At 40.6% G+C, this 144,179-nt stretch overlaps 2 protein-coding genes across 5 annotated transcripts; both read left to right on the top strand.

Moving 5' to 3' along the window:
• The first annotated feature begins 31,400 nt into the window (after positions 1–31,400).
• Positions 31,401–102,692, top strand: LOC148676560 (5-hydroxytryptamine receptor 1F-like). Of its 3 annotated transcripts, XM_088608697.1 has the most exons (4): positions 31,401–31,641; positions 91,583–91,654; positions 97,425–97,608; positions 99,217–102,692. In XM_088608697.1, exon 4 carries the CDS (start codon positions 99,218–99,220, stop codon positions 100,316–100,318), a length of 1,101 nt encoding a protein of 366 aa, XP_088464823.1. In that variant the 5' UTR covers positions 31,401–31,641; positions 91,583–91,654; positions 97,425–97,608; position 99,217; the 3' UTR covers positions 100,319–102,692. The 3 variants fall into 3 exon arrangements, with proteins under 3 accessions (XP_088464823.1, XP_088464819.1, XP_088464822.1); XM_088608693.1 differs by lacking the exon at positions 91,583–91,654; XM_088608696.1 differs by lacking the exon at positions 91,583–91,654 and having other exon boundaries at positions 97,425–97,578.
• A 21,587-nt stretch (positions 102,693–124,279) lies between these two features.
• Positions 124,280–144,014, top strand: znf654 (zinc finger protein 654). Of its 2 annotated transcripts, XM_088608703.1 has the most exons (9): positions 124,280–124,451; positions 127,575–127,720; positions 128,431–128,512; positions 128,768–128,903; positions 129,780–129,982; positions 130,714–130,850; positions 131,033–131,174; positions 132,754–136,279; positions 142,292–144,014. In XM_088608703.1, exons 1-9 carry the CDS (start codon positions 124,326–124,328, stop codon positions 142,297–142,299), a joined length of 4,506 nt encoding a protein of 1,501 aa, XP_088464829.1. In that variant the 5' UTR covers positions 124,280–124,325; the 3' UTR covers positions 142,300–144,014. The 2 variants fall into 2 exon arrangements, with proteins under 2 accessions (XP_088464829.1, XP_088464830.1); XM_088608704.1 differs by lacking the exon at positions 124,280–124,451 and having other exon boundaries at positions 127,666–127,724; positions 128,434–128,512.
• The last annotated feature ends 165 nt before the right edge of the window (positions 144,015–144,179 follow it).

A 144,179-nucleotide genomic window follows, 5' to 3' on the forward strand; every position in this document is an offset into this window, starting at 1 on the left:
GAAAATGTACAAATGTTATTCGTGGTCAAACATGGCGTTAATTGGATATATCTGCACTGACATTTCCAAAAAGGTTTATGTTAAAGTTGCAGGATCTTTAAAATGCCGAACCCACAATCCCTTAACTTTTGCTCTAAGATTATGATAATATTAAAATGATCTTTGAAATGATGATTGATGATGAATGACATATGTTGACTCTAAAGTGTCTGTCTATTTTGTAATCCATCTGTGTAGGAAATGGGCTTGCTAAATGTTTTATTATAAGAGGAGTAGAGAAAAAGAGCAGGACTTGACAAAGCATTCTTATTAAGAAGCAAAAGAAAAATGAGATTCAAACGAATTATGTGTTTAACCAGATTTTCTAGTTGTACTCTAAATATTACAGGCAACTCAGCACAGTAAGAGATAGTATTTTTAGACGTTGAAAAAAAGTAACTAATCGTGTAACACAGGTAAATTAGCTTTTAAGCACCCAATAGCAGTCTTCTAATAATGTGGCTTCCATGATTTTTCACAAAGAACAAAACCAAGTTTTTCAACCAGTGGAAACTGTAAAACTTGCTTGGTGTCTATGAAGCTAATTTGAGACAGGCGGATCAGATGTTTCTTGAAGGAGGTGATGGACTGGGTTTCAGCATCATAGTTGAGTTACGTTTCATACTACCACAGTCAGGATGTCACGACTATAGTCCCCCCTCCTTAAGGGTGCTCCAGCCCTTTCACTAAAGACTTCATTCCATGCACCTGCGCCCTATTCCCTGCCCACCTTATAAGCCAGGCGCTGACGCTCTTCCGGGCTCTGCTCTGATTTCCATATCGTGCGAGTCCGGGACCAGGAAGCGCCTGGTCCCGTTAAGGTTTTAACCTCGGTTCCCGTTCCTGTTCCCCGTCCGCCGGTTCCGACCCGGCCTTCGTGGTTTTTAATTCTTGTTCTGATGGATCTCCTGGTTTTGGACTTACTCGTGTGTTTTGGATTTTCCCTAAGGATTACTCTTGGATTGTTCGCCTCGGCCACACCTCCCCCGTGCACCAGCGCACCTTGGACACGCCCCCCTGTCTTCAGCCCCGTTTTCCTGCATGACGTTTCCCCACTCCGTCGGACTGTGTCGTCCGCATAGGGTCCGGAAAGAACTGTTCGTTACACAGGAGTCCATATTGTGTTCTCTGTTCAAGGCTAAGTAGGTTCTTCTAACCTGTCAGAGTTAAACCACAAATGCATCTGGTTTTTCTGAATAATACATTGTTGTATCAAGGTGATCACAACTGACAACAATATTCTAATAAAGATTTTAGTGTTCTTCTTCATAGTTATATATTATTATATGTTTTTGTTACCTACTTGTAATACTCTACATTTGCCTACATCAATTGGCAATGTGTTTGGATTAAGAATTTGTTATTAAAGGGGTGAATACTATAATTGGGGTGATGTAGTTAGTGGGGTACCCAGAGCTCTGTACCAGGACCACTGCTCTTCTTAATGTATATCAATGATCTAGAGTCCAGAACAGTTATTAAACAAGTCAAGCATGCAGATGATGCCAAATTAGGAAGATTGGCAAACACTGCAGAAGCAGTAAATGGAATTCAAAAAGATTTAGATTTTAGATGAAATTCATCACTAAGGAGACACCAGGTAGATGGCAATTAATGTAGACAAGTACAGGGTTTTACATGCAGGGAGTAAAACATAAACTATAAAAAAATGGGAAGAAGAGGCTATGTAAGAGAGATTTACAAACTGTGTTTATTTTACCATGTCATTTACATCCTCTAGATAATGTGTTGAAGTAATTAAGAAGACAAACAAAATGAAAGGATATAAAGTTAACGGTGTAGAATTGAAATCTAGGGATGTTATGATAAAATTGTATAAACACACTAGTAAGGCTTTATTTAGAATATTGTGTACAATTTTGGTCACTGGTTAATGTTATATAAAACCTACTGTATCAATGCTCTGGAATCAGTCCACAGAAAGTCACCAGGTGCATTCTGGGGTTTAAGAGAATGTCCTACACCGACAGGCTAAGGGAATTTCAACAGAGACTGTGAGGAGATCTGATACAACTATTCAAAATCCTCAAAGATATTAACAAAGTCATTACCTAGCTCTTACATGTGGTGAATGTACCCTAGATTTGTTGTATTAATGCCTAAAATACTGTTTTTACATGCATGTGAAAAATTAAGAAGTTGAATTTGAAAAGGTTTTAAGTCTTGTTTTCTTAAGTCAGTACTTCCACTATTTAGGGTTTTAATGGAGTATCTGTAGTCTGGGGAATTTTCTACAATGAAATTTGTGAAAAATAAAACCTATTAAAGCTTTATATAAAAACATTTTTTGGCATTTAATTAGAACAGTAGATAAAGAAACAGCTATTCAGTTATTCAACCTTGAAAACCACACAGAGCTGAATCTTAATGAACAATCTCCCATGAGAAACAAGTTCATTCTCAGACAATTTTGACTAGTTCACTGAGTAATAACTGCTGGGGACTGTTAGCTGTATTAGACTCCAGACGTTAAGATCCACACCTATCATATTATCCCTGCAAGCAGCTATCTGCATGCCTATAACACCCTTATAACCTTGTCCCCACCAGAGAGACACACACTCCAGCATCTGGCTGTTAATGTGCAGTTCTTCATTCCCTGCAACATGACAGAGGATCTCTTCCGTCTTCAAGGAGCTCATTAGAATAACACACTACGCAACAGCCAATTGTAGATGATTAAAGATAAATATATCAATTTGCATAGCCCGAGGCTTTGTGACTGTGTTGCTGAACAAAACTGTATTATATATCAGGTTGAATTTGTGCTTGCTACAGTACGTCAAAGTTATGAGCTAAATTGTTGTAAGATTAGAGAATTGTTTCTCTTTGTTGCACAAATGGGTACAAAACTGTAATATCTAACAAATGGGCTAGGTGACCTCAATGACCTTGTCTCATTTGTAACTTTTTTATGTTTATGTTTTATGCTGCACTTTGTGAACTTCTTTCTCTCGGCCCTGATTTCGACAAGGACATGCAAGACAGGAGTGTTTAATAAGATAGAGTATTATCTGGGTGATTGAAGTATGTACAGGTAACTGCAGAGAACCCCTGGACCCAGTTTCTTACCTTAGATGAACCTGTTTCAGAGGCCTGAGAGAAAGACTAGAGTATTAGAGGAGATATTCTAGACAGATTGATTAATGGCTTCAAGGGAATGATGATACTCACGCCAGCCTTAGGTGTAACATACTCTATGGTATGAGTGCAGAAGACATACAGTACCTCTGTCTCTGAATCCACATAAGGCTGGTTAGCAGTGACTTGTTAGAACATTTACTCATTGATGTCACTACTAGCATAATAATGTAGATGATAGAGAGTCTATACCTTTGGTGTGATTTAGGTACTGGAAAAATATGGAAATGTTACCATTTAACCTTATTTAATATTATATTCCTCTTGTATAAATGGTTTGATTTTAAACAACAAAACAAGGGAGGTGTGAAATCCCTAAAGGAAAATCACAGGTGTTTGTCGAGCCTTCTATACTCCAAGGGAGTTTTGCATCTTTACAAACACCTTTTTTGTTTTCATTCTGGGAACATAGACAGAGAAAATGTAAATGTGAATTACCTTATTGGGCAGTTTCGTATTACCTTAGACAGCAACTATTGTGTGACATAGAACTTTTTGTTTTAGGCAGACTGAGGTTGGAGAGAAGTCAATGGAAATCTCTTTGAATTGTTGTTCTCCTTCAAGTGGCAAAAGACTTCTGTTACAGATTTCTTAGTGAAAATCTTGAAGCAGTTCACCTACAGTACTGAGCAAAAACACACATTTCTATGTTTTTTCACAGCAATGATCTGTGTGGATCGGTTAGTAATAAAATCGCAGTATTCCATAGCTCAAAACTGTCAGCTCTTTCATGGGTAGACAAGAGAAAAAGATTGTATGTTTTCCCATGAACGTCCTATACAATAAGTAAACCACATTATCTGACAGATTAACAATACCAGTTTCTCTACACGTAACGACCAATTCACTGGGAAGTTCATTTTTAATTTAATTTATCTTGGATGATGCCAACCAACTGATGTAATGGAAAAAAATGTAAAGTTAATCACAAGGTGGGTATGGTAGCATATATCCTACTATAAGAAGGCTCCTCCCTGACTGATCCAGAGGATCAAAAGAAATCCGACAGAATTCTTACCTTTTTGATGAACCTATGTCAATGAGAAAGGTGCAATGAGAAAATCTCGATTTGAATTTCATGAATGATGTTTGCACTGTAAAAACAAATGAAGATCACCCAATGATATGGGCACAAAGTCCTCATCCTATATTAGAAAGGGTAATGGGCCACCATTGCAGAGGACAGGTAGTGTGTGAAACTCCTACTGATGATGTGTTGAAGAGAGCACCTCTGTTCTTCTAACTGTGAAAAGGCACCTGCTCCTCAGTGAAAGTTATTTTCGGTCCCAGTATACTGTGTGCCGGTTCCATTATCTCTGAATCTTTTCAAGTTGCAGTTACTCGTTGTAGTACATTGCAAAACCACTGCTTCTCTATATATACCTCATTTCCAATTTCCTCAATTTTTCTCTGGTACAAAAAGAAAATGCAGCAGTTGAGGTTTGCTTTTTTCTTTATGGAAATGTTTAAAGAAATTGTAAATGCACTTGGAAATGGAGAGCTAAAAAGCAATGTCGCCTTTCTTCCCTTGTGAAGTAATCAGTCAATACTGAGGACAATATTCCCATCAGGAACAGACTGAACTGCAGCCAAAGCAAATTGCTGTGTTAAAATATTATTCATACCTCTTGAAAGCATTCATACATTTTTAGGAGAATTTCTATTTGATGAGTTTGCTGCTGCCCTTCAATATTTGAACAAAGTACGTAGAAGAGCTTTTAAAAAAAAGAATGGTTGAGCCATTGTCAACTGTTTGTTGTTGTATACAATTGTTTTTCCTTTCTTTTGGAAGAGAGTGTGCACCGTTTCTTCCTTCGCTGTAGTTGGTGGCTCATTTGACAGCGATGATTAAGTGTTTACCATTTTCAAATCCCCAATGAGATCAATATTTAGCTTCTTGAAAGTCGTATACATACAGTAGCACTGTCCAGATAATCAGATGTCCTGCCTAACATCTGGGCAACAGGACAGGCTTTGAAAGCCGACTAATTGCCTTCCAGCAGTTCATGCATATGCTCTAGAGTGCATTGTGCCGCTGATTGCTAATCAGTGTGTTATAGTCATTGTGGACAAGGCAGAAGTCAATTGCTGCTTTCTTAGCTTCGCTAAATACAGTATTGTGATTGCAGCTGAGATTCTCCCTACGTGCCAAGGGGAGGGATGTTATATTGTGAAATTTAACAATTTAATTGTGCTGCCAGTTTTGCTCAGATGTTTTCCACACGTCATTAAAAATAATGTAATAATAAAGTAGAAGCAGAATGACAGGGAGCAAAGTGTCATTTTAATAAATCACACAATACGTGGAGAAACTACAGTAGTTTGACAACTACCATAGTTCATATACCATATTCTCCAGCTGAAATAGGCAAAATCAATTCATCGCTGGGACTGTATCCTTATCTCCTGGAGCGTTTGTGATGGAGGCCGCAGGAAAATAACATGTTTTGGGTCCTGTTTTGGGATTCTTTGAGGTGTTTCCCTGTTCTCCCTGTGTTTAACAGGGCTCTTAACAGCCCCTATGAAACTGGTATGATTTTCTTGTAGCTAGTCGCAAGTCGTAGGGGTGGGCTCTTGTGTCTGCGACAGTCAGCAGCCAATGAGCGCTCAACTGGAAGTACAATGCATACAATGGAACAAGTAATAGGTTTATTCCATGCTGAAAAGAGAAGAAAGAAAACACAACGTTTCGGCCGTGGAGCCTTCAGGCCACCTTTCTTTCTTCTCTTTTCAGCATGGAATAAATCTATTACTTGTTCCTTTGCAGCCTATGCATGCTGACGCAGCTACCCGCCTGAACTACTAATGCATACAATGCCCAGAAACAGTGAAGAACAATGTGGTTGCAAGGAAAGAAGGAAAGCGAGTGTTTTGAGAAATGGAGAAGAGGGCTCGTTCAACTTTGGAGCCAGCACAGATGTCTATTCAGTGTTTCGTGTTTTTTGTTTGTTTACTTTCGTGCGGTGCTACTCATCTTATTCCGGTATGCTCGACATTGACTGGCTGCCAAAATGACTCCACCCAGCAGTACTTTCGTGGCACAATATGAGATTTGGAGTCATGAGGGAATCGTGTAGTCACCCCCTGTAATTCCTAGTCGTATAATCAGATACCCTCTAGGACAGAAAAGGTATAGAGATTCAGGAACTGCAGTCGTTAAATTTGACATGCTCCCCGACTAGAAGTCATGTCGAGTCATGCAGTGTGATACCTTTAGGGTACACATTGATACTACATTAGGCTTTAGGGTGTCTCCAGGTGGCTCAGTTTTCTCACACCTTCCAAAAACAAGTTAGTTTTGTTAATTGGTGTTATTAAAGTGTGAGCGCACTTTGCAATAGACTGCTAACCAAGACAGACTCTGGGTTTTTTAACTACCCCTAAAGGAATATATTGTTTTCTGTTGATGGATGAAAGAGCTCAATTTAGCTCAAGGGCAAAACGCATACCTGTCATGATTTGTAATCTCATAATTGTTTGCTTTTTTTCAATTTGGAATTGTCTCTTTTATGTGGAAGTGCATTTCTCTCTTAAAATATTTTGCATTCACCAATACCAAAAACAAAAAACCGAGTGAAATGAATCTTTGTCCAGCCCTTTCACTTTAGATTTAATTCTGTGCACCTGACCCTTTTTCCCAGCCCACCTTAAAAGCCAGGCGCTGACCTTCATCCTGGCTCTGCATCTGGTTTCCGCACCGTTCCCGTTCCCGGTTTTAATTCCTTGTTTGGATGGATCTCCTGGTTATGGACTTACTCTTGTGTTTTTGGATACCCTCTATGGATTGTTTGCCTCAGCCACACCTCCCCCGTGCACCAGCGCACTTTGGACACACCCCCCTGTTTTCAGCCCCGTATTCCTGCATGACGTTTTCCTAGTGTTTCCCCACTTCTTCGGATTGTGTCGTCCACATAGGGTCTGGAAATAACTGTTCGTTACAACATTATTTCTTTGACTCTTGTCAAGCTGCAAACACATGATGGTGAATTCTCCCTGAGGAGAAATAAAGACAGCCACAAAGTGTGGGGTTTGTGTTTTAAAATTAGCACCTAGGTTGAACTTGTTGCCTAATTCAGACAAGCTGACATTTGGAAGAGTCTGCACCTTTAACAAGCTATATGCCTGCACTTTTCACTTCACCCTGCTCTTTTTTCTGGATCTGAGATGCCACCCAGAAACTATCCTAAATGATGCATTAGTCTCATACATTCTGAATGCAAATGCTTTAGCTTACTATTGTGCACAATGTACTTAGCAACGTCTATGGCTGCAGTTAACGTCCCTTCAGGGCCAAACATATCAAGAGGGATTTAAAAAACACTGCATGCAATGCAAAGAAAAATAGGAAAAAACATAATAAGTAATGCATTTGAACAGTAAGGGTCACGCTGAGCAGACTGAATCTTCAGACAAACACAGTAGCATGTTTGATCATGTAGACAGGATTCCCAAATGGTTAGATTTGTACTAGCTCTAAGTTGTCTCAACAACTTAAATTAGCACTAAATTGGCTTTAAGTAGGTTCAGCAAAAAAATTACATCATAGGTATTAAGAGGAAACAAGTTCGCACTGTGTCTTTTACTCAATAAAGTCCAATTATTCTGTGTAACACTGTAAAGCCCTCCTGTTTTGCATTCCCTGGCTCAGGTTTCAGAATTTTTCTGAGAGAGCTTTATTCTAAGATAGCATGAAAAAAAAAAGTTATACTGAAATGAAAATAGGAGATTAGATGGAAAAATCAAGTAGGACACGCAGCACTTAAGATTAAATAGGAAAACTCTAAAACAAAACACAGAGTAACTCAAACCAAACTACTGTACAGTACTTTAAAATAGTTTAGAGACACTGTCTTGGATATCTTTCGTTGAGGTTTTCTGATCATTGAAACATATTGGAAGGAAGATTATTGTTAAATAATGAAAGAAAATCTTTCGCAAGTGAAACAGCATAAACAGGTGACTTCTGGGGACTTGGAAAGGGAACTGAAGAGACAAACTGGTCCTGTTTTGTATGGAAATACCAAAGTGATAGGCTGTGAGTTTATAGATTCATGAATATGCAGCAGTTTGAAATGTCAATCTGTTGGCAAAGCCAGGCGGGAGAAGCACTGGAGGGCTTGTGAAAAGTCAAGGGATTTATATACAATCCATATACTTTAAAAATACAATAAATTGTTTTATTTCAACAGAAACCAAAATATTTCCTTTCCCTGCAGTTTCAATAAGTGGCAATTTATTTGGAACCAGAGATTTGGTTTTACTCACTGTCACTCTGTCTTTCTTGTGCTTTACCTGCTGAATGACTCTGACTAGTTTAACTTGGGGCCTGTCTAGACAGTAGGACAATGCATCTCAATACACAGTCAGAGAAATAATGTACAGAGTCCTTTGAAAAATGGGAAGTAATCCTTTAATTATTTTTATTGTTTATAAGCAGGCTCCATGGATTGTTACAGAAAACATCTGGCACACACCAGATGGCAAGAGTCTTGTTTCTGTTATGAGTGACTTTTCCATACAAACCTTAATAAAACCTTAACATTTCTAAATCACATCTTCCCAGCCAACAGTTGCTTGTTTCAAACCTTGGGAGTTTTTAATCTCACCCAGGTGAAGTCGACACCAGTTATTAACAAGGAAAGTAAGCTTGTTAACTTGCGCTAAAGTTTGACCACAGAATTTTGTTTTCTGTACAAAACACAACTATTTCTTACACAAAGTTGAGAAGAAATGTTTTTGCCATTTGCAAAAACATTTGCCAGTATACACTGTATTACTGCTCGAAGCCTTTAAATGTGCATGTGCATGAGTAGGGAGAGCCTAATGGATTATTTTCAAAATCTTTTCCGTGTAAAGTGCTTTACTCTTCATTCAAATAAATTCCGCCTGGAAAATGTGAATGTGTATTACAGAGCTAGGTGCAGTTTTTCATGTGCTTTATAAGTTGCAGATTGCAAGTGAACTCTAAGCACATATTTTGTAAACTGGTTGTTGAAGAACTTCTCTTCCCTTGCTCCAAATCATACTTCAGACATATCACATTTAACATTAGGATCAATAACATCAATCTTGCAACTGAACATAAATCATGAGGGTATGATTAAAAGTCCTCAGGTTTTTTTTAATAAATAAACAAAAGTCTGTGGTGGTAACAATAATAATAACTACCAGATAAAAACTCTAAGGGAAAAATCTTTTGACTCATATACGAGTACAAAGGGCAATACATGCCAAACTGATACAGTAAGTGAAAAAATGATGACATGCCTCAGCTTCTGTTCAAATACATTCCTGAGGCATGAAGAATTAGTGTTATTATCTAACATTCACTGTGTCGTAAAGATTTTGATCTTTGAATTGCAAAAAATGTTTTTGCATTGGTTGTTCTTTGATTCACCCTGATCAAAGATCAAGCCTCCAGTCGTGCTCTATGAGCAAAAAGATGTTTTCTTCTTTGAAGTCCAGGACTTGGTGGAAAACTCTTCAATCCTTTCCTCGTTTTTATTTATCACCAGTATGACTCTCATATCAATTTAGAGATGTGCTCAGTTGATGTCTGGAAATGGGCATTAGGTGAATGCATCTGAAAAGCTTAAATCTAATAAATATACTGTAAGTAGTTTATCTAGAATTCAAACCAACAGTGTTTGGCGTGGTGCTGTGTTTGTTAGTGGAGCTGCCTCACAGCTTTCAGTTCCTCGATTCAGACTGGAGTAAACCTCTCTATTATCTTCAATGTAGTTTTACATGTAGTTTACAAACAGGTCTGATTTTCTCGTAGCGAGTCACCAGTTGAAGGGGTGGGCAGTGAGTCAGATGTGTACTTGTGAGATAATGTGCCCATTATAGCGCAATACTAATTTGTTTACAATATTTGTTTAAAAGGTGTTTTATATTTTTAACTGTGTTTTATTTCTGTAAATTTGTTCTATATTTATAAAGAAGAATTATACTTTTGAAGATGTTTATTTATGGAAAACAATGCCTGTGTTACATTTTCAAGATGTTAACACGCTTGATCTCCATGTTGTTTGTTTACTTTCGTGCGGAGCTCCTCATTATTCCGGTGTGCTACGCGTCGATTGGCTGCCAAAATGAGGCGACCTCTTGGTACTTTCGCGGTGCAATACGCAATTTGGAACCCCCTGCAATTCCTAATTGTTTAATGTGACACCCTCTAGGACAGAAAAGGCAGCGAGATTCAGCAACTGCAGTCTTTACATTTGACATGCTCTCTGACTAGAAGTCGTGTCGAGTCCTGTAGTGTAACTAAAAGGGCAATTAAACATCTACTTTTGTGAAGCTGCAAACCTGCCTCCTGTCTCTTCTCTGTCAGTGTCCTCTCCACTGAACTGGGTTTGACAACAATCACATTGCTGTCAGTTAGCGGGATCTATCCACCCTCCTTCCAACTGAAGTCAGCACGGAAGACTGCTGAGACAACACTTTCCCTCACACAGAATGGCTGAAACAAAGGGCCAAAATTGCTGAATTACTTGAAAGCCTTAAACAGTGAAATTACTCCTCAAAAAGTAAAAAGTACAACGGTGGTCCACATCATTACAAGTGAGAGATTTGTCAAATGTACTGAAGTGTAAGAAATGAAAAAAACCGAGGCGAAGTCCAAAAGTCCAAAAACCAGGAAATGCAGGAGGAGATGAAACAAAACACAGTTAAAAGCCAGAATGGGATCCGGTGCAAGGACTGGGAATTAAAAAGGGATAACGGGACCAGGTGCTCCAGGTCCTGGACTCGGCTGGTTCAGAATACCGATAGGAGGCCTATGCCCTCTAGCCGCAGACATAGGGCAACCCGGTGGTAGGCGGGCCTCCGGGCATCCGTGTTCCAATGCAGAGAGCAGAACAGAGCGAGCATCTGGCTTTTAAAGGTGGGCTGGAACAGGGAGCAGGTGCGGAAAATCAACTAAAATGTGAAAGAGCGGGAGCACCTTAAGAGGGAGGGATTACAATCATGACACTGCCAGGAGCCACAATGTCAGGCCTGCACACAATAAGGTCAAAGCTCCATCCAGAGGCCACAGAACACAAGAAAAGTGAAGAGTCGATATCTCAGAGTGACACCAGAACTGCACAGCAAGGAAACGAATGAGGACCAGTGTAGGAGGGACACCACTGGCTCCCAGGCAGTCTCTTGGGACATAAACATAGGCCTTTTTGTGCACAACCTGCAGCCCACATACACAGTAGACACTGAGTTGTATTATCACCTTCCAGATAGATTTGAGGGAGCACCATGCGGAGCCTTAGTGGACCCTGATTCAACATCGACAATTGTACACCTGCCCTTTTAGGTGCAGCTGCACCCCACGAACTTGAGTACAGCCACAGGAGAAGGGAACCAGCAATTTAAAGGACTGGTCTGGGTCCCTGCCCATTCAGGAGATCACCGAGGTTGAACTACCTTTGGGGTAGTTAGACATCTGGAAAGGGTCTATTCATCTGCTAGGGGGCTGATTGTATGTATGGCACCCAGAATTCACAAACCAGGCTCTGAACCCCTCCACTTCAGGACCTCCCGCAACTACTCCACTGCCAAAGAATCTTTCAGGCTCACATCAATGCAGGAACAGCAGAGAAACCCATGGCAGTCCAGAAAGCCAAAGGAACTTCAAAGGTGAGCTCTTTAGTCTCTTCCCAACACAGGCAGCACCCAGGACACCTCCAGAGCCAGACTAGCAGTCAGCATGCTATGTCCCCACCAAGTTTTCCACTTGGCCATAGCTCTGGAGAAGGAGCTGCACCACACTACAGCAAGGTAGGTGCCGTGGGACAAGCTCAGGATGAAGATATGCCACCTCTGTAAGACACCACTAGGTGGAACCAAGGCCAGGAAATGAGGACAGCAGTGATCTGATCTGTGTGCGAAAGACATGTGAGTGGTGTGATGAAAAAGCAAGGTGAGCACCTCTGGGATCTCTTACAGCAGTTTCAGCATGCTTTCGCAGTGGCTCCACAGGACCTAGGCTGCACCAGCTTCTTCCGCCACCACATTGAAGCCCATGACACACACCCCACGCCGACTGAAACCAGACCGCAGGCAGCTGAACAGGGCCTCGTATAGGAAGCAGGAACCATTGAACTGTTGGACAGCCCGTGGAGGTCTCCCATTGTGATGGACCACAAGAAGGATGGAGCATAGTGCTTCTGTGTGGACTATCAGAAGCTGACTATCGTCACATTGAAAGATTACTTCCCTCTGCCACGAATTGACAAGTCCCTCAATTACCTGGCCAGTTGCTTGTGGTTCTCATCACTGGATCTCCACAATGGCTACTGGTACATTGAGCTGATACATGATGCACTGACAAAAATTGTCTTCTTGACTGGTCAAGGACTCTGGTAACTCTTCAACTTCTGTAATGCTCCCTCCATGTTTGAGCAGCTGCCGGAGAAGGTCCTAGAATCCATTACCCAGACACAGTGCCTTGTCTACCTGGATGACCTAATGGTGCATGTCAGCTCCTTCAACTGCACTCTTCACTTCCTACTCCTGGTCCTCGAGCAAGTAAGCACAGCAGAACTGAAGCTGCACTCGAAGTGCCATTTACTGCAGAGGGAGGTCTCCTTCTTAGGTCCCCACGGCCGAACAGATGGTATTACCACCCAGAAAGACAAGGTCAGTGGGTGGGAATTGGCCGGCACCCCTGAAACCTGAAACAACTCAGAACCTTGTCAGAACAACTCAGAAGCGCTTTTGCCATATTACCATTGCATTCTGGTTGGCTTCGCTACCACTGCCACCCCACTTCACAAGCTCCCCAGGAAAGTTGTATTGTTCGAACGAAATGTGATGAGACAGGGGGCCTTTAACATTTTGAAGAAAGCCTTGTGTGATGCTCCAGTACTAGCCACCCCAGATCCCAGGATATAGTCCATCCTTGACACAGATGCCAGTGATGAAGGACTCTGAGCCATACTGTCGCAGAACACAGATGATGGAGAGAGAGTCATTGCGTACTACAGCGAGACACTGATGCCCACAGAATGCAACTACTGTGTGTCCTGCCAAGGACTCCTGGCTGCTGTGGATGAACACAAATACTTCTATCACCGCATCTGCGGGCTTCCCTTCATCCTTTCCCGCTTATCGTCTTTTCAGTGCAAAATAGTTGATTCAGTTATTTTCCTGCTACTTAGAAAATGTGAATATTGCAGTATGCAGAAACTGTTGTGTGATAGAGCTCTACTTGAAATTATGCCGAAAACTATTAGCTGCATAGTGTGGGATTGCCCTGGAGTCATTGTGCACTTAAGATAAACAATTTGTTTTTAAAGCTAGCCACAAGGTTTCATCCACAAAACTCAAATTCATCCACGAAAATCAAACCATGAAATCAGAGCAGACAAAAAGTCTTTTCGCCCCAGTAAAACTCTTTTCAAAGAAACCGTCATAATTCTGTAGGGAGCATCGATACAAAAATACATGCACAGCACATTTAATACATTTTCTCCAGCAAAACAGAAAACTTCACAACTAACTTTATATCAAATGAAACAAGACAACCAGAGCTTCATAGAGCCTTTTCCCAATCCAAAATGCAGCAAAGCAATCGATTACAATAACACAATTTATCTGATGATCCAAAGTCAGTCGATAATTTATCAATTATCCAGCAAAACACAATTATTCTTACCTTGTTCGACATGAAGAAACGATCAAAAACATATCCATATTAGGTGATTTTTTTACTGCCTATCAGCAAAAAAAGCCTCTCTAGCAGTGCCTAGAGGCTTTCTGTAGTAATTGCAATAGCTATTATGCCTTTTTAGTATTTTTTATATTTTTTATAAAATGTCTGGTTATTCCAACTATATCATTTCAGGACCTGTCTGTACAAAAAATAAAAATGTAGAATTTGTTTTTATTATTATTCAATTTGTCTCAAATTTGTAACCAAGCTATTGGATACATAGGGCAAGATCTACAAACTTGACATTTTCAATTTGACATTTCTATGCTTTAAAGCTTGCACTTTAAAGTAGCAATTAATATTAGTTAAAATCATAAACATAAATTGATTATTTAAATAAAAACTGAAAAGTCATAAAGCATAAGTGGCCTCTGTCTGTGCAATGATAGAGGGTCATAAGACTTCAGAATAAAAACACATACAGGTATCTATGTCGGGTTCCTCGTTACAATAACTTTTTTATTCAAAGCTGTAATTGTCAAAATGAGCACTGTTATACCGTATGTGTAGGAGACTATCAAATCAACATGCAAAGAAGATGGGCAAAAGGAAATATACAATCCTTGATGGAAGCACCTTTGGCAGAAGTGATGGCAGATATGAAAATTTTACCTAATTTCAGTCAGTAGTTTTGTATATGCATCAGATTTGTGCAGTCAATAGCTTTGGATATGTATCAGATTTGTGCAATGGGGTGGTGTAATTTTGTCCATTCTCCCTGGCAGAATTTCTCCACTTCTGACTAGTTTGTCGGAGACAGTTGATTATCTGCCATCATCAAACTTTTTTATTTATTTCTATTCAAATGTGGACTTTGATTAGCCCTCTCAGAGACATTCTTGTCAGACCATTGGCCTTGTGCTTTGGTTCATTTTCCTGCTGGAATATTAAAAAATGTGACCCAATTTCAGTTTCCTAAGTGACTCCAGTGCGATTTTCTCATGCTGATGAGAAACGTGCTCATACATTGATGTTTTTACCACCATGCTTAACTGTTGGGATGGTACTGACTGCGTGATGTTCTGAGTTGGTTCAGATTCAAATCTTGGCATTTATACCAAAAAGCTTAATCTCAGTAAATTCTGCCATACAGTTTGTCTTCGTTATTCCTCATTTTTCTGTAAAGACTTCTGTCCTGCTTCTCCCCCATACACAGCAGCTTTGCATAGGAAGTGAGACGTTGCTGTTGCATGAACACTTTACGAATATTTCAAAGTCACTGTTGGCTACACAATGGTATCGTTCACCAGTTTTCTGCTGTATGTGGGTGACATAATGATGTGCATTTCATTTCTTAATTATGGACTTTTTCTGGATCCGTGCCTCTGTGCTGCTTTGTTTGAAAGCTGATTTGTCTTCACGGTGGATACAATGTATCATTTAATGAGTTGTTGTTTTGGTTTTTATCTCTATTTGAAAAAAAAAACCCAGAAATCAGATAAACCAGTTTGACAGAGATTATATCACTAAATTTGTGACCTTTCAATTTATTTTTTGCACCTGAACTTCCTGTATGTAGCGCTGCAGTAGCAAAATTCTTGCATACTTACTGTATTCAACTGGGAGATTTCTAATTCTATTTAAAACTGAAATCTATTTACACTCTTTCAACATTTTTTCACTTTATATTTCAATCTTTGGATGTCATTGTCCCTAGTGAAATAATATGTGAATTTAAAAATGCACACTTCCCTGTGAATTGCTGAAAATGTGGCAAGTGACTGCTTTCAGACTACGATTTATTTACGATTTATCTTAGCAAACAAAAAAATCAAATGACTGTGGTTTTAAAAGTCTGGGATGTCCTTAAACTTTGCATTAAAGCATGAACCAGTGAATAAAAAGCATATCAACAGTCAGCTATGTTCAATGCTGAAATTATATAACACTAAAACAAGATATTTCATATTATATGCTGGGATTATATTAATACCTTGGCTTTACAGTCCTTTTCCTGTGAGTCTGGTCTGTATTCAAAGCAGAAGGGGGGGGGGGGGTTAGTGATGAATCAAAGAGCCTAGGAAAATCAAATTTGTTGACTGATGGTCAGGTAAAAAAGAGAGAAAAATGTCTCATGTTTGAATTACTATTGTTCTGTTTATTTAATCTGGATTAATCTACCATTGCTGGTGTTCCAGGAGTGGCAGATGGCATGTCAGCTCCCAGGCTTCCCTTTTATCTTTATTAATAATCACCAAATTCGCAGCATGACTAAGACAGCGCCCACCCAGCAGATGCAATTTCTTTGTCTCTGAGAGTGCACTGAACCCTCAAAGTGCATCCGCACCTGGGAGGATCCTGGCCTGTTCTTTGTCATCCGGAAATCCTTGCTATATTCAGAGAAATTAAGGGGGCAGAAGTGAGGGAAGTGGGGTAGGGAGTCAGCAGAATTATAGGAATTGATCTGGTGCCTGGCTCAACAGGCGCCTAAAAATAACAAATTTCAGCATTAAATCACACAGCACCTTTCATAAGCACCAATCAAAAGCTCATAAAATGTACCTTAAATATTGCTTTCCAGTTCCCTCTCTGGTGATGTGTGTTCTTTGCAAATCAAAGTGTCTGTTTTATACAGTCAGTTGAATTTTGTATGTCTCTCTTGACTTTCTGAATAATTATTTAACAAAACAAACAACCCGCTTTGCATCAAGGATTGACAGAGGAAGGAAGTTTTAATGTTGAACACAAAAGGTTAAAATGATTAAAAATCATTTGTTTTTTTATTTATTGCTAATCTTTTTTTTTAGCTGTTCTAAAAGAAATGTACCCACAGAACAGTAAAGCACTAGTTGCAAGTAGGAAACTTTTTCAAGTTAGAATTACAATTACAGTAATTCCTATCATTGTAATTACAATTATAGTAATATTTTGTTTTTAAACAAGTGATTTCTGGTAGTTTTACTCAATAAACCTTATTACAAAAAACGATAATCTTAATTGAACTTGTATGAAGTCATTTTTTACTAGAAGCAGTTAATAGTATAAGAGCACTCCAGAAGTCAATAATTATTCACCTGTATTACTCACCCATTATACAGTTTGTATATTTGTGGAATATCCTTTAATTGAGACAATTAGTGTGGTGTCAGCTTTTAAAGATGAGGTATTGAGTCTACCACTACTCTCTAGAAAAGTAAATTATTTCATATAGATCTATACCTTAAAAATCAATTATCCTTTTATTTAACACAGCTTCATTTTCCGTCGTCTTGAAGTTCAGGTTAACAGTTCTCTTCCCTTTGTAGTGGATCTGAATTCAAAGGGTTGCTATAGTTGCCAGGCTCTGCTCAGGCTGTCCACAAAACACTTACATATCAAAATCAGCGCAGGCCAGTAGGTGAGCAGGATGCTTTCTTTTTCATTCAAACGTGTAATAAATTTAGCATTTGTGAAAGGTGTGACAAAAATCATGTGTTTTAGTGAGATATTAGGTGACAAGCCACAGCACATTGTCTCAGACGGGCCCAGTACCTGTGCTGGAGAATCTGCTGAATGAAGCCAAATGTTTATTACCACAGTCAAAAAACCAGGGAACCTTTCACCACAAAGTCACTTTGATTATTTTTTTTCACAGCCGACTTCCCTCAAACTTTTGCAAGAATCCTTAGATTCATTTTGAAAAACAAAGAAAGCTCCCATAAGCAGAATGTCTTCTGTCTTTGAAATATTTTCCTTTCATTTCATCATGTTGGTTAAATTGAATTAAAATGAAAACAATACTGAATCATCACTATTCCTATATTTCACCCTCACCGAGATTCACCACCCAGAGTAGCTTTATTGATACTTTGATTATTTTGTTCCTTCCGATAATGTTGTGTGGTTTAGCAGTAAAGGTCAGGACCTTGTGTGATTAATGCCATGCATAATTAAACAGAACATATTGTCGAGAATTCCAGTTCACTACACACTTAATATTTTGATATGTATCATAGGTCTGTTACATTGTCCATTACTATAAAAATGGTAACACAAGACACATATTTTCCCTTTGTGGCATGACACGGGGGCGTGCCCAGTGTGGAGGCAGAGCCCTGGAGGAAGGGCGCTGTCTCGCCTCTGTAGTCCCAGCTGTGCCTTTTAGATGATGAGCCACAGCTGGACAGGTCCTATAAAGGCACACTGGACACCCCTGACAGGATGAGCAGGAAGGGGCAGTTTTTACACTGACAGTCCCAGATGGGACTGCGCCCGTTTGAGGTGTTCTTTTTTGCTTTTTGTCTGTCCCATCATGTATCTTACGTGCCCTGCTCTACCAAACTGGACCCCGTTAAATAGGGTAACCCCAGCCTGGAGGTCACGAGGCACAGTGGTACACATGGTTTTTACATTTGTGTTTCTTTTTTCACCTCTTTTTGTGTTATTTTTGGCCCCTGCTAACCTCACACAGGTGCTTATGTCTCCTCACCAGGGGCGTTGACTTTTTACCGGTGCTTTCTGCGGCTCTTGCAACTCCACACAGTCACACCTTCTTCAAAGGTTTTGTGTCACTATTTGAAAGGAGCATTTAACTATGTAGCTACAGGTTGGTCATTTCTCTGAGGTGGTTGAGTAAACAGGTCTCATTATCCTGTAACATTTCAAAGAGAGTTGTGTGGACATGCAAGTGATCTTTTTTAATACGTTATTAGCTGTACATACTAGAAAGCTATGTAGAAATATGCTCAACATGCTACAATTTATCATTACCATTAGTTACCTCATGGAATGTTGTTAATGAAACAGAGCTATAGAGATAGATAGATAAGACTTTATTGATCCCGAAGGGAAATTGATGTGTCACAGCAGCCCAAGACAAGCAAAAAACAGACATCAGAATAGACTAAACATTAGAATACGTACAGGAATACAAAATAAATATAAAATACAGTAAATAAATAAAAATAAATCAGGTAAGTGATGGTTCATGATTCCATATAAAAACACAAGTATGTCAAAGGATCTGTCACCAAACACAATTTCCATGTTCCACATGAGGGTTTCTATTTTACATACAGTACATAATTTTATATACAGTAGGTCATTTCTCCATCTCTAAGTGTCACGAACATTACTGGGAACACTTGTACATTACGGATGAATTTAATTAAGGAAACGCAGGTTCTTTAGGGCTGAAGAGCATTCAGATATCTGTTCCAAATAGTCACTGAACTATTTAATGCAACACACTTGCTTCATTGATAATGATTAAATGTTCCATAAGCTGATGATTTAATGAATTTTATCTGTGAAACATGTTAAAGAAGGACTTTCCAGGTTGGAAGTCTCAGAGTAGCACAGGTTTGAAACTTGGGAACAGATTAATTAAACCCAAAAGAGAGTTTTGTGTTTCGTACAGTATGTGATTTGCTTTAGAACACCAACTAGGACATGCTGTTGGGAATACAGATAGGATATAGAGGGAACAAGAAGGAAGCAGAAAATCATAATTTGTGCTTCTTCATTTCTATACTAATAACTACACAACAGAGGGACACGCTGAGAAAACCAAAACTCTGGTCCCATGACATTGGGGATTTAAACTCTCTGGAGACTCGGAGAAAGAAACTTCAGTGAGACACCTCTGTCACATTAGGGGCGTACACCTGCCATTTACAGTAAAACACTGACTCCCATCATATTCTTACAGAATGGCAATCATAAGAACTTAAGAAAAACTGCAAAATGAGTCAGCCTTAAGACTTTAATCCTCAAGGAATTTGAAATCTTCTAGCGAGTCCCTGATTGTCTTCATTGTCTCATTGTTTCACCTGTGCAAGACAAAAAAAGACTCAGTTCTTTCAGTCTGTCAGTAGAGGAAGGATATTACTTTAAGTCTGTGAATGTGTCTGTTCCCTCTTCTGTGGAATAACTATACAGTATCAATAGAGGTTTTTTGTACTGTATTATGTAGGTGTCCAAAATTGAGAACAGTATTCTAAATTAGATCTAACTTTGTTCACTTTATTCAGTTTTAATACCAACATTCTGTTTATCCTTTTTATTGCTGCTCCAGAGTGTCTCAAAGTTATACAGTACATAGGCACTTAGGTCTCAGATGAGCCAAAGCCAGACTGTATGGAACACGTGCTCTTTAAGGTGGGCTCCACCCAAGATCAGGCCAGCATGCACCAACATGGTTTTGGAGGCGCACCTAAGACACCTACAGTAAGAGTTGGGAGCATCAGCTGCTGAGACCGGGTCCAAAATGGGGTCCATTCCTCCATTCCTCTCCCACTGCCTGAGATCTCCCTGGAGAGCATGATCAAGGGCAGAGTACCCGGATGGAACCTGGGGAATGGAATCCCAAGAATAAAGGAAAGCTCTGCTGGGAAGCTGGAAGGCAGCCCTGGAAGGAATGAAAAAAGAGAAAAGTGTGAAGGTGTGAAAAGTAAAAGAGGAGAGAGTTACCCAGGTCTGGGACTGCGAATGGTTCTGGGGTGCAAGAGTGGTTGGAAGAGAGGTCCAACAAGAAGGCCGGGGAGGAGACTCATGCTGGGGCACCAATGCCAGACACTCATCCCAGGAAGGTGCACCAATACCAGACTGTATGGAACATGCAATCTTTGGGGGGGGGGGGGTTCTCCTCCCGAGACCAGGCCCGTGTGTGCTGTCAGGGTTTCGAAGGCACACCTAAGGCTGAGCCAAGAGTGAACTGTTGAGACTGGGTTCGAAGCTGGGACCTCCTGTTCTTCTCGCAGTGGAGACCTCCTATCACCCTGGATAGCACAGTCATGGGCTCAGAGCCCAGGGCCAGCCAGAGAGGGGTGCAGGGTTCCAAGGTCGATTGAGCCCCCCAGAGTGAGGCGGCTGTAGAATCAGCCCAAGGGAGCCAGTCAGAGGGAAAGGAGTATGAAGACAGCACTGCCTATGCATGATTAATGATGAAGTGCCACAATGGAGGAAAAGAGATAATGGAATAATTAAAGTCCTGATTAGTGCTGATGGAGGATGGGTTGAAAGGAGATCTGGTCACAGCGGTGAGCCCTGGAAAATCAGGAGCCCTCGTGAGAACGCTCCGGTTTCCCGGGGCAACCGCGGGGTCGAGCGATGCTGCAGGACGGCGGATGTAACAGTGAAATTTGAAAAATAAGTCCTTTCCCTTTCATTGCTGAACATTTTCCCATTTTTATCTCCAAGACATTTGACTTTGTCCTTAACAGTTCTTTTGCAGTCGCAGTACTAAGAAGTATAATTTATTTTTGTCTTGCAATGTATTCTTGTCTGTCCCTCTTGGCCTTTCTAATATCATTTTGTTTTTCCTATGCTTGTAATTTCTTATTGGTTATTTGTAACTTCTTGTTTCTTTTCTTTACCTGGACCCTGTTCTTTTTTAACCTTCCTTTTTTCTTTTAAATGTCACTTTTTTCTCTATTTATTTATTCATTTATTTATTAAACTGTGTGATTCAAGTCTTTGATTTGTGTGCTTCTGGGTATACATCTGTTCCGTTTCACAATTTATTTAGTACTTCCTGTCTTTTCATCACTTTCCTGGGGCAACAAACAGAGCACACCAAAAGTCATATCATTTCATAGAAATAATGTCAAAACACAATACGTTAAATCTTAATAAAATCTTAAGCATTTTATATGTGGAAAAATGTTTTTGGCATTAGAGACCAAGATAAATGAGAAAATATAATCAGTTCTCATTTATTTTGTTACCAAATCCATTACCTGCTGATGCTTTCCTGAAACTCCAGGCTAGAACCTAATGATCTCAGGGAGTTCAAAAGTGACACAACGCTGCTCCCCTTTCCTCTGTAGGAATCAGATCATTCAATTAACACACTGGAAGGCTGGAGTATTTCTTATTCATCTCAGTTGGAAATAATTAAACTCAGCCGGTGTTAGAGTGGAGTCTTTGCTAATGGCGAGCCATGCGGGAATGAAAAGCTAGATTCCAATAACAAAGACCTAGACTGTGCAGTCACTGAAGTATCTTTTTCATTGAACAAATGAACTTTATAAGCCATAATGTTTACAGTGTGGTTTAATTGCATTATTTTTAGAACATATTTTCTATGAGTTACCTACGAAATCTGTGTAAGACATCTTCATTGGCAAGTCTAAGTGTCATATGCAGTGTTAAACATGGACTTTTGGGTGGCATAGTGGTGTGACAAGCAGTACCTCTGCAACACATTTCCCAACTTCGATTTTGGTTGAGGTGTACTGTACTCGTTCTCCTCTTGTTCATATAGGTTTTCATCCGTATATCTGCACCAGTTACCTCCCACTATTCAAAGCATGGCTTGGTTAATTGGTAACTAAATTGTCCTTGTGCGTGTGTGTATGTCCGCCCTTAAATGAACTGGTATGAACCCATACAGGGTTTTGTCCTCTGCCTCGAGTTCTGTGGTTATGGGTTATGGGTGCTGCGTTTCTTACCCAGTCCTTACCACGACCTGGTTTTCTGGCAATAAATGGGTGGATAATTCAAGGTAGGCTATTAAAAAAGTTCTAGCAGAAGCCTTTAGACCTAAAACGTGGTCAACAGACAAAATTAAATGTAAAAACAAGCTAAAAGAAAAACTTATGTACGAAGTATGCATTGTCTGAGTCTGCCTTCTATTCTGAAAATATCCCTTTTCTTTGTCACTAAGCCCATATTCTGAAATCTCTCCAGGGACAGCAGGTGGATACAGATGTCTCCCTGATCCCATAAAAGCATAAAATAAATCTCTCAATCTAATCAAGTTATCCTGTGTTTGAGCCTGTCTATCCTTGTTTGAGCACCCTGATCTATCAGAGCGTAAACAGTCTGGTGCTCTTGCTCTAATCAGCAACTGACACTTATGGAAGACACCAAAAAGTACAGATTAAGACCTAAAATGTATGTTTAACCCTGCGATGGACTGGCATCCCATTCAGGGCGTATCCTGCCTTGTGCCTATTGCTTGTTGGGATAGGTTCAGCAGTGAGAAAATTCAAAACTTGACTAACATATAAAGGTCTCTTCATATTGTTGATATTGTATGTTGGTAAGTAACTGTACTTTTTCATCGTCACATTTGTATCCCAGATACAGTACATGGAATTTTCTAACTATTAAGACTCCCAAACTCCAAATCACCAAAGGATTCACTTTAATTTGTCATCAGTGTTCCTCATAGATGTTGTCATATGACAGACCCTTGTGTACAATCTGTCTTTGGGACACAAGAAGCACTTTTTCAGATGGTTTCAGAGACAGGTTGCACTGTTCTAAATAAGGATATTTATTCCTTGCTCTTAAAGTAGTCTTTCTAAATGATAACGTAAGTTTTGGCCTCTTGCAACAGCAGAAACAGATCAGGGTGGCTGGTCTCGTGGAAGCTGAAAACTTTTGGTTTTGCCCTAGGTGTCACTGCATTCCCTACTCTGTCCTGTCTTGACATGATTTATATGGAGCTCTGTAGAGCTTGGATCAGTGGTTTTTGTGCAGAGACGGTGGAGGCCTTTAGTGTTGCTGAAAATGTGGTCAAATCCTTGTTGCGTGGTACTCCTGTTGGGAGGTCTTCTCTTCGGGGGCTGACCATCCACTGTTCTGAACAATAAGGTTGCCTGCTGTCACGACGGTAATTAGTAACTCTTATCTTGGCCCCTTGCAGCAGCAGAAATAGACCAGGTTGTCTGGTCTCACTGTTGCTGTTGCACTGGATGCCCTTGCATTCCCTTGGCATCAGTGAATATTACCCTGTCTCGACATGATTTATATGGAGCTCTCTGTTTGCCAGAGGGGAGAGTGGAAACTTGATGTGCTGCTCCTGCACTGATCAGTTTTGTATTGTGCAGTACTTTGTACTTTTAGCTGTCTTGACTTTGTTTTAGGACTCCAGCTTCCTCTTCCTTTCTTGTTTTCTCTTGTTGTCCCTGCAGTGTAAATGTGCAAAATATGCTAATTCTTCTACCACTGATGTGTGAACCCAATTCACCAAGTGTGGCACTGACTGCAGAGTGAATAGTATATGTGTATAACCAGTCCATTGATAAGAACACAAAATTACCTACCAAGGGAACACCAGTGCCTCAGCAACAGGATAGTGAATCTTTATGTTTTTTGCTTCATTTTTAATTTATTTTTTGTTCAGTGGTGTATGGTATTATGATAGTTTGCTTTGAAATGTTAACTCTGTTTACATAGCTGTGTTTTGTAACATTTAAAATGTCAGATACAGATACATACTTTTCCAGCAGATATGATCTATTTATTTATTTACCTTAATGAAACGAATAAATTTTCTTCCAGGCATTTGCTAATCCAATTTAAATGCCAATTTTTCATTTGAGGGATGACCTTCACGTCCTAAAACACACATTCACTACATCAACTGTTCTGCAACCTGTTGTTATGGTAATGAGACTTGTTAACTTGATTCTGCATCTTCTTTTGACCATTCCTATTTAGCAGCACATAGTGAACAGGGCAGCAGAGTCCTGTTATCAGCAATTCTGGAAAGGTCTCTTTTAGAATCACAAGTGATGTGCTCATCACGTCTCTTACATCTGAGTACCTGCAGATACTCTAACAGGTGTGGGCTGAGACATTGAGTGTGGGCTGAACTCATGGAGCACATGAGGGCATCCCTCTGACATCTGCTATACAGATAAAAAGGAGAATGAATCCAGTGATACATATCTTTAAATGAGTGTGGAGAAATGGCATCCCAGCCTTCACAAATATATTGCTTTTCTGCACAGGTGCAGTTTAAACAAATCCCATGTGTGTTGTTTGTTAATGGTGTGGTTCAGGAATCTGCAAAATATGCTCAGTACCTTTTTTGCTGTTCCTTGTAGTGATTCTGAATATATGGCTTCGGAATTGTAAAGGTACTGAGGAATTTGTTTTCCCTTTCTTTGGGAGTTGATATTCATTGTGATCCAGACGGAGAGGTGTCTTGCACTCTTGAAATAGGCAGGATGTTGTGTATAACCAATGACAAAAACAAAAACCTAAATAAAAAACATAACAATGGCTTCTTCAGTCCATTTCTGTCTGACCTGATGGATAATCTGCTTGGTATTAAAACAAAAGAAAGACCAAATCTGTCACAGTCCAAAATGTAAATCCAGAATCATACCTGGTCCATCATGGAGTTCATCACCATAAATCCCTGTCTCCTCAATACTGATTTCTCTTCTTTGCCCTGTCTCTTCCTTTCATCCTGTGGACTATTGACAATCTGCTGTAACGGTTGCCGGTTGAGGCTCCCATGGAAAGAGTAATTTAAGAACCTATGGGAGGCAGCAAATTTGGACAGGAATAGGGAATGGAGTTGAGGGAAGAGACACAAGGTTTACTAGAGCTCACAGTGGTGATAGGTAAGTCCATGCAGAAGTGAAGGGTAGGTATCCATTGCAACAAATCCAGGGAGGTCCACAGGAGAATCAGGAAACAGTCAATATGTCCATTATCTGGAAATGTATCTGGAGACAAAACAGGAACAGACAGACACACACACACACACACACACACACACACACACACACACACACACAAAACAAGAACCAAGACAAGAACTGGGCTTCGTCCCAGACCCTGGGCTCAGAAGGACAGGGTGATTGGCCTATGCCCTCAGACTTCCCTGTGAAGCCTGGTGGTAGACGGGCCATGAGACAACCATTTTCCAAACCTGAAAACGTAAATAAGAGACTTATCTTGACACACCAGGAAGTAATAATTAAAAGGACTATCTAGAGAGGATTAGAGCGCCCTCTGGAGGAGGGGATGTCGACCGTGACAGGACAATTGACAATCTACTTACTGAGACAGGCAGCAGATCGTGTCCATCTCCCACAGAAAGGGACACACCTAGTGTCAAAGCTGTTGCTGAATCAGTAAGAAATCGGCAGTCAGAATTAGCCAATGAGGTTGATATTATATCAATCATTACATCTTGAGGAGCAAGTACTGCTCTTCCAGAATCCTTTAGAATATGTGTTTGGAAACTTGTGACTAGTTCATTTTTCTAACGAGTTCATTTTTGTCCCTTTCAATTAAACTGAGTCCCTTTAATGCATATTGTACAATAGATCTGTCAGTCTTTTCTTTCTTCAGGCTGCATGAACTACATGGTGACAAGATTATATCACTAGTAGTAATGAAAATGAATGTTGTCAGCAAAACACAGATTTTATATGTTGGTCATTGTTTAATTCTAATCTGTGTCAATTAATAACAGAATGTGTTTGATATTGCCTATTATTATTCATTTTAGCCCGGATATTGTGGATAATTTGACCACAGGTATATATACTATAGATATAAGTATATACTATATATGCAGAAGGCCAGGTAGGTAAAAGCCATTTTAGTCACAGTGGTGATTAATTACTTAGTTATTATATAATTGTTGTAGCATGCACATTTGCATGTAGTTGTTGGTTGTATATAAGGGGTTTCGTAGTGGTAAATGTTTATTTGTTTTGGCCTGTGTGTGTTGATGAAATTTTTGCCACTATAAACGCAAAGTGAATTTGTGGTATTGTGAATTTCTATGTGCTCAGGCTCTGTGAGCCACCTGGTTTTGGTTGAGCGTGTCAGACATTTCCTGTTTTTTTAACAGTATATAAAATTAAAAAAACAAGAACCTTTTCTCCTTCACCAAAAAACACAAATGAATATATATATATATTATGACTTTTAAGTAATGTTTACATTTTGTCAAGCAGAAATTCTTCAATAGTGTTGTGCACTATTGAAGCAGGAGCCATCAATAGCGTTTTTATTCTTGCCTTCCTTGAGATCAACAGCTCTGCAGATAATCATAACTACAAACACTGTGATATACTGCTTGTACATCAACCATGGTGTATTGCCTGGGTCTGCCAAGCACTTAACTTCTGAGTGATTAATACATGTTAATTATGTCTGCAAACATGAAAACAGGCTCTTCCTGTCTTAAGCTAATTGTTCTGCATTTATCATTTTATTAGTTTAAAGATCGATGTTGGGCTTTTTAATCTCCCCAAAACTATGTGTTTTACATTAAGAACAACAAATCACATACAGTACTGTATCCTGTCATGAGAAGGTGAAGAAAAGCATATAAACTTAAAAACTGAATTGCACAAAAACACGCAGAAAGATTAAAAAAAACACAACTAAACAAACTGTCATTTCTGGAAATGTAAAATGGGGTGTATTCAGTTTCTGCACTGTTATTCTATTCTCCTGATGGTTTGCCTAGGTATTTATGTGAGACACTACTGCTTTACAGAGCCACAATCAGGCCATGCAAATTTGTTTTGGGGAGTGGCTCCAGTCTGACGGATTTATTAGGAAGTTATCGCTTTGTCAGAGTGCTCATAATAATTTTTTTTTTCCTCTTTCATCTAACATTGTGTCAGATGATGCTCTTAGATAAGGGTCATACAAGATTTTGGTGTAGCAAAACTATGCATTTGGAAAAAGAAAGAGGAAAAGCAAGCTTATATTTCAGAGCAATCCTATCTGATCGAAACCCCCAGAAAAAGCAGTTATTGCTGAAAAACAATGGAGCTGATCTCAGGTCCAGGCATGAATGTCTATTACCACATTGTGCAAGGGCTGTAGAGACCATTATAGAAGCTCACACATTTTATGCGCAGGTGAGGATATAACATAAGCCAAGTACGAAGCTTTTTGGATTGTTATTGATCAGAAAATGGCCACTGAAAAACTGAATTCATGCCAAAGGAATGAGAAAGGGACACAGGTTTGTTGTCTTCCACAGCATGAGCACTGTGGAAGAATACCCTCCTATGTGTAGAGTGATTTGAGATCATTTGAAGTGCCAAGTACTGTACAGTATAATAATAAAATCTGGTTGATCTGCATTAATAGTGTCTCCCAGCCAGTGTGATGAGTAATACTGCAACAAAGCACTGTCTTGATGGTGGAAGTTGAATACAGTGTCATCCCCTGCCTCTAAAATAGTCACCAAACATGGTCTATTTTTTATACAAAACTGGCAAATAAAACCCATGCATGCATGCAGACACACATATCCCACTGTGAGGATGTTCTGTCTCATCTGTGCTGCTATTAGAGGTGTTAAACTTGGTAGCAATTTTGGACAACCACCTTCTGTACCTTTGAGTCATTGTTGAACATTTGTTGTGTCGTTAATTTTCCCAGTAGGGCTAAGCTAATTGCAAACAAACAGAATCATGCATGATACACCAGTGCTGCAAACTGCTTCCCTACCCTCAGAAACATGTGGGTTTCAAAGCTGGTCACTGTGTAATCACAGCAAACTGAAGGAGTACATTGTATGTGGGAGTACTCACGAGCTCAGAAAACCATGCAGCGAAGCTGAGATAGATATTGCTCTCACTCAAAATCATATAAGCAGTTTATCTAACTATATTAGTCACTATGAGTATTAGATTAGCCATCCATATTTAATAACTGCTTAGAGCAATACACATTGACCAAACCCTTTCCTAATGGACAGGAGGTGCGAGGCAGGATATAGCCTGGACAGAACACCAGTCCATCACAAGGTTTCCTCACAATACTGTATGGGGGACAATTTAGAGATACCAATTAACAAAGACAATAAATCTTTGGACTGTGGCAGAAAACTAGGGCACCTAGGGTTAAAATCCATTCAGCTAAAGAAAAACTGGCAAACTTCATGCAGAAGGTGCCCCAGGAGGGAATCAAAACCAAGAGCTAGCAGCTCTGAAGCTACCATGCTCACTGCAATGCAACCCCGACATGACATTGTATTTAAGATAACTTATAGTCCTACATGTTTACAGAGTACCACTTCCACAGCTTCTCATTTTTCCTACAACTACTGTCTTGACTATTGACATTCATCAGCTCAATGAGAGATACTGTATTTTAGGTTAATGACAGGTGGCTGATTCTGATACGCTAGAGACCTTCAGGTGTTATGTGCTGCTGTTTTTGTGATGTATTTGTTAATGTTGGGACAGCCATAGGCACATTTATTGGTGCACTGTGACTCAGTCTGGTCACCTAATTGGTACCAAGAATCAACAATGGAACCTAGCCCGCATGAATCAGAGAGGTGCTCAAGCACCCAACAAAAACCCAAATGGAAACAAATGGTTGATGTTTAAATAGGTGCTGAATGCCGGCATTGAAACCAGGTACTGCAAGGCAGTACTGCTGACCACCCCAGCACTGTGACACCCAGTCAGAAGCTTCATTCAGTTTAAGGCAATTTGGTTTCTGACTTTTTTTGGCCTCATGTAGCTGAGACGAGAAACTACATCATTCCTCCAGTCGTCTACTGCTTCAGATAAACCCTTTATAAGATTCAAATTTGTGTATCTAAACAGGTGCTGTGTGTGTGTTTTTTTAACTAAACATCCATATGTATAGTGCAGTGACAGATGTTTAGAAAACAGTAATCCAAAAGAATGCATTCCGGTGATTAAAAGGGGAATATCATTACAAAGGGAAATGAGGCTTTTGCATAAGCATGATACTCCAGGTCTTGGAACCTTGAAATTTTAACGGGCAGACTTGTCTTTTCTCACAAGTGAGCTCAATAATACTCTGTCTCAGAGCTTAGTCATGCCCAGATTTTTCTAGCATCTCCCAAATTTTTAGGAGACATTGATTGATCTAACATGATTTTTTAGGGAAATGTACATAACTGAACACCAGATTATACAATACATGCACATGAAAAGAAAATAATTAAAATAACAGGTGGTGCATGTTTAGTAAAGGAAGTTTCCTATTGCCTCTGTTGCTCTTTTTTGAGTATAATTATTTTTTCAAGTCAAGCTCTCTCAATATGCTGCTACCTTCACTATTGAGGTTTAACAAGGAATTGTGATAGACCACACTGAGATCCACTTGTAGCATGTCAGCGTACAATCACCTCCAGTCATAAACCCACAGGAACATGGGCGCTGCACACATCCATCATCCAGCTCAGACCAGAAGTGCTGACTGAGGCTGTAGGCTGACGTGATTGTCTGTGAAACTTGTGGGCTAAATCACCCAGCATCTGGAAGGCTGAATAGAAACAACAGGAGAATCTCATAGACAGGGCTTGTCAAAAGGTGAAATTAAGCTTAATCCTCATCTTCATATTGTAGAACAGAGTTAATAAGAGCATGAGAAAGGTTAGAAACCAGAAGAGGCTATTTAACCCGTTTGGCCCATTTGGTAGTAATTAGCGGATTGATTTGAGGATCTCATCCAGCTGTTTCTTGAAAGAAGCCAGGAAATCAGCTTCAACAACACGTCTGGGCAGTTTGTTCCCCTCTCCCACCTCCCTTTGGGTAACGACGCGCCGCCTGTTCTCAGATTTAAATCCACCTCGACTTCGTTTCCACTTGTGTCCTTAGGTTTGTGTTTCACTGCTCTTTGTGAAATGAATTCAAAGACATGGAAGGAATGGTCAGTTGCAGTCCTTGAGAACGGAAACGGACATCTTCACTTCAATCCATCTCACAGCTGAGTAATGTCACCAAATTGATTACTTGGAAAAGATGTACGGTCACCTGTTTTTTTTTATGTCTAAGTTTAAGTTTCTAAGAGAAAAGTGACAATAAAACATACAGGACTCCTGTCCTCAAAGACTGGTAGTGACCACATAGCCTAAGGTAAACCCCCATGCAGTTAGGAACATGCACCTCAGATGCATTTGAAACAGTTTTATCCAGAACCTCCTGAATACACTCATTACACTGAGTCAGTCCTGGTAATAGTCAGAACCAGAAGACTGTGATGACTATTCCACAGTAGTTGAAGACTGTCAATTGCAGTTGACTGTGGTTATTACCTTCTGATGAGTGATGCTTTGGAGTTCCTCTGTTCTCTGAAACAGATTTCCTTGGTGACTGCAGTGCTGTACAAGCTTGGCATGCACCTGTGCCTCTTAGGATGGCTTGTGAATTTATCCAGACCACATTATTTTAGGCTACTATCAATGTATGCTCCCTTTGTTTCCAACTCCTTACACAAGTTGCCCATTATGGTTTTGATTTGCATGTTATTTTCTGTTTGAAAATCCTAAACAAATAAGATAAACCAATATACAAACTTTGTTCAGCCCATATACAATACTACACAAATTGACAAAATCTTACAGAGGAGCCCAGAATAGTTTAAACAGATCTGCAAAAAAAAAAGCTTTTCATTTGTCATTCCGTTCATGAACTATTCTGCTAGAATTAGGGTTTCTGCCGTTTGTAGTAGTATGATGATAATAAAGAATCAACAGGAAAGTTACACTAATAGGTACAGCATTTTCAATGTCACAATGTTTTTTAAACAGAAATATAATGTATTAAGAATGTATTAGAAGTGATTAGAGTGGGAGACGGTGCATGATTTCTCCTCTCTAATATGAGACACTGTGCTTAGAGACGGGAAATCAATTCTGTGGAATCTTTATGTGTTATTGGTTGAAACTGTTGCAAGGATCGCGCATTGTTCAGGGCTGCCGCTGTTGTCCTTGATATTGTGAGCCTGTCAATCAAGGGGCCGGTGAGTTTTGCTGAGCTCAATCTGGATAAGGGGAGGTAGAAGGGGCGCGTTCACAGCGCTAAACGATCAAGTGGCTCCTCTCTCCGGCTGCGCAAGTGCGGGGCTCATTTGAGCCACAAGCGCCTACGGATCTCTCTCACAATCTAACGGGGGAAGTCTCAGCAGCCGAACTGTCGATTGATGCCCGGAATGCAAAGACTGGCGTCAGAGCAGCGGAGAAGCGCTTCCCCGTGACGATCTGTGCCAATTGAAACTTGTTAGCTTCAGGTGGATTATAGGACAGAATGACTTTTGCCAAGCAAGTAAGTTATTTGCACGATTTTTTTCAGCATGAAGAATATAATATCGTGATATAACAATATGCGTGACTGAAGAGTGCATCCATCTTTAGACAATACAGTATATTTGCATTAGGATCTCTTTTTTCTACAAGTTAGTGCTTCTTCACTTTTTATTAAGTAACAGTAATACAACTAATTTTATCACAGAAAAATAGATAAATAGCCGTGTCACATGAAAAAATGCTTTGGCGGGCGAAGGCTTTACACTTCGAGAAGTTAAAATAAAGCTTCCATTCAATGTGTAGAGTCACACTTCGTCAATATAGTGTAGAAACGGGTTCGAGGGTGTTTCGTATTTAATGTTTACAAATCCGGCTTACTTTCTGTAGTTACCTAAACGTAGATCACAAATAGATGTGGAGTGTCTGAACGTACATTTACATGTAAACTGGGTCCAAGCCGTTGTTACGTGTTATACAGTACAATGCCAAAGCTCCGGAGCTCTTCGATGGTGATTCGCGCAGGTACCCTTCAGTCTCCGGGAAATCATAAGCATGTGCCGATGCCATAGAGCAGCTTCAGTCGCCTGCAGTTGCAGAGTTTGAAAGGATCACGAGGATCTTCTCACTAGAGTGTAAATTCTCAATTATTATCATATCTGGCTTTTCAACATTATGCGTGCAGTTAATTATACTTTTAAATAAAAGCTTGCGACCTGAAATATTACTGTGCTCCTTCTGCAGGACATTGATTTTATGCCCTCCCTTCTACGACTTCGGTACTCGGAGGAGTTGGACGTTCTAGCTCGTAATATGTTATTAGTGGCTACTCCGTCTGCCTAGCGGGATGCATGTAATCAGATTCTGGGCAAATCTAGTTACAGCGATCTTCTGAGGCATCGCTTTTAATTTGTTGTTTTATTTGCAATTTGTCTTAATGGCTGGAGCTTGTTGATTTAAAACGTGTAGTTCCTCAGTGTCAACTACAGTTGAACAATTGAAAAAAAAGGTGCGCACGCTTTATTATTAATTCGATACAGACCCAGAACCATATTGACAGGGTAACTTGGACATTCAACGTGTTCTGACAATACATACTGTGCCGTACTTGCCTGTTAAATACCTGGGTAATGAAGCAGATTCCAGTCAGATTCTTTCCACAATCTATTGAGTAGTGGCATACAGTATATGTTTTTTTCTTTATTATGTTGAGATACCATGCAAACAGCTAGTAACATCGCTGCGGTTATACGGGTGTTTAAAAGAAAGGTAAAAGTTTGAAATAAGCTGTGCCTTTAAAACGTTGGGTGGAATGTTCTGCTCGGCTTACTACAGCGATAGATCATACTACCTCTGTCTGTTATCGATACATTGCAAAGGATGCAATGCAAACAGGTGTCGCAATGTGTTTTATACAGTACTTTAAACCAAAACATTACTAGAAAGAAACATGCAACAGTTCGAATTTGACAAGGAGTATCGATTAAATTATGCGCACAGTGTTGGGCTACGCACAGGAAGAGCACAGCCCTGTGCGCTCTGAACTAGCTGTCTTCATCGGAGCCATGTGTAGTTTTGGACCGGGATGTTGTCGGCGGGGAGTGAAGGATCAGACGCCGAATCGTGTGTAACATCCCTGACTGTAAATGTGTTATTCAAAATGACGCATTCATACTGTACAAACAATTCTCAACTTGGAAAACATAGGAAATGTGTATTTAATGGTGCGGAAATCCACTGTATCACCCTGCAACTCACAACTGGCAGCCCACTGAAGCTCAGCAGGTGTGAGCTTGGTCAGTACCTGGATAGGAGACCTCCTGGGAAAAACTAAGGTTGCTGCTGGAAGAGGTGTTAGTGGGGCCAGCAGGGGGTGCTCACCCTGCGGTCTATGTGGGGTCCTAATGCCCCAGTATAGTGACGGGGACACTATACTGTAAACAGGCACCGTCCTTCGGATGAGACGTAAAACCGAGGTCCTGACTCTCCGTGGTCGTTAAAAAATCCCAGAGCATTTCTCGAAAAGAGTAGGGGTGTAACCCCGGCTTCCTGGCCAAAATTTCCCATTGGCCCTTACCAATCATGGCCTCCTAATAATCCCCATCTATGAATTGTCTACATTACTCTGCCCTCCTCCCCACTAATAGCTGGTGTGTAGTGAGCGTTCTGGCGCACTATGGCTGCCGTTGCATCATCCAGGTGGATGCTGCACATAGTAGTGGTGGAGGGGAGTCCCCATTACCTGTAAAGCTCTTTGAGTGGAGTGTTCAATTATTACAATTCAATCATACGAGCACAACTTATTGATCATTCATAAAATGCATGTTGTTTTGTCAAATGTATGGCAGTTGCTAAATGAAACAGTTCTGCAAATGACCAACATGCCCACATGCACTTACTGGACATTTATGGTAATGTCCATCTCTTTTTCCACAGTTATTCATGGTTGCTCAAAACAGATTATTTAGCATCACCAAATTAGCACACATCCAGCTGTGGAACCAGATAATAAAAATACATCCAAGACATAATAGGCCATAATAGAGTGGGCAAGCAGTCAGTGTTAGACAACTGTTTGAAGATCTCACTGCTTTTAGATTTTGATGCCAATGTTAATTAACACTGAAAGAAGCCCTGTATCAGCTCCAGGAGGTTATTTTGTAAGACATATGCAAATACTATTAACAGAGGCTAATGATTTCTGTGGCTGTTGGTAGTGTGAGAATGTCAGTGAGATGCAACCCAGACAGAGGATTAACCTTCTGTCTCATAACCACTTTTGTGTTTTTATACTTTGCTGGTGGGGAATCTGTATTAATATTCAGCTCCTTTGTCTTAAGCAGGTTAGATCTAGTAGACTAGACACTGACTAACTTCAGGAATACCAGCTTCTTTCTAGAGATAATCTGTGTCTCTGTCAGGATAATCTTAGGATCACCTGTTTCAACAATGTAAAACGTTAATGTGTTTGGCGATGTTATGGGTCACGCTGTGCTTTTCTTGGGTACTATTTATTTGGGTTTGTAATTTGTTTCTGTGTTTGTATTTCATGAGGATTAAACCAAAGAAAGCATGATCTTCTAGCAAAATGTACTATACTGTATATGGAGAAAATTGCTTTGAGAAAAGAATATTTCTTGTTATTTTCTAACGAGAGAAGTTTCATTCACGTTTTATAGTTTCATATGCTTCATTTCAGTTCCATTGGATCATGAAAGAGACTCTCCAGTAGTTATCCTCTGTTCTTACCATCCTTATGTTTAAGTCAGAATTGCAATGTCAGTGGATTTTGGGATGTGGAGCTCAGCCTGGAGGAGTCCCTGTGGTATCTTTCTATGAAGAAATAGTTAAAACAGATGATATCCCTGTCTTTTGATCACTGGAATGGGAAAAATCATGTACCAGCTCAAGAACCGCTCTGCAGTTGCTGTTTGGGACTTTGAGAATGCAGATTGTGATTAGGTATTTTTTCACGCTTTGTCTCTTTGCGTATTAACAGCAAAGCTTGTTTAAATCTGCTTGTCTTTCTTCAACGGAGTGTATCATTCCTGTAAATGAACCGCATGAAAGCTGACTGCACATACATTAAGATGCAACAGACCATCATGTGAAAGGCTGTTATTTAAAATTCATAATGCATGCTGGGACTTTTTAGTAGGGTGAGGGTGTGGATCACTGTGCGAGGTCAAAAAAATGCCAGTTTTGGCAGTGCAATCTCTTAATCTTGCAGAAAAGAGTAAACAAACAAAAGAATAATCAAAACAAACAAAATCAAAGACAGTCAGATAAAACAACTGTCAGCACTATAACCTTATCTCTATCCTAACAGACGTTCTAACCTGTCAGAGAACAGCACAGTTGAAACAATATGCATACGAAGGGTGTTAGTCTTCAGTTTAAATAATGTGATTTTTTTTTTATTTTGAAAGATACTGTAAAAGACTCTAGTCGAGGGAGAAAGTTTTAAACACTTTCCGTTTCACTTCCTTTTGTATTAAAAGACTTTGAGATCCAACAGTACAGTCTAAGCTCCTTACTTGAGCTGTCAGAGTGGATGAAATGCTCTGACACATTAAAGTAGGTAGTTGAGACCTTTTTTGTTAAAGGACCTTTGAAAGATATGAAATTCCAGGACCTTGTTTTCATTCCCTCAATCGGTTTCATGAGAAAAGAGAGTGCTCAGAGTGGGCTAGTCATTCTTCCTTTGGTTGGCCAGTCTGGTTCTGACTCCAAATGTTATTGAGAGTAAAACTACATCTGTAGACGCATGAAGAGATCACTTTTCAGCTCTTTAAAGCCATGGAGGTCCATTTGCATCACACTGGTGGCACCTACTATCACAGAAAATGACTTTTTCAAGGCTTTCCTCTGTGCAAGACCCCTATCTTAATTCACATGGTAGCAGAATGACCTGCAATGAGTAATACCTTAAAGTAGAGTTGAATAAAATGTTGAAAGCAGTGAAAGAGTGGCATTTAATTAATGCAGCCCAGATGTTTGCATAAGTGACAGCAAATTTGATAATTGAGTGAACATTCAATATGACTCTTTGGTGGTGGTGATCCCTCAATCCTCTCTTAATAATCCAGGGCAGGGGCTTAAAATCCATTTTCAATTGAGGGATGGATTGTAGATCACTGGTCATCCAAGGGAGAAATTACAGACCATCATTAAAAATACATTTTGGATGAAAGATTTCCATGGGGGTTATATGAAATAACTTGTTCCCTGAAAGTTTCTTGTGTGGGAAACAGAGAAAATCAATGATAATGTTGTTTGTCTGGGGCTTCATCTGTGTAAGTGAAGGAGGGGGGATGTAACTCACAGGAATCTACACAGCTCATTAATATAGATTTAAGGACCAATGTCTGCACACATTCTCTCTTTTCAATGCAATGTGCCCTGCTTTACATAGTAATTGTAAATTAGTGCAAATAAGAAGATGGTATAAGCAAGAAGGTACCATGATAATGATGGTAATGTCCTCTGGCAATATATTGTGTCATTTCCACAGCAGCCTTTAGGAGGGTTAATAGGAAAATAATTACAAATATATATAAAACCTGTAAATTTGTGATGTTCTAAAGATCAAGTGTTATCCAGTACATAGCCTTCTAGTGAGGTTTATTCTATTCAATCTTCCAAAAAAATTACTTAAATCTGTTTCTGGTTTGTGAACATATGTATTTTTCTTTGCCAATAGAAACAGGAAGAATGTGGGTGGGACTGAATGGAGTTTGATGAAGCAATTGCATGTTCTTATGAGGCAGAAGTGATAATGGCAAATAAGTCAAAATGCATTCAACCATTTTCTTTTCACTTAATCCAATACAAGGTCATGAGGGAGCCAGAGCCTATGCTGGAAAACAAGACATTATGAACACCCTGGACAGGATGCCAGTCCATCAGAGGCCATACACAGACACAGAAACATACTCACACCAGGGCCAATTGTCACAGTACTGTAGCTAATTTACCTACCAGTATGTCTTTGGATAAACCCACATGATCATGAGAAGGACATAGAAATTCCATGCAGACAGCACACTAGGATTTAAACCCAGAGTCCCAGCACTGCAAGACAGCAATGCTAACCACTGTGCCACTATGCCTGACCACTCAAAATACAGCATATCCGCATTTAATTCTTATAAATTAAAATATGTTTTCTTTCCCATTTCTAAAGCTTTAGAGAACTATACTTTTTTGCGTTTCATGCTTGCTGTATGACACATTTCACCTGTTTTCAATGAAAGCACTAAAATATGTAAAGCCACACCCAGCCAGAAAATATTGGGTTTTTTTCAACACTTGTTGAGGTAGATAGAACGAGACCATACTGATGTAGATGAGGCATTTTTGATGTCACTTAAAGTCGGGCACAAAAGCAGGTTTAAGGAGCTTTCGGGTGGTGAAAGCAACTAGGTGCTTTCTGTTTGTGTTTTTAGATTTAGCCAGTGGCTAAATTCGTGAACCTCCGTTGGTTCCACACACACACACAGCTTGTTCAAACGGAAGCAGGTACTAGCACGCTTGGAAATACAGATGCAATGAGATGTGAGACTCACTGAAAAGCTGGTTTTGAAAAGCAGTGTTCACCGTGACAGCACTCTCAATCTACCTGGTCAACTGTTTCATTCTACAAACATGTTACATTTTGCATTTGGTAAAAGTGATGGACAAAATCATTAGTGGTATTTAAATAAAATATACTTTGAAGGAAAGTCCAATTAATATGCATCTTATGTTGAGAATTGATTTTACAACAGTAGTTATTATCTGTTGCTGTATAATGAGCCTTTATGAAATGAACAGTGCTGTTACTGTATATATTGTAAGATATGATATACAATATCTTACAATATGAAAAAGAATATTAAGTTGAATATAAGGCCATGCATGTTTCTCTTCATTACATATATATGATAAGGGTATGCTTTACTCAATCAAATATGTAACTATTTGACAAAATCAAAGAATGTACATCAATAATACTTGCTTGTCACAGTGTCAGTAATACTATTGATATTTTGTAATGATGACAATATATGAGTGTTTTTACAAGCCAAAAGAAATAGAAATATTAAAAGCTGGCCATGTTCATGTTATTGTCTTGGGTGACGCAGTGGAGCAATGGTTAGCCTTTCTACCTTGCAATGCTGTTGCCCTGGGGTGCTATCTGTGTGGAGTTTGTATTTTTTCTCTGTGTTCATGTGAGCTTCCTCCAGGTGCTTGTGTCTGTGTGTGCCCTGTGATGGACTGGTATCGGGTCCAGGATGTTTTCTGCCTTGTGCGCAGGATAAGCTCCAGCTTCCACTTAATGCTGAATTCGAAGTAATGGTTAGAAAATGGATGGATGTAAATTATCTCGTTAGGTTGAATTCTAAATTTACTATAGCACTGTACTTGACTTTTGTAATGTCATTGTTTATAGGTCAGTACCTGCTTTCTTTCTATGTCAACCCTGAAAAAACAGTCAGCTAAATAATGATGATACTTTTCAGACAATGTACAGGCATGTGTACCTGAATCTTTGTCCTTACCAGCCTCTAGATAGCAGAGATGGTATTTTCTCTAAATCAGGTATTTTTTAGGTTGAGGGCCATTACCAACCAGTTTATTGTAGGAGGGTAATGTTATTTTAATCCCAATATTCCAATTTTTCAACACATTTTAACTGATTTGCTCAGGAAAAAAAAACGTATTCATGGTCATAACATTTTGTTTTTCATTTGATCCTCTGCTTTCACCCTGTCCGACTGCTCACTGGTACTGGAAAAAGTGAATTCACTGAATGTGTTAGGAAATGTTGATATCTATTTAGGGTAGGTTTGCACGTGCGGACTTAAAGGATCATGCAGAAATTTGGAGCATTACTGTTAAAGCAAACCTTATTTTGAAACATCATTTTGCCCTTACTGCAGCAGCCACCCTCTTGCTGAATGCATTTAAGCTCTGTCTCCTGCAAGTTAATAATCTAATTCAGTCAAGGCCCAATATTAAGCAAAACAGCAGAAAGCAAAGATTAAAAAATTCTGTGAAGGTGTTGGATTCAGTGTTTCATAAAATGGGCTGCCTATTACCCGTGTGAGGTACAGAAAATGCAGTAATTGAAAAAAGAAGATATTAATCACAGGTGCCACAGAAGCACATTGGTTAAGCATTGCTACTGTACCTTGCAGTGCTGGGGCCCTGGGTTCAATTTCTGTGGTGAGTCTGTACAGTATGTTCTCCCCATGTTCACAGGGGTTTCCTCTGGGTGCTCCGGTTTCCTCCCACAGTCCAAAGACATGCGTGTAGATTAATTGATTTCTGGAAAAATTGGTCCTGGTGTAATATTTGTGTGTGACGTGCAATGGACTGGCATCCTTTCCAGGGTGTATCCTGCCTTGTGCCTGTTGCTTGCCAGGATATGCTCCAGCCCCTTTACCAGCTTGTATTGGATGAACAGTGGAACATTGTAAACAGACCTTTCTTGAATTGAGCAACTTCTGATAGACTGAATCATGTTTAACACTGGGAAATATTTGGAAATCTCTTTAAAATAGCATTAGATTCTCTTCACCAATATACTGGACTGTTAGATTCCCTTCACAAGCAACCTTTCACCAGTGTCGTTGTTTTCCTGATTCAGCCAAAGAGGTTTCAGATAATATGACTTGGTATTACAAAAATAAACAGTATATATTTTTAGCTTAACCATTTATTTGCACACAACATATAAAATAGATATGTTGAAAGCTTTCCACTAGTGGGTTTTGTGAACTATTCAAATGTAATGCTCAGAAGGTAGGCAGATGCCTTTGGGAAATCGAACCTTGGTCACCAGCTCCAAAAGTTATTTAATCATCAAATGGTCCAGATGCAATTAGTAAGGAGGAATCTCCCTCCCACAATCATATGGGCTATACATTCAAGTTCAAGTTTATTGTCATTATTCTCATATACAGGTGTATGGTATAACGAAATGCTATTTAGCTAGCTCTCAGATGGTAAGCAGTACAAAAAAAACCCAACAACAATACAATTGTATAAGAAAAGAACGACAGAGACAGCAGGCAATGTGCAAAACAATGACGGGTAACAGGTAATGTGCAAAACAAGATCAAATGTGCAAAATCATACATTAACAGAATGAAGTAAAGGATAGAAAATTATGGGGATTGAACTTCTTGACATGTGAGGTAGAGGTATATTTCAATGTGCGTTTGAGTTTTGATAAAGAGAGAAGGCACTGTAGGTAGGTGAGAGAGGCTGGGAGTTTAATAGTTTGATAATGTGGGGGTAAAAGCTTTCTCTGAGTCCGGTAGTCCGAGCCCGAATTCTCCGGTACCGTTTTCCAGATGGTAGAGGGTCAATCAGTCTGTAGCTGGGGTATGTGGGGGTCTTTGATGATGCTTAGTGCTTTCCTCAAGCACCGTCTGTCATAAATGAACCAGAACCAAGGTATGGAATCTGATGTGAGCCAGAAACTGGTGTAGAGAGACAAGGTTTATATTGTAGTCATGATCAATCCATTTAAGCACGCTGCACTCAACCTGTGTATTAGAAGGTGTTTTATACATGTTCTTATTAGAACATGTTTTAGAACATGTTTAGAACATTAGAAACTGTTTTATACATGTTCTAATACACAGGTTGAGTGCAGCGTGTGTACAGTAAATGGATTGATCATGACTACAATATAAACCTTGTCTCTCTACTCCAGTTTCTAGCTCACATCAGATTCCATACCTTGGTTCTGGCCTACAGGGCTTCCAAGCAGACTGAACCACCCTACCTCACGACCGCTGTCAGGGCCTCTGTGCCTACTGGGGCACTGGGATCTGTCCTTTCTGATTGTTCTCTGTGCTGCCCTCTAGTGGCGAAATGATCTACCTCCCACAGTCATTCTCACGGTCACTCGCCATCTTCAGTAAGAAACTGAAATCTTGTCTCTTAGGATATACCTGATCCCCGAGGCCCATAACTGACCATGGATTACTGTCAAGCAACTCATTCATACTGTGCAGCCTCCTGCACTTGTTTACTGTGGTTTTATTGTTGGTTTATGCTACTAGCACCCTTTGCACCTTCACCTGTTTTGATTGTAAATCACTTTGGATAGAAGTGTCTGCCAGATAAGAAGAAATGTAAAAGTGGACTTCTTGTTCAAGATTTTTAAGGTTTTTCCCTTTCTTGCATTTCTCTGGGTACATATCTCTTGTCATCTTTCATAGTTCCTCTCCCTGAAATTATAAAATTCACAAGTGGAGAATAAGATTGATGTTCAAGTTGACATGTACTGTACTGTATCATTGCCTGAGAAAAGGGTGGGATGATTTCTGCCTCGACTCCTTGAGGTAGCCAAGAGGCTTTTGACTGAGCGTGCTTCCAGTGTTTCTGCCTTATTCGAAAATGAAGAAAAATCAATAGGGTAAGCCTCCAGAGATAAAAAGCTACAGGATTGCTTTTTAGTAATAAACCTGCAACTGTCATGTCAGATACTCTGATGATGGGAAGAGCAGATGTCATATTTGATATTTAAAGAAGTATTTCTCTGTAGATGTGCATGAGAATACAGGAATTGTTGCACCCTGATCTGACAGTGCTTGTTTTGTTGAGTGAAAAGCTTTTGCCAAAAGGCTTATGGTTGTTGCCAGTAATGACAAATGAACCCAACTCTACTTGAAAGCCTTAAACAGAAAAAGGTGGCAGTTTTTATTTTTTATCTTATATTTTATATATATATTTATATATATATTTTAAATTCCACTGGCAGAGCCTGCAGTTCAATGATGTATTCTCTTTACAAAATGGAAAAATCACCTTGTGTATAGAGTGTGAAAGCTCTTGTTGGTATCATAACATAAAAAAATAGCTTGATTTGCAGTCAGGAAACAATGTGCAGTAATTATTTTGAAGGTGCCTAACAGTTAGGTTATGGGTATTACTTAAGGGATGAAGTATTTCAAGTAGGTAGCTGTGTCAGCATGCGTAGGTTGCAACGGAACAAGTAAAGGTTTATTCCTTGCTGAAAAGAGAAGAAAAGAAATACATCGTTTCAGCTGTGGAGCCTTGTTCGGGTGTTCGGTTGTTCGGACTCTTAAACCAGAGTCCTTCTGGTTTAAGTTGTTTCTGAGCAGTCATTTGCTCAATTGCCCTAATAAGGTATTTCTTTCTTTTCCCTCGGCTTGAAGTAGATGGTAATTTAATTACACCTGTGAAATGTACAGAATTCTGCCTCGGTAACTAGTAATTGAGCTTCAATCAATTGCACCAGGATTAGAGGGGCTAACCTAACAAAATCCATGTCAGCCAGCATGACCTTCTCAGTGGGTGACAGTTGGCAATAAGATTTCTGTCTTTCCCCAGAGAAGTGACATTGTCTGGGCTCTTCTGAGAGACATTAACAAGTCTGCCACTAGTCAGCTCTCTGAAAGTATCTGTGTGATTACTGAGCTTCGTCTCCCCAGTACACTGCACTCAAGGCTTTGGCTTAGAGACTGTGTACTGAGTAGCTTCTCTCTCCCTGTGTACTCAAAAAGACATATTTGTTGTTTTTTCAACCTCATTCTTTGGAAATATAAGAATTAACAAACAGTTAATAAACTGAAATATATTAAATACATTAAATTTAGTGTTATATATATATTATGGTGGCGTGGTGCTTAGCATTGCTGTCTTGCAATCCTGGGGATCTGTGTTCAATTACAGACTGGGGTGCTATCTTTGTAGAGTTTGTATGGTTTCCCCATATTCACATGGGTTCCTCCTCAGTGCTCTGGTTTCCTCCCACAGTCCAAACTTTTCTGGGAAAATTGGCCCCGGTGTGGGTGTGGGCATATCTGTGTATGCCCTGCGATGGTCTGACGTCCTGTCCAGGGTGTGCTCTACCTTGCTCCCATTGCTTGCTGGGATAGACCCTGGCTCCCCTGCAACTCTGAATTGGAAGACGCTATTAGAAATTGGATGACTGCATGAAATCGATTAATTATTAATAATGGCATCCACTGTAACAAACTGGTGAGAGAAACTTAAGTACTTTACTCTTGTGTGTAGAAACCTTTGGTAACCTCTGTATTCTATACAGGGTAGCGTAAAATGATGATCTTCAGATTGGTTTGACATGGGAGCCTAGTTTAATCTTATTTAAAAAGCAACACAGCAAGTGGTGTCTATCCTTTCGTGAGAGTATTGACTGTGGCAGGTTCATAACTGTGAGAACTGAGCTTGTATAACACTTATCTATCATTTCACATATCGAGGCAGCCACTGAAACTTCCGGGTGCTTGCAAAATGCAGATTATTTGCATACGGACACAAGAACTGTTTCATGCACAATACTTCATGTCTAGTCATTTGTTTACTTTCTAGAGGCTTTAGAACTGTTTCCATTAGTGAAGAAGCTCTATTTCTACCAAAGCAAAGCTACAAGAATGGAGTGGGTGACAGTAATAGTTTCAGAAGTTGTTTGCAATGTGTCATAATAACCTCCAGTCTTATATTTATGTCTTATCTAACTTTTTTTGTATAAGAATTGTATATATTTTGAAATGGAAATTGAGAAGTTCTAGGCAGAAATGAATTAATCCCACAGCTCTTATTAAATATCACTTGGGAAATTTAGGAATAGAAAGGGTGCAAATAGAATTTAATGACGTAGCATGTTTAGAATGACAAAAGTTGTTAGGCAGTGAGAAATCATTTTGAGTGTTAGGTTTTTGTCCTAAAAAAATCTAAACTAACGTTTTATTTTGAGATTAACTGTAAAGAATGCATTGTAAGCAGTGGATGATTTTTCCTTCCCAAAGACTTCAAAAGTTCGCTTCAAAGCTGTGTGCGATTTGTGTGTCGAGAGTTTCTGGGGAACCCTCTTGTCTGCCATGATAGAAGTGATGTAAGACTGTCTCCTGTGAGCACTAAGAGAGAGTTCTAACTTCACCTTTTCGACTCTTTCTGTCTCTTTCTGAGAGGGGGGAGGAGGAGGTGTTAGCAGGGACCGTGACAAAGCTGCCTGCTGAAGTGTGACTTCTTTGGTATTGACAAGATGGAGAAATACCAGTTGGGCTGGCAAGGGAACCTCCCTTCAGGCTTTTAGAACCAGTCAAGTTAGTGTACTTTCAAGAGAGTGCATTCTCAATGGCGTTCCTTTCCTTAGGGGTGTAACTGTTAGAGCAGCTTTTCTGTCTGAGTCCATGAAAAGCCTGCATCAAATGCAGTGAGCTGATGAAAGCAAAACTGCCAAGCAAGAGGTGAAACAGTACTGGCCTGCCCTAAAATTTCCTCGCTTCGCAATTTCCACAGTACCTCGGGAAGCAAAAAACCTGTGATCTGGATCCACCAGCCCGCACAGGGGATAACCCCAAAAGCGAACAAGGGGGATACTTCTTAGGAATGGCAGGAGATCACACACATGCATCACATGTATTTATGCACCGCCAAGCTCTCTATAACCCTCCTGCTGGGCAGATGTCATTGGCACTGCTGTCTGTCCCTCAATTTATTTTAGTGTTGATAAGGAGAAGCATAGCTTATTCCAGATTTGAATGTAAGGAGGAATTCAGGTTGCATTTTCTTGCAGGAATGCTGGTGCAAGTGACCTTTGTTTCATAACATCCTGTATTTCCGTCTTCTCTTTTCATGACATCAGGAAGAAGAAGTGTCTTGTAGTGAACAGGTCAAGTCCAGACTGACACTGAGATCACTGTGTTCACTTCTTCATACCCCTTTTTATCTCTTTTAATCACATCCTTTCTACAACAGCCAAACATGCTACACATGCTCGTTCTGTTCCCAGTAAAGATATAATAAATATAGCAGCTGAACATTATTTCCTATTTAACATAACCTGTTCCTATGCAGACCTACAAAAGTCCTCACTCCGTGCCTTAGTTCAGTTCTCCATAGTATTTTAAAAGCCACCTGAATAATGAGGCACCACTCAGACTTGTCAGAAATTCCAAACAATGCTTATTTCACAATCATTCAAAGTGTGAATAATCTAGCATGAGATAGAGATTGGCAATTCTTACCCCTTTCGTCATAATTTGTTCATTTTTAGTTAGGATTTAAGAAGATATTTGTGAACCTAAATGATAATGTGATAATGGTGCTTTATTAGCCCCACACAATTTCTTGCATTAGGAATTCATCTTTTCACATACCATAGCTTGCTCTCCATGAGACACAGACAGGGAGAGAAGCTTGAGGTCAGAGCACAGGGTCAGCCATTATACAGGACCCCTGGAGCAGTTGGGGTTAAGGGCCTTGCTCAGGGGCCTAACAGAGTAGGATTCCTCTGCTGGCTGTGGGATTTGAACCAGCAACCTTCTAGTCACAGCTGCAGATCCTTAGCCACAGAGCCACCACTCCACTAATGGGCTAAACAAGCAAAAGTCAAAATTTTATATGACCACTGTGCCCGCACTATTTTTTTGAATGGACTAGTTTAGAGGAATGGTTTAAACGGAAACATGGAGAAATGACCCACTTGTAGTAGAGGATGCCAGAATCCAATAAATAATAAAAAAGAATTAAGAGAAAGCAGTAAATATTTACCATTTTCTTTCAATCAACTATGTGAAACTTTATCATGCCCAGAGTCTGAATTTACAGTATTTCTCTATTTTGCCAACTGGGTGGTCAGTTTATTAGGTGCTTGGTTAGATTCTGGTTAAGGCTTGCCTGATGGATAAAGGAATTCATTTCAGTTCCTTCTTTTCTTCATAAAAAATAGAAAAAAATAATAGTTCCGATTATTTCGGCCAAGGGCTACAGTTAACATTCACGTGGGGCTCCTTTTTATCGACATAAGCTCAATGAAGGACCTAATGTATCATAGTAGCTTTTACAAGGCTTGCAGTCAGCAGGCTTTCAAGGGGTTTACTGTATTTTTGAGAGGACTGATTGTGCCTCTGTTTTGGGAAAGTCTGTAAAACTATTGACAGGTCTTTCTTTTACAAGTGGGGGAAGAGCAATGAGGAAACCTACCCTGTAGGGAACGACAGAATAAAACCGCAAAAACTCATCGGGCCTATCGCCACATGTGTGTTCCTTTGTGTCCTTCCCAGCACGTTATTCTGCCTTCCATACCGCCCTTCGAGCTGGTTACCGTGGGTGCCTTCCACAATAAGGAAGTTGGAAGTAATTAGCTAAAGCAGGTTTTTTTTTCTCCGATGATAGTCCTGACCTCGCCTTTTGCTGTTTTTATAGTTTATGTCCCATTCATCTTACCAAAGGAAGGTGTTTCCCAGAGAGACTGGACATTAAGGGAGATGCGCTGCCCTGCCTGAGTTATGACTTGCTGCATGATGACTTGCTGCCTGTGGCCAATCTCTTTGTCACACAGAACTAGAAGAGTGGCAATGCGAGCAGACTTTGTTGGACCTGCCCCCCTCCTCTCTGCTCAGCAGGTTTTCATTAGCCACAGGGGAAGAAAGCACTCTTACCTCTCAGCTTTAATAACATTGATGAAATCAGTTTTATTAGCATTTATAAATCACCACACAGCAATGGTGTTAAAAGCTTAATGTGTTCAGTGCTTAAAAGCAGTCCCATAAGGGACAGACATGCCTTGAATCGGAGGAGTACGGTTTTGCCAGTGCACTTTCTCAGTATTTTCTTAAAAAAACCTCAGATATGTGAAAAGTCATGGCCTTTGAAAATATAAAGCAGTTGAGAACAACTGTCTTCTCTGCAGATGATACTGTATATTGATTATTCCTTATTATGCATTATTTATGCAGGAGAATGGCACAGTATTGTTTTGTATTTCATGCCGTTGCTCTGTTTTATTAAATAAAGCCACCAACAAAATGACAAGCTTTTTAACACAAACATTTTGTTGATGCATGAAACAAAAATGTGCTTCACTTTACTGCAAAACAACGCTGATTAGCATTGCAAAGAATTACTGGCTATTATAACTACGTGCACTGGACAGTACAGAAACAGTGGACTTGAATCTCATATCAGGTCTTCATGATCATTTCAACCTATTCTCAGATCTGAAGTCGTCAGTCACAGAAAGAAGAAGCAGAAGTTAAAAGTCTAGGTGTTCCTTTTCTGTATAAAAGACACTCAGAATGTTGATCCACCCACATGTTCCATTACATAGTTGGTCTAATTATTTAATTAGCTGGACAATTGTATTACTTCTAACTCTTAGGTGATTTACCAACAACCATACTTTTAATTAAGTCAATATCTGGAGAACTCAATTATAAATAATCTTAAGAACAATTCTACTGTATATATGTCTAATTCAGAAAATAATTAGGCTCATTTTTTTAATTGACTTCTCTGCTTGGAAGAGAAACCAGTATGTTCACAACAGTTGCTTGTTTCTCAAGGGGATTTACAGAAACTTTTTTTTCCTTCAGTTAAAATAAAAAGGTGCCGATACTTTGACTAAAAAATTCACAAAAGCAGCTAGGCTGCTGAAAAACAGAGGATTTGTGTGGTGTGTACTGATCTTTGTACCACAGTTCTTGCGCAGAAGCAATTATACAGGTTCACCTCCACCTCCAAGTGAAATTCAAAAGGTACCTTATCTGCACATGATAATGCTGCATAGGACCCCCATGGGTTTTGATTGCATGTAATTCATTTACAATTACAACTTAAAGGGTAACTCACTGTGACATTTTAAAGAATTCAATACTTTCAAAAAATGCTACATAAATAGATAAAGAGGAAATATTATATTTTGCTTTGAAATGTTGGTGGTTATACATTGGAGCTTTGAACAATGACACCCTAATTGCAAATCTCCCATAGATATGATCTGGAAGACCTTAAAAACCTTTTCTTTAATGTCTATTATTCTCTAGTCATTGAAGCAATAGTAATAACATTAAAATGGTCCACGAAAGCATTTATTTCTGATTGTGGTATTCTGGTTTCTTCACCAGGAATACATCCTATAATTTAAAAATCTTGCTCATTATCTTGAGGTCACATCCTTCAGAGTAATTGATTTTCTTTCAAGATTTATGAAGAAGTCCTTTTGCATCACATGATTCTTTCCAATAAGGTGCCTGTCGTTGGGAATCTGGGAATAATTTAGTGTTGGAATTTGTTCAGACATGCTCTTCTCTTCTGTGTTGCCACAGAGCTGTGAAAACTTGCAGAAGCAAAGCAAAATGTCCCATAATTATTATTCATTTTCCAAGCGAAAGATTTATAGATAACTTTCATAGTGTCTTTAAGAATTTGCCATTAGTGACGGTGCTTAAAATATTCATGCAGTTGTCTTATGCGTAACAATTATTTCCTACACGTGAGAGAAGAAAAAATTATGCCTCTTTCTGTGAAAAATGAAAAGTGGTTTGTTGTTTAATACATGATGTGCTGAGGAAGTAAGCTTTTTGCATGCTTGATTTGTAATGATTTTATATAATGTATATTATTCACATTAGTATTGACTTTGAGCAGTCATCATGAGCATTTAACTGTTCCACAAACAGGAAGCGTAATCAGCTATTACAGTAGGTAAGCCATTCAGCAAGTCTGAGGATAATGAATCATCATGATGAACTTGCTTTCATCCGAATACTTTCCACAGGAAAAACAGAGTAAACTTGCAAAAAATGTTGAGACTTTGCTCCACGAAGACAGAAGGAGAAAGAAAATGAAAATGCATCTTGATAAGTGTCAGTTTATTTTCCTGTAGTAGTTCATTTTACTTAGTTGGTAACCACTGACCACCCTAGGGACTGGCAGGTTTGTATTTTGGGAAGGTTAGAGTTAGAGATCCTGGCTACATTTGGGGTACAAAAACTGGCTTCATCAACCATGTGCTTTTAAGAACTGGAGGAAATATTAACATAAATCTTACAAATGGTCCATCTAGCATATCTGATTGCTTTGATCTAATTGATCAAATGGTCTCTCATTCAGTTATTATTTTAAGGATCTCAGACTATCAGCCTCAACAACATGTCTGGACAGCTATAAAACAAAATAAAATTTGAAAAATTCCTGACAGTAAATGTCCTAAACATAGGTACAACAATTCTGTAACTTACTCAAATCCAGCATGTGCTGCAGAAGACGTAAGACAACATAAAAAGTAACATGTACTGTAACATACGGCCTCCAGCTGTGTTTACTATAGGTCTGAAAAGAAAAGAAAAGAAAAGAAGAAAAACCTTGAGAAGAACAGACTCCATACTATATAATGTACCTTCCCTGATCTCTGATCTCTTACAGGACACTGAACACACAAATCAAAAATGTATTCAAGGAATACACAACATCCACTTACAGCACATCTTAGCCAACAGCGAGCCCTGGATGATTATTTAAATTGTCCAATGACTTACAATGCTTTGCCCAGCAACGGCCAGCTACAAACATCCAAGCATACTATTACACCTCAGTTCATCATCACTCCTGCTTGCATGAAATTTAAAGCCCTTTTCAGGTACTACTCGCTACTCCAGTGAGTTATGTTAAATTCCTCTACCAGGGACAGAAAGAAGTGACCTTTTCTAGGCTGATGCTCTGTGGGAAAATAAAAGTGCCTCCTATTTAGTGCCAGAGTATAATGTGCTCTACATATGTTTGTTTTGTTTAGCCTGAGATCATTTTTTCAAGGACAGACCACAATTTGTCAGCCACGCAATCTGAACCTTTGTGATCTGGAAGGGAGCAATGAAGACAGTACTTGCTAGATGTGCAGGGTTATGCTTCTAGCTATTGTAGGTGTTTTCCAGGAGCTGACTGCAGAACAGACTACTGCTGTAGGCATATGTAGTGTTAATTTAGTAACATAGTAACATAGCACAGTTTAGCTGAAAGTAATAAGGACTATATATACATATACTGTATGTCATACACAAGTGAAACCTATTGCAGATCTGCAATGACAGAGGGAAATTTCATGTTTAACACAAACGTTAAAACCTAAGGCTGGAGAAATATGTTGTAGCTTAATATCTTGTAAGGATCACTTTAAACAAAGTAAGAAACATGCCTTAGACACCAATTTTGTCATTCTTTTTCTAATTCATTCAGTATCTAATTGTGAACATCATTGAATTCTTTGCGGTCTTGGAATTTTAAGTGTCTATTACTTTTTTTTTACTTTAATTAGTGCCAAAGAGATCCCTGATGCAATTCAAGTCACAGTCTTCACGCGAACAATTTGCACCAAAATGATCTTTCTGCCACTCTGCGGCTATCACCTCTGGCTGTTCATTAATTTGGTCACTGATCCTATCGAGCTAATCAAAGCTGTGTATCTCAGCTCTCTCCCAAGATAATACTGAGGGTCTCTTGAAAGGATAGAAAGGAGGGCTACTTTGACTGGGCATTAATAGAGAGTTTGATGTTGAAGTTAGCTGTGATCAAGTGGAACAGAGGGAATGCAATCTCGGCCTAAAGTTTTTAAATGAGACATGGCAAAGGAATATTTCAATTGTTGGACTGTTACTTAGGTGGCTGTTGTGTGCTGTAGAATGGGCACACATTTGATTTTAGAAAGCATAGTCATTAATTCTAATTCAAAGTCTCATAGAGAACATAAGTACATTGTTTAGCCTGAGACTAATTAAAATAAAACTATTGTACAGTGCTGGCATTTACTGCCAGATCTTTCTCTGCCTTTTGCTGCCTTTTATGTTGCTCGTTATTTTCCCATTCTGACAGTGCTGAGTAGTGCCCGTCATCACAGAACAATAGGCTCCCCTCATGAATTCAGAGGTTACCAGGTTACCGTTTCCAAACCCAAGCGTTCAGTGGTCATCAGGGAAGTTCATGCCAATCTTTTTTTTTTATTATTTCTTTTATTGCATTCGATTAAATAAATGAAACCGAGAATAATTTTATCTAGCCATTTTGAATGAGGGAATTAGTCTGAAAGGTCACCCATATTTGTGTATATGTCATTACAGTGAAGTTCAAAACAGACAACTTGCGCTATGCTCTGTTGGAGCCCTGTGTTGAGCACCATGGAAAATGAAGAGAAGCCCATAGAAGGGCAGTAATACAACCCCCTCCATAATACATTTCCTTTTTGGAAGAATGAAGATAATTGTTTGAGCCTAGAGCAATGAAGGTTTTGGCAACGCTGACTAGAAACCAATTTCTACAGCAACTGAAATGCATCCACATCAGTATAAAAGGTCTGGATTTGAAGGTGCGTTTGGGAATTGAATACATTGAAATTTAGTAACTTTAACACCTGACTATTGCCGTAAATAATGGTTTATCAAGTTATTGTTACACAGTGACTTGAATGCTTAAAGGACTGACGTGGATCCCTTTGCAAGAGCTGGGAGATCAAAATAATTGCTGTTAATTAAACAGACAAGCAATACAAATCAAGGGCTGCCGATGGGCAGCGGTGTTCCAGTACAGCCTTTTAAACACAAGTGGGACTTCAGTAATTATGCACAGCAACTTACTAAAAAAAGCTAAGATGAATTATTCTAGAGAATGCCGTCATAACAAGTTGCAACATGCTGTTCGCTTTTCACTCCCGAATTATTAAACACACCTGCATAACGCTCAGATCTCCTCCTGCCCTGTAGCCCAGCTGATATCTGGCTGACTCGTGATAATTCTGATGGTTCAGTCTGCAAACACCAGTGAAACAATAACGAATAATTGCAGTTAACTGTGGCCAATTTATATTTCCTAGAAAAGGAGCTAAACTACTTTCAGTGAACATAAAAAGTCTACCCTTATTGAAATTGCAGGTTTTTGTGATGTAAAGCCAGAAATCAAGTTAAATCATGTCATACATTTTTCCATCTTTAATGTGACCTTCCAGCCAACAAAATTCAAGAGAAAAACAAATAGATAATGATTAGGAAAATAACTGAAATAAAAAAAGACCTACAACACCCTGGTTGCGTAAGTGTGCACACCCTTTTATAATGGGGGCTGTAGCTGTGTTCAGAGTTAACCAATCACATTCAAAATCATGTCCAAAAGTAAATAGCATATAACTGCCGTCAATGAAAATGATTATGAAATAAAATAAATAATAATAATAAAAATCAGCTGTCCCTATTGGATTTCCTCGAAACATTCGTGGTGGCATCCTACTGGGATAGCCATGGTCTGCAAGGAGCTGACAAAACATCTACGGGATCTTATTGTTGAAAGGTACCGATTAGGAGAGGGGTATAAAAGAATATCAAAGGCATTGGATGTACCATGGAGCACTGTGAAGACTCTTATCAATAAGTGGAGAAAATGTGGCACCACAGGGACATTGCAAAGATCAGGACAACCCTGTGCACAGCCCTCTTCAGGTCATTCCACACTTTGGGGCGACAGAGTGGTTAGAATTGCTGCCTCTGCTGTGCTGGGACTCTGAGGTCAGTTCCAGTCCTGGGGTGCTATCTGTATGGAGTCTGTATGTCCCTCCCACTGTTTGTGTGGGTTTCCTTTGGGTGCTCCAGTTTCTTCCCACAGTTCAGAGACATGCTGGTAGGTTAGTTGCCTTCTGGAAACATTGGATTGTCCAGAATGTGTCCTGCCTCGTGCCCTTTGCTTGCCACTATAGACTTTGGCTCTCCCACGACCCTGAATTGGACAAAGCGGATAGAAAATGGATGGATGACAAATGCTTTCCTGATTATTCCTTTAAAGGTAACCATGCTGTTAGTGTTAAAGTGTTCCACCCCTAAAATGTTACAGTACCTTCTCTTTTACTGATGTTTTTAATATGGATTAAAAGAAAGGTGTAGCACGCTGCCACACTGTGGATATGACTGTATCAGTGCCTGGTCTCACGACCCAAAGTTTTGTGAAGAGCTTTTCTTTTAGGGGAATAACAGGATTTCAGTAAACAAGGTTTGGCTGTTGTAACGGAACAGATTAATCTGGACTGCAAGAGGTGGCGTAGAAGCTCACCAGAGACGAAGAGAAATACTCCACACTCCTCATGAAGAAATCGACCTCACCGGGAGGCAAGCAGAGTTCTCTCTATAACAGAGAGGAACAGATGACAGAAGTTGTCTTGTCTGAACCTGGAGTCGACCGGTAAAGTCTCAATACAAGAACAAAAAGGTTATATGGTTATAGAATGATAGAAAGTCAATGAGGTTCTTTCAATTACAGACTGCTGCTATGTCAGGCAAGAAAATATTGCAGGTTTGATGCATGTCCCTGACCAAACGGAGTCAGTTAGTGTTGTTACACTGGGAAAGTAAAATTGCTGTAGGCTACAGGACCAAAGAGAAGTTTTAAACATCAGGGTTACATCTCAGCTAATTAGCTATTATCCTGCTTATAGGAAGAATACAGTTTTATCTTTCTCCTTTTCTTTGCGTTCTCCAGACCTTTCTACCTAAGTAGGAGGATCTCCTACACTGTGTATATAGGGCCTGCTGATGAGAGTGGGAACCAAGTTTCACCTGCCTTCAAATCCAAGGATAAACTTAGATGGATCAAGAAGTCTTTGGAACAAGATGCCTGTTTTCTAACCTTAGCAGTTATTGTACCCTTTCGTAAGAGTAATATCCATAAGTACCTGTCGAACTGTGCCACTGCATTGTTTGCCATTTCTACCAGAAAGCATTTGACTCACCACAGCAGAGACTATTTAGCCTGTCTCTCTGCATTAAGCATAGGCAGCAGTGCTACTCCTGCCAGGTACACAGATGGCAGAGAGCTGTGTAAATTACACTGTAGGCTCTGCGTATGGGACCTAGTTTTCCAAACACTAGTTTAAAGTGGTTATTTGAAAGCAGAACAATTAGGGTCATAAACTAGAAGAACAAACAAAGGTGTTGTAATCTTAGTTCATGCATTAAGTACATTTTTTAAAAATCATGTAAAGGATGTTGACTGGAATGACGCGAATGCTTTCAAATCTTCAAACAAGAGGAGGCCGTTTGGCCCATCTGGACTGTTTGGTTGTTAGTCGTTAATTGATCCCAGGGCTTCATCTTTTATTGGCTTTAACAACATGGCTGTGGTGCTTGTTCCATACTCCCACCATTCTTTGGGTAAAGAAGTACAACCTCTTTTTTTAATGCATTTCCCCATAGGTTTCTGCCTCATGTTTCCGTGTCCATTCTGAAAAAAACAGCTGCATTGACTTTGTCAGCAACCTTTGAATACTTGTATCAAATCCTTTTCCATTTTTTTTCTTCAGGACGAATAAAACTCAGTTCCTTCAGCCTGTGACATTCCATTAAGGCACTGAATGTATGTTTTTGCTCTTGTCCGGACTGATTCCAGAGCAGCAATATTTTTTCACCTGTTTGAAAGTGCCAGACTGACATACATATTAAGCCTACATATATAAATATATAAATTATAAATGGTCACAAATTACACTAGTGCCTCTCATCCCTCAGTACTCTGCTTTTAGGTTCTTCATACTGTTGAGGAACCAAGAAAACTGGTAACAAAGTTTTTATTTATGGCAGAGAAAAATAAAACTTTGGGCCACTGCTTTGATAGCATTGGGAGACCCCTTATATGTTGATGTGGTATTATTGATATGAAGGGTGAGAGGCATTATTTCATAAATACTGGAAGGAATATCTTCATTCAGCTTTCACATTTATCTGTCATCTGAATGTCAGGCTCTGGCACAGAGGAAGATTAATTTAAATTTTCTTTGTGGAGCCTTTTCAGAGATGTTTCATTTTAGTGAGATTGATATGATTCTCATTATTATTCCGATTATGATTTTTTTTGTTTTATTTCTCTTTGTTTAATCTGACCCAGCCGACGGTGTTCTTCAAAGAGTCTCCAAAATTTTAACAGTCACTCTGGGATTTTACAGCTTCCTCCCCCTTTTACCAATCTAATTATTGTCCAACAGACAATTCTTCTACTTTGTGCTCAGGGACTAAATCCTGAACCTCTTACGCTTCAAACAGAGATCAAAGCAGACAGCATTTATTTAGATTCAGTATGCTGGACAGGAAAAGACATTTGTGTCATTTATTTGGAAGATCACAAGAAACAATCTATTTAGAACAGTCAACCCAAAGCCCTATGATTAAACAGTTCATTTTACAGTACAAGATGTGTGAGAAACAAAAGAAAGTGGTATGCTTTCTTCTCATTACGGGCCTCAACAAATAACAAGGAGCAATTAGGGATACAATGAATCAAATGTTACATTCAATTACAGCTTAATAATGACTACATAAAAAGCAATAAGAGTTACAAGTAGAGTTTCACTTCTGCCTCTGTGTGGATGTTGGTAAGGTGCAGCTCGCTTCTGTGTGTTTATAATTTGACTCCCAGTAGTGCTGTATTATTTTGTGATATTTTATTTGCTCCTGGGCCATATTGGGAAATTGCATTGAATCTGCCTGAATGGAAATGGTGGCTTGTGGTTATAACCGGCCACAGCATTAGGAGGCTCATTCAAGCCTTAGTCACATTGTATTCTCCCTGCACTGGCATATCCAGTCCCAGCTCTGACAGCCACTTCATGCTGGAAGAGAATCAAACACTTACGGCTCAGGTAAAAAACAATAGGAAGTAGGATACAGATGCTAAGCAATTCTCAGTGCACATTACTGAAGGAAAAAAAGAATGGATTCTCTGTGACAAACAAATCAGAATCACTCACTTGTTAAATTGTTGTCATACGTTAGAGCGGGCAGAAGACACGTCTAAAGATTAATATTGACTGCAGAGTCATTTCTGAAAATGAGTAGTTGCAACCTTACAGAGACTTATAGCCATACTAGGCACATCCAAAAGCACATTGATCACATACAGTACACCCCAAAGTGCTAGCTTTTAGGATAGGTACTGCATGAGTGCATCTATGACAGAGAAAGCCCCTCTGGAAACAGTGGAGTGGTGTTGTGCACATTCTGTAGTCGAGTTTGTAATGAACTGGCTGCTGTTATGCCACAAATTTCTGAAGCTGACAGCCATGGTTTTCTGACAGGCAGCAATTCAAGTGCAGGGACTCGGCGATCTTTGGTGGCTGGCGGTGAAAGTCAAAGCTGGAGGAGCTCAGGACTCGGCGGAGACAGCCGAGGATGAACAGAGACGATGTTGAGTCATGGCGGCCCGGAGTCAGATTGAGAGGAAGGCGATCGCTGCAGATGGACAGACAGTTGAGGGGATCACTGGAGCGGTGCTGTTCGGTATTTTGGAGGTCAGGGATCAGGTTGTTAGGTTGCAGGTTCCAGACTTCAGTTTTCAGGTTTTGGGCTCATAGGTCAGTTCTAAGCATAGCACTACTATGTATATCTCAATATCAGAACACCACTCCAGGGGCACAATAGGATTAAAATAGGGTTAATAGTTGAATGATTAATTGGAAGGTTGATTGGACAATCGAGTGGATTGATAAATGGCCCAAACATGTCCTGATGTGTTCATTAATGAGAATGTTGTAGGATCATGAGACAACCAAGGACTGTAAGCTATAACCCATCTGGGCATGACTGCTGGTTCTTTGACTCAGTTTTTATCTCAAGAGAGAGTACTGACTGAAACAGGATCCCAATCAGTGCTTCCACCCAGCATACCTTGTTTTCCCCCTCTTATGAAGATAAATGGGACAGATCTTAGATGAAAACAGAAGGTCATTCAGAGAGGCTAGACTCTTTATGATTGAAATAGTTACACTAAGTGGTAGGTAAAACTGTCCCTTGGCACACCAAATGAACAAAGGGCATTAAACTGGAAATGTAAGTAGTTCAAGTAGGTAGCTGCATCAGCATGCGTAGGCTGCAAAGTAACAAGTACAGTAATAGGTTTATTCCATGCTGAAAACAGAAGAAAAGAAACACAATGTTTTGACTGTGGAGCCTTGTTCGGGTGTGTCTGCCCCTCTGGAAACCCAAACCCACCTCTGTTACACCCAAAGAAGGCTGCCTCAGCCTCATTCCTCTTTTCAGCATGGAATAAACCTTTACTTGTTCCTTAAACTGGAAATCCCTAGGGGTATTAAAACCTGAGTATGTTGGTACCAGTTTTGCAATCTTACAAGTACACAAAGCCTCACACAGTGCAATCGACCCCCCTCCAATTTAATAAAAATAAGATAAACTGCTGGACATTTCCATACCAGAGTTAACACTTATTATTTCCAGTTGCTTGCCAATTATATCATCAACCTTTTTGTTCAGATCATCATCAAGGTTATTGTTTTATTTGTTAGTTTCAATTAGTGTTTCTATTCAAGTTGAGGCTCAGTCATTAATTGCATAGGTGGAGAGCAGTGAAAAAGGAATTTCTCTCTGAGTGGTTTAAAACCGCAGCAGCTGTGATATAGTCACTCAGCTTGTTACCTGATGTCAAGTTCAGCACTTTGGAATTGTTTTTGCTTAGTTTGTACCAGTGCCAATACTGTAACAGCCACTTAATGCTTAGCACATCATACAGAAAGAAAGTAAAGTTTTATAATTTATGCAGAACTTCATCAGAATTTATAACGGTCTTCCTACAAGTATTGTTTACCAGATAAATGCATTTGATTTAAATGCAGATGTGTTCCTGTTTATATTATTTGAAACGTTTTGTATCCTCGTTTACCAATGGATAAATAGAAAATACTTTGGCCTTTTACCTGTTGACCTACTACAGAGAAATTTAAAACACAGTAAAACTTGCATAAAACCTACATTAACAGAATGATTTAAGACTTCGGTGGAACACTTTTGAGTGACATTATTACAGCAAAGTGTATGTTAGAAATATTAGATTGCATCTGAAATAGTCAAAGAAACCACAGAATAAATGCTGGATATCAGGTATGTGCTGAGGTTTGAACAGTTGCTGAAAGTACTGCTTCAGTTTATTAATAAATACCAGGGAGATAAAAAGAGTTTTATTGTCATTTGTGAAAATAAACACTATATACTGAGATGTATTAGAAACAAAATAAATTATATTTATTCCAATACACATTTGTTGTATTTTTAATTCCTCTCTATTATATAAATATATTCATATACTGTATGCATGACATTTATTGAATTTCAAGGAATCTTTTCCATATTGTATATAGAAATACTTCTAAAAGTGTTAAAGAAAGTCAGTAATGCAAACTACATAGAATTTATTGACTGTAATAAATCGGAATTTACCAGCACACTCTTTATGTCACCTATACTTTTTGTTAAAAACTGCTTTGTCTCAGCCTTTTGTTATTCCATCTTGCTCAATAATACAGTCCACCATAAAAATAGAAAATTGCTTAGAGCCTTTTAGGTCACAGTACTGGAAACACACCACTTATGTTATTAACCCTCACTTTCGGTCATTTTTTTAAAGAAGTGTTAACACAGACAGAGCTTGGTCCTCATCCAAAGCATCACTTTAATTGTGAAGAGCTTCAGAAGTCCACCCCTCTCACCAGCACAGCCTTTGTAAAGCTATTTTAATACTAATTGTGCTCCTGTGGCTTGTGCTGGACTGGAATCAATTGCTTAATTCCTAGCTGATCAGCTTTTAGGAGTAGCTGAAAAGGAAAATGTGTGGCCACTTTAATAGAACAGTCAATATCACAACGGTGGCATGTTATTAAGGTGGGCCCAACCTGTTCTGCATTAGTCATTTTTGTCAGCCTGTCAACTTGGACAAGCCTGTCATTTATTTGATTATTAAGAGAGACAAGCCTCTTTCCTGATGCTTATTTTCCCTTTGTTTTGTGGTTATAAATGGTCTGTATTGAGTGATGTCTTCTAGCCAACTTGCTTGACTATTTAAGATCCCAGAGCACCTGCTTGATTGAGTGAGTTAAACTTAGAGGAGGAAGAGCCAAGCCAGGTGAAGTCCACTTTCTAGTTCTAGCAATATTATTGCAATGGTCCAACTTCGGATCTCAATACAGAACTGGTTACTTCCCATAACAGCCAGTTTTATGATTGCCACATATTTTAATACTTGGGGATCTTAGGATTGATTGTAATTTTATGTTTAATGCATGGATATTAATTGCTAAAGCTTTTATTTACAAGATACAACATGTAAATATGTTAAATGGTTTTAAGCATACTCTTAAACATTATTACATGTTTAAAAAGACTATTATGGGTGATAATGAGACAAGAGTTTGCTAATTGGTTTACTCAGTCTGATGGATGGGGAAGTAATGAGTAATTTTGGTAATTGTTTTGGATAGATGAATATTGACTAATGGACTTTTTGTCTGAGTGTCTCTTTTCTTTTTTCTAATCTTTTAGGCATTGTTTATGCCTTACGTTTGTGTGAATCTCTTGTGACTAACTTGAGTTTGGAAATAATTATGCAAACATAAAAAACAATTTGTTTTCTAGCTAGGAATTGTTGTAGCTTGTATTTGTCTTTGTATACCCTGAAGGGAAAGTAAATTACTGTTTGTTTGACTAATTGACGACCGTTAGACTACTAGCTGGATAGCAGGATAAGATCCCCAGATGAATAACGAGTTTTGGACCAAGTGGCCTCCTCTTGTCACCTTTTTTATTTATCCGTCTTCTAATTGTTTAACCAGTACAAGGTCAAAGGGAAGCTGGAACTTATCCCTACAAACAACCTGTGCAAGGGACGGTGTCACGGATGTCAGAAAGGGCATGCCGTGGAATGGCAGGAGAGCAAAAAAGACCTGGTGCTAGGCAAGGCATTCCGAACCTTCCGAACCCTCAATGCTGAGCGAGGAGGAAAGGGTGGCCCGGAAATATATAGCCCCACACAAAGACAAACCGGAAGGACAAGTAAAGCACAGGGAATCTAAGAACAGGACAGAGTAGGAGCACCCTGTAACTGAAGAGGGCATGACACAGGGTGGACCCTAGACAGGACCCCAGACTAGGACTAGGCTAGACTAGGAGGGAACCTACAAGAACAATGGGAGAACGTTCAAAGTCCATGCTGATAGCACCTGGTAATTGAACCCAGGGACCAAACGCTGCAACACATCTCACCCAACCACTGCACCAAAGTGGCGCCCTACTTTTTTATGTTCTTAATTATTCATAGCGCCTTTGTCACGACCACCAGCCAGCAGAGATCAACATGTAAGCGAGCTAATCAGCACCAGCAGCGGATTACTATTAACAAGCGCTGCCGCACGAGTTAACACACCTGCAATTGCTCTACCGTGCGGCATGCCGGGTTATTTATACCATTCTTACCTGATTCCTGTTGCTCGGTATTGAGTTCACTACTTGTTGCTCTGCCTAGCGTTCTTACCCCCTTTTGCCTTCCTGGAATTCTGCCTACACCTTTTGCCTTCGGACTTCGGATCTCGTCTCGCCCCTTGGATTGTTTGCTATCTTTGCCTGTTTTGGATTTGACCCTGCAGCCCTCTTTTCGACCACGATTCTGTCTCACATTTTGGATTGTTCGCCACCAGTGCCTTTACCGGATCTCGACCTACCTTCACCTTCGGACTACGACTCAGCTCCTGGATTTGCTCAGTACGCTTACTTACCTCCCTGCGACTCCTGCATCTGCATCGGATCCTTTTCACCTCTACAGAGCAGCGTTACAGAATACTGAGCCAGATTATGGATCCTGCAGACGCACAGACCCTTCGTTCCCTTCTCCCGCAGCATTCCCAAACCATCGCCCAGCTTCAATCTTCTCTCCAACTGCTCACTAACCAGGTCGCCTGGCTTTTTTCTTCCCCTGTTTCGCCGGCTCCCGCACCGATTCCTGTAACGCCTTTTTTACAAACACCTGCTCCAACCCCCGCGGCCCCGCCCACCACTCCCTCAACCTTACCATTTGTCCTCCCGGAGAAGTATGATGGCAATCCTGCAGGCTGCAGGGGCTTTATTGCCCAGTGCTCCCTGGCTTTTCAGCTGCAGCCTGAGCGTTTTTCTACTTCTCGAGAGCAGATCGGATTCGCACTTTCCTTGCTCACAGGCAAAGCATTGGATTGGGCAGCAGTATTGCTTGCTAGAGGAGATCAGCTGTTCTCTGACTTTCAGCTTTTGCTGACCGTCTCCAGGCGCGTTTTTCTCAAAGCAACCCAGATTTGACTTGCTTTCGGCTTTCCTCTCTTCGCCAGGGCGACAGACCACTGCAAGATTATGTGGCTGAATTCCAAGCCCTCGCCACGGAGTCTGCCTGGAACCCTGAAGCTTTGGTTTGCCTCTTCTCTAAGGGTCTCTTGGAGGATCTAAAGGACCACCTGGTGCTCATGCCTTTACCCACCTGGTCTCTAGAGGCGGCTATCGCTGCGGTAGTTGAATTGGACACTCACATCCGGCTGCGGAGAGCGGAGAGACACCCAGAAAGCAGACCTGTGCGCCCCATGGGTCCTCCCCTCTTGGCGCCCACCCTGCCACATGCACCCCTGTCCTTGGAGGAAAAGGAAAGGCGCCGTCAGGAGGGGCTGTGTCTGTACTGCTCTGCGTTGGGTCACCTGTTCGCTGCTTGTCCTTTGAGAACCCCACATCCACCTCGAGCTCCCCCACTGCCTACTGTAAGAGTCAGTAGTGCTGTTTTTTCACAATCCTCTTCAGGGCCTTTATTCCCAGCTGAGACTTCTTGGATGGACACGCACCTTCCCCTTTTGGTTTTGGTGGATTCAGGGGCAGCTGGGAATTTTATGGATGCCTCTTTTGCTAAGAAGTGGGATATTCCTCTTGCTCCGCCTTCACCCCCTTCCAATCTCACACCGCCCTTGGTCCCACATAGCTGTTGACTTCATTACGGACCTTCCTAACAGTCAGGATCATACGGTAATCATGGTGGTCTCCGATCGTTTTTCCAAAGCAGCCCATTTTGTCCCCCTCCCAGCATTGCCCACAGCCCAGGAAATGGCATCTTTGTTTGTACAACAGGTCTTTAGGATACATGGTTTGCCTGATGATGTTGTCTTGGACAGGGGACCTCAATTTATCCCGGCCTTTTGGAAGGCTTTCTGTCAAACTCTAGGGACCCATGTATCTTGACTTCTGGTTATCATCCTGAGGCCAATGGTCAGGTGGAAAGGACCAACCAAAGCCTCCTGACCTTTTTGAGAGCCTTCACCTCCAGCTCACAGGATGATTGGTCATCACTACTTCCCTGGGCAGAATACGCCCACAATTCTCTTACCTCCTCCTCCACAGGTCTCTCTCCCTTCCTTTGTTCATTAGGTTATCAGCCCACTCTCATCCCTGTCACACCTCCAGTCACGGCAGTGCCGTCCGTGCAACAATATATTGCCAAACTGCGAAGGACCTGGAGAATGGCGAGGACAGCTCTTATTAAGTCAACCCAGCGCCACGCCAAATTCGCCAACCGACACCGCAGACCAGCCCCTCGTTTTCGGAAAGGACAGTTTGTTTGGTTATCTACATGGAACCTACCTCTACATCAGCCTTCCAAAAAGCTTTGGCCTAGATATATCGGTCCCTTCCGGATTCTCTCCCGGATCACCCCGGTTACCTTCCGCCTTGCTCTCCCCCCTACCCTCAGAATCCACCCCTCATTCCATGTCTCCCTCAAGAAACCCGTTTACTGCTCGCCCCTTGCGGCTCCCCAACATTGCCCACCACCTCCTCGTCGCATTCAGGGGCTCCCGGCTTATACGGTCCACAAGATCATCGACTCCAGATGGAACCGCGGTACCCTTCAGTATTTAGTCGACTGGGAGGGTTTTGGCGCCGAGGAGAGATCTTGGGTTCCAGAGAAGGATATTTTGGACCCTACACTAATCGGTGACTTTCACAGGGACTATCCTGATCGGCCGTCTCGGGTGTCGGGAGCCGCCCGTGAAGGGGGGGGTACTGTCATGACCACCAGCCAGCAGAGATCAACATGTAAGCGAGCTAATCAGCACCAGCAGCGGATTACTATTAACAAGCACCGCCGCACGAGTTAACACACCTGCAATTGCTCTACCGTGCGGCAAGCCGGGTTATTTATACCATTCTTACCTGATTCCCGTTGCTCGGTATTGAGTTCAGTACTTGTTGCTCTGCCTAGCGTTCTTACCCCCTTTTGCCTTCCTGGAATTCTGCCTACACCTTTTGCCTTCGGACTTCGGATCTCATCTCGCCCCTTGGATTGTTTGCTATCTTTGCCTGTTTTGGATTTGACCCTGCAGCCCTCTTTTCGACCACGATTCTGTCTCACATTTTGGATTGTTCGCCACCAGTGCCTTTACCGGATCTCGACCTACCTTCGCCTTTGGACTACGACTCAGCTCCTGGATTTGCTCAGTACGCTTACTTACCTCCCTGCGACTCCTGCATCTGCATCGGATCCTTTTCACCTATACAGAGCAGCGTTACAGCCTTCCCAATTAAGTGAAGAAGGAATACCATAAGATATCTGTCTGCACTCTTACCTTCGTATTTGATTAAATAACAGCAAATGGACTACAGCCACAAATACTTTAAGCCGAATGTCTGTATACCATCACAAGGGAGGTATACTCCATAGAGCACAGAGGAGTGTCCAAACAGAGTGTCTTAAGAGGTAAGAAACTCTGTCTGGTCCTGCACTCCTTCCTTCCTTAATTGCAAAGAACAACAGCAGATGGAAGAGAGAGAGATTTTATCCAGCAGGCTGTGTGTACTCTTCTCAGCTCATGAGTGTAGGGCCTTATCTTCCTTATCTTGTGATCTAGCCTGTGCTTAGATTTTTTTCATTTAGTTTTGTTTAATTAATGGGGTATGGATTTAATTGTTCCTGGTTTAACTGCCAAAGAAACATAAGCAGGAAAAGAAGAATTAGTAAGATTATAAGGCTTTCAGTGCCACCAAATTAGGTATTGAAAAAGACGACCACACCCACTGCCTTTGATATTTCTTCTAATGAAGATTTACCAGTGATGAGAGACCATCGCAAGCACTAAGATAATTGACAAAACATTCCTGAAGTTGGGTGTGCAGTTTTTGTTTCTCCCTGTGTAAAAACATTTTGCATGCCATGCAGGAAGTTCAGTTGGCCTGTTGTTCAATTGCCAGCAACTATATCACTCTCCAACTCACAACTGGAAGCCCACTGATGCTAAGCAGGAGTGAGTCTGGCCATTACCTGGGAGACCTCCTAGGAAAACTAAGGTTACTGCTGGAAGAGGTATTAGAGGCGCAAGTAGGGGACACTTACCCTTCCGTCTGTGTGGGTCCTAATGCCCCAGTATAGTGACAGGGACAGTATACAGCAAAAAGGCGCCGTCATGCGGATGAAACGTAAAACCGAGGTCCTGACTCTCCATGGTCATTAAAAATCCCAGGGTTTTTCTCCAAAAGAGTAGGGGTGTTACCCCTGTGTCCTGGCCAGATTTCTCCCCGCCCTCCTAATAATCACTATCATGAATTGGCTTCATCACTCTATTCTCCTCCACACTAACAGCTGATGTGTGGTGAGTGTTCTGGTGCACTATGGCTGCTGCCGCATCATCCAGGCAGGTGCTACACATTGGTGGTTGTAGAGGTGAGTCCTAATTATCTCTAAAGCGCTTTGAGTGGAGTGTCCAGAAAAGTATATAATTGTAAGGAATTCATTCATAGAACAGTTAGAGGAGAAGGAAATCTGAGACGGTACTCAAGGCACACATTCATTCTGCTGAAAAGTGGGCATAAGTATGCAGCAGGTTACAGAGTCATGCTGAAGTGGCTCATTCTTTACAATCCTTCAAAACCTGGTCAGTTGAAACTCAGTGATAAATTGCTAGATAAACACAGCTGGGCTGAATGGCTTTCTCAGATGCTGTTACTCTCTACAGTAAAATCTGTGATTGTTTCATAAAAGTGCAGAAAAGTCATGGAGCTGTGTGCTGTGTCTCTCCTTAGGCATAAAACGTGATTAAGAAGCAATTCTTAAATTGTAAATTGGAATTGAAGCAGAATTCTCTTGCATCCCTTTTTCAGTTTCAGGTCTTCACTTAAGATGCACCTATGCTCTCTAGTTTTCTCTTAATCTGTTATATTATAGTCACAGTGATATTGGCTATCTTCATTTATTTGACAGTATCTCACTGATTTTAGAAATTTAACAGAGAGGAGATTTGGTCCATCTAGCCTGTTTGGTACTTGGTTTAATTGGTTCGGGGATTGCACCTTTTCATGAAAGAGGCCAGGGTTTCATTTTCATCAGTATGTCTGGGTAAATTGTTCCACACTCCCACAACCCTTTGTTTAAAGGTGTGCCTCATGGTCTTGGATGTTATTACTATATAATATTGAAGTTCACTCAATTAACTTTCTCAATGCTTTTGAGGGTTTTGAATATTCAGAATAGGTTCCCTCATTGTCGTCTCTGTTCAAGACTAAAGCTCAGCTCTCCTCGTCTGTAAGTGTAGGACATTCCGTTAATACCAGAAATCATGGTGCTCTTCTCTTAACTGACTCTAAAGCAGCAATAAAAAGTTGCACATAGTATTCTAAATACCATTTCTCCTCTTCATCCTTTGCCTTCTTCATATCGTATTGATACTTAGAATTACTGATAACATACAGTAGCATAGGCACCCTAAAAATAGTTTAACTTTAAAGTGTTTTTTATTAGCCCATCAGTGACAGTTATTTGTTGTTGAAACTTGTTGTTCATTCCACATTGTGCAAAAACCAGGTAGACACAATGCGCTGAGGAAATAATCCTTCATAAAAACACACTTAACGTATTACTGTTTCCAGTCAGGCCCACGTTGTGCCCTATACAAGGTTGTATATCAGGTTGCTGTGACCTTTACTGTATGGATCTGAAAATGGATGGATGGATACAGGAATAGACAGATGATGGATAAATAGATACAGGGATGGGGATATAGAGGGTTGGATAGATGGATTGATACAAGAATGGATGGATGGATGGATACAAGGTTGGAGTAATGGATGCAAGGATGGAGAGATAGAGGGATGGGCAGATGAAAGGATGGATGGATACAGGAATGGACAGATATATGAAGTAATGGATACAGGAATAGACAGATGATGGATAAATAGATAGAGGGATGGGGATATAGAGGGTTGGGTAGATGGATGGATACAGGAATGGATAGAAGCATGGATGGATACGAGGATGGATGGATTCAAGGTTGGAGTCAAGGATACAGGGATACAGAGATAGAAGGATGGGCAGATTAAAGGATGGATGGATACAGGAATGGACACGTGGATGGAATAATGGATACAGGGATGGAGGGATGGACAGATGGATAGATGCAAAAATGGATGGATGGGTGGAGAAATGGATACAGGGGTGTTGAGATGGGCAGATACAAGGATGGAGGGATGGAGAAATGAGTGGACTGACAGATGGATGGCTGGACATGCTGTGTGATTAGGGTTGATTTTTTTGGAATGATCATGGTTTTGATCTTGGGTGTATTGCCCACTACGTACATCTGTCTTTTAAAAGCTTTTCTGGACTTCTCATTTGGTCCTCTTAAAATAAATCTGATCAATGATAAAAAAAAACACTCTAGACCAAATTGTGAAGCTGCAGGAATGAAATGCAAGTTCAAGGGGCAGAGCGGTTACCTGCAAACTCTGTTTGATTAAAAGTAGAGCAAAAGTAAAAACTAGTTCTCCCTTTTTCAATAATAGAATTTTATTTGTTTTTAGTCATGGGATCACATGACTATAAATGTGCACTGAACATGAAGAACTCTATATAATGTATATGTAATAAACTGTCAATGAAAGCACAAGAGCAAGCTTTTTTTAAGCCTAGATTCAGTCTTGATTATTTTTAGAAGTTACATTTATATGTGATAATAGAAATGTTTACCATCAGAGATATTGAAATTAAGTAGAAATATTGACCACTTGGCACAGCTTTTTGGATGTATCCAATAACTTCACATAATGGCCTTGCTAGATACTGTAGGTCCTGTATACTGTACCCTGACAATTACCTGCTCATTGCTACGGAAATTAAAAGCAAATATTTTAATTAATAAAAGAAAGAGCATTTTGAGTTGTGTGAGATGCTGTGAATGCGGATTGGGAGATAACAAGTTCATAATCAGTGAATATTATTCAGACTGCCATCTTTAGTACACAAACTAAAACCCCAGAGTGGACTGCTTCTGTTACTGAATCACTTGAAAAAATCAGGATTGATCATTTTTCTGGGGGCCGGGCTCCTTTTAAGTGCCTGCCGAATGAAATTTCTTCACAGAGTCCCCAAAAACTACTGAGACTGTCTTAATTACTGCACAGGGAATATGTTTGATGGTCCCAGTACGGAATAACTGTGAAGACAAAAGGCTGATTATTATGCATCAGTTATGAGGCAGATTGAAAACATTAGTAATTATACACTTAACTTTGGCTTTGTGTAATTTTTCTTATCCAAATGCAATTAAAGCTTGACAGAAGTGATAGTGTCTCCAGGCTCTTCTCATATTTCTTTTGTTGCTTTTTGCTTCCTGACTCAAAAGGGCAGAAACATCGCGTAAATGTATATCCCTGTAGTTCCTTTCATTTGATGTTTTTTTTTTTCTCTCTCACACTTTTTTTAGCGAATGTGAATGAATATTTAGAGATTCAGCACTGCACGCGTCACTGAATGACACCCGTCTTAGCTGTACCCCTGCTGTTAGAGACTTAGTTTCTCCAGAATCTTATTCCTACAGCCATTAAAATGCTCAGTGCGCCTGAGGTGAGGAGCACAATCAACAGGTGCCTTGAGGCAGTCTGCTCTGTCATTAATAATTTTAACATTGACTAGAATCATCTGACCTCTGCATGGCACAGTCCTTATCTTGATATGCAAAAGAGCTGAGGAGGCTGATTTGAAACGTATACAGTATCTACATGGAATAATTACTGCATGGGCAAAAGGCTCACATTAGCTGCGTGAATCTGCAACATTTCGTTAAATTCAGAACTGTTGTAATTTGGTTTTCCACACTTTGATGCTGTTATTATTATATTGTATTTGAAGAGAGTAGAAACATTCATTACGTACCAGAATGTATATACGTCAAACCATTCAAGGTTACGTGACTTCAAATCATTAGTTTAAGGGAATTTGAAGACATTTTTAACTGAGTTTGCATATGCGCTAATATATTCTGATTTTGCACATGTCCTTATGCACATCCATGGGGTTTGCTTAGAAAAAAGGGAACTGTAAAAGAAAGGATAGGATTTTCCAACTTGCGTTTTACCTCATCACCAGTCGAGGCTTATTTTGTACTTGGGACTCACAGCTGCCATGGTGTGTTGCGTGGTGTCATTATCCACAGAAAGAGAGTGCAGACAAGAATGGAATCTAACAGCTCTGAGAAGCAAAGAGAATCCACAGCATTCTTCTGAAGCCATTGACAACTATTACACGTTTTCTGCCGAGCCACCAGTGTTGTGGAACAAAGGGCCTGTATGGCATGATTGCAAAAACAGCCTATTAGGATTATGATGACAATCACTCAACAGTGTTGAAATAATCTATAGTGTGCCTTTTGTACGAAAATGAATGCCTGTAACTGTTGTTATAGAAAATGGCTCTGAGTGTATGAGGCCATTTTAGCTGGTAAGGGCTCAGAGAGGTATTCAAAGATAGAAATGCTATTTTTCCCTTTTTCAGAAAGTGGGGAAGATTTGCTTTACTGACAGTCTGCATTGCATTTATTGACATTTATTGCATTTATTGACAGACATTACCATCCATGACTGAGCTAAAAATACTAGTCTGCTTTTCCCACCATGTATTACAAAACAGACGACTTTCATAGCTGAATGTTTTAATGAACCCGGTGCCGGCCAGAGGAGGATAGGCTCCCCCTTTTGAGCCTTGGTTCCTCTCAAGGTTTCTTCCTACTTTAGTCTGAGGGAGTTTTTCCTTGCCACTGTCACCTTAGGCTTGCTCACTGGGGGGGTTCAGGCCCAGAAAGCTGTAAAGCTACTTTATGTCCATTGTAAAAAGCGCTATCCAAATAAAACTGAATTGAACGTAATAGAATTTGTATAAATAATAAGTAATGTTCTTTAGAGTGCTTAGTATTTTGTTGGAGAGGCTATGTTATTATTGTACTATTGTATGTAATATCATACAGTATGTATGATGTATATTGTTATGAACTATGTGTTCACTTTCTATCAATCTATTTATAAAACACTTTTTTTCCTGCATTATTCCACTGACTTAAAATGTTCTTAAGAGCACACTGTAGGAACAAACAATCCCATGTCAAGTTCTTAAATGCAGAAGACAAATCAGTGAAAGGAGGGCTAATAACTGAATGTTGCTTTCTATTTCTGTAAAAGAAAACCTAATATTTCTCAATAGGAACATCTTGGTATTTAATCATTATGAAGAACTTTGTTGAGCACCAGGAAATGAAAACCATAATACCTAAGGCATGACTGTCACTAAAATCAGTTGTGTCCCCCTGGTAATAATTTGCTGTCAATAATTTGCTATTACAATAATAAACACAGGCAGTCAATGTCACATCTCGGTTGTATTTGAAGACCTTTGTGTTAGGCAAGAAGACAAAGCACTAGAAATGAGCAAAGCGGTTTTATCCTGGCCATCAGCTGTTCAAGTACTAAAAAAGGCAAAAAAAATGGTGCTATATGATCAAAAGTGTAGAATTCAAATCAATATTGTACATTATAGTAGTTAGGCCTCATTTAGAGTACTGTATACGATTGTGGCCACCACAATACACAAATTATATATTCTGAACACTCTTTTACATTGCTGGAGAAACTATACAGACTTGAATACAGAAGACTACATGGGGACTTGATACAGGCATTCAGAATCCTCAAAAGCACTGACAAAGTCCACTTAGGGGAGTTTGTCAGAATGAACTTCGAAACATTAACCAAAAGACACGAATGGAAACTCTTCACCCAAAAGGTTGTGGGTGTGTAGAACAAGCTACATAACCATGTGGTTGAAGCTAAAAGCCTGGCTTCCTTCATGAGACCACTGAGTAATATCCTGGGATCAATAAGCTACTAACTACAGGATATAGGTTGATTGGATGCGTTTTGTTTTCAACCTTTCTTATGTTTTTATGTTGATAAAAATGAAAAAAAAAGAAAAAGAAAAATGCTAAGCGAGTTTTCGATTAAATTACTATCCAAAGCTTTTGACATCCTGCTGCAATTAATTATCATTATAGAATAGTGCATCTCAGCAGGCAGGAAAGGAATGCTTTTAGCAGAAGATACTTCTTGTTCAGCATCACATTGCTATTACAGGAACGGAAATATTAAAATAGAGAGGGATTTAAAAACAGGTTGTTTTTCTCTGTTGACGTTATCGGGCAAGATCAAGTAAAGGCTATTTTGTCACTGGAAACATGCTGTATACATGGCGATGGGTTGAAATGCACGAAACATCAGACAAATAAAGGAATGATATTTTTTTCTGTTTAGAGTAGTTTAGCTTTAACTGGAAAAAACCCCAGCTTCTTTCTAAATTTCACCAAAAATGATCTAAACTCGTTTGCTGGGGGAGAGAGTGTTCAGCGTCTCTCTGCTTGAATTATGTTTGAACAAAGGTTCTTTACAATTCATTTTAAATTTTAGATTTTTTTAATGGTATACTGTGACTAAAAGAATAAATGAAAATACAAATAAACAACATACTCAACCCTGAGGGAAATGTGCAGCCATTTCCTGTTCTGTTCCTTTTAATTCTCTGTTGTCAGTATCCTCACAAAAGCAATTTCCAAGGTTCAGAGTTGAGGTATTTCTCTATGTTCCAGCATTGTGCTGGAAGCTTGTAACTGTGTACCTGCAGGGCTGATTGAATAGTTTTCTAGAGCAGGGAGAAGACACTATTGCAAGTGTAGAAATGTTTATCATCCAGACCTTCTCTTGACACTTCATTGGCAGTGTGCTTTCAGTTCTCCACCTCTCAATTCTATCTTATTTTATAATATATATATTTATTCACCCTTAGTGCCCCATCTGAGCATAGAGCTTCTCATCTCCCTCTTTGTTACCTTGGAAACCAAGCTTTCTTTATACATTTCCCTGATAACCTGAATATAGATCACACCTGTGTTTGCTACCTAATCACAGTTTGCAAGGAAGGCAGGAATAAGGCTCAGGTGACAGGACAGTCAGTATTCAGTGGCTCCAGCATGAGATATTTCATGCAGTAACGCTGCCGTAAAACATCGAACTGACTCCATAGATCTCCATGGAACAAACAGAAAATCTTTGTCAATGGATAACTCTCTTGATGAGAGTTATACTGTATCCAGGGCTGTCTTTTATTTCAAAGAATAGCCACACAACCTACAACCACCCCTTTTATAATCATTGATGCATGAAGAAGCATAAACTGAAAGCTCTTTGCGCTGTGAAGCCAGCTATATGGCTTTGGTGTCTGCAACCATGGTCCTATAATGCTTTGAAATAGAAATGGAAAATTATTTCTACTGGTATTTTACACCACCCAATGCATTGAACTGTAAATATCTGATGAATTATATATATATATGTTCTCAGTTTAATATATAATACAAATGGTAATGCACAATAGTGTGAAATTGTCCCATGAGGACAGCAGCCACAGGAAATTTGTTTTTAATTCAGTGATGTGAGCTGAATACATGGACAAAAAAACTACATGTCCCAATGTGATTCGCACAATAAAGAATTCCATTAAGTAATACCTACCTACAGTATATCCATGCTGTACATCAAATACAGTATAGTATTAGCCTCATTCTTTAAGTCTGCCTTCATCCTAATAATTACTTACAATGTTGTTTTGCAAGCAATCATTATAGTCATAATGAATATTTTGAGCAGTGCATATTGTACTGTACCACACCAGCAATGGCAATATTAACAACTTAAATATATATTTAGATAAATATAGCACAGATTTGTTTCAGCTGTATTGTAACTCACAGTATATGAAAAACAATTTGTCCTTGTTTTAACACCACTATTTATATACAGTATTTTTATAATTAAATTCTAAAATAAAATTTTCTTTCTACATAATGTTTATACACAGTTACAGTTACAGCACAGTTGTTATGCCCAGTATATGTCACGATTGTAGTCCCTCCTCCTTAAGGGCGATCTGGCTCTTTCACTTCGGACCTGATTTTGTGCACCTTGTTCCAGCCTCCTTCCAGCCCCCTTTAAAAGCCAGACGCCCACTCAGTTCGGGGCTCTACATTGGTTTCCGCATCACGCCAGCCCGGGACCTGGATGCGCCTGGCTCCGTTATGGTTTTAAGTTTCTGTTTCTGTTCCTGCTCCCGTTCCGACCCGGTTCCCGTTTTTAAGCGTCAGTTTCGGATGGACTTTGGAACTTTTGCTTTCGTCCTGGATTTCGCATTGGACTCTGCTTTGGATCGTTTGCCTCGGCCACACCTCCCCCGACCACCAGCACTTCATGGACACACCCCCCCCGTCTTCATCCCCGCTTCCTGGATGCCTTTTTTCCCTCGTGTATTCTCATTCAACCACGGATTGTGTCGTCCGCATAGGGTCTGGAAAGAATGCTTTCGTTACAGTACACCTGCACTCTACTTCTGTCCTGTTCCTAGTTCCCTGCGATTATTCATGTCTTTCTGGTGTGTCTTGTTGTGTAGCCTATTTACTTCCTGTTTCTGCTCTGCTCCTCGCTCAGCATTGAGGTTCGGATGTCCTGAGACCCGCCTAGCACCAGGTCACTCCTTCTGTCCATGGCCTGAGGGCATTGGTTTCTATCAGGCATTTCCTGAACAGCTGAGCCCAGGCTTACCCTTGTTCTGCCGCTACGCTTACGAGTCTTTATTGCTCTCCTGTCATTCCACGGTTCGTCCCCTTCGACATCTGTGACAACAGTTCCTTCACTGAATGGTCACTGAACCAGTTGGTTATCCTGCCCTCTCTACACCCTTTAAATTGTAGGAAAGTCAGTATAGAGCAATAGTTGACAATTGACCTTAAAATTCAAGTTTTGATGCGTGTCTTTCTTCTTTAACCCTTCCTTAGTGTACGTCATAATGCTTTCACATAACCAATAGAAAGACAATTTCTGGAACTTTCCTGTAGAGATAAGATAAGATAAGATCACTTTATTAGCCATATACAATTTCTTGTATTAGCAGTGTGTCTTTTTACATATCCCAACTTGCTCTAAATGGGACACACAGATAGGTAGAGAAGCTCGGGGTCAGAATGCAGGGTCAGCCATTTATACAGTGCCCCTGGAGCAGTTGGGGTTAAGTGCCTTGCTCAGGGGTAGAGTAGAGTAGGATTCCTCTGCCAGCCGCGGGGTACAAACCGGCAACCTTCCAGCCACAGGCGCAGATCCTTAGCCACAGAGCCACAGAATATTTTATAACTTGATGCTGCTTTTCATTAGGGATTTTAATTTGTATTTGTTTTACCTAGAATATAGTACACACAGACATTGAATGTCTGCATTTTTTAGGTATAGGTGTTGCAACGTATACTTCAGAATTAGACACCAGAAAAGGGTGACTTTTAGGCAAACGACTTAAATGGGTAAAATTTCCTCATAAGAATAATGTAAAATAGGTAGGACAGGAAGCACAAGAATGTTGTCTTAGCCTATGAAACTCAATGGGTAATTTTCTTCCATAAAAAAACAATACAATATGGTGAGGAAAGGGGCTACAGTATAGGTTAGGTTATATTTTTTTTTTCATGTGTAGTGACCCCTATATATATAATACAGGTAGTGGTTCCAAACCACTAATTGAAAATTAAGTGATTTTTTTTATTAGCAGTTAACAGCTTTTTATTATCATAATAAAATATTTTACGTAGCTAAAACACAATAGTAAATCATATTTATATGACATTTATAAAACATTTTACCCTGACCTGGCACACATTTCTTTAGCAATTGCTTTAGTGTAAAGAAGAAAGTTAAACAACCTCACTGTCTGTGATGCTGGACAAAACGTTCTGACGATCACGGCTGTAAAAAGGTATCTGCATCTGCCCTTATCCATTTTATCCTGAAAATATTTTTTTTACACTAGTGCCTTTCATACGGTATTATTTAAGTTTTTGTATTAATTAAGGTTTTAAAGATATTAAACTTCAGCTACAGATTTTACACTATTCATTTCACAGGACCTCAGAGCGAGTTCAGATTTGTGAGAAAAGTTTAAAATTTAGACATACCAAAATACAAGTAACCCACTAATTCAGTCAATAAAAAAACAGGAGCCAGTGGCTATTATACAATTATTCCCATGGTTATCCAGCACTGTGAGCCAGAGCTTGTGTTAGCACTCACCAGAGAGTAGAAAAAGAAACACAAAACACGTGCCAAGACTTCAGAATGTTAATGAAAATGTCCTCATTTCCTGACCCTCCAGCATTCTATCTCAGAGATACTAGGACAAACAGTATTTTTGTACTTGGGTCTTATTTATGGATCCAAATTCATGTGTTTCTGCTTTTGTAGCAGTCTAAGAATTCCTTGACTTTTTGACTTCCCTTTCTTCACACAATTTATAAGAATAACTCTTGTAAATGTTCTGAAGTATATACCATAGCATCCAGATTTTAGAATTGCGAGAGGCGTGTGACCAAATTTCACTTTTGCAAACAGCAGTCCATTGGGCATTCCTGTGTTTTAAATGCATCTTTAGATTTGCGAGCTCTTGTGTAGTCACCTGAACAGGCACCTGTTCCATTTTGTTCCTGTGCTATTTCAGCTTCATGGATTTACACATTCATACATGTCCACATTGTGTGAACAAAACATTTTTTAAATTCCTCCCTCAGAAGCAATGTTATTATTGAAGGTCTTCTCTGCCATCAATGTTTGAATGGGGTGGCCTTGCCCTGTGTGGGTTGAGAACAGAGCTGCTGCTCTGCAGCTGCCATGAAAAAGAGTTCAGCAAGGAGGTTAACATCGGTCACAGTTCTGGGACCTCCACAGTACAGAGTGAAGCAGAGGTAGCCATGAGCTCAGCAGTTAATTACTCTGCCACCTGGGGCTCATAGCTGACTGGATGCTGATGAGATGAGAGTAACAAGGCATCACGCTAATGTCCTCTCTCATCAGGGCCTCCTGATTTCTAAATAAGAGCAGAGCAGTCAGCTTTTAAGAATTTTCATTCCAAAGCTTTTCAAAATTCAGCTGTGAAAGCCCAAAAACTGAAGAAAGGCAAATGTGTGGAAGTGTGACTTTAAGATGCTACATCGGTGTCCAGTCACAAGAGCACATTTCATTAAAGACCAGTATTTACTAGTATTGTTTACTAGTGAGAACAAGACTTGTTTTTGCTTGTTGATTTTCTCTTATTGCACAAGACGGCCTATGACAATACCCTTAATAACCCTAACATTCAGACCCTAGTATTTGCTAAAGAACTGCTCTGAATTTTTATACTCATCCAGCCACCATTAGGCTTATCCTCCATTCTTTTCAAATGGACCCTTTAATTTGTCGGACATTGTTTAGTGGCTAAAAATGCTCCAATGTTTCTTGAGCTGCAAGAAAAACAGATATCAGATTGGAGGAGTGTCTTTAGGCACTGAAGATCAAATGTGGTTTACTCAACAGGCTACCCACTGTTGGCCTGGGGACAGTGCATGAACTGTAATACAGCATCCGACTGTAAGTAACAATGTCATGGATTGCTCTGTTGTGCCCTGTGTGCATGACTACCATTCATATCCACTCACCTTTACACAGCTCTACCAGAAAGCCTCATTCAAACACAGGATACAACCGTGAAAGCCTTGGTTTAATGATAAAAAGCAGCTTTTGATCAGCATATTTGCACAAAAGTATTTTTCAGATTAATTAAACAAACCCATCACATTGTCACAGTAGTATGTCTGACCTCTCTTCCTACCAGGACAGCACATTTCTGCAAGTAGCTAACTTGCAGAAAAAATGAATAAAAAAATGTAAAAATGTATTTGACAGCAGATTTGTTGGTATGTTGTTTTGCTGTAATGGGATAAAGCAGTGCATGAAAGTGCAAATAAACCTTGAGAAGAAAGACATTACAACTGATTGAATCCATTTACTCGTTGATTCCACTTCTCCTTCAACGTGCTTTTCTGTATGAAAACTTTTCAAAGCTAAAATGGCAACTGAATGCCCCGAAAGCTAAGAATACAAAATAAATGGATGGTATATTAGAATATGCATGTCTTCCAATAAGAATGTATTGCGTGCACAGGAGTTTCCTGCTTGGAAGATTAATTAATTATGTATCTGTCACGATCGCTCCTCCTCCTCTTAAGGGTGCTCCAGCCCTTCCTTGTTCTACCTCATTCCCCACACCTGTTCCTTATTCCAGCCCCTCTTTAGTTCCACCTTAAAAGCCAGACGTAGTCGTTACTCGAGGTTCCTCATTGAATCCTGTTTTGTGAGAGCCTAGGTCATGCAGCATCTGGCTCCATTATGATTTTAACTTTCTGTTCCTGATTCCCCCCGCCGGTTCCGACCCGGTTCCTGTTCCTTATCCCCCCGGATGGATCGCCTGGCCATGGACTTTTGCCTCTGTTTTTGATTACCCGTTTGGATTTGCTATATGGATTGTTTGCCCCGGACTCGCTTCCCCTGGACACCTGCACTCCTTGGACACCCGCCCTGTCTCCATACCCTCTCCTGCATTACTTTTTGCATGACCCCAGTGTTTCCTGACAAATCCGGATCGTGTCGTCTGCATAGGGCCCAGAAAGAACTGTTCGTGACAGTATCTACACTATGTGGCCTCTTTTGAAAGTAGCTGCCTAACTGTGGAAATCTACCCTTGCCAGTAGGTTTTCCTTCTATTTTTTCTTTCCTGAGCATTGGAACAACTGTTGCTTTGGATGTCTCACCCTTTAAAAAATATCTCCCAACCCAAGACAAGATTTGTAGTGGCTTTTCTGGCAGAGGACAGAGGTGACAGGGCCCACTGTTTTGGTTCCCATGCCAACAAAGCAATCTAAACATTAAAGCATCTTATCTTGTTAACAGTCCTATAATCTTGTTTTCGTCCACCTTGATACATATCCATCCACCCAATTTCTAACTGCTTCATCCAATTCAGGGTTGCGAGGGAGCTGGAGGCTATCCTGGCAGGCAAAAAGCTCAAGGTAGGATACACCCTGGATAGGATGTCAGTGCAATACAGGGCACACACAGACATATACACTCTCACACTCAGGGCCAATTCTCCCAACCAATTAGCCTACCAGCATATCTTTGGACAATGGGAGGAAACTGGAGCACCCAGAGGAAACCTACACGAACACAAGGAGAACATACAAACTCTACACAGATATCACCCAGGTCCAGAATTTAACTTAGTGGCTTCACCTTGTGGCCTCCCTTGGTAAATATCGTTGTTTCCAAGTATTCACTGCTGTTAAGGTTATCAGGTACACAGCTTAATTTTTAAACAGTTCTTCCATAAAAGTGTGTAGTGTTTTTTTTTTTTCATTACTGTCCAAAAACAATCTGTCCTAACACCATTGAATTAGAACCAGCATCCTCCTCATTGTTCCATATAACAGGGCTCTGCTTATTGAATGTAGCCCAGATTTAATCTAACCTGCATTGCAGACGAACCAGGTGCCTGGCTCATCCCTGTAAATGTGCAATCCTTTTAATTAGATTTGTAATTCTATTTTCCATGTTCACGGAGTGCAGCATGATTTATAAACTGCAGGATGTGTCCGTTCTGTCTTTTTTTTGTGCCTGGATTTAATGTGAGTCCCTAGCTGGTAGACACCGGCATTGCTGAATAAATCAGTACAGAGTGAAACCAGGCAAGTTCAGAGATACTAGTGCACAGTGTGTGACTCTCCAAAGATCAATTAACAACACTGTTGGTTTCAGCAATACAGCTATGGACACAGGAGCTTAATATGAGTCCAGCCAGGACTTTACATTGAGGTTTCTGTAATGTCTGCAATGGACAGGTGTCCCATCCAATATGTACTTATTGCTTGCCAACTCCCTCTTGTCGCTGTATTGGATAAAATGGTTAGAAAACACTTGGTTTCTATGATGTGTTCAGTTTCTGTTGTTACATTCTTGTCACGATCGCTACTCCTCCTCTTAAGGGCACTCCAGCTCTTCCTCTTTTGCCTTATTTCCCACACCTGTCCCTTGGTCCAGCCTCCTTCTTGCCCCCCTTTAAAAGCCAGACGCAGTCGCCAATCATGACTCTGCATCTGATTTCCGCATCGTGCGAGCCCGGGATCTGGATTCGTCTGGCTCCTTTATGCTTTAAACTCTCTGCTCCTGTTCCTGCTCCCCCGCCGGTTCTGACCCGGCACATGTTTTTAATCTCTTGTTTTGGATGGATCACCCGGCCATGGACTTTTGCTTTCGTTTGGATTCTCCTCTGGACTTTTTCTAGGACTGTTTGCCTCGGCCACACCTCCCCGGATCACCAGCACTCCATGGACACGCCCCCCTGTTTTCATCCCCATATTCCTGCATGAATTTTTCCCCAGTGTTTCCTCACTTCTTCGGATTGTTTTGTCCGCATAGGGTCCGGAAAGAACTGTTTCGTTACAATTCTTCATTAAACTCCTACTCTTAAAATGAATGGTTGTAAACAGCAACAGCATTAATTCATGTAACTTATTTATGCAGTTGATGATTCTTAATGGGATTTTATCACGGCCTATAGTGGGCTGAAAAGCATACACAGTACAACTGCCTTGATGGCGGCCAGATTAGCAGGTCTGCTGCCACAGAGGTGTGTTTCAAAGAGATGATGTCGCCTTCTGTATCAGGGTGTTACACACAACCCTGTTACAATTACAACACATTATAAGGTTTAATACTGGAAAAGAAGCCTCTCGCCAGAGCCCTACCCCCTGGTTCCCAGTAATGTATGTGAACCGAATTTCTATTCGTGGCCCACAGTCTTGATGTTCTGAATACCATTAGTCACACACTGTAACCTAGTAGCTGAAAACTTTCCCCTAGTTTTCTTCTGATTTGAATCCTTGGACATGTGTTCACGAACGGCATTTCCAATTTAAATTATATCAAGAAAAGGAAATGACTAACACTCAGGGAAACCTCTTTTAAATTGCGATTATTATCAGAACTGGAGATGTTGTTCAAAGTGTCATGAAGCCAGTCTCATGACACATTGGGGCTGTCTCTTGAATGTACAATCTGTGGGCAAGGCAGAAACTGAAATAATAGAGAACATTAGATGCCCATGCATTTCTCTGTGTACTGTGTTTCCTCTATTATATAAGGAAAAGTTATTTCAATAAGATATTGTTCACTTCTTTTTTTTTTAAAAATATGTTTTTACAGAAGTTGACAATATCTTTTTGAAATGCTGCTTTGGTAGAAACCCCACTCACTTTCTCCTTAAAGCTGCAAGGTCCAATCTATGCCATTGTCATGCCGCATTACCAAGGTGAGATGTAAATCAACATTACTTTTTGGACTTCCATTAAGAATCTCTCACTGCATCTCACTTTTGTTTTAAGCTAATAGGATTGATAATTAGCACCACATTAAACTTTCAACCTGCAAAGCTGCTTTTAAGGAAACTGAATCTCTGAAATTGTCAAGTGACCTTGTTTCATACATGGGATTGAATGAGCTGTCAGCAGAATTTCTGTTTAATTTCCTTCCATTTAGCAGAAGGCATTTAAAATGAAAGAACATCCTACATGCAGAAGGGCAATTACCTTTTACAAATATTTTGTTATGCATGGATACATTCAGAATTTTTGTGATTCGTTTTTGTTTTTAAATCAAGGATGCTACTCTTTGGAAGGGATTTGTATGTTTACTTTTGTGGCATCATGTTATGAAACAAGTACTTCGAAAGCAGCTCACTAAGTGCATTCAGAAATAGGAGGTAAGTATGCCAGGCGCTGAATAAGGCCAGTGTTATGTCACCTCTGTGAAACGACTTCATGCTTAGCTAATGCTTAAACTAAAGGACGGAAACGTCCAGCATTTTTTTAATAAGTACTTCTTAATGAGCAAACAATTCATTTATAAAAGGTTCTTTGACTTCTTCTTTTGAAGTAATGAAATCAATTAAACTACTTAAAGGCCAAAAAATAAATGAAAAATAAAAGCAGGCTTTTGTGAAAAGAAGGTCCCCATCCCTGAGTTTTACATGCCTCTTAATTGAAATCTAATACAGTGGCTGTGGTCCACTTTGCAGAAAAATGGGGCAGATAATAGGCGATGCCTGGGAATTTTCCTTCCAGTAGACTTTCATTTGTCTGAGCTGTGGTGTGAAAGGAGGAACAAGGACCTTTTTCATGACCCATTATATACAGTATCAACTCCTTCTTCAGATTTCTGAGAGAGAAATGAGCCAAAGTGGTGGGTAGGGAAGACAAACCAATCAACCAACCAGTCAAACAATTGGTTTTATTCTTTCATAGCACCTTTCAATTCAAAGCATTCTCAAGGCACTTTCAATAATTTATAGATATAAATAAGTGCAGTAAACACATGCATTTTCAGTTTGGTCAGGAAGAGTATTCCAAGGACATGGGCCTGCTGCTGAAAAGGCTCGGTCCCTTACTGTACAATGTAAAGTTCTTGGAATATTTTAGAGCCCAGAACAGGCGGAGGAGAAAGGGGGCCCATGAGATGGAACTCCAAGTTGAACATTCCAGAGAAAACAGACCAGAATTCCAGGGAAAATTAACCAAGAAGATGGGCCACCAACCATTTCAAAGCATCAAAGTCAAGGTCAAGGTTTAGAATACCTGGTTTTACCTTTCTCATCATTATACGGACCTTTCCTGTCTGCATACTTTCACAGGGAAAACAAAGATGCCTAAATCAGAAAGACATCAGAACCAAAAATTTAACTCAGTTTACACATTCCACCATTACTCAACATTGATTTATTGGCATGCACGTACAATGCACTATACTGGCAGCAGTATTTCCATCTTACAGCCTGATCTCATCAGATCTCAGAAGCAACAGTATGAAAAGCTGGGCCTCGTCAGTACTGGGGTTGGAGGCCTCCAAGAAAGACCAGGTTGTGTGACAGGCTGTCAGCCAGTGCTTGTCTGGGAGGTCGCAGCTGCACAGAATCAGTGCCTTGATGAGCTGCAGCTGTGGTCCACCCTACTTAAATGACTGTTAGAAGTACAACCTGTTAGGCCGGGCCCAACAAGGTGTTGAAACGGGCTTGGCAAAAATTAGAGTCAATGAGCCAAGATATGTGGCAATCAAGACAATTTATTTGATGACAGCACTGAAGAGAACAAACAGAGCTGAGACTGAGGAAACAGCTGAGGCAGTAACTGTGCAGCTGAAGCAGGCAGAGCAGAGGCTGAGGTCTGAGGTGATGAAGAAATGATTAGTGGCAATGATGACTGTGGAACTGGAAACTGAGGATTAAGAAACACTGAGAAATACTTCTGAGAACCTGAAACTGAGACAAATTCAAGGCAGTGTTAGTGACTCTATTTCCTATTTCCATTCCTCAGGGCTTAAATACTGTGCGAGGTTCCTTAATTGGCCTTATAGGCCTGGCCTGATCTCGTAGAGGATGGCCCCAATGAGTCTCCAGCATGTGTGGAATGCGCATTGGTAATTGGTGGAACTAATGCGGCGGTGCTGGAGCTCGTCGGGGTGTAACACAACCCTCTTTAAAAAACAGAAACTATATTTGGTGGATAGCTCTCCTGATCCTGGAAGAATCAGCATAGTAGAGAAGCATGGGCTGTAGTCACTGAAGAAGCAGTTGGCGAGAGCGGTGGAACATCTTAGTTTTTGCACTCTACAGAGAAGCTTCATGAAGCCAGGGAGTGCTGTCAGCCGCTGATACTTAGAAGGTATAAGACAGCCTGGTAAACAGTGGGGGTTTCTGGCTGGAGTCAGTGCCTTTGTGGACATTAAACTGAGGTCCTGACTACTTGGACATTAGAGCTCATGTGGCACTTCTTAAAAGAGTAGGGGTGTTAATCATGGTTTCTGATTAAACTCTCTCCACTCGTATACTCTGATTTTTGTATAGTCTCCCCTGAGTGGTGAATTGGAGCAGTTTTTCACTTTGCCTGATCTGCTGTGTAGTGTTGAGCTGCAGCACATCCATAATGAAAGAAGTAGGTTCCCCTACCTCATCCCACATATAACCCATTGAGATCCATTGGGGGGGAAAAAAAGGCATTGTACACTGTAAGTGCAAGGACTTATTATTACTATTCACTCCTCCAATATGGTTAGGTAATGTTCTCTGGATGGTGTTCAGTGCTATGAAAAGGTGCTGATGTCCACTGACTGACTAGCCAGTCATTTCTGAATACTTTTAATTTATTGCTTACCTTGAGGCTGTCGCTGATTGCCAGTAAAATATTATTCATAATATGGATTTATTTCCACGCATATGTATAGTTATATTTTTGCAGCAGCAACAACAAAAATAAATGCATTGTTTCATGAAATTATTTTTGATTGTTTTTGACTGTCTTGCAACATGCAAAGTACAGTATATCAGTGTGATTATATACAGTAGAATGATGATTTCTGTCCATATGTTTCTCCTTCCATCTGAATGGTTCAGGTGGAGCTCCAGTTAGGGTAATGTCGTGGCAACCTCTAGTGGTCAGAAAGAGAGGCACGGGTTTTTGTGTGTATTCCCAGGATTTGTGAGAAGCAGACAATTTTTATGACACAGACCAAGAGAATGGCAGCTGTGGGGAAACAGCTGGAGTAAGAACTGGAAGTCTTGTGTGTACAAATTCATAAAAATCTCAAGTATAGGTCCAGGTTTGTGGAGAGATGTCAATATCTGTGCATTAGATACCATGGAGAAGAGTAACAACTTTGCACAGAGGTGTGAGATTTATTTTATGTTTACCCAATGTCTTAATCTTTTGCACCTATTTTTCATTAATTTCCCATTCACCGTCTCACTTTTCACTAATAGCAGTCCATTCATGATGCATTGTGGTATAAAAAAACAGATTCTTCAGAACCTTTCCTGCCACATTATTCTGCTCTTCAGAATTTTCTACTTTTGAGGGAATAGGTATTTGAAAGTTGTTTTTTTGCCTGATTTATTGATTTTAGGTTTGATCATCCTATAACTTCCTGTCAAACCTTTATAAAGAGGCAGGGGAACCTGCCATTCCATTCACATTGGTCTGCTGTTGAAAACCCTTGAAACCCTCAAAATAAAAGTAAAATTTCTGAGTAAACCATCTATTGTGGGTAGCTGAACATTTGGCTATGTTTTGGCTACACTTGGATATTACTGCTGATGCCACAAAACTATAACCCTCAATTAGGTCTCCCATGTACCTGTATTCATAATTTTCATACATGCACACTTAACTCAGAGTAATAACTCTGGGAATACTGAGTCATTTCACCTGCATTGTAGATGCACATTGATCTAGGGTAGTTTAGTAATGGTCAGTCATTGTTAGTGAGCAGACTCACTAATTTAGCAATTGGCCAGGGTTTCAGTTATGGCACAGTTAGAAGGGTTACATAAGAGGAAAGGCTATTTGGCTAGTTCACAACATTCAGGCTACATCAGCCCACCATGCCTATCCCATGATTACTGCAGTCACTCAGAACGATTGACAGCCACATTCGGATTAATAATAATAATAATAATTGCTTACATTTATATAGCGCTTTTCTGGACACTCCACTCAAAGTGCTTTACAGGTAATGGGGACTCCCCTCCACCACCACCAATGTGCAGCATCCACCTGGATGATGCGACGGCAGCCATAGTGTGCCAGAACGCTCAGTAATGAGAGCAGAGTAATGTAGCCAATTCATAGAAGGGGATTATTAGGAGGCCATGATTGGTAAGGGCCAATTGGAAATTTGGCCAGGACACCGGGGTTACACCCCTACTCTTTTCGAGAAGCGCCCTGGGATTTTTAATGACCACAGAGAGTCAGGACCTCGGTTTTACGTCTCATCCGAAGGACGGCGCCTGTTTACAGTATAGTGTCCCCATCACTATACTGGGGCATTAGGACCCACATGGACCACAGGGTGAGCACCCCCTGCTGGCCCCACTAACACCTCTTCCAGCAGCAACCTTAGTTTTTCCCAGGAGGTCTCCCATCCAGGTACTGACCAGGCTCACACCTGCTTAGCTTCAGTGGGTTGCCAGTTGTGAGTTGCAGGGTGATATGGCTGCTGGCGTAAGGTTAATAGCTTGTAAGGTTTGTGCTTCACCTACACTAGGGAGCTTTCAGAGTGACAGCTGGTTTTGTAGTAAGAATGTTTCACAAAGGCTTCAGGACGCGAGACTGGAACTTCATTCTTTAGATAACGCTGCCATGAAATAGGAACCTCCTTCTCTCCAGAGAAATGAGAGCGCACAACCCAGAAAGCAAGGCCGCTCTGCCACTGTGTTCCTTGAGTTTCCTAAGGAGCAAGAACAGCCACAACTAATTAATAAAACTTAACAGAGGGAATGCAGAGAAAGAGGAAAAATGACTTCATGAAGCGTATCGAGAGAAAATGTAAAAGACATACAAAGCAGTTTTTAAAAAGGAATCCATGGGGGTCAAGTACCAGCAAGAGCTCAGCTTGAAACGTACAGTAACTACCATGGATCATTAAAAATGATTTTCCTAGTGACATTTTCATATTTCAGTTTTTAGGGATGTTAGCTGAAAATTCGTGAGGAGTCCAGTGTTGAACACGGTTTGCTGTCAAGAAGTCGAGTCCTTCTTTGTCAATTCTATTTTCTATTATTTTATTATAATTTCTATTGTATCCTACAAGGCTCCCAGTGTGAAGTCAGGAAGACTGCCAGTGGAGTAATACTTTAAGGTTGTTCTGAAGAATATTCCACAACTAAATAGTATCTCAGGCAATCTTTTTCTGTGGCTCTTCTTTATTTTGCCACTTCTTGTGTAAGTGTCATATCTAGTTTTCTTCAGTCTGTCAGCTCTTCTTGAGGGAAAAAAACATTTTATCAAGCCCATCAGCAAATCTAATTACATCACTGTATATTGTATTTAGCTTGATTTACCCTTAAAACCAACCAGAATGTGTTACCCATTAACCCTTTAATTTGTGACCTGTCAAATAGTAAAAGAAATAATTTAGAAATAAACAGAAAACTTTGAACCTTTTGCTCTGTTTCATTTTTCCATTACCAAATCAATTACAGTATTTCTGTGAATTTCTGAAATATAAATTTTATTAATATTAATCTTTTTATTAATTAGGATTAATTGGCATTAGTAATCTTTCATAGTGGAGTTACATAAAATAGCATAATTTTATTGTCTCATTTTAGTGCAGTTGAAATGGTTTTCTTCTGAATGCTCATAATACTTAAAATTGCAAAGTTGCATAACTGCCCCAGTTGATATGAAGTTGTTTGTTTTAATGGCAGTTAAACAGCAATTACAGCAAATAATCACTTTTGATTACTGTTTGTAATTAGTGGTCCACGGTTTAAAACTAGGGTAAAAATCCAAGAGTACATTCTGGAGAGCCTTGATTTGAAAGAACTGAATTAGAAAACACCAGCTCTTCTGGTGTGCTGAGTAGATTGTTTTATCCTGGCTTGTTCTAGCTGTCTGACATTGTGAACAAGATAAAAATCGAAGAAGTGAAATGTTACATCAAAGCCCTGGCCTGCAGGCCTTCTGTGCAGAAGAAAATCACTGAAGAAAAAATACAATTCTAATGTTCACTCATTTTCATATCAGTCAGATTTGTCATCAGGGTTACATTTCGATGTATGGCTTGTGCAGTATAGTTCTCCCTATTTTACTTTTCTTTATTTTATCTTTCTTTAATGTTTGAGTACACATTTCTTGAACTTGTGAATCAATGTTTTCCAAAACAAAAGGGCATTATCCCAAAGGAAGTAAAGGAGTCCTTCATACTGTACATGTTTCATTTCAAATTCCTATACTCTCTACATGATAACAAAAGCTTAAAGGATTTCATTTTACAGTCAAATAGCTGGCTATACACTTGTAGGGGTTTTGTGAATTTACTGGCACAACATTTACAGTAGTTGTAACAGTAAATTGCGCGAGTTTACTTTGGCTATTTGGAAACAATCAGTAAAATATGATAAATAAAAACAATGAGTACATAAAAGCATTCAAAATATCAAGATACATAAAAAGGATACTACGTTTAGTATACCATTGATTACACTAACTTCCTAATATGTCTCATTAACATAATCAACATTCAAACACTCTTACGTATGGCTACTAAAATGAATTAAAATTATATTAACGTATTAATATGACAGTTTTATTCTCGAGTGGGTGAATATTGAATTATACTCATCCGCAACCATTGATTCGTAACTCCCTCGCAGAAGGATGGGGAACAGCTGACTGGGTCCGTTACAGCGCTGACCAATCCGTGCTCTGCTGGCTCGGTGCCACTCCAGTCCTGCGGCAGCTCGAGGTACCAGGGAGAGAGGGATCCTGCGGTAGCCTTGTGCTGACAGTCGATTCCCTCAAATGGATTGTCCTGGTCAGTGTTGAGCTAAACTGGGACAAAATCTGTGCACAGGGTGGTGACTGCTCAGTCAGGGTGAGTCACACAAAAAGAGAAGAAACTCGGTTCACTCCTGGTGTAGAAGCTACTGCTGAATAATGGTATATTTAGCTGTATCGACAAAAGTCCAATCGTATTGCTCCAGTGATCAAGAAGGTGCACAGTGGAAGCTAGCAGGTTGCAAGGTCCTGCTGCAGGTTAGATCTCAGGCAGGATTCTGTCTTTACCTACGGGTTCACCCACTAACTCTGTGATCCTGGGAAGTCCTAAAAAGCTAGACAACAGGTGCGGCAGGCACGTGGTTGTGTTGTCTGTCAGCCAAGTTGGTTTGGTGGAGAGAAGCAGAGTAGCTGCACTGCTTTTTAACTGGGGAAAATACAGTTGGTGATTGGTCAAGAAGTCACTAGGTGAAGCGGGTTCCCATCCCCTGCAGGTCCCTGATTGGTTGGCCATCTTGTTGGATGGCTTGACCGTGGCCTGTGACTTTTAGGATAATCTCCAGATGTGCCTACAGTATCTCCCTGTGCCAGACATCCAGGCACCAGCAGTGGACATAATATATACATGTCCAATATAATACATGAATCCTTGAGCACTGGCATTGTACCAACAGTCCTCAAAACTGCTGCTATTACTCCCGTGCCAAAGAAGCCTAACATGGCTCTCGACAATCTTAACAACTTTCGCCCCATCTCCAACTTACCCTTTCTCTCTAAAATTCTAGAAGTGCTGTCACACTTCAGTTACATAACCACCTCATGACAAACAACCTTTTCGAACCCCTCCAATCTGGCTTTCGTCAACTTCACAGCACAGAAACCGCCCTAGTCAAAGTCACCAACGATTTCCTAATAGCTTCTGATTCTGGTTCTCTTTCCATACTCATCCTTCTTGATCTCAGTGCTGCCTTTGACACTGTTGACCATAACATCTTACTTTCTCGTCTCGAGACTGTGTTTGGAGTCTCTGACACTGCCCTCAAATGGTTTAAGTCTTACCTCACTGATCGTTGTCACTTTGTCTCTCTCAATGGGTACAGGTCTGAAATTGGTCTTGTCAAGTCTGGTGTCCCCCAGGGCTCAATACTGGGCCCCTTGCTCTTCAGCATTTACATGTTCCCACTTGGTCAACTTTTAAGATCACATGGCCTCAGCTTTCATTTTTACGCTGACGATACTCAAATATACATCCATACCAAACCCGACACTGATGTGGCTGTCTCTATTCTATCTAATTGCATCTCTGACATAAAAATTTGGATGACTCAAAACTTCCTTCATCTTAACTGTGACAAGACTGAAGTCATGCTTATTGGTACCCCCCATCAACTTCGTAAAGCCAGTCTTGTAACCCTGTCTGTAGATGGCTCTGTACTTGAGCTTCAATCAAAATTGAAAAACCTTGGGGTTATATTCGATTCTGGCTTAACATTCGACCCACATGTACAGCATACTGTCAAAACATCTTTTTTTCACCTTAGAAATATCGCAAGACTACGCCCTATGCTATCTTTAACTGTGGCTGAAAAGCTGATCAACATATTTGTATTCTCGCGAATTGACTACTGCAATGCTCTACTCCCTGGGGTATCTAAATCTACTCTGAACAAGCTGCAGTATGTCCAAAATTCAGCAGCCAGAATCCTGACCAGGTCTAGTGCAAGTGTTCACATTACTCCTATCCTGGAGTCCTTGCACTGGCTTCCGGTCAAATTCTGCATAGACTTTAAAATCCTCATGCTCACCTATAAGGCTTTACATGGCTTGGCACCTCAATACCTGTCTGAACTTTTATCGCCCTACTCCCCACCTCGCAACCTCCACTCTTCAAATTCTGCCCTCCTTACTGTCCCCCAAGCCCGTCTACATTGTATGGGCGACAGGGCCTTCTCCTGCTATGCCCCCAAGCTCTGGAACTCTTTGCCCTAGGATATTAGAGAGTCACCTTCTCTAAACTCCTTCAAATCTAGACTCAAAACCTTCTTCTTCAGAAAAGCCTTTACTTAACTGGTTCCATTCTTCACCCCTCTGCTCTTCTTAATACCACCTTCCACGGTCTCCTCTATTGTTATTGTTGTATTGTTGTAATTATAATTGTGCCCTATCTTGTGAAATCTTCTTAATTATTGTTGTAGTCTTCTTATTTATTGTTATTGTCAACCTGTAAAGCGCTGTAAGAAGCCACCTTTAAAGGCGCTATATAAAATAAAGTTTATTATTATTATTATTATCCATCTGAAAGGAAGTATTGACACTGGATCTAGACAGTCCCAGGAAATATCCTTATCCAAAAGACAAACTCATCTTCCATACTTGCCCACACACAAGTGAAGATAGAAAATAGAAAATCACTTGATAATCCTGTGGCTGAGATCACAAAAGGCCTCTTTTTCTACATTCCTGTGACAGCAACAGGCTGTCTAGTCCAGGCACACAAAGACTGTTAGAAATACTTAATATCACTTAACTCTAAGTGAAACAATAGCCCTTGTCTCTACACTCTGTGTTTACCAAGTCATCTTTCCTTCATTCATTTTTGCCTTTGAAAAAACGCAGATTCCGGAATGATGAGCAGTTTTTCATGTGTTTGAGCAAGGGGTTTCTGCAGACAGAAAAATATATTTTAGAAATGTCTTAATGGTAAATGTATATTAATTCAAATGTAATGGCTGTGAACATTTATGAATTCTTCTTTTTCCAATCTCGGCATGTGGCGTCGGTACAATGCTCCTTTTTAAACTGGGAGCTGTGTTTTGAGAAAGTAGTAATTTTCGAAACATTACGAAATGTTCTGTTTTTGTATGGGGCCTTCCCAGTATTTCAGGAGTTCTTCCCTCTAGATGGAATAAGGGTCAGAATGACACTGAGGACCTGTCTGCTTTTGTTAGATCAGAGTACTGTAATGGTTTGTCATCTGCACAGATTGCACTAGTTCCTTTTGCCCATATCTTTCCTTTAGCAGGTCTTTGCTTATGGATTATCCTATTGCCCTGTACTGTCACAATATTACAATGATACTATGGGTCCAGATCCTTTTTGGAGACCACTCTTACAGACATCTGTAATGTAATGTTTCTAAGTTTGTATAGTTTATGATGCCTCAAGTTTCATTAAAAAGGAAAAGCAAGAGGAAAAGATTACCTTATTGGAGTTAATAAATGCTAACAAAAGGCATTTCAGTGAAAGAATTAGCTTTATCACTTATTTTCCATCATAGACTATCTTGTCAGATAAGCACTGTTTAAATGTTTTTGCTAACATGTTGATGAAGCCAAGAGCAAATGCTTTTTGTTTTTCAGAAATATTCTAATGAATAGAATGGCATGTCAAAATGGTAAACCCTTGACAAAATTTTTTACAACATTAAATTTAACAGACCTGAAAGTTATTTCAAGAGCTCCACATTCATACATACTCTCTCTTTTGATTTATTTTATTCTCGATGGCCTATTTTAGTCGACATTTCTAGTAAACAGCTCTGATAAACAAAATATACTGAATAGAACCTGACAGTATTTCTATAGCAACGCTTTCCACAGATGAAAAGAAAAATGAATAGAGAAAATTGGGTTTGAAAGGAAAAAATTTTATGTTTTTGCGACTTAAGTAGTTCAGAACCTTTTTAAATTCGTTTTCAAGCCATCTTAGGAAGTATTAACATTCAAATGAATCCATAATAGAAAATAATTAAATGAAAATATGTAGCTTGATTCAGACAAAAAGATAGCCCATGTAGCAAGAAGAAAAAAAGGTAGTTTCCTGAGCTTAGGCTACTGTCCAGATATCCTTCTGAAGAAGAATATTGTTGTAATTGTTTTGAGTGATGAAGGAACTCGAGTTTGAGAGAATGTTGGTTATATATCTTTACATTGATCACCGTAAAATCACAGAGCATTTAAGCAACATGGCAGGGAAGTGAGCTTCACAGCATGCAGCTCGGGGATAGAGCACGAAACTGTGACTCGCCACATTTAGCCCAAGTTATGTTTCTTTGGAGTAGGTAGAAGCCTTAATGTCCTTTCAGTTCAGCTGTGTGATGGTGTGGTCTTGCAACGAGATGTGTTCTGCAAGGTCATGAGTAGTACAGTATGTTATAAAAGCAAAGTGAATTCAGGAATGAGCTGAGGTCTTTAGGGTAACCAGGGGGTGCCTTTGAATTTCATTAAGTAGAACCATATAGGGCAGGGGTGGCCAAACCTAGTTGTGCAGAGCCACAGTTCGGAAGGTTTCTTAAGTTCTTCTTAAAGCATTTGAGGCAATTTCCTTTTGCCAACTGAGCAAGCTCTCAAATGCAAGTCAGCCATTCCAGGTTTAATGGAACCAGTTCACCTGTTAAATACATTAAAATACATGAGTTCCAGGTTTTCAGGAATGGATCATTTAAGGCCAACCCTGTCCGACCTTCTGGACTGTGGTTCTCAGAACCAGCTTCTGAAACAGGTTCATAAATCCAGTCCTCGAGAGTCACAATCTGGAAGGTTTTTGGAGTATTTTTAAATTATCAACTACCGAAGACCTTGAGTTAGACTGATCCAATTAAGTTAATTATTATTAGCTCTATTCCCTAAGGCCTGAGGTGAAACGAAGGACGTTTATTCATCACAGACTGGATGTACTTGGCTACTTGCTGGTGTGAGGGTGCAGAGTAACTAATTGGCCACAGAAAATCCCACTCATTCACTACTTCACAAAATAACCAGTCCATCTCAAATAGGGGACTACACAGTATGCAATACAGTGTATGTAACTTTACAGGATGTTTTTTGAGTCATAGTCACCTTCCCACTGTACTGGAAGTTAAATTTTCTGGAAGAAGCGCTCTCCTGTTCAGGCGCATATTTAAATAGCAAAAAGATCATGTGAAATAAGTAAGTTATTTAATTCTATATTGATAGCTGCCTAATAACACTCTTCAGATTTTAATCCATTGTGTCAATCTAATTTGCACAACATACAGTATATTTGAGACTTACGAGAAAAGGATGTTAAACTTTATGCCAATTCTATTAGGTAAGAAATTATGAAAAAATCAATCCTGTTCTAAACCTGTAATCTTTGAGAAGCTGTTTTTGTAGAACATAATGAGTCTCTGCTTTACACAGATAAATGCATCCAATATTGACATGCTTCACCAGAGAAAAGTATTTTTTTATTCATGTCTTTTCTGCCTCTTGTGCTGAAGCTCCATTCCTCTGTGTTCTATTAATTTCCCTTTCTCAAATCATTTATTCTTCAGCAAAATGTACTCCTTCATTGGAATTCTTGGATGAAGCCCATTGGTGTTTAGGAAGCTAAAGCATCTGGAGAGGTAAAAAACATTAGAGACAGAAAGTTTCTCTAGTCTGTCAAGGTACTGTACTTGTATTACCTGGGAGTAATTTCGCTGCTTAAATACTAGGTCATAAGTCTATAGCTTCACTTCTTTTACCTGGTGTTAAACAAAAAAAATAATAAAAGCTAGATTTGGACCTTTATAACAACATTGTTCATCAACGTAACAGACAGCAGTTTTTTGTAATGATTAAAACTGCGCTGTTGGCATGCCTTGAGGTTGGGAGCTGTGATTTGAGTTGCTGCAGGGCCTGAATGTACCAGCTTCTGACTGGTATCCCGTGTTCCAAACTCACTTTGTATCTCCAATATCTTCTATTACATTATTATCTTGAACGTATCTTCCGTAGAGTAAAATAAATCTCAGATTTGCAAATGCGGGACTTAATACCTTAAGGGGAAATTAGGGGTTTGGTTCCTCAGCTCACAAAACAAGTATTTCCTTAGTAGTGTTTTTGTTATAACTGTTAAAGTATTTCAGAAACAGTTTTACTATTTACTGGTAGTTAAGTATTTTAAATTAAACTCAATGCAGTAAACGTAAAGCATTGCTTTCCCCCTATAATTCAAATTATTGCATTTGCAAATAAATTAGACCATTGTTATATCAAAGCTGACCAAAGTGCATTGTGTAATTTTATAATTGTGTACTCAGGTTTATTTTCAGAATGCATTGTCCTAATATCCCCCTGATCAGGACTTTGTCATTTAATTTCCTAATGATGTACCAAAAACTGCTCCTCAGCTCCCCTTTATTTAGATTTTATCTTGTCCTAAAGTCATGGCTTATTTCTGACTCGTGGTTGAATTTGAAGAAGCAAAAGATAAGAAGCAAGGAGAGTTCATTGCAAAGTGAAGTAGATTATTGTGCCTGAATGAAGCTGTCAAGGATGTCTGAAAGGACAAACCATGGAATGGCAGGAGAGCGATAAAGACCCTATGCGTAGCGGCGAGACGGGGGTTAGCCCGGGCTCAGCTGTTCAGGAAATGCCGTATAGAAACCTATGCCCTCAGGTAGCGGACGTGGGGTGACCTAGTGCTAGGCGGGTTTCAGGACATCCGAACCTCAACGCTGAGCGAGGAGCAGAGCAGAAGCAGGAAGTAAATAGGCTACACAACAAGACACAAATAATCACAGGGAACTAGGAACAGGAGAGAAGTAGAGCTCCCTCTAGGTGTACTGGGTATGACAGAAGCCATTCAGAAAATAATTTCAAACAACCAAAAAGAGGCTTATCTAAAACATTTTTAAAGGCTTGCCATGATATCAGTGCGCACACGTTTTGGCAATAATCAGAAATGACATTCGTTTTGCTGCTCATTTAGACAACACATTGGTTTCTGATTGACAGAATCTGTCTGCTGTTTTGCCTCAGATTTCCACTCTGTTCTGTTTTAGCATAAAGGAAGCAGAAGGTCTGACTATACCTACTGTATCTGGGAGAGTGTTAGAGTAGCACTGAAAAACTGGAGGGTAGACAAAACAAATTATTTCACAAGTCTGAATTTTTCTTAAAGATTACTTTCATTAATATGAATCACTGTAGGAAGCATTCAGAAAGCACTCCCTCTTCTCTCTTTGATTATCATGCACCTAATATTGTGATAGCTTTTAAAATACTATGAAAATCCATCAGGCATTTTGCTTTTCTTTCGCTTTTCTTTTTTCGATTCGATTGGCACATCAGTCAAGCTTATTTTGCAAGTGACACGTATTCCAGGGCCTGTATTACTTAGTACACTGGTTTGCTGACTGATGCTCTGTAGGGAAAACTAGAGATCGATTCAGTGTTGAAATGATAAAAAATGCAGCGTTTCAGCTGCCATGCCACCTACAGGACAACAGAGTGGGAGAGCAGAGACACAGTGCAAGTTGGGTTAGGAAAAACAAGGTAAACACAAGGTACCCACAAGTACAAGCCCAACAGCACACATCTACATGGACCTGTACTAGAAAGAAGACAAAAATAGCCTTAGACTTGATCCGCTCCTCCAGCACACGATGAACAACTGATCTCCCCTGAGATCTCCCCCTAGAGTCTGCTACCCAGGTCCCCATCAGTTCGGCCCTATTTTCAAGCCCCTACCCATTCTCACAAGTGGGTTTGTCTTCCCTGTCCCCCACCTTTGTCCCATGTCTCTGCTCTCTCCCACAAACCTAAAGATGTTCCACAGAGGAAGCATTGTGTTCCTGCTTTTTTCTTTTCATTGTGGAATTATTCTCTGAGCCTCTTAATCCCGTTATAACCCACACAAAACTGAGGGGAGATAGTTTGAGTGCTTTCGTTTCCCCCTCATCTGCTTAAACTAAGAAAATCACTCCGTATTACGGTAAAAATAAAATCCTCTCTAAACAGCTTATTTGTAAATGAAACATTCTTAAAGTAAACTAATATTGTTACTATCTGCATCGATGCAAAGAGATAACTGGAACGTTACACATTAATGAATAACGTTAAAAAAAACTCAGACATCATAAGCAACATATTGTGATAGTGTCGGTAGTGTTAGAAGGCTGCCTGAACACCGGCAGACCGTGTGTTATCTTCCCTGCGGTGTGCCGGTGTGTAGTCGTCTGCAGAGGTTTCGGTTCTCTGGTACTGGAGAGAAATCTTTCTCAGATCGGAGAAATTAGTTTGTGCCGCCGCTGAAAGAAACACATTCGGTTCTGCCATGAACGCTGTCTTGCGGCGCGGTGGGATCTTAAAGCGCTTAGCGTCAGCTGTGGAACCTGCACATTCCCACGCGCCGCGGAGGGGGGAGTGCAGTGGGAGGTGTGTTCCACTGTCACAATATATTAATCGCGTAAGGAATTACCATATTAGTACAAGAAATTAAAGTTGTAATTGTTTTGAGCCTTCAAAATGTATTCAAAGATATGCTGTTAACTTTGATTCTCATACTGACAGATACTTTGAGTTTTGCACATTGATGGCAAGCCAACTGTTGTGAAAAGCACAATACTTGTCTTCCCAATGGTCGAGGACTTAGCCCAATGCCACGGTTAGCTAGCGTGTGAGTCTGAGCACAGTTTTATAGGGGGTGGGCATATCTGTATCTCTATAATAATAGCACTGTCATAGCTTAAGTTTACATTCCAAGGCAACATACTTTGAAACCACTTCAAAGCTTGAGTGCTCAATGTCCATGTATTTATGGTGAAGACATAAGGGACTAACAGCATAAAGATCTGTTGTATTCTAATCTATGCTTTAAAGGGGTGTTTTCCCACGTTTATTAAATGCAGGATTGGGAGGAGCCGCGGCGAACACCCAAGTCGACATTCCATCTGAGGGAGCAGAGGCACCGGTGTGAAGTCAGCGAAAACTGGCAAAAAAATAACAAAAAAAGGAAAAAGAAAAATACACTGCATGGGACAGTGGCATCCTGGGGGAAAAAAAAAGGCGAGGCCAAAAACAAAAGAAACTGAACCTGCCTGGTGGAGATACACAATGGGACAGGGGAGGAAAGGTTTAGCCTGCCCCAGTGTAGATACACGGCAGGACAGGAGAAAAGAAAAATAAAATAAAATGAAGCAAAAATGACGGCTTAATGCTTGCATCACAATCCCCCTCCAGGACTGTCGATGGAACATTCTCCCCTTGCAGGGGTTTGCTCATCCCTCCGACAGGGTGCTCAGTGTGTTCTTTAAAGGCCCCCACAGCTGTGGCTCATCCTAAATTAGCCAGGGAGCTGTGGTTGTTAAGGCAACGCATTGTCGCCCTTAATCCAGGGCTCTGCCTCCACACTGAACACACTCCCATTTAATGCCACAATGTCTACATATCGACTTTTCCAAGTGCAGGAACATCTCTATGTTTTTTACACCTTTCATAGCTGACACAGGAAAGGTGTTTTAGTTAGACATGAAATGTGTACTTCAGCGGAAATGAGGTTTCTCCATAGGGTTCCTGGGTTTACTCTCGGTGACAGGGTGAGGAGTTCGGCAGTCTAGGAGGTCCTTGGTGTAAAGCCACTGCTCCTCTGGATCAAGTGGAGCCAGTTGAGGTGGCTCAGGTATCTGATGAGGATCCCCCCTGGGCCTCTCGCTGGAGTTGTACCCACTCATTTTGATTTAAAGTGCAACCCACTGGGAAGAGACCCTGAGGCACACCCAGGACACACTGGAGGGATTATATCTCCCAGCTGGTCTGGGAGCAGCTGGGAATCTCCCAGAAGGAGATGGAGACTGTTGCTAGGGAATTCTGGTCTGCCCTGCTCAGCCTGTCACCACCACGACCCTCACCGGCAGTAAGTGGCTTTAGAAAATGATGATGACTAAATGGGTAATGCAAGTACCTTAGATTTTATGCCACTTATGGTTGTGACATTACACTTATATTTCTGCTTTACCTCCCAGCACAGAAATACAATTGTTCCATATTTAGTACAAGGCACTGAAAGTGTTTTTTTTAAGTTGATGTCGTGCCTACCACAGTGATGAGCTCCACATATTTATTACTATCAAAAACCGAAGGGTTGGCATCATAATCTCTCAGGTTTAGATTTGATCTAGTGCTTTTGAATGTGACCCTTCCATGCTATGTTGTTTGCTTTCTGCTTCACAGTGCTACATCTGGTCACAATTCTTGTGTGAGATTTTTCCCCTTCAATTTGAATTGCATTGGATAAGTCAGTAAACAGCCTCACTCTGCATTTGGCGAGCATTTGTGGGATTGATCTGGCACAGCTCCTGCACTGTACAGTTAATCAGAAATGCCACCATGTTTGAGTCTCAGCCAGTACCCCCTATGTGAGAGCTCTTGTTTACCTCGCATTGTAAAACAAAACTGTCACAGGTTTTCTAAGAGTGAAGTAGTACATTATTTTAAGGCAGGTGTGCACATGAAATATTGACTATGTGCAGTGGCTTCCCTTTTACATTTGAGCCTGTCTTGTAAAGAAACAGAGCCCTTTCTGATAACTTATTAAAAACAAATTTATAAATAAATGTCATTAAAGCCATATTTTATGAGAATCGGGTACTGTTAATGTGTTTCCATTCATGTGAAATTAGATGTGGTTACTTACATTCTACATATTTACTATACAGTATACTGTATGAAAATTAGCAGTCCGGATAGCTGTTTTGCCCTTGTCATGGCCATATCTTACATTTACGACAGAAACGGACGTATACTGTAGGTATAGTTTTGTAGAAGACATTACAGTCTATGTAGGTCTTTAACTTGTTATTAAAAATAAAATAAATATCTAAACACCCACCACAGATTGTAAGGTCTCTCTCAAAGCTGGATAGATTGACACATTAATAGAGAAGCTATGTAGCAGCAGCCAGTTACGAAGAGGTGAAAAAGAGAATTGCCTCTGGCTGTCCTCTGCCCACATTCGAACCATGGCGTTGATTGCAGGCATGGAAGTGCGCACTTATTCCATCCGAAAGGAGAGAAGGATGGAGAGAAGATGTAAGGCTTAAATACCTTCTATGCATAATAAAATGAGGGCTTTATTCTGGTGCAGCGGCACAATGAATGTGCCAGTGGGCTCTTTTGTCTTTGTCCGCTGGTCTCGGGGATCCCAATTTCCTTTTCAAAGACACAGAGATGAGCTTTTTTGTTTCTGTGCATTTGACAACAGTCTCTTTGATCGGCAAAATATCAGGGGTGATGGCATTAGTCTTTTCTCCTTTCATGCAAATCCGGCTCTGTCATATGGCACATCATGCAGTCTTCCTCCTGACATGCACTTCCTTTTTTCTCCCTCCTGCTCTCTCTTTCTGCCTCTAGGTGAAGATTTTACCCCTGATGACGGTCATCGGGGTGCAGGTAGCCCCACGTCATGATTGACCTAATTGAAAGAGACAGGGGTAGCCTGGGATTCAGATCAGGAAAGGAAGGCTCCTCTACATATGTTTGTATTCAATGAGAAGAGCCCGTAAAGGTATGAATGACCACATTCCTTCAAATTCAGGTATTTATCTTTTTTTTTTTGTAATCATTGAGGTAATTACCAGCAAAATATTATTGTCAAGTTTTCCAGGAGGACTGTACAGGGAAACATTCTATAAAGACTAGTGCTGTTGTGCAACTACAAACTGCACCCGCCTGTGCATTTCAGTGTGTGGAGTCCTGGACTGGTTTATCCCTGAGGTCTGGGGATGCTCAACATTATTGTTACCCAAAGGGATTCTGCTGGGCTTATGTGTGGAAGACATGAGAGGAGAGGAATATTAGTCAAACGTTGTGTGCGATTACTGCCAGTTGTGGGAATGTGCTTGATTCATCTGAGATTGTAAAGCCCTGGGAGAACTGGGCCTTATTCTGTCCCTTCAGGGGATCAACATCTCTCCACTACGAAATCGCAGATAGTTAAAAACAACCCCAGGAACACAGTGAGGTATATATCTCTGATTAGTTTTAACACAGAAGCACCTGGCAGCAGTGGGATTCAAACCCACACCCCCAAAGAGACTGGAGCCTTAATCCTGCACCTGAGACCACTTGGCCAGGCTACAGGGCCTAAAGTGCGACTCCCTGTTCCATGAGCTCCTGCTCCGCAGTTTCAGAGCTGGGACAGGGAAATGGCATGGGCAAAAGCAAGTGGTAAGGATTGGAGGGATTCTTTCATTGCGCAAATCTGGCCCCATCATCCACTTGCACGGATTGATAGTGGACAATCAGCTGTTTCGGAAAGTTTTTTTGATGATAGTTTGATATTTTAGAATGTGTATTGATTATGAGAGGAGCCATGGTAGCTGAGATGGCAAGGGCATCTACTGTAGCTCCTGACTGGAAAGTCCTGGGTTCAATCCCAGGTAGGGGCAAGCGATGTAGCTTGCTCTAATTCCTTCCAGACGGCTCCCAGGTCCACTCAGCCTGCTTTCCAAATGAGTACTGGGGTTTAATCCCTCCAGGGGTAATAGGCCGGCTGGAGCATGCTGCTGACCACATCACCTCCACCTCCAGTGTTGGATGGTCCAGAAAAATGGTGGCCCATTCCCCCATGGGCCTTTATGGCCTGGAAAGGGGACTGACCTACTGTACCTACTGATAGTGAGATGTTTTCTTTGAAATAAAGTTTATTTTGTTAGAAAAAATATATATATAAATATATATATATTTTTTACCTTTTCTTTGTTGTCATTGGAATTAAGGAGTGAAATAGGCTAGACCCATCTGTGGATGTGTTTAAGAGTTTATATTTTATAGTTTGATCCTCTCCCCATTTCAGTGATTTGTGCTAGCCCAGCTGCGGTGCATTCATCATATTAATGCAGTCAGGGCTTGCTAAGAGTACTAAAGTCATAGCAGACCCAGAAAGAGGCAGAGCTTATCTGTGGCAGTCTGAATTTGTCCAAAGAAAATGGCAGGAAAATAGCTCGTTTCTCACACAGTTCAGTGTGCATTGCCATAGTGATCCAGGCCACCACTTGACTAAAGCCACTGTCATTTACAGACCAATCTGTTTTTATCAGAGATTTAGATTTATGCTCTTTTCATTGAAGCTAATTTGTTTCATATTTTTGCTGTTTCTTTGTTCTCATGGACGGTGGGGATTTTCTTCACCGGTCTCCCTCAGCATGGATTTGTGCAACAGCACCAATGGCACTGCTGAAGTGGTCAATAAAGGCCCCACCAGTAAGATCCTGATATCCCTGACTCTGTCCCTGCTGGCGTTGATGACCACGGCCATCAACTCTCTGGTGATCACAGCCATCATCGTCACCAGGAAGCTGCACCATCCTGCCAACTATTTGATTTGTTCACTGGCCGTCACTGACTTTCTGGTGGCCATCCTTGTGATGCCCTTCAGCATCGTCTACATCATGAAAGAGACCTGGATCATGGGCCAAGTGGTGTGTAACATCTGGCTGAGCGTCGACATCACTTGTTGCACCTGCTCCATCCTGCACCTGGCTGCCATAGCCCTGGACCGCTACCGGGCCATCACAGATGCAGTGGAATACTCCCGCAAAAGGACACCCAAGCGTGCTGCCATCATGATCTCGGTGGTATGGACCATCTCCATCTTCATCTCAATGCCCCCACTGTTCTGGAGGCACCAGAACGAAAACAAGGACGACGAATGCCTCATCAAGCACAACCACATCGCCTTCACCATCTACTCCACTTTTGGGGCCTTCTACATCCCCCTTGCTCTCATTCTTATCCTGTATTACAAGATCTACAGGGCAGCCAAGACCCTGTACCACAAGAGGAGCGTCAGCCGCATTACCAAGGAGGAGATGAATGGCAACATGCTGCCGGAGTGCATGGACAAGCGCTCAAAGAGCAATCCTGCCCTGTGCCCTCCAGAGAAGTCCTACTCTGAGCCTTCTACTGAAGGGGAGCGCATGCACATCACCATCAAGAGCCCCAAGAGTGAATCCCACCGGGAAAAGTCCTGGAGGAGACAAAAGATTTCCAGCACCAGGGAAAAGAAAGCAGCCACGACTCTAGGCTTAATCTTGGGGGCTTTTGTGATTTGTTGGCTGCCTTTCTTTCTCAAGGAACTCATCGTCAACGTCTGCTCTGTGTGCAGCGTGTCCTTAGAAGTGGCTGACTTCCTGACATGGCTGGGGTACCTAAATTCTCTTATTAACCCCCTCATCTACACCATCTTCAATGAGGATTTCAAAAAGGCTTTCCAAAAGCTCATCAAGTGCAGACATTACCTTTGATGGAGAGAGGACGAGCAGTGAAGGACTTTGAGCAGAAGAACCAAACCTCATTTAAATGGTCCAAGAGGAAAACTGACACTGGGGGGCACAGATCTCAGTAATGTGAGTTACATTACAATGACACTACATCTTAATGAATGTGGACCCTCTATTTTCCCATGGAACTCAAGACTATTTCTGTATTATTTTTTAATTTGATTTGTGAGGTTCCTTTGTCACCATATTTATGACAACGATCTACACCACTGCTTGTGGTTTATTGCTTTAAATATTTTTTATCTAGTTTCCTTTTGATTTGTAGGGTCATTTTCTTTATTTGATATGAATGAATGGTGAATGCTGAAGAGTATCGCCAAAGGGTTACAGGGGAGAAGATGTGCTTGTCAGACGACACTATGGTAATAATTATGACCATTGGTATAACACTGTTCTCATTTCATACCATTAGAAGGCTTACTGTTTGAAATGAAGACACTATACCTGTTTCTGTGGTTTCATATCCAGAGATTACCTTAAATATATCCACAGCTTTGTTATCTTTTAAGACACAGTTCTCTGTGTTCCTTCTAAAGTTGCCATCAGGTAAGCATTGCAGAGATCAACAAGACGATCAGTCAGTTTAAATCTGCTTTTCTGTCTGAATGCTGTGAAACTAATGGAGTCTATTAACCAAGCATTTTCTCCCATTTTTTTATTAGCAAATATCAAAACAACAAGCGCACAGCACCCTTTTAACTCAATGTGTGAAGTATCAAGCTCCAGTCCCTTACGTCTAATGGGCGTTGACACTTCCTAAGAGAGAATTAACAAGGGAAGATGGAGGAGATGTAAGAACTGATGAGTAGCAATAGAGCCTGTGTGGTGTCTTTTTTGAAACCTGAGTATTTCTGTAGATTTTTATTCATATTATTGAGTGCAAAAAAATCTGAGCCAGAACAATACATTATTTATTCTTTATACCAGCTTATAAAAGGATTTCATTGCACTGCATGATGCTTTCTTGCACAGCGGCACAGAGCGATAATATCTTGTAAATTAGGTACAGAATCCTGTACAGTTGGAGTGCTCTGTGGAATGTGTATGTTGTGATTTGTCCCTGCTGAGGAATCACCTTGAGGGTACACGGGATATACAGCTTAGTCAAGTGCAGAGTAGGGAAAGGGAGTCATATAAAAACTAAAGCATGTCCATGATTGAGAGCCAAACTACAGATGCGCAATCAACTTATCATTACCATTTTATTTAATCCTTAGCATCTTTTAATCAGTATTCATGATAGAAAATACCAATATCTGATATTCTGAACATTATTCAAGACTAGCCTATTCGTGACATTTCATATTTAGGGGAACCGACATAGTGAGGAGGAAAAATCATTCTTTACACAATTGCACTGAGGAGCCGAGGAGTGCAATCAATTCATACAATTAAATCCAATTAACCTCATTTGTCAAGCCATCACTGCATTGCAACTTCGTTTTATTATGCATTACTCTTCGTGCTTAATTACATTAATTTTGACAGGCAGTAACTGGGTTTTGACAGGCAGCCCATTTCGTGTCCACTCATTTTCAGATTTCCCCCCAGTGTACTGTATGAATGTGTCACTCATGGATTTAAGGTACACATCCATCACCACAACTGGGTTTTCAGGAATCATGGTTTAAATTGTGCCTGTAGGAGAAATGCACTGATGATTGCTAGCATTGTACATTTTTTATATGTTGCCATAGACACCTCAATATTGTATTTGCAGCTAATTATTTTATTGCACAAAGCCTTTTCATTTCATTTTTGGATTGGAAGCACTTTAAGAGTAGCAACAATCTACGTGCTTTTTCAACTGTTTTCAAGAACATTTTTTTTTACCTGCTTTGGATTTACTGTAAATGTTATTAAGCGTAAGCATATTAAGCATAATATTATTATAAGCGTATTATAAGTATAATAATAATATTATTATGCTTATCGATCCAACAAGAGAAATAAAAGGCTGTCAGCTTAAGATGCCGCCAAAGTTTTGTTTCAGGTTCCATGGGGCTGATGTGACTGTGTGGCGATATGGGAAGTGTTTTCCTTGCAAATCCCGAATTCACGACAATTAGGAAAATTAGATGAGGCCAGCAGTCACCGAACTTCAAACCTTCAAAGGAAGAGATGTCTTCTTCTTTGCACAAGAAAGATGGCTTCTCTTTCAAAAGGTACAACAAAAATGTAAGGATTGTACTGTAAAATGTCACAAAATAAATTGTAATCATATATAAGTTGTATACAGTATATAAATAGAAGGAAATGGGAAATTGTGTATATGTATTGTAAAAAATATTTTTCTTGGTCATCCAGATTCTTTGTACAATAAATGGAGCAAATATTGCTTTTTTCTGTTATTGTTTTCTTTCTCAGCAGACAGGCCTGTTTTCAGCTGCTCACAGGATCCACTATCATCACACATATTCTCCCTGTTTGTTTTTTCAGACATGCCAAGAAACATTGTATTTGGACTGGAAGCACCATCGCTCAGTGCTGGGCAACACATTTAAAACCATTATGGTTGCTTTGAGGTCTAGCTTTTTGTATTTGTAAATTCATCCATCCATTTGCTAACCACTTTATCCAATACAGGGTTGCAGGGGAGCCAGACTTATCCCAGCAAGCAACAGGGCGCAAGGGCAAGGCAGGGTGCACCTTGGATGGGACAACAGTCCATCGCAGGACACACACAAACACTCACACCAGGTCCACTTTTCTTAGAAGCCAGTTATCCTACTATTATGTCTTAGGACTGTGGGGACTGTGGGGAAAAACTGGTACACCCAGAGAAATCCCAAATGAACACAACATACAAACTGTACGCAGGCATTACCCCAATAATTGAACCCAGGGCCCCAGCACTGCGAGATAGCAATGCTAACCACTGCACCACTGTCTTGACCTTGGAGAGTAATATGAATGATAAGTTCAATATACTGTATATACTGTACAGTATTTGCTTTTTTGGGTAATTCTATGCATACAATTCATCATATTCGATAATATTACATATTATAAACACTTTATATACAGTACCTTCTGTTCTTGGGGTGGGTTGGCTTCATTTTTTTTTTTCTCTCAATTGAAAAATGCATGCTCAATTGGATTTAAATCTTTTTTCTCCTGACAAACGCCTGTGTGGCACTGGCCACATGTTTTCAGTCATTGTCATGCTGTGTGGTGAAGTGCTACTCAATAGAAATTGAAGCATTTTCTTCATAAGCAGACATAATGTTTCTGTACATTACAGAATTAATTCCTCTTCTGCCAACATTGGTTTCATCAATTACAATAAAGAGCAGCAAGACACCTTCAGTGTCACCTATGTATCCCCAGACCTTGGCATTACCTCAGAGATGAGCCAGGAGAGTTATAGAACAAAGTTTCATGGATAGAAGAAAACATGATAAACCTTTACCAAAACTGATTTAGAGGTTAAAGTTTGAAAGAAGAAGGAATCACAAGTGCTCCAAAGAACCTCATCTCCATTGAGCTTCACAGTTGAGGTGCTGTTCAGTATCAGGAGACTGTCAAATACTTATAACATGAGGAACATATTGTTAATGGTGATTTTTGAAACCAGGACATGGTAGTCATTCAGAATTAATTAATTGTAACTGTAGCTGTTAAGGGTTACATGTCTGATTTTCAAAGCAATGATTAACTGTGACCCATTGCATTTTTCTTTCAATCAGCTTCTAATCATGGTAAGTTCATTTTTTAAAGTATTTTCTTCAACACTAATAATTTTATTGTTAAAATGACAGTTTTGCTTATTACAGAAGAAACAGAGGAAAAGAACCAGACTGAAACTGTTGTGTTGCAAGATTGGCATGACGAGAGTGAGATGTTATGAAAATCCTGTAATAGTGCATATTCATTGTATTCATTATTCATTAGCTGGGAAATCAATCTTGAGCAGTTTGTACAGAAGTCACAGCCTGCCTCTTTACTGCTGCCACTTGTGTAACATACCAGAGAATGAACAGTATGAAACACTCTTCCCTCAGTCACTGAAGAACGCAGATTCTCAATTCCTCAAACCCAAGGTATTAATCTCTTGACCTGATGGGCTCATATATTTTTAAATACTAAAGAGTGGGCGTGCAAAAACAGTGAACTCCAAAAGGCCTCCAGCTATTCATCTCTGAAGGTCTTCAATTCACATTTTCCTGCTGTCCTGCTGAACCTAATGTAAACAAAACAGAAATTCTGCCATTTTAGACTCTTAATGTACATATATTGTAAACTAAAAAGTGTAAAAGTCCTGAAAAAACTATATAAAAAGACAAACACAGTTTCCAACACAGGAGAATGAATCACTGATGCTGGGGACAAGTAATAGTTGAGAAACGCTGAGCTGTTCTTCCTATTGACACTCTTTGTGCCATAGGTTCAAATTTATATTCTTTTAAGTTATCTGTGCTTACCAATGGATACTTTTTAAATATATTAATCACACAAATACCATAAATGTGTCGCGATTAGAGTCTATTCATTGACTCAAGACTGGAAATGTCTAGTTGATGTGAGACACGTTAAAAATGTGAAAATGTTAATGCAAAAGGTGTTAATGTAAGAAAGTCGTTTAGCTGCTATGGATGCTTATTATCAAAGTGTTTAAAGAAAAAAGAAGATAACAAGAGCTCCCGGTAGTCTAATCACAAATAAATGCAGCTAAAATGAACAATATGATCATGGCACCTTGGCATATCTGCGTTTATCACATGAATAAAAGTTGTTTAAATTTAAGCCCTTCAACAAAATGGCATGACAGAATCCTATGTAGCAGGAATTGAGGTGACATTACTGGTGACAAGGTATAATTGCCTGCTGCTTGTCATGTCAGTTTCAGATGATCCTCTGGACAGGTGCTTCTTTAGGGCACAGAAGAGATGAAAATCACTGGGTACCAGGTTGGGGCTGTGAGGTAGGTGGTCCAGCAGCTCCAGGCTGTAGCACCACTGATATTTTTGTGAAGACCTGGAATACACAGAGACACAGAGAGGGTGGTTGGGAAGTGGCACACTATGGGCACACTGCCCAGGGTAAAGAGGCCTTTCATTGCAGAGACAGCAGGTGTCACACATTTGTCTTTTTTAATCATGCCTTCAATGTGGCCTGGAAAAGACACCTGAGTGCCCAGGTCCCTGCTCCTCATGAACATCTATCCTGTTGTAATTGAAAGGTGTTGTACCACATCCACAACTGTTTCTGTGACTTTGTACTGGTGTTGTATCACATCCAGGAGCTAGCAATGGATTTCTGGGCATTTTGCTCATTGAAATATCATGTGCAGCTCAGAATCTGGCCATGCCTATTTAAGATAAGCCTAATTTAAATTTACAGTCGATGAATGGTCATGTGGCAGACTCCTGTGAGTTTGAGATGAAGTAGACAATAGTATTACCATCTTTAACTATAAAACCCACTGTGCTCACTCAAAATTGTTGTTGGAAATTCACAGGATCTTGATCTTGAACTGATTGGTGATTCAAAATGTATTTACAAATAATTAAAGATAGCTTTATTTAGATAGCTTTATTCGCCAACTGTCAATTGATTTGGAATAGCTGACTGTGTGACTTCCATCTTGGCTTGAAGCTGCAAACCATGCAGTAGCATACAGGAGGATGTGGACATACAGGCTGACTCTCACAGCCGGCTCACACAAGGTACATGGCACAGCCCTGTACTTCACAGAGAGGTGTGTTTCTCCCTGCAAGACCAGAGGAGGCGCTATGGGTGGAGAAAGTTGTGGCCAACAAATCCCACCCTCCCCTGTGTGCTGCTTGGGGAATTCTGCTCAGTCAGCTAGTGATGTGACCCAGGCTCGAACCTGTGATCAGGGAGCATAATCTGCATTGGACAAGTACCTTCACTGTTACAGCCACTCAGCAGGCCCCTGGTAACTAATTTTGATTAACTTACCTTGTAAAAACAAAGCTCATAAAATATATTTTGCTGTAGATATCGGCCCTTGCCATGTGCAGTATTAACGTGACAGGTAGACTTGGGCCCCTTTATAAATGTCTGTTGTGGCCAGTGGGCTTGGCAGAAGCTGCCATGTTCATTGAAAATCACTGACAAGCTTCTTCTTCAATGTGACTTTGACCCCTTTGTCTTTTTACATCATTCTCTCTCATATTTAGGAACAGACATTCTTGGCAACCTTATGACCACATGTTCTTCTTGTGCACCATGGGAGTTCAAATGTTGTTTGACCTACAGTATGTAAAAATATTTCAAGGTCAGAGCAGGGCCTTCCTTTAGACAACTGAGGGTGTGTCCCAGACAAGGTAAAACATGCAGTGTTGTATATGTTACAGTAAGAATGTTAAAGCCAAAAACCTTCACAAAATCTCTAAATATCTCCATACATTCTTACTGTATCAAACAGGTTTCAGGTGTTTTTGTTTCTAATCCCCTTTCCTGCAGTTATTTTTTTTTCGAAAACGTGTCTGGGTTTGTGCCCAGACAGCATATGAAATGCAAGAACACAATCTGCCTGGCACTAGATTCAATTCACACTTTTGGTTCTGGCTGTCTGCTGTCGAAGAAATCTGTTGCATCCGCTGTTTTTTTATATATATAACATTATTGTGAGGTTGTTGAGTCGCTGGTGAAGTAGGGGGGATTAATGGATTAATGGTGAAGTGTTTTTCCACTGACAAGGTGCTGAGAGAAGAGGAGCTTGTTATTCAAGCTCTGTGATGCCTCTTACTTTCCTCCTGTCCTTTTGTGTGGACCTGCGTGGTTTAACAGATCACTGCAGCCACAAGCACTGTGACCCAGACTGCAAGAAACAGGCTCCCCCTGAGACACTGCAGGGGGCAGCTTAAGGCTCAAGACACTTCTTTTCCAGGTTCCTTAATGTAATTTATTCTTCTGGAGGGTGGGGGGGAACCAAATTGTAAAAAAAGACTAAATAAACCTCACAGACACGTCCTGGAATTCCTAGTCAGTTACAACAGCTCGACTGTGTCAGTAAAGCCTTTTCTCAGCTTAAAACAGTTGAAACCCTGTTTCTAGAGGAAAACTGTGTGTTATTATCTGCATAACTCTACTGCTGAGTTAACTCACTGGAGGAATTCCCCTCGTACCTATCCAGTACCTCAATCACAGACTGTTGTGCTAAGTCTTACTGCTCAGTGCTGTCCTTCCAGTATCATGGCCACCCACCCCTGTGATCCAGTGACACCCTAACCACAATTCAAATGGCAAAGGTGACTGAATACTGAGCACGGTAGACCTGGAACCACCCTTCGGATTATAAATCCCACCATCCTACTACAGATCTGGAGGAGAGAAATACGGTCAAAAAGTAGGAGAAAAAGAAATATAAGAGGCTCGCAAACTATAGTAATGCAAAATAAGTTCTCTGGGGAATGGAGTCATTTGACCTGGTTTTCTCCAGAGGTGACATTGAATTAATGTGCCCTGTATCTCAGATCCAGTCAAGAGAAAGGGGCTTTGTGTCATCTTCCAATAATGCATCCAGAAAAGCTCTGTTTGAAACTTGATGGTCCAGTGGTGCCCTTTAACTGTGCTTTCTGCTTTGCTCTGCTTCTTCTTTGAGGTTGAATTAAAAAAGGCAGCATTTCAACGAAGTTAATTAAGGGTATTAATGTATATTGGAAAGTCCATCTTTAGGTGAGACAGAGCCACCTGTTGGAGGGAAAGCAATACTGTACGTTCTGATACTTTTTTTTTCTTTAAATGTTAAGTATTACATGGGATGTTTTTGTTTTTCTTTATAATGACGTTTCTGGATTTTATCTTCAGCCTTCTTCAATAGCTCATAAGTGAAAAAGCTTACTGTGCCCCTGTTGTTTCTTCACTATAAACATATTATATATATTATTGTATTATAATTCAAGTAACTGCTGTAGTTATGAAGAAGAGCAGACTTAAATAAGCTTCAACTATTGTTTATGTAATTTTATATTTCAAACTGCTCTCCTGTCACCTCAGTTACTTTACTGATTTTGAGCCTGTATCTACCTATAGCTTGTACATACAGATGCTCTCCTGAAATGGCTCACATATGGTTATCTTCCGTTTCTCCTCATAACACTACCAATGAAAAAAAGCACTGGTTTCTTAAACTGTAGACTCTTCAGGGAAAGCTAAAAGGAAGTATTTCAGTAGAGGTATAATTCTGATATGCTTTATGACTCATCCACTTCCCCTAAGAGCAATTACGTAGGGAATCAAACATCAGCAACAAAACATGATAGATCTCCTGAAATGAAGCCTAGTTCATACTAGGAGAATTATTCAAATAACTCTTTGCTCAGGCCAGATTTAGGAACTTCATTGTTCTGTTATTAATAGTAAATGTCTGATGGGACAGGAAATCCAGATGAAACTACTAAGAACTGTGTCATACTTTGTGTAAATGGTGTATTTTGACGGTCTTGTTTGTGTCTCATCACTTGGTCAAATGAAACTCTCACAACATGATAGAAAGTCTACAGCATGTTCACATGTAATGTATGACCAGTCTTAAGAGTTGCCCAAAGCAGAAAAAACGATAGTGTATAGATAAGGTTATACTGCATATCTGCCGTTGAGTAATAACAAGGGGAATTTTCTTAAAATTCCCAGGAGACAGATTATTTAAGAAGTTCTTGTTCCTGGGAATTTTAAGAAAATTCCCCTCATGAATATTTTTTTATTTAGGCTGAGGACTCTCACAGCTGAATGTGATGGATGTGAATGTTTTTTTTCATTTAACTTAATGCAAAGCAGTGTGCTCTTTTGCTACTGTGAGAGGTAAGATATTGCAGACTCACTTTTCATCGGAGCCCTTTAAAGTCATGAGTTGAGCCTGCCTATTTAGAGCAGTCTGGGCTGAAAACAGCACTAATCATCATTCCATTTTACACTCCCCTCACAGAATAATGTCTCTGAATTTGCATTTTCCTGTTCTTCAGCCATTTATATTTGCCAAACATATTTCTATTACACTGTCCAGTGTAATTGAGAAAAAGAATGCATCTTTTTTTTAGCTCAATACACAGCAATTCACTGAGGGAGCCAGAGTAATATCAAAGCATGTATACCCTAACCCAAAGTGGCACCATGAGTAGTTCCATTCCATACCAGAGGGTGGTGTTGCAGTCATAGTAAAGTGCAGTGATCTGCTAGTATGCGAGTTTCCAAAATGCGAATTGGCTCATACGCGATTGGTAAATAGGGGAAAGATGTCTGTATAACGCAAAACTCGTGTTGGCTTATACGCAGTTTCATCCCCGACATGTGTACATTTAGCGTCACGAAGTAACGCAACTGAACACGACGGTCCGTGGAGGAATATATATGATGCTCAGTTGTAGATAGATACTTTATTGATCCCGTGAGGGAAATTGCAGTGCAACAGCAACTTTACACAGACAACACAGCCACAGTGTAACGAATGATGCAATAATAATAATAGTACAATACATACAATACAATCAGTACAGTGCACTAAAAGAGTTACTCACAGTCCGGACACACAAAGAACAAACTAGAACAGTACGCAGAAAAATCGTATCACACATATGAATATAAATATAGATATAGATCTAAATATAAATGTATTGCACGGGTCCCTGGCATATATTGCACACACAAAAAAACGGTTGTAAACAGGAAAGAAAAGAAAGAGAACAGATGTAGCAGTAGATGTGTAGATGCATTCAGTCCAGAAACAGGTCAATGTCAGTGTTGCCTCTGCGCAGACGCAAGGTGGATGCGTTGTACAGTCTTTTGGCAGAAGGCAAGAATGACCTCCTGTAGCATCTTACTACATACATTGAAGGACCTGAGCCTCCTCAAGAAGTAAAGTCGGCTCTGGCCCTTCTTATAGATGGCCTCGATGTTCTTAGACCATTCCAGTCTATCGTCGATGTGCACTCCCAGGTACTTGTATGAGTCCACCATCTCCACGCCACTCCTATGGATGTAGACAGGAGTAGGTTTGACCTTTTTCCTCTTGAAATCTACCACCAGGTCCTTTGTCTTTGTTACAAAAAGCCAGCAGCCATATCAGCCTGCAACTCACAACTGGCAACCCACTGAAGCTAAGCAGGTGTGAACCTGGTCAGTACCTGGATGAGAGACCTCCTGGGAAAAACTAAGGTTGCTGCTGGAAGAGGTGTTAGTGGGGCCAGCAGGGGGCACTCACCCTGCAGTCCATGTGGGTCCTAATGCCCCAGTATAGTGATGGGGACACTATACTGTAAACAGGCACCGTCCTTCGGATGAAATGTAAAACCGAAGTCCTGACTCTCTGTGGTCATTAAAAATCCCAGGGCGTCTCTCGAAAAGAGTAGGGATGTAACCCCGGTGTCCTGGCCAAATTTCCAATTGGCCCTTACCAATCATGGCCTCCTAATAATCCCCATCTATGAATTGGCTACATTACTCTGCTCTCCTCCCCACTGATAGCTGATGTGTGGTGAGCGTTCTGGCGCACTATGGCTGCCGTCGCATCATCCAGGTGGATGCTGCACATTGGTGGAGGGGAGTCCCCATTACCTGTAAAGCACTTTGAGTGGAGTGTCCAGACAAGCGCTATATAAGTGTAAGCAATTATTATTATTATTATTATTATTATTATTATTATTATTATTACTACATTCAGTTCCAAGTGGTTCACCCCACACCACTCCACAAAGCTGCTGACCAGTCCTCTGTACTCCTCCTCCTGCTCACCCTTGATACATCCCATAATAGCAGAGTCATCTGAGAACCTCTGCAGGTGGCATGACTTTGAGTTGTACTTAAAGTCTGAAGTATAGAGGGTGAAGAGGAATGGAGAAAGAAGTGTTCCTTGAGGTGCCCCTGTGTTACTCACTACCTGTTCAGACACACAGTTCTGAAGTCTCACAGACTGTGGTCTGCCTGTCAGGTAGTCAGTGATCCAAGAGGTCATGGAGGCATCGACTTACATCACCTCCAGCTTCCTCAGTGATGAGCTGACCAGGGGTCTCAGGTGGGATAAGACCAGCCTCTCCAGTGTCTTCATGACGTGAAAAGTCAGTGCAACTGGTCTGTAGTCGTTGAGGACAGAGGGGCGCCCTTTCTTTGGTACCGGGACCAGGCATGATGTCTTCAGGAGCACCGGGACTCTCTCCAAGCGCAGGCTCAGGTTGAACAGTCGCTGGAGCACTCCGCTCAGCTGATCAGCACAGGCCCTCAGAACTCTGGGACAGATATTATCTGGTCCTGTGGCCTTACCCTGGTGCAGCCTCTTCAGCTCCTTCTTCACCTGGTCAGCAGTGATGGTCAGCCTGGCCTAGGGGATGGTGCTCATAGCGCTTTCAGTGCTGCAGGTGTTAATGGCGGAGGTGTTGGAGAGTGGCAGCTGTGGGAGATGGGTGGGTGAGTAGCTTTTGGGGGTTGTAGCTGTAGGCGGCCATGGTTGTGGGGGGATGGAGGAGGTGTTGGGCAGTCACAGCTGTGAAGGGTTAGGGAGCGTGTGGCTGTGGGGGGATGGGTGTTGAGCCACAGAGGACCCAGAATCAAACCTGTTAAAGAACTGGTTCAACTCGTTGGCCATCTCCAGGTTCCCCTCTGTTGCACCCCCAGCCTGTTTGTCCCACGTGCTGTTTTGGAAGTGCTAATTGGGAGATGCTCCTCAATTTTTGTGCTATTTTCACTAAATCTTCTGCATTGCTGTAAATATGGGTGGACAAGGTGACAAGAATGTGTCTAAGAAGCATGCTTGTGATAAAATTTCAGGTGGTGAACTAAATTTACTGTAGTATTACTCTCCTTATTATAAATTTAACATTAATTGTAAACTGTGCTAAGATTTTTATTAAGATAATTATTAAATTTGGTAAAGCTATGGTTAGGTTTTGAGTGGTCTGTCCCTAACCTTATTTTTCCCCATAATCCCCGTTATTTGATTGCATGATTTTGCATAACATTAGGTTTTACAGGAACACACCTATCGCGTTACAGCAGAGACGCCTGTATAATAATAATAATAATAATAATAATAATAATAATAATAATAAAAACAATTCAGTCCACAATCTTAATTCTGATGAAAGGAGCTTTTTGGAAAATGGCTCATGAATGGCAAGATTGTCCTACTGGCAAGACTCAAGCCAAGTCTATCCCAGAAGCAAAGTGTCACGAACAGTTCTTTCCGGGCCCTATGCAGATAAGACGATCTGGTTGGTGAGGACACAGTAGTGAGAAAATCATGCAGGAGAAGGGTATGGAGACAGGGGGGCGTGTCCAAGGTGAGCAGGTGTCCGGGGGAAGTGAGTCCGGGGCGAACAATCAAAGACGAAATCCAAACGGGTAATTCCAAGACAGAAGGTAGAGTCCAAGGCCAGGGGATCCATCCAGAGAATAAAACCATGAACCGGGTCGGAACCGGCAGGGCGGGGAATCAGGAACAGAAAGTTAAAACCATAATGGAGCCAGACGTAGCAGGACCCCGGGTTCTCACGAAACGGGATTCAATGAGGAACTTCGGGTGACGTCTGCCTCCGGCTTTTAAGGGGGAACAGAAATCAGAAACAGGTGCAGGTAATGGGGCAGAACAAGTAAGGGCTGGAGCGCCCTTAAGAGGAGGAGTAGCGAGTCACTTACATCGTGCAAAGGTTGCACAATGTAAGTGAGAACACATGAGCACTCTTTTCTTGAACAGTACACCTGTTCTGCGAGTCCCATGGTACCTGGTGAAAGGAAAGATTAAAAAAAACTAATCAGACCCAGTCAGCACATCTTTGAGACATGGGAAGAGACCGGCACCAGGAAAAATGCTGCAGGAAAAACAGGCAAACTGCCATGCCAAAGTTTTAGAGATTTTAAGTGGTTTAAGTTCCAAATCAAATCAAAGTTTATCAAATGCACAACAATACAGCGTGCAGCAGTAGTTGCTGGCAATGAAATGTCTTTTCTGCAAGCTCACAAAAATCACAAGAATCACAGAAATCACAAAAACACAAAAATCACAAAATTGAGGTTATGAAAAAAAGGTTTCATAATAATAGATTTAATAGAAACGGAATAAAACTCAATATGAGTAGAGCTGCTATGTGTCCATGGTGTATGCAATATATACAAGTTGTGCGGTTATGCTGAATACAGTGAAAACTGTGTGTCCATGTAGCCATTACAGGTGATTTGCTCAAGGAGCTGCAGGTTGGCTGTTTAGCAGTCTTATTGCCTGGAGGTAGAAGCTGTTCCGTAGTCTGTTGGACTTGGACCGAATGCTTTGGTACCCTTTACCGGACAGTAGGAGGGAAAACAGTTTGTGACTGGGATGACTGGGGTCCTTGAGAATGGACCTGGCCTTCTTCAGACATCTAGCTGAGTAGATATCCTGGATGTTTGGTAGCTCACAGCCGGTAATGAGCTGCACTGACTTCACCACCCTCTGCAGTACTTTGCGATCCCGGACAGAGCGGTTCCCATACCAGGCAGTGATGCAACCAGTCAGGATGCTCTCAATAGTGCACCTGTAGAAGTTGGCCTGGATATGTGATGGCATGCCAAACCTCTTTAGCCTCTTTTCCAGTTTACACATTTAAAACGGGGAAAAATTCAAAATTCTGTTGGGACACATTTTTAACAAAGATAAACTGGAGAAACAAAGAAAAACCATTTTACCACTCCTAACATTGGTCACCAAATGAATCCCCTAACTGATTTGAAATTATTTTGTCATTGTTCTTGCAGTGGTTTTGTATTTACTGTACACTTTCTGGAGTATCTTATGTGTCTGTCTAAACACAGTAAGGACCTACAGACTTCATGTTGCTTCTGAAAAGCGTTTTACTACATTATTTCTGAAGTACAATCAATGAAATGGATTTTTCTCCTGGCATACTGCAGATAGTACATATAGACGCACAATGAAAACACATATAATACACATATAATGGTCAATAAGATTGTTCAATGTACATAATGTTATTTCATCAGTGACTACAGGGTAACAACATACTGAACTGTAATGTGATTTCATAAATACATTCATGGATCTGTGAGCCAGTAGTTTTCTGGTACTGGAAGCCATTGTTTCAAATGAGGAGGAGCCAGGAACCCTTTGATAAGGGAAGAGGAACTAAGTTTTAAGCTTTAAGAAAAAAAAAGCAGTTTTGTCAATCTGCGTACCACCACAGGTAAATACAGAAGTGCAGATTTTCCACTAAGACACTGCTAGACCGCATAGTCCTGCAATTATAATGGGATTACTTTAAGAAAACAATGTCAAGATCTTGGTCAGCTTTTTTCTCCTAAACTGATTCCAGGAGAAAATCTGTGGGTCAGACTCTCAAATACCATAAACAAGAGACAAATGCAGCCAGCCAAACATCCCCAACTAGCTACCAATGCCCAGGATGTTTTGTAGAACATCCCATAGCAGTCTGTCCAGAGGCTGATTATGTCCATGCATCAAATCCTGCCAGGATCTATTAATGTTCAGGCTGGTCATAACTAGTAATCAATTTACATTTTCATTTCGACAGTGTGTCACATTTCATAAAGAAAACACATGATTCTATGATCTCTGTCTTTACTTACATTATCTGTAATCTTCATGTTTGAAATATCTTTAACATTAAAATAAACTTTTTACATTTGTAAATACTTTTGGTATGAGTTTGATTAATTCATCATTCGTGACTTATCATGATACACTCGAGTGATTTTTACTGTGGCATTAAATAAAAGCACTAAAGTGTTAAATTGCCTTGATAGAATTGATTGGGCACAGATGATGAGAAGATTTCATCTGCCGAATTTCAAGTCTGGAGAAAATCAAGAAAAACACAGAAAGGAGCTAATGTAATATCAGGAGAATAACAGTTTTATCTTTGATGTGTTATTGCAACACTTGGTATCTCTTCTGATTCCTTGCAAATTCTGCATGAAGAATATCAACTCATGCTTCAAATTTACATTTTGGGGTCCTCAATGCAGACTAAGCATAAGGAGGAATCATTTGAATACACAGTCAAATCACTCAATCAATAAATTAGTTCACATTAAAGGGGTAATGGTCTATTGGAAAAAGTATGATATGTAAAAGTGAAGGGGTGATGTGTAACTATATGGTCTTAGTGTAATTGTGGAGGAAGTAAATTTACAGTGTTCTAGAATAGCTGTGTTGATTCTTGTATGAGTGATGTAAATTAAATATTGGTATAAACAGTATCTGTTATGTAATGTTTAGTTGTACTGTTTGTGTGTTTTGTAAGTCTCTTTATGTGTAAAACATACATGCTTTGATGCAAGACAGGTTTCTGAGTAAACAGACCAATTAATGCTGGGATCCAAGTGTGGAGAGACGAGGAGAGACTGATGGAGACCTGACTGCACAGCTCTACAGTGGTCAGGTGCTGGTAGCTCACCTCCTGACTTCTTATCTCATCCTATAATGACATTCCAGCAAGGCGCTACAAATCCTCCTGCAATTTGTGTACAGTATCTGTCTTTCTTGGGTTACAATGTCAGAGTTATGCCATGGATACCTTACTCCCAACACTAAAGCAGGGATGAGGGATGAGCTGGAATGGCATGTGGCATCTAGCTCTCCGAGTCCACTGAACAGACACACGTGTGTCCAGGATACATGAGAGGAAAGGGACAAGGCCTCTAAAGCTGAGCTCTTCAAGGAAGTGTATTCACATCTTTGTTGTATTCTTGTTAAGAGTGCTCTTGTCCTTCTTTTTGGGGTGCTGGTGGCTGCAGGAACTCAGCTTTGCTCTGCTACATAGCAGAACACATTCAGTCCCAGGCATGCTCTGCTATTTAAAGGTACATACTTAAAACGTTCATTTAATCCTACCAACTCTGAAAACCTGTATTTAAACTCATATGAGAATTTCATTGGACTGACAGATCATGACAAGGAATGATAGACGTGAAAGCTTTCATAGAAGGTTCCTAATTACAAGGGAAACAGAATATACAGTAGGTGGATCTTTTTTAAACAAGGTTGCTACCCTGTGAATGAACAGGGCATTTATTTTTGACTTAGAGAATCCTGATGGTGATAAAAATCTACTATACAATTCACCTATGGAACAGTACCTTCTAGACGGCCCCCATGGGCTCTTGAGCTGTCTGGAATAGAAGAAAAAGTCAGCATTATAATTTTCTGCACCGGGAAAACACTGTTACAGTCAATACTACCCCCTAGTGTTTCCACAAGGTTACAGTTGGTCATTAGAAAAGTATTCATCTCACAATAATAATAGTAATACTTATAATTAAAATCCAGTGATTTTAAGATGTAGCTTTCTTTCAGCTACAGTCTCCAAATGAAAGGCATTTTATGCTATTCTTTTATTAAACATATAATATGGTATGAAGTCTTTCCACAGATGCAAATGTTCATAAAGAGCTACATCTTTCTTCAGTCATTCCACAGAATATAGCAGCCACCAGTATCCATCATATCCACAGCGTGAAACCCTTCTCTTTCCAAAACCACACCTCCCTGATTCTCAGTCTTGTCAAACCCATAGACAACAGTAGCTCTTTTGCGCCTCTGCAATATTCCAGGCTCTTAAATGTAAGCCTTATTAGAGGGCATGTGGAGGTTTCTTAGTTTATTGACTGTCACAGATATCCAGTCAGAAGCCACCAAAATTAGAAGAGCCTCATGATGGATGTAAGATTGACCCAATAGAAGGCTGGCAGGTGGGCGGTGAGGCTCGCTAGGGCTCTTTATATAGCACTTTACAGGTAATGGGGACTCCCCTCCACCACCACCAATGTGCAGCATCCACCTGGATGATGCGACGGCAGCCATAGTGCGCCAGAACGCTCACCACACATCAGCTATCAGTGGGGAGGAGAGCAGAGTAATGTAGCCAATTCATAGATGGGGATTATTAGGAGGCCATGATTGGTAAGGGCCAATGGAAATTTTGGCCAGGACGCCAGGGTAACACCCCTACTCTTTTCCTGGGATTTTTAATGACCACAGAGAGTCAGGACCTCGGTTTTACGTCTCATCGGAAGGACAGCGCCTTTTTACAGTATAGTGTCCCCATCACTATACTGGGGCATTAGGACCCACATGGACTGCAGGGTGAGTGCCCCCTGCTGGCCCCACTAACACCTCTTCCAGCAGCAACCTTAGTTTTTCCCAGGAGGTCTCCCATCCAGGTACTGACCAGGCTCACACCTGCTTAGCTTCAGTGGGTTGCCAGTTGTGAGTTGCAGGGTGATATGGCTGCTGGCTATCTGTCTCCACCTCTCTTGTTTGGATATAAGTAGCACATAAAGCCTCCCCCTAGGAAGATCAGTGCAGAGGAGCCCAAGCAGATGAATGTGGTCATGCCTAGTTCTACTAGGGAATTATAGAAGTCCCAGATAACACTATTGGCCCATTCAGCAGGCCAGTACAAAGCAGGGCAGGCCAGTAATATTAAACAAAACCCTTGCTGCCATGGAGACCCATGCTAGAGTTGAAGACCCCTCCCACCAGACTGGCTAGCAGTGCCGCAGTAGCCAGTAGGAAGACAATAACCATGAGTTCCTGAGGAGCCTGTACTTCCTGAGTCAACAGGGTCATAGGTTTTGCAATGCATCCCCCAGTGCTCTGGCCAAACAGCTCATCCCCAGCCCCTCCCTCATGAGCTGCTCCACCAATAAAAGCCCAGGGGCTGGGCACAGGGCACTAACAGCTCTGCCCACCACATCCCGAATCACACCCACAAAATAAGTAACAAGTAATAGGTTTATTCCATGCTGAAAAAAACAAGAAAGAGAACACAACGTTTCGGCCGTGGAGCCTTCTTCAGGTGTGAGAGAGACAGGGCAGTAGGCAAAGGTAAAGTAGCGGGAGAACAAAGGTTGGGAGGGAGGAGGAGTGAGAGGCGGGAGCAGGGGACAGAAAGAGAGGCCAATCAAGAGGTGTGAAGTCAGAATGGGTGCAGAGAGGTGTGAAATGAAACTTCCAATGAATGGAGAAAATTTAAAAGAACAGTAATCTGTCGTTAAGGGAAGGGAGAATGTGTGATCCTAGCTGCAGAATAATTTTAGTTTCGGTGGTCTTTCTGATGTATGAGTTCAGAAAACCGTCTTTGAGAACACAGACAGAGAGATTAGAGTGGTCGTGGCCGTCAGAGGTGAAATGAGAAACAATGGGCTTGGAGAGATCTTTAATCTTCACAGCCCTGACGTGTTCTCTGAAGCGGTCTCCGAGTCTCCTTCCTGTTTCCCCAATGTAGATGGCTGGGCATTTACTGCAAGAGATACAGTAAATAAGGTTGCTGGAGGTACAAGATGCTGTCTGGGTGATCTGGAATTGTCCTGAGGGGCCTTGAATGAGTGTGGTGCTGGCTGTGTACTTGCAGGTGATACAGCGAGCTCTGTTGCAAGGGAAAGTGCCTGGTGTGGATGGTTGCTGAGGGCGGTCAAGGGAGCTGTGATCAAGGAGGTTACGCAGATTAGGTGGTCGGCGATATGAGATGATAGGGCGATAAGAAAAGAGGGCCCCATTGGAGGGATCATCCTGTAGGATGGAAAAGTTCTGGTTAATGGTCCTGGGGATAGGAAGTGTGTTAGGGTGGTAAGGAAGCACCAAAGGAATGCGGTTGTTACGGCGGGAGTTCCTGATCTGGTTGATGGTCTGGGGGGTGTTTTGCATGACTACATAAAATAAGTAGTCATGCAAATCACAAGACAGCACCAGAGTCCAGTCCTGAGCTTAAATTTAGGAACCAGGTAGCAAACTAGTTAATGGCACCCTGTAGGGGAAAAAAATCCACAATGAATAACTTCTATCAACAAAGGTTCCTGCACCACACTGCCAAACTATGTTATAGGAGAAAAATAGACTTAATCGGAGGAACTACACAATACCCAAAACCAAAAAGCACAGTAAATTCCATGTCGAATCAAATCAAATCTTGACAAACATCAAACAACTGAAATGCCATGCTGCAATCAAATAAGCTATTGTCCACTGTCAAAACCCCACTTGCATTTCATAGCTTGATGCTGGAAACATAAGACTTCTTCTATTTGTATAGAATATTTTAGGAACTGCGAAAAACATCCAAGGTTAAGAATGTCCAAACCCATTCCTCTATGACTCGACACACCGAATTTCTTTCAAACTGGGAAAAATGGAAGTTTGACTAGAGTTCTTCATTAGTACTTCCTTGGTTGAGTTAAAGAAAACGTTTTCCTCCAAGAACTATAATGTTCAAATTCATATTAAAAATGCTTTAATTGCATGAGCGTGTGATGTCTAAGAAGATGCAATTAAAACAACATTTACAAACACAGTACAAACATATCATTGGGCATTTAATAATAATACAATTTATTTTATATAGCACCTTTAAAAGTTGTTGCTCAAAGAACTTCATAGTAAGAAAAAAACAATGACAGGAGATAACACAGTTAGAGCAAATGTAAACAAGGGTTTAGAATACAGTAAAAGCTGTAAAGGGGTAGACACAAGCATCAGTCAAGCAAAAGTCTTACTTCAGAAGAAGGTTTTGAGTCTGAATTTGAAAATGCTTGGGGAAGGTGACTCTCTGACATCCTTGGGGATAGAATTTCAGAGCTCTGGGATACAGCAGAAGAAGGCCTTGTCACCCAAATGTATATTAATGAGCTTGTGGGACAAACAGGAGACCAGAATGAGACGACTGAAGATTTCAAAATTGGGAGTAGGAAGATAATGTCAGATATGTCCTGTGGTTCCAAACCATGTAGAGACTTTTAGGTCAACATGAGAATTTTGAAGTCAGCACGAATCTGATAGGAAGCCATTGTAAAGACAGAAGGGATCACTTGTACGTGACCAGGTCAGGATTCGGGCTGCTGAATTCTGGACAAATTTGAAGTTTGTTCAGTGTGGACTTAGATACCCCAGCAGCAATCAATTCTAAAGAAAACAAATCTGTTGACCCGCTTTTCAGCTACAGTCAGAGACAACCTTGGATATAGACTGGAGATATTTCTGAAATGGAAGATTGATGTTTTTACCGTATTTTGCACATGTTGGTCAAGCGTCACTGTCATTATCTGTCATTGACTTTACATAGTTGATGGAAATTGCCCAGAAGTATGAATTCAGTCTTGTCGCAGTTTAAATGAAGGAAATGCTCAGTCATCCAGCTTTTTAGGTTGGAGATGCAATTAGAAAGTGTAGAGACAGCCACTTCAGTGTTGGGTATAATATGGATATAGATTTGAATATCATCAGTAAAGAAATTATCATTCAGACCATGTGATCTTAACAGCTGACCAAGTAGGAACATGTAAATGCTGAAGAATAGGTGGCTGAGTATTGAGCCCTGAGGAACACCAGAGTTTACAAACCCAACTTCAGAACTGAAACCCTCGAGAGAAACAAAGTGGCGGCAAACGGCAAGGCAAGAGTTGAACCATTAAAGAGCAGTGTCAGAAACTCCAAACATAGTCTCAAGACGGGATAGTAAGATGTCATGGTTAACAGTGTCAAAATCAGCAATAAAGTCAAGGAGAATAAGGATAGATATAGAACCGGAATTGGAAGCCATAAGAAGATCGTTAGCAAATTTAACCAGAGCAGTTTCTGTGCTGTGTGATTGTGTGAAACCAGACTGGAAGGTTTTGCAGGGCATATTTGCAATGAGTTGGTTGTTTATTGGAATTGAAACAGCATGTTCTAGATTTTTAGGAAGAAAATGTAGGGTGGATATAGAGCAAAAATTGCTCTAGGTTGTCTGGGACCGTATTTGTTTTTATTTTTGGCACAGGGGTAACAGCAGCTGTTTTGAAAGCCATCGATACCATTCCAGTGCTCAGTGACTTGTTTAGGATGTTGAGGACAACAGGACAGAGGGCAGAACAAATTAATTGAAATGAAACAGTAAGGAATGGGGATCTAATAAACAGGTTGTGGCCTTCGTATGTGATCCCAATTTACTAAGACATTCACGTTGAGAGAAACTAGAAGGAAGGGAACCAGCAATCTAGGCAAGCAGGAAGGAGGTGTAGGAAAAACGTGTGTGGAGGAGATAATGTGAAGTTGGATGATGTCTTAAGAAAGTGTTGCAAGGCTAAGAAGAAGCAGGTAATATGATAGAGTGGTTTGGCTTAAGCTGTCTATTGATGGAGGAGAACAGGTCACTGGGATTGCTATGGTTGCTCTCGATTTCAGAGAAGTAGCTGGAACTAGCAGACTGTGCTTCCTTGTACTCAGTCAAGCTCTCCTTCCAAGACGTACATTCCAATCCAAAAAACGCCCCCTACATTCTATTTACTGAGAGGCTACCTTCACTGAGTGCAGTTGTTCAGTATACCATGGGGCAGAGGGAGTAAAGAAGATTGTTAAGAGGCGCTAAGGTGTGAAGAGAAGTTAAAAAAGAGCTATTAAACACTTGTACCTTGTCTTCCAGAGTGTCAGAGCTAGAAAAGCAAGACAATGAGGACAGACCAAAATCAGCAAACCTAGTTTGGTTGGCGGATGAAAACTTGAGCTTGAGAGTAGAGAGTGTGAGACAATTCTATATTGAAGAGAACAGCTACTGGAGGTGATCAGAAAGGCCTAGTTCAAGATAAGACAAATGGAAAAGAGTCATTTGCAATGACTAAGTCCAAGGTGTAACTGAAACACAAAACATTGTTGTGAGACAGACTCACAATGCGAATGCAATGCAATGTTTCAATGTCTTATTGTTTCACATACATGATTAAGGTGTTCACGAAGTATTTGCTTAATTAAGATAACATAATTTTACACCACTAGAGGGCGCAAGTTTGTATGCCATTAGAGGGCGCCCAAAGATCACAATTCACTCTCAATAACAGTAACACAAAAATGCGTTATTTTGGAATTTATCACGTGACATTGAACAACTTAAAATAACAGAAAAAATTACCACTGTCAAAGATATTTTAAAATAACAAAGAGAACAAAAGCCAGAGGCGTGCTGTTGAGTTTAGTTGAGTGCACAGGACAAGCTGTTAAACCTCATCAGTTAGCTAAAATCTGTCGCCCCTGGGTTGGACACAACCAACAAAATACGTAAGACAAAAGACATAGACAAAGATATATAAACATATCAAAACATATTGTATGATAAATAGATATTACCAAAGGTAAAGTGTACATTAAAAAGGAAAAATCTAAATAAATAATGACAGATTATAAATCAGTCTGTCGTGTTAGTCATTAAAATATCAGAAAATGATGATTGCATAATTGATTTGTTTTAAGCCATGAATTAAATGGATTTCTAAATGTTATAAAATTAGACGAATAGTTCTTTTCCATCAGATAATCCTACATCAAACTAACACAAAACGCAAATACTAAAACTGTCATTCGTTTATCTTTATTCTGAATGTTTATACAAAGCAGGTTGGAGAAATTATTCCTCAGCCAAACAAGGAAAATAGCAGAAACGCGGAATTTCATGTGCAGGAAATTGCAGTTTTTGAATAAAAAATAGTTTGTCTGGATATGTATATTAATCAATAATTAGTTTCCTTCAATTTATGGAAACTATTTTATTAACGTATTTAAAGTATTTCAATGTGAAAACAAGCAAAGCCTGACTTACAACACATAAAACTAACTCTTTTGAAAGACAAATATCTACAGGATTCGAAGGCGTCCTTGGCTTCAAGGATCACACATTCACGCCTATTTACACCGTGTTTTTTAAGACAACTATAGATTTTAATGTTCGGTAGTTCGACTTTGCTGCTTTGACTACTTTCATTGGGAAGATGGATCCAATTAACTCTATAGTTTAAATTCTCAGCAGTTAAAAGGTATATAATTTCAAAGAAAAAAATCATAAAATAAAAAACAAAATTTCATAAGGTGGTAAAAACGTAAGGACACTGACAAACCAAAGAAGGTCTCGGAGTATTTGGGAGTTAATAGTACGTCATCTAGACGTTTTCTGAATAAACCAGGTTAAACCGACTTTTAAATGGGAAGATTCTGCAATACATAATCTTATTCAAATACAAGAACGGTAAATGGGATGATCAAGAGCATAGCATCTACTTCTGAATTGGAGACGTCAGCACTCAAGGTCAGTTTTAAAAGGTACAAAAATATTGGCTCCACGTGCTTATTGACAGGTGGAGTTCTCATTTCCCACTGCATTATGGAACTTGTAGTCCAACATAACCAACAGGCACATTAGCGTTGAGTTAACCAGAGATGTACCAATTAGTGTAATATCATGAACAAAAATGTTAGCAGTAGCCATGTCCATGAACTAAGCATTAGAAATCCTAAACTGCATTAAAGTTATTGCTACAATAATAAGCTAACGCCTTTTTTTGTGTACAGTATGTGGTGGAGTCTGCTCCAATTAGTTCAAGAAATGTATGCAAGATGATGAAAACTCTTCGATGAAATATCAACTGACATTGTAATAAAACTAAAAAGTGATGTTGTCAATCGATTAATATGATTTTCAAGATATGCATTTAGCTTTTTTACGTGTGTCTTACGCTGAAAGATGAATACTATTAGGTAGCAGAAGAATGCCTCGCATTTACACACGTCAAAACAGTCCTTGGCCCAAAGTACATTTGGAGTATGGAAATCAACGTCATAGCAGATAACGTTTCTTTCGTTTCAGGAAAACGAATCTGTTTTTTTTTTACTGAGCACGCACACCAAATACAAGAGACTACAATGTACATGCTTATCAACAGATGAAATGCAATTAATCTCCCCCATCTGACTCTTCCAAAACACGAACAAATCAAGGTGGTGCGCTCTTAAAAAGGGGAATTGGGTTTTAGTGTGATTGATTATGACCTTTGTCCAATCAGAGGACCCGTACTCGAAGAAGGGGCGTGTGGGGGTTACAAGCTGATTGACTGTCACAAGTAACCAATCAGAACTCAACACAAGTGGAAGAGACCCGTGATGGATGTGAGTGAGACCCAATAGAGAGCCGGCAGGTGGGCGGAGCAGGAAGCGAGCTTCGCTAGGGCTCTGTGGTTGTTGTACGCGCAGGGTAAGACGAGCAGCATGGCGGAAGAGGAGAGCGATTTGGATTCAGAGAGACTCAAAGAAGAGCTGGAGAGTTTGTTGGACAATGGCGGGAAGGGCGGGAACGGTCTCCAGAGCAAGCTGTACTGTACCAGGTTTTGTCAGGTAAGTCGAGTCTCTGCGGTTAGCGCCTGGTGGGACTGTAGAGTAATTTACCAAAAGCGTTCCCCTCCCCCAGTATGATCACTCCTGTTAATGTTTACTTTTTTATTATTCCATTTGTAGTTAAGATATGTGTTTTTCATCTTTCATAAACGCTCGTTCGCCCACACGCAAAGCGAAGCAAATCTTCCTTGGTCTTTTGCAGCACTTTAATGAGTGACATTTTGTAAAACAACAGCCCCCTACACATACACACCAACACACAAGCTACCCCCGACACAATAACAGTGCTTCTTCCACTGTAGAAAAGCATTTTATGGGGTGTGAGCCCTCATTTAAAGACCCCAGACTTGCCATGCCCGTCTCTGGTCTATTTTCCTTGCGTCAGAATGATGGTCGGTCGTTGCCGGTAGAGTCGCCTTCTTTGCCAAATGTGTGTTAGAATTTGCTGTTGCATTTTTGTAAGGTGTCACCGTGAGGACATATTTAATCTGGATGCGGTGGGGATGCTCTGGCAAAACCACCTTACTGTGCATTTGAGGGCGATTTTTAGGATACAACGTCCGCTGCAGCAGACGGCAGACCTGTAGATGATTTACTTCCTATATTTGTAGGAAGGCGACACAGGCTGAAACTTTTTTTTTTGCGCGTCGGAGGGGGTCGTTAGTTTTCCTTCTGTTTGTATCCGAGAGGTGTAACAACGCCCAGGGACGTGCAGCCAGTGAGGGTTAGTCTTATCAAGATTTAGACGAACTCAGCAGGTGTGCGGGGGGGTCCGGCGATGGGGTTGACGTTTTATGTAAACTGGAGTGTGTGATCTCTGGCTGACAGAGTGCAATAGTAAAACCTGTCGTGGGCTGACATCTTGGCAGCCGTTGTAGTCCCTTTTTTTCTTGAACGGCTTGTTAGCAGGTCTTTGAAAAGGTGGTCCTGTGCCCGCTCGGTTTTTGAAATCCCTTTGTAATGCGATTTGGATTATTGCCTGTGCAGCCCGTACGGTGACATTGTCTTGATTCGTTAATTCCAGGGGAATTCGAATTGGTTAGAGGGCTACGTTTTCGTGAACTGGGAAAGGATCTGTCTCTGTGTCATGACCACCTGTTTAATGTGGATTTGTTTTTTTTCTGGACTGGCCCCTGACGTTTTATTTTCTGGACTGGTCTAGGCGTGTTCATGGAAAAGGCGTTCAGTCTTACATTATATGAAACTCGCAACTGGAAAAAAAAATAAAATTAACACTGAAGAGAAGTTGCTTTGTTCTAGGATGACTGATAAAAAAAAAACATTGATGTGAACATTGATTCACTGTACTGTTTAAAGTACATCAGGTAGTGTTCATATATCGCGATCTTACCACTGATAGTTATTCATTCAATTTTGAAAGTGCAGGTTGGTTTGGTTGTGGTCTTTTGTCATGCATCTGTCACTTATGTTAAATCTTTGATCTGTACAGATGACTTTTATCGATGCAACGTGCTTTAGTGGTATTTGGATGCTAGTTTTCTTAAAGGTAACTGCTGCAATTGGTAGTTTAATACCTTGATGTTTCAATTATATCCAAATGATGAAAAGCAGTAGTGGCTGTTTATCGACAGCTTTCATATAGATACCCAAGTGTATATAAAGAGTAATGAAAGTAGTGGTTCCGTTCTCCCAAATGAATAATAATTATGCCTGTGAAGGCAGTCCACGGCATAAGTATGTCATTGCATTTAGAACAGCCCTCTCAGGTTTTTATCCTGTATCCAAGGCTGCAGTAGGCACAGTATGAGTTCTAGATATGTTGCTGTGAAGTTAGCATGCAATGGATGTGCCACTCCCACCTCGCTGTCCATTTTTACTGATTCATTTTATTACGATCAAGATAAATTCACAGAAGATCGCTGTCAAAAATACGTTTCGAAGATACTTGTACAGGGGTGTGACTGCAGGAGGCTGTTTGGTTTTGGTGCATCAGTTACATTGATAAAGAGGAGTTATGAGGAGTAATAGAAAGTATAGAGGTACAGACGTATTGCACAAGCGTTCAAGTGAAGTAATGGTTTGCCTTTGCACAACAAGTTTCATCCCAAAGGATCCTAAAGCACCATATAAACTAAAGGGACCACAACAGTGGGATAAATGAGAAACTGCTTCACTAGTTCAGTTAAAGGGGCATTGTAGTAATCCCCCTACTCATAACCCCTTGGTTTAATGTAGTGTTCCTCAACCTTTTCCATCTCTCACGGCACACTTGCATGAATGCGGATTTAGTGGCCTACTCATCCCACATGCAGACTATTAGAAACAAACCATATATCAGTATTTAATCCAAGCTTGCTTCAGGTGGTAGTGGTAAAAGACCTCAGATCTTCTCCGTTTGGGTTTATGTCCATCAAACTTGAAAAACTGAACTTGCACTACACTTGATTCCCACATGAACTGTCTTCAGTTTAGTATGTATGCTGAATGAGCAACACTACACTTTTCGTTTTTTGCGTCTCTCATATTTTACTTTTCCAAAATTCTATGCCACATTCCCGTTAGTCTAAAGGCACACCACTAGGCCACAGTGCTCTGGTTTAAGGTCTCACCTGAAGGATGTGGATATGTCTCAGTTTGATACCTGTAGTTGTTTTTCTTCTATTCTTCTGTCCTTCATGTGAAGAAAGCAGCTTACTTCCAGTAATGCTCCTTCAAAATTAACTTCAGCTACAAATGTCACAATGGAAAACCATCAAAGGCTTGTACCCCAGGCTTATCAACACCTCTGATGTATCCACTGCTGTTCTGTAAACAACATGGCTCAGTGCAGCATTCTTTGGAGTAACTGGAAGAACCATTCATGTTTCTTCCTAATCACCATATGCAGCATGACAGGTGACAAGACTAGAGAAATGATTAAAGGTGGTGTCTTGCAAACAGGCTTTGCAACTCAGCTGCACACACTCAAATGCCATGAGCAATACCTTCCTCACAGGTTTTTTGTCTGACATTGCAAATAATGCTACACTGTTATACTGATCATGTAACACAATGGAATTTAACGACCAAGCTAAATGAAAATGCTGAAGGTGCTTTTCTTCATTTTCCAGTAACCAGTTGGTAATTCCATGTGTGAGCCGTACTGTCTTTGTCTTTTTGAAGGTGGTTGAAGAACACACTGGACGATGCCAGGTGCCGCTGCCTCAGTTGCAGGTGCTCCGAACGGCACTGTGCTGCTTCACCCAAGGCATTGCCACCTTCCCTGCTGACTGTGAGCACGTTCAGTATACCTTGAGCAGCCTTGCCTTGTGAGTACATATGGATGCACAGTTAACGCAACAGCAGTCAACCCCAGATGCTTGAAAGCCGTAATACTATTGTATTATACTACTATTGTTTGGTCTTAGTAGCTTGATGTCGGGAGAGTATTTTTATTTTATTCAAGTAATATGGCTCAACATAGTAACTTCAACTGTTGGCTAAAAAACTTAATGGCTGACTGAGACTGAAACTATAATCCCTTGGTTTAGTGTTAGCTGACGTTTACTTTACCACCAGTGTTAGCAAGGTAAGAAATGACAACAGCTTGTTTTTTTTAGTAATAGCTTACTGGGTCACAGACTTTGTCAGGTTTCTTGAAGTATCCCAGTATGCACGGGATATTCTGCAAACCGATCTTGCATGCAAGTGGAAGATTTCGTCATTCTCCCAGAAGACAGAAACTCTTCCTTTGCATCTTCTTTATAATAATATAATAATCATAATAATTACTTACACTTATATCGCGCTTTTACGGACACTCACTCAAAGCACTTTACAGGTAATGGGGACTCCCCTCCACCACCACCAATGTGCAACATCCACCTGGATGATTATGGATCCACCCACTGTGTTCTAAATATTTCTGATGTTGAAAAGTTTTATGAGGATGTTTAAGAAGTGTATTCATTAGTTTAGCTAATCTGTTTCTTTTGGCACATGGATATGTTTGTCGTCAACTAATTTTTTTTCATCACAGGAGCTTTTTTGAACTACTGCTATTTTTTGGTAAGGATGAATTCCTGGAGGATCCATTGAAAGACATTCTTGACTCATTTCAGGTGAGCCAGAATCACTGCACGCATTGTCACCCATAGCTGGCTTTCTTTGATCAAATCATTCAAAATAGTTCAAGAAATTGAAGATGAGGAAAATTTATGTTACAGTTCAGACTATAATAAACTTTTGGCAATATCAGCATTTCGAAGCATCTGTTTTTAAAAATAGATGCCTAATTTATAGTGCTAGTTTATTATGAGCATAGGCCTCTGGTGTCTTGTATTCCGGTTATTGATTCTGTACTTCTTGTCATAAAGGAATGCCACTCATGCCTATTGGGCCATGGAAATATGTACCTCATGCTGGTGAAACAGATTGTTAAAGAAGGTGGCCCATGGGAGAATCCAGTTTTGCAGGCTATCCTGAAGGAGATGACGCAACAGCAGGAAGAAGGTACTGGGCATGACTGAGTGTTGAACAGTTGAATTAAGTGTTTTACTTGGATTGACATTAGGTTTGGGGTCAATTCCATATTCTCCTTTCAATCCCATTCTGATTGATTTGTTTTTTAACATTCGCAGCATTGGAATTGTTTGGACACGTGGCACTGGAAAAACTGATCTTGGCCTCCCCCCCAGCCCTAATAGACATTGTTTAAGATGTATCAATCAAGTTAACAGTTTGTTTTATTTAAAACTGGGGCTGGCATGGGGCTCAGCTCTGGGGCCATGGGTTCAATTCTGAATCACTCAGTGCTCAATACAGTACATCAATACATCTGTGTGAAGTTTATATGTTCTCTCATGTTATGGATTTTCTCTGGGTGCTCCAGTTTCCTCCCACATTCCAAATACATACTGATAGGTTAGTTTGCGTCTGGGAAAACTGACCTGATGTGAGTGCATGTGTCTCTATTGTGCCCTGTGATGGCAGGGTATTTCCTGCCTTGCATCAGTTCTTGCTGGGATGGGGTCTGGTTCATCCACAAACATGAAGTGGTTAGAAAATGGATGGATGGAATTATTTCAAATGCTCTTTGTGTATTTTGTAAAACCATAGAAAAAATTATAGATTACTCTGCAAGTGAAATGGTGTCCGCCATGTTACAGTACTCGTGCATGATATATTTTCATCACATCTTTTCAGTGTGCTCAATGTTCACAATTCCACAATGCCTGCTGAATATGGAGCAAGAAGTTAGGGCACTGCTTCATCCTCTAACAAGCCATTTCTGTTTAACAGGTACTGTATGGAAAGAGGAATCTTGTTGGGAAGCAGTCCTATCGGTTTCATCTAAGGAGTGTTTTTTTTTTGTTTGTTTGTTAACAGTGGACAGATACTTAAGCTCAGAAGTTCCAGCTTTCTTTGAGTTCCGGGTTCGTTACTTACTAGCCTGTGAACGTATCCAGGAGGCTGTGGCACTGTCCAAGTGCTGTATACAGCATTCAGAAGTGGGAAGACATCTGTATTTCCATCAGGCTTATTTAACCTGCCTTTTAAAAGCATCTTTATATGATCATCTTCAAAAGGAGGTAAGGAGACGCATAGATTTAGTCTTAATTTTAAGAGAAACATGAAAGTTTGCTCTGGCCTAGTTGAGAATAAGGGTATTTACCCTAGTGTTCAGGTTAAATTCCTTTCAGGGCCTTCAGGATCTGGCCTCAATACACTTTCTTGACTATTTCAACAGGTAATGAAGGTTCTCACTAATCTGCAGTGTAGCAGAGATGCTGATGTCAGGGTACCCTCTTATGTGGAAGGAGCTTTGACATCCTTTAGGAATAAAAATACCTAATTGAAGGAATAAAATAATTGTCCTGTAGTACCTGTAACATTGGTCTTGGGTTTAAGATGGAATACATTTAACCTGATTTTATTAAATTAACAAACGTGACCATTATGTGTATATATGTGTCCCAGTTGAATTCCACCCATGTGTGGATTTCACACCTTTCCTCTTTTCCTATACTCTCTTTCAAGTTATTACTACTGGCTTTTCTGTGGTGTGCTGGCACGTCGTGTTAACCCTCTAATCTTGTGGCAACTGCTCTTCAGTTCACATATATTGGAGCTGCAAGTGTTTTCATTGTGAAGTCCCGAGTCCATTTTCATAAGAGATACAGCACTTAAGTAGCTGTTGTGACCTGGTTTTTCCAATTCCCTGGCTCGCACTGCAGACCCAGAGGTGGCTGTCAGGGATCACTGTCATGTGATGTGCTCACTCCACCTTGGCTTTAGCAGTGAACTTGCTGTCCCTCAACAGATGGCAATGATTGATGGGAAGGATGCTGTGGAGATCATCTGCAACACTGAGAATGAGGAGAAGGATGACTTGCTGTTGGTGCTGTGCAAAGCATTTCTAACCCAGCAGCTGCAGAATGGTGATATGTATTATATCTGGTAAGTTTATCTTTTTGCTGTCTTCAGTAATGTAGAACTTGAGTTGAAAGTCAAAGGTGGAATGATTTTATGTCATAGTTTGAGAATACCATAATAAATTTGCTTGTTGTCTCTCCATTTATCGGTAGAACAATGTTACTGTTTGTATATTGTGTATTCTCACCTTTTTATTTATTGCCTAGGGATCTTATCTTCATATGGAGCAAACTTCAGCTGCGGGCTAACCCTTCCAAACAGGACTTCTTAGAAGAATGCCATCAACTGATGTCAACTGCGACAAATGTTAAAATGATTTTTCCCTTCATGAAGATAATTAAGGCTGAAGTGAGTGTTTTTTCCTATTTAAAGGCTTAATAATAATACTACTAATAATAATAATTGCTTACATTTATATAGCGCTTTTCTGGACACTCCACTCAAAGCGCTTTACAGGTAATGGGGACTCCCCTCCACCACCACCAATGTGCAGCATCCACCTGGATGATGCGACGGCAGCCACAGTGCGCCAGAACGCTCCCCACACATCAGCTATCAGTGGGGAGGAGAGCAGATTAATGTAGCCAGTTCATAGATGGGGATTATTAGGAGACCCAGATTGGTAAAAGCCAATGGGAAATTTGGCCAGGACGCCGGGGTTACACCCCTACACTTTTTGAGAAACGCCCTGGGATTTTTAATGACCACAGAGAGTCAGGACCTCTGTTTTACATCTTATCCGAAGGATGGCACCTGTTTACAGTATAGTGTCCCCCTCACTATACTGGGGCATTAGGACCCACATGGACCACAGGGTGAGCGCCCCCTGCTGGCCCCACTAACGCCTCTTCCAGCAGCAACCTTAGTATTTCCCAGGAGGTCTCCCATCCAGGTACTGACCAGGCTCACACCTGCTTAGCTTCATCTTGCCCAAGGGAAGGGGGTATAGGTTCTCTGGTACTGGTGTTCAGCAGGTGACCAAGATAAGACCTTCATAAAGAGGAGAAAAGTAAAATAGAACACAGGCTACACTGCATGGGGATTGTTTGTTTTTTGTGCTCTGTAGAGCTGTAAAACATTAACAGCATTAAGCAGAACCAAGGATGCCTGTCCTGAATGTATTCTAAGGGTTTAATAGCACCTGGAGGGACAATCGGTCCAACTTTTTTTTTACTTTTAATAATTTAAAACTGCAGGTTGTTTCTCGGCCTCCTGCTTACGGACTCAGGAGCTTTAGTGCTAATTTGTAGATGCAGGCCCATCTATCTCCTTTGGTCTCCAACGGGTTATTGAGCAAAGGATCTCTTATGCCCGTTTTTTAAATAAATCAATATCGGCTTTGGCAGCTTGGGTTGTTATAGACTTGCCTCCACTTTTAAATAAAAGTATCATGTGTTCTTGGTTTAAGTGCCTTATCCACATTTTCTTCACTTGTGTTGTGATTCAGAAACAAACAACAAGTTGTTCCACTTGATTTTGGAGTATCCAATGAGTTGACCATGTCAGAGCCCTTGAGGATTTTGATTACCAGGTCACCTGATCCCTTGAGCCTTTTTTGTTGAAGACTAAAAATATTCAGTTCTTTTAGAGCTGTCCTGTCAGAGCAGGACATTCCTTTAAGCACAGGGATATATATCTGCCAGTTCTTCTCTGGACCAATTCCAGGGCAGCAATTCATTTATTGTAAGGTGCCAACAAAAATGAAAATTTACGTTTGTTTTCATTGAAGGCCAAGCATACCCTGGCTAATTAATGATAAGCCTACTCCAGTATCTCTAGTCCTGCAGTTTTAACTAACAAGTGAAAACCATGTCCTGAAAATACCAGGGTGCTATTTACCTATTGATGTTCTTCTGGATTTGAGATGAAAAAAATTGGTATTAACATACTGCCATCGTTGATATGCTTTGGTTTGTCTTCTTTCCAGCTGGGAGAAGAAGGCTTGCAGTTTTGCGTCGAGCTATGTGCATGTGCTCTTCAGATGGATCTCCGTCACGACCCAGTCGCCAAGTCCCTTGTGTACAAGATGATTGCTTATCTTCTTCCAAATGACTTGGAGGTTTGCCGAGCCTGTGCCCTTCTTGTTTTCTTCCTGGAACGCACAGTGGACTCTTACAAGATTGTTTATCTTCTTTACACCTACCCTGACCAGGAGTATCACATGGATTCCAGCGTGATTAAAAACCACATACGTTTCGAATTGCTCCAGATCTTGAAGAGGGGATTGTTTTTTGATCCAGAGTTTTGGAACTTGATCACGCTAAAGACGAACTGCCTGTCTTTGATGAGTGAGAAAGTGATGAAAGCAGCCCTGAATGAGACTGTGGAGGATGATAAATGGATTCAAAATGATAGTATTAAAGAGACATATAAAATGCATTCAGAAATTCCAGACAAGCACACTAGCCAATTGATGAACTACTCTGTTAAAGACCGGCGTAAGCCTGCTCCTAAACGTTGCATCAGGCACTCGGAGGCAGCCTCAGAGATCCCCATCAGGAGGCGAGGAAGAAAACCTGGAAAACGTGTTAAAGTTATAGATACGTCGGCATTAAGGCGATCCCTAAGACAGCTCGATATGATTCAGGAAAACTCCATGAAACAGCTCTCCAAAAGACAACAAAGACACCTCGGCCGACAGGCAGAAAAAAAAACCCTGAAACGTCGCGGTAGAAAACCCAGTTGGTTTCTACCGGAGACCAACAGACAGGCAGAGAACAGTGCTCCGAGGCGTGTTGGGCGCCCTAGGAAGAAACCTCCACAATCCCCTCTGGAAGTTGCGCTTCCGAAACTCACCGCATCCGAGACGGGGCAAGGTGAGTCGCAGCAGGTCTCCCAGGAGCAGCCAGCAGCTGATGAGGTGACCCCTCTTTCACCATTACCCGAGACCGTGCCCATAGAGGAAACCCCTCAGTCTCCAGGAAGGGCTTCACCGATGCAAGTTTCCTACCAATCCCTAGACTCCCTAGGAACACCCCTTCTGGATACAATGCTGGAAGTGTCCTTCCCCGATAACGAGGCGATGGAAATACCTGTTGAAAAACTAGAGGTGGTTGAACAGCCGCAAGAACTAATTGAGCAAACGGATGTGGCTCCAGAAGACTCGATGATCAACCACCAGGACACCTGTGCAGAAGAGCCCTCTGGAGGTCTGAGTGAGAGGGAAGCAGAACCTCCTGTCAAGCAAGAAGACAACACGACAGTGGAGGAACCTGTTCTGCCACAAGAACCCATAGCTGAAGCTTGTGAAATCCAGCAGTCCAGTAACATAGAAGTAGATGATGCCACCTTGCAACAGCAGGATAACGGGACTGATGGCCAGATGGACATTAAGGATGAGGAGGAGAATACAATTCAGTCCCCTGTCAAAGCGCCAGAAGAGAATGCGGAACTGCCCACTGTAATGCAGGACAACATACCTGAGTGCACTGTGCTGGAGCAAGGGCTTCCAGATGTACTTCCAGAAGGTCCTGTGGTAGCTCGGGATAAGTCCCCTCAAGGTCTTGTCATAGAACTGGATACTGTGCTTGAGGCTCATGTGGCAGAGCTGGTCTGTACACCTGAGGCTTTAGTTGCAGAACCAGAGGTTTTAACTCACGGTCTAGATTCATTTGTTGAAGAAACCAATAGAGCGCCCGTAGAGGCTAGCGAACCAGATGACAATGTGAAACAGGCTGCTTCCCCTCCAAAACTTGAGCAAGAGCAGCATACTGTGTCACCACCAGGAAATGATCCTGATTTCAAAAGCTCTCCAAAAACAGTTTTGGGTAATACTTTGAGCAGAAGTGAAAACTGTGTGCCCAGGCATCGTTGTATGTTGTGCAACAAAGACTTCATGGGTGGACACATAAAACGCCATGCATTGGTTCATCTACAAAAAGGAAACCTGCGTTGTGTGTTGTGTGGTAAAACATACAAGCAAAGGAATTTCATGCTTAATCACCTGAAGGAACACCTTCAAAAAATGAAAAGCAAAAAGCGTCCGCCAGATACCCAAAGCAATGAAAATTGCACTCCAGTTGAAAATGGAACTTCTGAAACTTGCGAGCGTGACGTCATATCTTTACCCCCAGATCTTAAACATTCAGCAGCGGAAGTAGAAAATCATGTAGAAAACCATAACAGAATTAATGTAAATCTAGAACATGTAAGTAATGAGTCACAAGGTTTGCTGAAGAGTGACAAAAATGAAATTGCATGTGCTGCAAAAGATCAGTCAATGGTGCAGAGAGCTAACGGATCTATTTCAAAGCAAAAGTCAGAGTGCCAGAAAGAACAATTCAGATGCCCTGCAGAGGGGTGTGCGAGGTCTTTTGTTAGACAGTGGGTTCTCGTTAAACATGTAAAGAAAGCTCACCCGAATGATATGAAAGTCCAGGAGTGTACATTTCTCTGGACAAAGGGAAAGTGCCAGTATTGCCAAAGAAAATTTCTGTGTCTGCAGCATTACTCGGACCACCTCAAGAGGCATGATGGTGCTCACAGGTATTTTTGTCAGCACTACAGCTGCAACGAAAGATTCAAAACGCAAGCAGAACTTGGGCAGCACCTAAAAACCCACTCGCAGTTTCAGGCACAGTGTAGTTTTCCAGAATGCTTTGAACTTTTTTCTGATCTCTCCCTGCTGCATGAGCACGAATGTTGGCATTACTCCCTAATGACAAACCTAGACGGAACTCCTTCAGCAGCAGCTTCCGGGCACAACTCCGCGGAGGCCAGTGGCATCCTGGTGAAAAGAAAAAGAAAAAAAGACGCACAAGAGGCTCCCATCCAAGATCTGAAAGTCCGAAAAGAATCCGCACAGCCAAAGACCTACATACCTAGTGGAGGAGGCAAATCCATCTTAAATTCAGTGGAAGTCAAGGTTGCCACACCAGAGGCCAAATCCTTGGAGCAGCCAGAAGATGGTGCGAGGGAGCATTCCGCGGCCGGCAGGGTTTCCGATGGACAGCTGTTAAATGGGCATGCCGATGAAGATAAACCGGCTTCTGCTCAGCTGCCGGAAGGAGCAGCTCAGGCACTGGATCTGCAGGACCACGCGCCGGAGGCGGGGAAGAAAGACACCGGTCCGACAGAAATTAAATCGGAGGGGGTTGCCGGAAAGGATCTGGAAAAGGCCCCCCCGCCCCAGGACGTTTCCACGGCAGCCCTTAAAAAGCCCAGACGGTACGACGATGAAGTTTACTCCTACGGGGGCACTTCCAAAAAGCCGTTCATCCGGCCTCCGCCTTCGGCGTACCTCGCTGAGCAGTACATCAGCATGCCCAAGCGCAGGAAATCGCCCGCCAAGGCAGAGTCTCCCAGCTCTGCGCCGCAGTCGGAGCAGGCTGGCGGTGTTCAGAGACACAGGTGCACTAAGTGTTTTGCACTCTTTGACAAAGCAGAAGAACTGCAGAGCCATCTTGCCCAGAAGAAGTGTCAGGCTTTCTTTGGCTTTGATTCAGATGAAGAAAGTAAGTGGTGGTGTCTTTTTTTTTTCCTTGTTGTTAAAGCATTGGATTCTGTTCTTCTTTTCAGCACATTGCATTCGTGTTGTCATACCCGAATACCTTTTAAGGTGAAAATGCAAATGATAAAGTCATCGATTCTCCCTTGCTCAACAAAATGCAAGAGTGAAATTATATCAGATTGAGGTGTAACACCTGTTACTTCTCGGAAAAGCAGGGGACCTTAAAGCTGAATATAATTCGGACATACCTGGCTTGGTTTAGAAGTATTTTGTTGTTTAATTTTCACATTCAAAACCTGCAGGGTGTGGTTAGCATTTTGATTTCCTGACCTGGCCAGCAATGCAACGTTAAGTGGCATTTGTCTATAGTGACATGTTTGAAAAAGCAGCAGGAGGACTAAAAAATAAATGTAACATGTACGCTTTTTTCCAACACTTAGGATTTCCTGTTGTGAATAGCTAGTTGTCTCTATGACTTAGCTGACAACTACAACCTCCGTACCTCCACAAGGAGAAGGAAGGTCAAGCACAGAGTCTAGTTTCATGTATTTGCTTGAGAATGGAGACACTGCAATAGGGTTCTCACCCCTCTGTGAAAGGCCTTCCGCTAACACGTGAATATAAAATATTCGAGGGGAGAGCTGTCGGCATGCAAGTTACAAAAGAGCAAGTCGAGTTTAATACCATGCTGACTTAAGGTTTCAGGCAAGAAAAGCATGTGAAGGTTTTCTACCGATTTTTCTTTTGGTGTCAATTGTTGTGGTGAAGGTGCTTAATGCTGAAGATGTCTAGGATATCTGTTGTGGGGTTATACAATAACTTCTACACTTCCCTTTAAAACTTTAAGGTGGCAGATCCAATTGCCTTCAGCGATGGATCCCTTGTAGCAGCTTATTTCAGAATTGAAGGAGCAGTTGATCTTCTTCCCATCATGCATTAATACCATGGTGGTCTTAAGAGGAATGGGATGAGCAGACTGAGCTGGCCAGCTTCACTCCTCCAGCTTCAGCACTGCTTCTTCTCATGCGTGCAGGTTGCGTAGATGCTCGGGAATATTGGATGCATCCAGGGAAATGTTCCCAGCAAGCAAACTGCGAGGATATACTGAGAATGAAAAGTTACTCCGGTAGAAGGCAGAATATTCCGAAAAGGTGCACTAAAAAGAAAGCAAGCTAACTTCCTTTAACTGCAGAGAACCTGGATAGTGCAGCACTGTCTTCTATATCCTCTTTTGAGCCACACATAGTTAACCTAGAAATAGTATTAGCTATTATTAGTATTAGGTTGTGCTGAGGTCTCAGCTGCATAAATATTAGTTCTTGCATTAAGACAGCAATGCTGAATAAGAAAATGTAGCCATGCTAAAGTAGAAAGTATTACTGTCATGGAAATTATAATGGTTCAAGTTGTTTGCACATTAAAAATAATCCCAACTTGTTTTTTTTTTTAAAGAAATGATTTCAAAGAATTAAACAAGTACAAAGTACTTCCATTTACCTTCCATTTCCATTTTAAAAGTTGCAGTCTCCCCTCGCCCATGTCAGCCTTGATCTCTTTGGTTAAAAGACCTCCTGGTTATTGAATATACGCCTGCACTAATGAACGCATCCAGTCACATGAGGAAAAAGACACTGCAGTCTAGGTAGTAAATGAAACATCTGGGAAACTTTTACCTACTTCTAGGTTTGGAAAACGAGCTGATCTCAACAATTCTGATTTGTTGTTCTCTAGAAGCTAAGCATGTTTTGTTTTTAATTTAGGATGATGAAAATGGAAAGATTTCAGTGATCTTGGTCTGTAGTTCTACGTAAATTGAAACTTATAAACTTTATTTTGTACATGTGTTTCACTAGAATCTTAATGAATGCCATATGAAGGCAGTAAGACACTAAGAACCGTTGATAAGACCAGGAGTGTATTTTAGTATCTGTATAGCGAGTCAGTATTATAGAAGCCTGTTAGCGCCACGGAGGAAAAGTGTTTTCGTGTTTAAACGAGATAACGCTGTGTTATGATGAGATACTGCTAGCACAATGCCAGCAACAGGACTCTCTTCATAAATGTATATTTCTGTAGGCTATGGCAGCAACTTGCATGCTGTCCTGGAATTGTTCTTGTTTTGTGTTCCTGTATGTCTTTACGTTAATGTCTGTACAAACCGACACACACATAGTGTTTCTTCTCTCATCTAGTGACAGTTTCCTTCCATTTGCTACGTAATTCCGAATTCAAACGTATTTGACAAGCATGGGCTGAAAGTCTTTGGGTTTTTTGTGCTTAAATGGTCAATGATTGATCAACAGTAACAGTAAACCAACGCATATACAGTAAGTCTAACTGTTAGTCATTGTAAATATTCTACTCAGTTTTAAGTAGGCAACAGCCTATCTGCATATTACTGCAGTTTCACGCAAAGTATACAATACTTTTGCAAAGTTGCATTCTGCTTTTCACAAAAATAGTGAAAATGACATGCGTTTAAGCCGGGAGTGCTCCGTCATAGGGGATTTTACTGCATGTACACTGAAGACTTTACATATGCTCCTTTAGACTAATTTGCACAACGAGGAGTATGCCGATATTTCCAGTGGTTAATGTCCGCACACAGTTGCATGGGACAATGTTGCATACATATTGAAATCTATCAATATATTAGGTAGTATTGTTTAACACATCGTTTAAATGCAATGCTATCTAATTGAATGCAATAACTTCTTTTTCTCCGTGGTGCTAATATGCTTCCATGCAGTAGGTACGAAAGAATGTTTTCCCTATTGGTTATAGTTTGACGTAATTAATAGCGGCCCCTAGAGGTATAAAGGAGGCACTTCTTCTCAAATCTTTCACCGCTTTGCCCCTGAGCCAAACAGAATGCCTGCCTTATTGTTTGTTTAGAGCGCCAAACCAGTTTCTACACTTTTTTAATGCATTACAGTCATGTAGGTTTTTTTAAAAAAGCCCTATAAAATCAGGAGCATTTTAAAATTATACTATGACCAGGTTACTTGGATTCTTTTCACTTCATACTGTTTCCTTTATCAGCTTGTGCAAAATGTGGACTATCTGCTTTGCAGCCTTGAGCGCAGGCCTTCACCTTTGTACATATATAATATTAATGTGCCTATGCATTAGATCTGGAATAGAATGCTTTTTGTATGTTTAATTTGATTGTTTGAAGTTAACAGGCTAATATGAAAGGTTTATCAACACTGAATGACCAGGATGTCCATTGAAAAGTTAAGAAATGTGATTCCAATTTCAGAAGCATCTTACAGCTAAGGTAGTAAACTTATCTGGCCTGTTTTCTTTCTTATGGGAAGTCTGTGGTGCCAAGGGCTGGGTTTTGACGTTGTTGAATTAGGAAACGGTGACAGCTGTCCAAAATTTGACTTTATTCTAAAGATTAACGTTTGTTTTTTTGTTGAGCTAGGCATACTACCTCTTCAGTTATTCTTGCTTTTTGTTTGTAGTGGAGTGAGATTCTTCAAGAAAGTGAAGAGCCTTATGGAAGGAAGAGAAAGTATTAGGTGTTGAACCATGATCATTTAGAAGTGAATGATCTTGAGATTAGAAAAAAATTAATTCTTTTTAGTTGCTAAGCACTTGACTTGCTACATAAGTTGTATAAGTCTTAAGTAAGCTTATATGATGACTGTTATATTCTCTAATAAATCTGTAAATTTGGCCTTCTTTTGCAGCTGTCAGTGCTCAGCTGTTGTGGGGTTTAGGTTCTATACTGGATTCAGAGGACAAATTGCAGCTGTTTTGTTTGTACTTCCTGTTTAAAAGCTCACATATATGCGCTTGAAGAAAGGTTCACATCTTAACTTGCTGTTCAACTGTCGCTGAAACATTCAGAACGGCCTTCTGCCTTGTTGAGCTCTGTGGGATGCACTGTAATGCTTAAACATACAGACACGGGATGATAGGCCTTTCCAGCCAGAGGGATCATGTGGAAATACGATTTGAACTTTTCAGCTGATCAAAGTACAGGTGCTCAGGGTCAAAACTTTGAATGTGTTATGTATTGCAGGTAAACGAACAGTGATTTTTGTGTGCCATAATTGACTTTATTGCTCACTGTTTCACATAGAATGAACATAATGTGATCCACACAAATGTCTCCTTGCTGTCAGATTTCTGTTCTGCAGCATCTCAATGAGTTTCCTCTTACTATCACAACCCAGACATGCAGACCCAGATTTAATGTGGCATCACAACACTTTCTTTCAACAGCAGCAAGGCGAACAAAACATGGACCAACACAAAGTTCAGCTAAGGAATGGTCTTTTTCTAATAAAATGCAACTAATTAAAAAATGCATTGACATATTTGGTCATTTAAGAATGGTGCTGTTTGTTACGTGTTTTACTTCGATTCCCTGCACTGTGCTTGTACATTTGCTTGTACAGCAGGTGTGAGCCTGGTCAGTACCTGGATGGGAGACCTCCTGGGAAAAACTAAGGTTGCTGCTGGAAGAGGTGTTAGTGGGGCCAGCGGGGGGCGCTCACCCTGCGGTCCATGTGGGTCCTAATGCCCCAGTATAGTGACGGGGACACTATACTGTAAACAGGCGCCGTCCTTCGGATGAGACGTAAAACCGAGGTCCTGACTCTCTGTGGTCATTAAAAATCCCAGGGCGCTTCTCGAAAAGAGTAGGGGTGTAACCCCGGTGTCCTGGCCAAATTTCCAATTGGCCCTTACTAATCATGGCCTCCTAATAATCCCCCTCTATGAATTGGCTACATTACTCTGCTCTCCTCCCCACTGATAGCTGATGTGTGGTGAGCGTTCTGGCGCACTATGGCTGCCGTCGCATCATCCAGGTGGATGCTGCACATTGGTGGTGGTGGAGGGGAGTCCCCATTACCTGTAAAGCGCTTTGAGTGGAGTGTCCAGAAAAGCGCTATATAAGTGTAAGCAATTATTATTATTATTATTATTATTATTTCTGCAGCTGATGTTCCCCTGTTTCTTGCCCTGCACATGTGACTCCTGAAATTAGACAGAGGAAGGGCAGAACAGACTACTGTTCAATCGTTTGTTGCCATTTTAGGCTCAGTAGGTTGAGAGCACAGTATAGTGTCCCAGAGCAGTTATTAAAGCTTTTCAGCAGGTAAATGGATAGTCCAATTTCACATAGTTTTCCATTGCCATTTTAGGGTTATAAAAGTGCTGTAAGAAATGCATCTTACCTTGAAGGGATTGGTTAAGGAGCTTTAATACAGAGGTAGATTTTGCAGCTGGCCACTGGGTTTTGACTGTTCTAACAAGCCCCCCCAGGAGCTTCATCATGGAAATGAAATCCCACATTACTGATTGTGGGAATTAATAGACAGGGGAGCTGTATAACTTGAGGCCTTGATTGTGGGAATAGTCTAGAATAGTTAACTGTAAAACCAGAAACACACCTCTCCAGTCCTGGCTTATGTTGTGAGCTAATAATTACCCAGTTCAGCTCATTGTTTAACAAGCTAAAGCCTTTACTTGCTCTCTAGGAGCTAGAGATTTAAAAGGACCCCAAAAAAACTTTCTGGGCTCTGGCCCTTAAGGACTAGTGTTGGATGTATGTTGGCTATGTTTTTTTTTTCTTTTTTTTTGCTGCTCCGTTAACCCAATTCCATCTGACTTATTGTAAACCTAATATTTTCAGTCCGATAATTGTGATGCTCAAGTGCTACTTTGCCATTATAACCACCATTTATGAAACTCACAAACTTAACGCATCCTCTTTAGATTGGAAGGCAAATATTTCATGCTCCAAATAGCTCAAAAACCAGGGACTACAAATGCAAATGAGCTTTTTCTCCAACTCTGGTTCACCTAAAGAGTTGTACACTGTCCCTTTTCAATAAACTAAGCTAATGTAAAGAATCTATCAACCTGTAACAATTACGTCTATAGAACACTGTGTCTTCTGATGATACCAAGTTAGCTCTTGAGTTGCTTTGCAATTGTATTAGTGATATGATGTTTAAATAACAGATTCTCATGCCTTTCTGTCCTCTCTCCTCAGGTGCCTGATAAAATAAGTATGAAAAGACTGTTTCCATGTGAAGCCAGGACTGAAGATGCTCCTGTGTTTGTCAAGTCAATGTTTGACTGTTTTAACTGGCCTTGAGCACAGGGCTACCTCAGAGCACTTTTGAAACTGAACGCCACAGCAACGAGAGCAAGAGGAGTTCAAAAGACTTGTGTTCAGAAATCTTATCTGATAAACACACTGGGGAAGGGGAGGGATTTAAAATGCGGGGAAAAAATAAAAACACAACCTCTAAGAGGTACCCAAGTTCTCTGTATACAGAGCTGTGTAACAAGATGCCCAAAAGACGATTGGAAAAAGAGCTTGTTGCGGTAGTGGAAGAGCGGGGGTAAAATTCAGTCTGTGAGACTGGAACGGAAGCCTTTAGTTGACCACATTCTGCGATGATTCAACTCTAGCAAATTCTGGACCCTTTCCCAAACTCCAAAGTGCCTGGAACTATTCGGTCGGCTTCTTTCTGCTGTTGGTGCATGGAGATTGGGATGCAGTAGGAATGATGATCGCCTGGCACCTGATCTGAATGTTCGGAGCTTGCTAGGGATGAAGTGGAGAAAGACGTACTCATTTTGTTAAATTATTTTATCAGCGACAGCCGAATCAACTGCCCCAGTATTTATTGCACACTAGTAGTTTATTCACCTCATAATTCGCATTGCTGCTGCAGAATACAGGAATCACTAACACAATAGGTATTTGTTTCATCCAGCCCACTAATGTTTTTTTTTCCCCCTGTGTGCTCTCCATTCTAGCTGCACTGTTTATATTAAGGAATTGTATTCAGTATTGTAAGCGTTTCAGTCTTTGTGGTGAGAAGCTGCTCAGGTAGAGATGGCCAGCACATTGGGTTTGCCATCCTTTAACACCAAGGATAGATAAATCTTTGTCCAGGTGTCAGGAGAGGGGGAGCAAGCACTAAGCACCTAAAGATAACAACCAAATTGATTTGCCTTTTCTGAATGGGCTGTTTCCAAGCTGCAGTTGCGGGTAAAACCAGTCCTACAGCACCACAGGTTTGCTAGATTTCATTTTGCTGCAAGTATCAGCTGAACCTGTGAACTAATTGGAACCGGTTAAGCACAGTCTCCAGGTGTGAATCAGATTGTCATGTAAACACCCTGGAAGAGCAAGACTGTGGCCCTGCAAGACTATGGCTACCAGCCACTGTTCCTCTGGAACTGCATTGATGTTGATCACATGTCACAGTGGTCTTCCCCGTAAGCACCAGTGTACTGCTAACAGTGTAGTGCCTTGTGCGGTCCTCGCCTTTCGAGACATCCAGTGGTTTGTTTCTGACCCAAAGCTATGATGCAGATAGTGCAGTCTACACCTGCTGTTCTGGTAGTAACGCCCTGCAGCAGGCCCCAGAATTGAGACAAGATTAAAAGATGTGAGCCACCACTGCTATCAAGACACACGCACAGATTATAATAGGATTACATGGGGTTTAAATTCTTCATCTTCTTTTATCAGAAGGTGATTTTTTTGTCTTTACTTTTTTTTTTGGTTCTAAATGAGTGTCTTTGAGATTATAGTATGGTGTCCTCAATGTGGCACATGTAAATTGTAACTGTTTCCCTTGGAACAGTAGAAGTCTTTTTATAAGTTATATAAGGTTTTAACAAGGATATGTCAATTTTGGGGGGGGGAATGTTTTAAAATCTGCTTTCTGCTAAATTAAAAAAACACTAATTAGAAACGAGTAGATTTGTGTTTTTATACAAAAGTGCTGATCACCAGTATATTCAATGATTTGTAAGATATTGGAACCTCTATGTAGAAATGCAGAAATAATCTTGTAGGATCACTAAAACTGAAAACCGTCGCAGTAGACTAAATACGTTGCCTCCATCTGACAAGTGTA

The sequence above is a fragment of the Lepisosteus platostomus genome, chromosome 2 (genome assembly GCF_059453375.1).
Source record: "Lepisosteus platostomus isolate fLepPlt1 chromosome 2, fLepPlt1.hap1, whole genome shotgun sequence".
NCBI classification, from domain to species: domain Eukaryota; kingdom Metazoa; phylum Chordata; class Actinopteri; order Semionotiformes; family Lepisosteidae; genus Lepisosteus; species Lepisosteus platostomus.

Bases quoted from the DNA above. Each gene is read 5' to 3' on its own strand.
- LOC148676560 (XM_088608697.1), top strand. From the start codon at position 99,218: ATGGATTTGTGCAACAGCACCAATGGCACTGCTGAAGTGGTCAATAAA.
- znf654 (XM_088608703.1), top strand. From the start codon at position 124,326: ATGGCGGAAGAGGAGAGCGATTTGGATTCAGAGAGACTCAAAGAAGAG. The intron at 124,452-127,574 runs GTAAGTCGAGTC...GTCTTTTTGAAG, and splicing joins ACTGTACCAGGTTTTGTCAG to GTGGTTGAAGAACACACTGG. The intron at 130,851-131,032 runs GTAAGTTTATCT...TTTATTGCCTAG, and splicing joins GGTGATATGTATTATATCTG to GGATCTTATCTTCATATGGA.